This window comes from Furipterus horrens, unplaced genomic scaffold, assembly GCF_987537825.1.
Source record: "Furipterus horrens unplaced genomic scaffold, mFurHor1.1.pri manual_scaffold_9, whole genome shotgun sequence".
In the NCBI taxonomy this organism is placed as follows: Eukaryota; Metazoa; Chordata; class Mammalia; order Chiroptera; family Furipteridae; genus Furipterus; species Furipterus horrens.
In genome coordinates this window covers 41,191,300-41,335,478 of record NW_028327179.1, presented here as the reverse complement: position 1 = coordinate 41,335,478, position 144,179 = coordinate 41,191,300, and the positions used below count along the sequence as shown (strand labels likewise).

At 33.8% G+C, this 144,179-nt stretch overlaps 1 pseudogene; it reads left to right on the top strand.

The window, feature by feature from the left end:
- Positions 1-47,270: 47,270 nt before the first annotated feature.
- LOC150001641 (U2 spliceosomal RNA) lies at positions 47,271-47,409 on the top strand (annotated as a pseudogene).
- Positions 47,410-144,179: the final 96,770 nt, after the last annotated feature.

Here is a 144,179-nt window from a genome sequence, read left to right as displayed (position 1 = left end):
CTGGGAAGCCCGGCTGGGGGTTTAGACCCTGCCCTTCTCAGGGGGAATCCCCGGCTGCTGAGCTGTTTCTCAGTCCCTTCAGCTGCCACCCGTGTGAGCCCAGCCAGCCCTTCTGGGTCTCCGCACTCCCTACCGGTCACGTTGTGATGTAGCGGCCTTTTCTGTCTCTCCGTGGTTATAAGACTTCTCTCCAGCTGGTGTTCAGTTGGTTATTCCAGATGATTTCTCCAAAATTACATTGTAAATCCAGATTAGTTCTGGGAGGAAGTTAGTGTAGCTTCCACTTACTCCTCCGCCATCTTGTTTCTCTGCTGCATAGTATTTCATTATGTAAATGCACCACAGCTTTTTTATCCACTCATCTATTTTACATTCAAGAAGATTATAACATTTCTACTGATATCATGAGATGGAAAGAAGAGTCCCAGAAAGAATTTGAAAAGTTGGGAAATAAATATGAGTCCTATTTAGCCAACATTAATTTACCATAGTGCTCTGGAGTGGTGATGAAAAATCACCTTTAAAATATCATATAACTCCTAGGACCAAAACATTTGAACTGAATCTGCTGAATGTATTAGCATGATGGGCATAAAAATGTACAAATCACAAGGAGGTAGAACAGCCATGGAAGCACCAAGAAAAGAGACCCAAAGACAACTGGTGGCAGTGCACAGCACTCGAATCTCTCCTGGACATTCACCTTCTGAAAAGAAGTGGTGGGACCTTTTTAGTTGCATCACCCTTTGCTCTCAGCAAGATGCCCTCCAACCTCTACGTATGTCCATTATTACCTTCCCTTTTTCTGGCTCTAAGAAGTCTGCTTACAAGGAGAGAATGTGATTGTCATAAAATACTGAGCATTGTGGGTTGTGTGACATTTAAGTTTCTTATGGTACTTTAATAATAAATATTCTGCTTGATTACACAGTGATAAAACACAATAGTATTTTATTGCCCACAATAAGCCATATGCTAAACTAGATACTCTTGCATATGATAACTTTAATCCTCACAACACTACCCTGCAAGACTGATGACAAAATTGAGTCTTAGGCAAATTAAGTAATTTGATACCTGATAACATGGCTCACATTGTATTTTTAAACTTTTTCTCTCTACGGTTACCACCCAATTGGACTTATGTTGGTATATCTAATAAGATTACATTATTACAGTATTATATATATGAAGGCTTTATGTTTATTTAAAATTTAATTGCATTTTGAAAGTAGACAAACATGCTGCCAACATTGCCTTTTTTCAAATACATTTATAAAAATTATAAAAGACTGGAATGATAATGAGAGAATATTTTATTCCAACTTTATGCTCACAAGGGAATAGCTGAATTATATGAAAGTCAACTTCTCACCTTAGAAGAGTTCCTCTAAGTTCTGCATCTTGGACATCAATAATCAAGGGCCAAGTGTTGCTGTGCCTTTCGCTGGCATGCTCTTCCCCCAAATAGCTGCAATGTTCTTCCCTCAATTCCTTCATGAATTCACTCCAAGGTTATATTCTCAAAGAGGTTGCATTCGCCCTGACCACCCAACTTAAAACTGTAACCCTTATTTCTGTTATCTAACTATGATCGATTTTTCTTCAGAACCCTTATTACCATCTGACATACACATTTTACTTATGTGGATTCAGTTTGTCTCCCTCCTTTAGGAAGTATTCCTTGTGATTAATCTGTTTTATTCTATATCCCCAGCAGCTGGAATAGTCGTCGGCAGCCGTCCGTCTCGAGAGACGATGGTGTAGCTTAAGAGTCTATCTGCACCACCGAGAATGGCTGTGCAGTCCGACTCGGGAGTGACACGGTATCTGTCTCCTCCCGTGTTGAATCGACATCTTGTGATGACGCTGGAGTGTCCTCTCCAGTGAAGCTGAAGCTACAGAGCCTGGGCAGGGTGATATGGAGGGTCTGCTGTTGCCCATGCAGCAGACCCCCCCTCTCTTCGCAGCTGAAGGGTCCAAGGGAAAGACGGAGTCAATACAGCTTGGGTTCAGGTGCGCCGCAGGAGTTGCCGGTGTTGACTACAACGTCAAACCGCCTTAGGGACTCCGGCTCCTGATTTTCTGTCGGGGTTTACTCCCTTAGCCTTTCCCCTGAAGAGGTATGCCGCAAGGCAGCGGAGGTTTTTTGAAGTCAGAGTTTTCCTTCTCTGATGTGCCCTGACTGGAAGATCGAACCAGCGACACTTAGCTCGCAGGCCGACGCTCAATCCACTGAGCCAAACCAGCCAGGGCCAACAGCTGGAATAGTACCTGGTATACGGCAGCTGTTAGTAAATACTAATTGAATTAATGAATTTTAAACACATCCAGAATTATAGCTGTGGAAAACTACTGAATTCACTTTTCTTCACTCTAAAACAAATAATTTTTTTATGTCATACAGAAAGCATGCAATAATTTTATAAATATGTTATTAATGTTATAAATATTTTATATATTACAGCATATACTATATGTTATATATTATAAATCTATATGTTTATAGGCATATTGTTATAAATATGTTATTAATATTTATAAACATTTTTGTAAATATGTTATTAATATTACCTTGAAAATACAGCTTAATTATTAAACACTAAAACACATTCATTGAAAAAATACTTATGATACACTTTTTTGTCTTTTATTTAAAATAACTCTTGATAGTGAAAAATAATCTATCCTCAGTTTTCTTATAAGATATGAGAGCAGTTGGAAAAGTCAGCTCTTTGTATTAAGGTATTACAAACCTATGGCACATACATTTTTAAAGCACTTTTTCAAGATCTCTTTTTTCAAGTTTGAATTACACTGATATTTTTTGGTCAGATTAAAACAGCACATCAGAAGACTAAACTCAGGTTATGCCACTGAGACGAAGAAAGAAATTGTGTCTAGCATTGCCTCTGAGTCATGTGAAGCAGAATGACAAATGGACAGTGATACACATAATGACATGGCAGTCTTTGGCTTTGGACAGAGGTCCATAAATATTTTGCACATGCTTAGAATACATGGATGTCCAGTTGACAGGCTCTCCAAGAAACTTCTAAAATTAGATAACAGATCTAAATTGGTATCAGGAATTTAATAAAAAAGGATGTCCTCTGAGGCTTTTAGGTCATCACACAAAGTGGTATTCATTGTATTTTATTTAGGATTGCCTTGCAAGACCCTTTTGGAAAAATACAGTACAAAGAACTGAACAATAAGCCAGTGATTCCACCCCCCACCCCCCCATAATGTGATCAGTTTGAATAGCAGTGGCTATGCAATTCATGTTAATTGTGCCAAAACAGCAGCAGCATGAATGCTAAATTATTCACCATGTTCACAAACTGTCAAATGGGGCAAATAGCCAACTATTCAAAATAATTGCAAAAAAGATTGGCACAGCTGTAATGTGTTTTTATTGTGTATTCCATATCCTCCTGAAACCCATATTCAATGTAGTAAAATGAATGCCTCTCTTTGATAGACTCAGATGAGAATTTTGATTCCATTCATAAGTATTTAAAGCAAAAATGAATTCATTCATTTGTACTATAATTTCTTCTTCTCTAATAATTTAAAAACACCAAAATATTTTCATATTGGGAGAAATTAGCACTAAAAAGTGAACTCTCAATCACATGTTTAAGTTGCATGGAGAGGCGCTTTGTCTCTTATTAAAAGAGAACAAAGTCATTATTTCTGAATTGTAGACCTGTGTATTTTTATGGTAATTAACATAGCTGTAAAATTCAAACATGTAAAAAATTTAACTTCCATTCTGAATTTTATGTTATAATGTTGCTTACTAGTTGTACCATGTACTGGAGTGTTTTAATGGGATATGTATTTCCAAGAAGAGGGAGAGAGGGAGGGAGAGGCAAGGAGGGAAGCACAGGAGAGAAGGGTGGAGTGAATAAGAGTGAAGACAAACAATGCAAGATTTAGAATCTTTATTATAAAAATATCTTCCCCTGAGATCTCAGACCTATCCTTTATCCCTTTTACATATCCATTCTTCTTGCAAATAAGAATAGAGTTTTGAATAAATTCACACTTACATTTGCAATTTTGAATAGAAACTTTAATTGCCATACTTAGTAATAGACCATTACAATTACTTAATAGATATAAGTTTAAAATATTTTCCATTCATATATGTTATGAAAATAGCCTAAAATTAAAAACATTTTTAAAAATTACTTTTATAAGGGATTTTTGAAACTAGCTGAAGATTGTGTATATTTTTTATTTTATTTTTATTATTTATTAAATCCTCATTTAAGGATATGTTAATTAATTTTAGAAAGAGAGGAAGGGAGAAAGAGAGAGAGAGAAACATCAATCAATTGCTCCTTTATGTGCCCCGACTGGGGATCAAACCCCCATCCTTTTGGTGTATGGTCAACTGAGTGACTCCTCCAGGGAGAAATTTGCTTAAGGTTTTAATTAAAGAAAATCCCATAATGGTTAATAATAAAGAAATACTTGAGTGATGACAAATAGTTATTTAATTATGATGAAAAATAAAGCAGGATTTTATACTGTATATTTTCTTGATAGACCTCAAAAATAAATTTAATCAGAGAGAAATGTTAATGATGAAAAATACAGTGATTTTTATAAATTAGTAGAAAATTTAGTTTTATCTCTATAACATGAAAATATTTATTGGCAAACTTATCTTAATCCCAAATCTTTGATACTCACATATTTTTATTAATATTGCAGCCTCTGTTTATATACGTTATTATTATTATTATTAAAGATATTTATACTATGCTATAATTACAATTGCATATTTTAGAAGAGCTATATGTCAGGTTTCTGCTTTTATCTAAGAGTATATATAAATTAAGATAAAGGTAGTTCATTATTAAAGTGAGGTCAGATAGTTGTACATATATTTATGGAGGAGTAAAATAAAAGAAATTTTTTTTGTACATCGTGTTACAAAAACCATTTTTCTCACATAATATTAATTAATTGACATATTTATATCAAAATGTTCAGGAGCATTTTATGTATAATTTAATATAATTTTACTTCAAAAAGTGTTGAAGTTTTACGACAAACTTTTAGATAAACTGTGTATTTCAGGATATCATAAGTATTATTTTTTAAAGATTTTATTTATTTATTTTTAGAGAGAGGGAAAGGGAGGGAGAAAAGGAGGGAGAGAAACATCAACATTGTGGTTGCCTCTCAAATGCCTCCAACTGGGAATCAGGCCCACAACCCAGGCATGTGCCCTGACTGGTAATCAAACCAGCAACTCTTTGGTTCACAGGCTGGCACTTGATTCACTGAGCCACACCAGCAGGGCCAGAAATATTTTTGAAAGTAAACTGAAGTATGGGTTTTAATTATTTGCTGTCTTTTCTTATTGGAGGATTACAATTTCCCACCCCACTGATATTGGGCTTAGTCATATTCCTTGTTTTGGCCAAGGAAGGATGAGCAATACTGCTGCAACTTCTGAACGTTAGTTTTTAGAATCATCCTATAGTCCCAACATCTCCCTTTCCATGGCTCGGATGAGGTTGCTCCTTCAATCTGTAACCCATGTGAAGAAGACTTGGAATAGAGACAGACACAGATCACAAAACACTACTAACTGGACAAGCATAAATCTTTTGCGATTTGGGTTTTTCGTTGTTGTTGTTGTTTTTTATTTTTATTTTTATTACAGCAGCACTTTTAGCCTAATATGACTGACATACTATTATTCTGGCCAAGCTTAGCCAACATGAGGATCATTTTATAGTTCATAAGTAAGGCTTACTTTTAAATTATTTCCATTCAAAATATCCATAATTTGAAACATGGTATGATTCCTAAGTCTACATTTGAAGAAATGAGTAGAAAACTTAAGATGCTTAATCTCCCCCAAAAGATTTTTGACATATAACAACTAAGTTGTATATGTCACTTCAATCTAGAAAACTAAATGAAGACAAGTAGTATTCTTAGACCTGGTACAATTTATGTGAAGTTATATGATCATTCCTTCTGCATTTAAACAAGTTAAAGATTACTAGTAACTAATCACTAGTTCTTACTTTCCAGTACAAAATGATGTATACCAGAGATAAAATAATCTAAGAAAATTGTTTTTAAGGATAAGTTAACACTCTATAAATTCGAGACAATACTTTATAACTTTTAGATTTTTCTCCAAACAAAATTAAATACTGAAAACCCCAAATCTGCTATTTTTTGGTCTTAATGAAGTCATACACTATTCAGCTTGTCTTCATTAGATAATAAAAATAAATTTTATTTTTAAAAATATAGGCACAAAGAGAATGAAATGAGGTGTTATTGATATTTAGGGATTTAAATAGTATATTGTAATATAACTGTGATATGTAATATGATCTTACTTTTCTATGATTTGTTCTGTTAATTTTTCATGAATTACAAGAATCAAATCTACTCAAAGTGGTAAAGTAATATTATATTTTATATTTAAGTTCTTCAACATATTACTCTTTCTCACCTATCTTCAGTTCTGTTCATGTCATGTCTCCCTGTCTTAGGATCCCAATAGCAAATTGATGACATATACAAAATAAAATATGTGAATAGGATTTACTTGCAAGGGCACTAGTTACAAAATTGTTGGTATACAGGACCCACAAAGCACACAGTGCTCCACCTGAAAAGACTGACTGTACATAGTTCTTTCCATTTGGGTTCTAATTATGGCTCCACATCACCAACAGAAGACTGATAAACTAGTGAGGGTGGTGTATGATTAAGATTATCTTTTATGTGAAGTAAAATAACCTTGGGTCAGGATATTTAAGTAATTATTTGTTGCCTCTAAGAATTTTATATTTCCACCTCAGTTCCAAATAAAAAGATTTAATTATGTAGGGCTAGGATAGGAAGAGGTAAAAATGTCTGGCAGAAGGTGCCTAAAACTAATCCTCAGTATGAAGAGTGTGAACTTTTCTGAATGAATGTTGAAGATGTATAGAGACACAATGTAATTTCTAAGAGTGATAGCTATAGTTTCTACTAAAGCGCTTGTAAAACTTGACATGCAACTCCCTAATGCAGCTTGGCTTCATATATGTGTCAATGCCATAAGACTCTGCCATGATGATATGATTCTCTACAATATTACTAATACAATTTAGTCATTGCTGTCAAAATTCATTTTTATATCTCTGAGAAGCCTCTGAAGATAACAAGATTTATGTCAAGAAAAACACTAAATTATCAATACATTGATTCTGATTCTTAGGCTCTATGTTATTTAGTGATAAAGTGACCAAAGAAAAATTAAACTGAAATATGTAAAGAAAGTTAGATTCAAGTTTTATACATATGACATTAACCATAGCCTACAAACTAGAAATATGGCATCACATTTCCATTTCTTATACTTCCAGATAAAGTAGAAGGGCATATTACCAATTACAAATACTTAGATGCAAATCCAGTCACTGAAACATTTCTTATACACATCAGAATGAAATATGGAGGACTGGACACATGAGAACAGATCAAGAAGAACATTTCATCAGTTGAAATTGAATAAGCAGAGAAGATAGAATGACAAAAAAATTAAATTCTCATATTGCCTTTAGTAATTTGGCATAGCTGAGAGGCATGGAAATGACAGTTGCTGACAAAGCAATCGACAACGAATTAATTTCATTATTGTTCCAAAACTTAATAGTTACTGTGAGCATAGGATCGATTTCTCCAAAGAATAATGTAAAATTTCATATAAGCATTATATTTACTTTTAGTATAGAAAGCTTTATTGGTTCTAAATGAACATTTTCAGCCTTCCTCATCTATACATTAAATTAGCCTTCGAGCACATAATACACATCATGTGCAACATCTGTGCTAGGGCAATTTCTCTCACAGCTGGCTGTGTGCTGGTGTCACTGAGTATGTTTGTTCAACATACACATAGGCAGATATCACATTGAACTTTCTTTTTTTAACCCTCACCTGAGGACATTTTTTCATGCTTTTAGAGAGGGAGCAAAGAAGAGAGAGAGGAATATTGATTGGTCGCCTTCTCTAAGCACCCTGGCTGGAGACTGAACCCACAATTTAGGTTTGTGCCCTGATTGGGAATCAAATCTGCAACCTTTTGGTTACATGTTGATGCTCCAACCAACTGAGCCACACCAGTCAAGGCCAAACTTTCTGATTCAGGACCCAAAGACATGAAGCATAATCATCTGTGTATTCAATAAGTTTCTCAGATGTATCTTATGCCAGAGACAAACATTAAATCAACTGAAAGTAGTTCTAAATATAACCTCTCCTTACCATAACAGAATCTTAAAACATTATGCAGTAAATATTTTTTAGCAGAATCCTTCAGCATGGCAACCTAGGAAGCAGGTAGAGACTGAGAAGAGATTTGCGCCTTCATTAAAAGGTTGAGAACTCTTTGCCCATTTCTTAATTGGATTATTTGTCTACCTGAAGTTGAGTTGATGATTTCTTTATATATTTTGGAAATTATTACCTTATCTGATGTATCACTGTGAAATATGTTCTCTCATATAGTGGGTTCCCTTTTTATTTTATTGATTGTTTCTTTTGCTGTGCAAAAACATAGTGATTGCCAGAGGGAAGAAGGGGAAGGAGGCTGGGTGGAGGTAGGCAAAGAGGGAGAAAATGGGGACATTTGTAATAGTGTCAACAATAAAAATAAGTTAAAAAACTAAACCAATTTCATCATATAAACTAAGAAAATTCAGAAATTTAGACAGAAGCAAAAATCACCTATAAAATTTTTCTTTCATTTTTTTGTTATCCATATATGTACTTTACTAAATTGTTGCATACATGTTGATTAAAATCTTGCTTTTCTGTCATTTAAGAAAAAGTTGAGAACTAAAGACAGGGGAGAAAAGGAGGAAAGCTGACAGTAAGAAAATCATTATAGGTTATAGTCATAACAAGCTTTACTTAATGTTTTCAGACACAGGATAGGAAAAAAATTGAGTATTCAAACTGATTTGTCATAATTCTAATAGAGAAATGTGTGTTTGTGTGTGGGTGTGTACACACGTGCACTTGTCTAACATGTTACCTTGGTCTATAAACTGTTCTTTCTGTAATTAATACAGAGCTTAACCCACCGATGAAGCTCAAATTTTACTAATAATATGTTTCCAAATATTACAATTCTTTTGCATTTCAGAGGAAAATAAACCCATTTGATGGGATTACATATATAAGGTCTGTCTGAAAAGTCAAACCATTATGAATATAATGAGAGTAGTTTTGTGCAAGGCCCTGGCTGGTTTAGCTCAGTGGATTGAGCGTCGGCCTGCGAGCTAAGTGTCGCTGGTTCGATCTTCCAGTCAGGGTACATCAGAGAAGGAAAACTCTGACTCCAAAAAACCTCCGCTGCCTTGCGGCATACCTCTTCAGGGGAAAGGCTAAGGGAGTAAACCCCGACAGAAAATCCGGAGCCGGAGTCCCTAAGGCGGTTTGACGTTGTAGTCAACACCGGCAACTCCTGCGGCGCACCTGAACCCAAGCTGTATTGACTCCGTCTTTCCCTTGGACCCTTCAGCTGCGAAGAGAGGGGGGGTCTGCTGCATGGGCAACAGCAGACCCTCCATATTACCCTGCCCAGGCTCTGTAGCTTCAGCGTCATCGCATGATGTCGATTCAACACGGGAGGAGACAGATACCATGTCACTCCCGATTCGGACTGCACAGCCATTCTCGGCGGTGCAGATAGACTCTTAAGAAGCTACACCATCGTCTCTCGAGACGGACGGCTGCCGACGAGTTTTGTGCACCATTGATGTAACCAGGCAGCCAAGGGGAGTGGAAGGTGCATATGTGAACGATGACAACTTCACTGTACAAGTCAGTGGGGGTGGTAGATGCCTGCTGTTGTGTGAACATGTGTATTGTGTGCTTGTCACATTCAAAATGACTGAGCGAGTAGAGCAATGAATCTGAATCAAATTTTGCATTAAGCTTGAACATTCCTCTGCAGAAACTATTTGGATGATTCAGAAGGCCACAGCTTTGGGCAACTGGTGACTAGCAGCTTCATGACAACAACACGCCCGCTCATTCATCACATCTCATGCAGAGATTTTTGGTGAAACATCAAATCACCCAGGTGAGTCAGCTTCCCTACAACCCAGATTTGGCACCCCATGACTTCTGGCTTTTCCCAAAACTAAAATCACCTTTGAAAGGGAAGAGATTTCAGACCCTCGATGAGATTCAGGAAAATATGATGGGGTAGTTGATGGCGACTAGGAAAACTGTGTGAAGTCCCAGCTGCCTTCCTTGAAGGGGACTGAGGTGTCATTGGCCTATGTACAATGGGTCTTGTATTTATCTTCTTCAATAAATGTCTTTAATTTTCATAGTACGTGGCTGAATACTTTCTGGACAGGCCTTGTATACTGTTTCTATATGTAAGAGTTTTCTAATTAGAATGGAGATGTAAAAAACTGTATAACACAGGCTGTGAAGAGGAATACTTTATATCTATGTGAAAAGTTAAGGCTTCAACAAATGAAACCAATATGGGAAATAAAGATAATAAAATTAACATGACATGTAGAGAATTTCAGATATCATGAACTTTAGGAAAGATAAGATGATATCATAGTTTTGAAATACAATAGTAAGCTTATCTTAACTGAACCCAGTTGCAGCTTTCACCAGAAGAAAATCTTGAGACTTGTATTACCACTCCAGGCATACATAAGGCTAATTACAAGAATGAAAGCTTGCCAAAAGCAAGGACCAATATATGAAGAGAAGTACATGGACAAAAACTATCTTAAAAGGTTTCTGTAGAAATACATAAAAATTAAAAAAAGATAATAGAATAATTTACCACGGCTATACATTTTTTTAGATGCTAAGCATAAAGAAAACAGATTTTTATTTTCTCATGAATTTTTCTGCATCTTTAACTCAATCATTCATTTGAAGACAGCATTTGCTTTTTGTTCTTCATGTTCTATTCACATTAATTTAAAGGCGACTAATTTATATCAAAGGATAGAGAACATAAAAGTGACCTAGTAAAAGATGGTGCTCCTAAGTAAAGTATTCATATATTCTTGATCGGAAGCTTTAACCTACAGCACATGGGCTCTGCATACAATTAGAAATTTCTACTTCATGAATTATAGAAAAACTAAGAAATAATTTTAAGCATTGCAATACTAATTGTATTCTCTGCATGACACACAGGAATTTGAGGTGTTTTTTACAACTCTCTCAAATTCTCCAGATTTAATTATTTATAAGAAATTGTCTGGTAAATATACCAAAAAGTAAAAGGTCATTTAATCTTTTGCTCTATTTAGGTTTTAAAAAACAAACAACAGTATGATGAATGAGCATTGACACAGAACTAAAACATTCCCATGAAAATATACAGTAAGAACTATATACAATCCATTAAACAGGACAAAGTCCATTCCATACTAGTTTCTTCTTAGGCAGTGTGAGTATTAAGAGAGAGAGAGAGAGAGAGAGAGAGAGAGAGAGAGAGAGAGAGAGAGAGAGAGAGAGAGAGAGATTTAGGACACCTTGATCACCCTTTCAAGTACCACTAATAAAATAAATAATATTTGTTGACACATCATTCACTGGGAGGTGGATGTGACTTCATGCTTATTCATTTGTCACTCTTCAATGGAATAATACCTTCCTCAGTACAGACCTTTCCCAACAGCTCATAACTACTCAAGTAGAAGTTAATTGAGTCATTGGTTTCCCCTTGAATCTGTGAAAGGGATGGGGATTGTGAGCCATCTATGCTGCATAATGAAGTAATAAGGTAATAGTCCAATTTCTATTATAAAAATAAGATGAGCCTGCTTTATATTCTATTCAGGAATATGTATGGGAACTCTAAATCATTAGAAGAAATTGGGGAGTGAAAGAATTAGGGAGAACAGAATAAGAACAGATTTCTATAGCCCTAACAGAAAATATTTGAAAACTTGACTTAGCTGTGTTTCACAGAAAAAAATGGAATTAATTTTTCTGATCTAGAGTCAATCAATGACTTCTAATATTTGTATATCTTGTCATTCTCAGGTTCAGAATTAATATAATTCTAGACAAGCATCACACATACTGTAAAGAAAAAATGAACCATAATCGGAAGGTTTGAGTTTGTGATCATAGCTCTGAATATAAACAGCACATAATTAAATAAGCATTTTATTATATCTCACACATTGGGCTTGATCTCAATATGGTACATGTTTTTCTTCTGGGAAACAAAAATAATTCATCCAGAGTTGTGGTATGAAATTAAAGTCCCCAAACAAGTTTATCTATTTAGAAAAGCAGTTTGTTCCTTTTGATTGACACATAAGACATTAGCAAAACAGGTTTTTAAAGTTTGCTATTCTATCACTAGTGAAAATCCCTTTCACATCCAGCAAAGAATGAATACAGAAGAGGTGTCAGGTCTTCCTTAAGAGAAGCAGGGCTCTGTTTATAAACTAGAGATGATTTTCATGGACTCAGAGCTTGTGCAGTATATTCAATGGCTTTGCTTGCACCAGCCATGTCCTCACCATCTACACAGAACCCGGAGGGCCTGATGTGAACTTCTGGACTATTTCACAGGCTGGAGCACAGAGACACAATGCCCTGTGGGCTCCATTCTTTGGAGATACAGGCACAAAATCTGCTTGTAAGGTTGTGGGTACAGCAGCATAGGATTCTAGGCAGCAGGGCTGGAGTAATGGGAGAAAGTGGAAAGAAGAAGATAACTTGCTGTCTACTTTACAAGCCGTCACATGAAGATTAATGGGCTAATTTCTGAGAAGCACTTAAACAGTGGTGGATGCCAAGTTTAAACATTATTATTTATTAGTTGGCTATGTGGTACATTTCCCCTGAGAGCATGACTAAGAGCTGCATAGAATTGTATCTTCTTATTTTATTTCAATATACATATTGCATCTACGGTAGATTTTAATTGTGTGGGAGCATTTGGAAAGACAGTAAATCACCTTGACGTCTAACGGTGAAATAATATCTCTCCAAATATTGAAGAGTGTTCAGTATTCAAGGGGTGGCAAATCTGAAATTAACTATTAAATGAGACATTCTGTTGTCTCTATCCCTAGAGAACAGGATTCAGGACTCAGAACATAAATTCATGATGGTGCTGTTGGGAACAGGAAGGGTGTCAGAAATCACACTTTCTTTTGCTATGGACTCTCCTATAAGAAAGTCTTTAAAGAAAATGTCTTTAAATATATACAAGGTGAGCCCATAAAGCTTCATTAAAAGCAGGAGTTGGGAGAACCCAGCCTTGCAAACGTTCCAGAGAATTTTTGAACCACTTTGAAATTTGTATACAATGAAGTTATAAGGCATAATTTACAAGGATATGTGCTTATGCAGTAAATATCACATCTTCACATCTATAATTTTTTAATGTAGCTTGTTGCCCAGTAGAGCAATTAAAATTTTTGATATATTATTATTATTATTTAAAATAAGCATGATTTGTAAAGTGCCACTAATATATGGGCAAAGATTTATAGCCAATATCAATGTGGTGATACCATATTTCAATTAAAAAGCAAAGACTCAAACATATAATCATTTGGCATAGTATATTTATAGTTATGTTCTATAATCAATATCTGATATCTACGCCTCAAAGGCCAATATTTGAAGCTAAAAAAAATGAAAGATGATTTTGTAATACATTTCTTAAAAACAGTGCAAATTACATATCATTCTATTCCTAATGGCTGTGGCATTTAGGAATGGAGATTTATAGTCAGTTATTAATGCCTTTAATTATAGAGATGCCATTAAAATTCTCTTTGCATTAAATATGCCTCACAGATTCAACTCTCATTATTTGTTTAATGTTTGAGGTTGATTCTTCATAGGACAGAAAGGCAATGGAAATGAGAGCAGCTATCCTGCACAAGGTTAATTCATGAATGATAAATGAGTGCACTAAAATGAACTACGTAGGTTACAAGTTAGACAGGTTTGGCAGAAAACCAGTTTTCTCTGTTCAGTTTTTTTCTTAAGAGATTCAATAGCACAAAAGAAAATACAAGTGATTGCTGTACAAAGTCTTTCTCAAGAGAAACTGAGAAGTTCCTCAGGATATGTTCAATCTCAAAGCAGGCAAGATTTGTGACTCTGACTTGGACACAACGATTTATTTGCTATCTCCTTTCTTGAAACAACAGCAAAACTATATATACATAATTTTAAGTACGTGTGTATTGTGTGGCAGTTGAAGAAGCAAAGTGAATTTTAATGATATAGCTGATTAGCAATTTCATTCTATCCATACCTCAATTTATTTGATTGAACTCTGGTAAATCAAAGCCACTTACTTCTGGAAATAAGACTCCTATAGTCAAGAGTGTTTTTCCAATAACTCTGAGTAGCAACCCCATATGCATTCTATTTAAAGGTATTAGTCCTGATGCCTAGGGGAGGGGATTACTCCTTTAGTGAGTAGGACCACCTGTGTGATTTGAAATGCATGGACGAGAAAGACCCTGCCTATGCCAAGTAATTATACCACCAGACTTCTATAGCAACATGCCCTTCTGTCCATCTTGAAATCCTCATTTCTGAGTACTTTTCTTTTTCTTAGCTACTGAAGGTAATAGGTGATGTGCATGTGAAGTGCAGGAAGTAGTTAAAATCTTGCATGGGTTGGTAAGAAAAGACAACATAATGAAACACGAAGAAAAGCTCATTTAAACATAAGTGCCTCTTTAATGCTTTGGTAAGAACATCTGCTCTACCTGTATGGATGGCAAAATATGGCTGGGGTCTGTGGCATACAGAGATATGGCAACATAGATGTGCTCTAAAATGGGGTGATAAAGAGTTACAGTGGGCTTGCACAAGCTGCTTGAGCCAAGAGTAAGTGGAAATCCGAGTCATTGGTGGATTGGAAACTGTGGAGTACAGTAACTGTCAAACTAGAGAGAAAACAAAAGTAGTGCGAATGAATGCTGAACCAAGATTTAAGGACCTAAGGAGCCTGCAGTAATACCCCACTGACCTGATATTCTTTAATTATTTATTTAGGATTTATTAATTAGGTTTAATAAGAAATTGAGCTTTTTTTTAAAAAATTAAATGCTACAGTGTTGTTAATGTTAGAAAATAAACGATGTACGTGTTAGAAATCTTCTATTTGCCCTTCCAAATACTCTTACCTTCTCTGTGGTCAAAGAACTTGACAGTATAGATATAACCTTCATCAATTGGCTCTTGTGTCCCCTGGCTTCTGTTTGGGGTTTGCCCATGGGGATTATCAGAATGAGAATAGAATGGGTCAGAAAAAGGATGAAGGAAGGAGGTCCAATGTTTATTTCCCTATCTTTCTTCCTCTTTTTCCAAGTTCTGTAAACACTTTCACTCTCTTCCCCCCTCCGCCTTCTGTCTTTCATTGGTAATAGCATCTTCAAAGGCATGGAATACAGTACCACTACCCTTTGTGATTTCTTGACACCCTGCCCACCTATATTTGTAAATGTTCCTTTATTAAACTTTCCTCAAATGACCCATTTTGAGTGAGCCAACTCCTTCTTACAGGACCTTGCTTCGTAACATAGTGCATGTGTTTTTCATAACGTACTTTGCTACTTATTTGGGATTGTCTTTCATATCACATTTTCCCAATCATTTTTAACTAGGAGAACAGGGACTCACACAAACTATGGCTAGTTAAATATGGAGAGTTGCAAAGTTACATTAAAATGTCTTAAATTTGGCAAAAAAATTATATATTCTTAGTTTCCTTTTGAGCAGTAGCATTTTCACTTGATAATAAAGACCATTACAATAACCCCCCTATCAGCTGTTTGCCTTTCCAAGGTTTCAGTTACCCAGGGTCAACTGCAGTATTAAGTGGATAATTCTAAAAATAAGCAATTCATAAATTTCAAAATTTACATCTTTCTGATTAGCATGATGAAATTTCATGCCATCCCACTTTGTCTGACCTAGGATATACGTTATCCCTTTGTCCACAGGATCCACAGTGTATATGCTACCTGTGCTTTAGTCACTTAATCACTTAGTAGCCTTCTTGATTATCAGGAAGAGAGAGAGAGGGAAATTACATAACTTTAATTACACTATATTGTTATAATTTATTATTAGTTATTGTTAATCTCATACTAATTTGTGCCTAATTTATAAAATAAGCTTTATCAAAGATATGATGTATAGGAAAATTAGTGTACGTAGGGTTCAGTATTCCCAGCAGTTTCAGGCATCCACCGGGGATTTTGGAATGTATCCCCTGAGTATCCCCAGAAAATAAGAGACAGCACTGTAATTCAGATAAGTTATTGGCCATGGACAACTATAAACCATTTTTAGAAGTTTAATATTACTAAAATAAAAATAAATTTCACAAAAAATATGGCCTGTGAGTAATTTTTCTTTTATACACCATTAGTGAAATGACAGTTACTAGAATATCATAGATAAACATATACTTTTCTTTCAATTTTATTATCAATTCAATTTAATCTTGACTTGCTGATTTAGTGCAACATGTCACTCAGTAGAATTTGTTTTACAATATGGATTCTCTTTAAAATATATATATTTTTACTTTGGCCCTGGACAGGTGGTTCACTTGGTTGAAGTGTCATCCCATACACCAGAAGGCTGTGGGTTTGTCCCCTGGTCAGGGCACATATGGGAGACAATGAATTCGTGTTTGTCTCTCCCTCCCTTCCTCTCACTCTAAAATCAATAAACATATCCTTGCTTGAGAACTTAAAAATGTTTTTAGTTTGTGATGATGATTATAATGGGATCTTATGGCCTCTATAATTTAAAAATTTTAAGTCCTATATTTCTAGGATTATATCAATTATATCAATGCTAGTTCTTAATTGAAGGTTCCTATAGCATGAAGACAAAATAATAAAAATTTACCTTGAGTTTTACAATACAAAACTATTGGCCTTTGGCCCCTAAAGAGTACACATGAATGAATGAACTCACATTACCCTTTTTCTCTGATATCTCTGATATATTCCCTTTGTCATCTTTCATTTTTTTCTTTTAAGTCAACAAACATGCTTAATGTCTATCTTATGGAAAGAACAAAGACGCTGTAAAGAATAACTTCCTCTCTCTCCTATGTCTCCACTTGCTATGAACCACTTCTAGTCAAGTTTCTCAGAAGATGCGCCAACTAGGACTATCTCCAATCTTACGCTCACTCATTACTCATTTCTCAGAAGTGAACAGAATGCCCTAAGTAGGTCACTAATGAACTCCTAATTATCCAATTATCATATTATTTCAATTCTTTGTCATTTGACACTAGTGATCAATTGAAATCCCCACTTGAATCCCCCTCCTTTATTTTCCATCATATATCTCTCACTGAACTCTTGTACTTCACAGGTCTATTATCCCCACCGCCACCCCACCATTATCTTTGTCGATTGAGTTATCTCATCATATCCTCACTCTTTATCAAAGTTTATCCCTGGCCCCCTTATCTTTTTGTCTAAACAATTTAAAATATTTATCTTAATTATCATAGTTTCTACTATTATGTATATTCACATATTTTCCAAATCAGTCTCTGACCTATATCTCTCCTTCAAACTCCAAAACTCATATTTCTATCTGCTTTGAAGACATATCCACATAGATATCCTCCTTGGAATTCAACTTCAACAGGGGCAAATCTCAAATGATTATTATCCCAAATAAAGCACTCTTCTTTAATTTGTACCTTTCTCTAATGCACATAATAATCTTGAAATCCCAAAGTCATCGTGTCTTGTCAGATATTTTATTCCTTGTATATCCCGGTATAGTTTACCTAATCGATCACCATATTCTTCTGATTTCATTGTCTAACCATAGCTTGTCTGGCTCTGTTCCTATCCCTGCTACCATTGACTTAGGTTGGTGTCTCAACTTCTCTTGGTTACACTTTTACAGTAACCTTATATCTTGGAGCCTTGATTACACAGTTATCTAGTTAAAAAGAAAACTTAATATCATTTTCTTACAGCAAGACTGTCAATGTCTTCTTTTACATTAGCCTTCTAAAAAAGACTTTTAATAAACTGTCTCTTGTCAGTATTTCTTAATTTATCTTCTAACATTTTTTATTAGCATCCTGTTTCAGTTATTCCAGCATATTTACAATTTATGTCAAATATTAGAGTACCACAGTGAAGTATTTATGCACAATCTAATTGTTTGGCTGGATTGTTCCGGCTCTGACTGAAAAGCCCTACTTATACTTTAAAAATCTATTCAACTGATACTTCCTTCCTGAAGCCATTCCTTAATCTCACAGACACACCAAACTTGGTGCATCTACATAAATTTATTTGCATGTATCTCACACTGTTTTGAAATGGTTTATTTACCACATTGTTTTCCAAATATCCTCTGACCTTCTTGACCATAAAAATGTGCTTTAGTTGCCTTAGTACCTCAGTTCTAAGCCCAGTTCCTGGATCATAGAAGTAATAGCACATAATGTAGGCCGGGAATGAGTCCATGAGGTTAGAGAGAAACCATGAGTCTCAATCAAATGGAAGACAATCAGAATGAAAAGAAGCTCTTAGTTGTTTATTTTTCATGGAGTGAAAAAATAATAAACAAGATGTTAATAGCATCCTAAAATTCTAAAATAAGATGAGATTTCATCTTTCCCACTTAAATTTTAAGGAAAGCATTATTACACTATTTAAATGCTAATTAACACGGCATGCCAGATATCCATAGGAAAGCTTCCAAGGTGACAGATCTACAAAAAAAAAAAAAAAGTGGGAAAAATGAAAAAACCTTTGAAGCTGAAAATAACTGGAAAGTCTGAATCCTGTGAGATAAATTAGTACACTGGGAACAGACAGGAGAAAAAGCCAAGGCCAGGTTGTATAGGAAATCACTTCAGATCCTGAATAGGGATCTTGTCACTTTGGAAACATTGAAAAATATCCTGCCTCAGGGGTTTAACGGAATTCTTAACCTTGGTTGTTAGCCTTGATTCTTAGTAGAAAAAACAGAAAAGTGTTGAAAAAATATATGTAAATATATATGTATATGTATATATGGTAATAATTAAATATAACATTTATTTAAATAAAGCTGTTAGAGCTTTATTAATATATGACAAAATAAAAAATAAAAAGCATCACTTAATGAGGTTCACCAAATATGACAAAATATTCAGTTCAAAAAGTATAATATTTCTTAATTTGTCCAAAAGCATAGTTTCAAAATATAGAAAGCAAAAACATCCAGTTTTCCAAATATAAATGTATGAATTCATGGCCAGAATAATAGATTTGAGCATATTTCTCTGATATATTTTTCATTCAGATACTGACAAGACATACACACATACACACATGCACACACATGCAAATCAATAAAGATGTACATTTGAATAACAAAAATAACAAGTTTGTACCTAACAACTATCTCTTTGTAAGAGCTGTCCTAGCCCTTCTTTTGAAATGTTCATTTTAACCCCAGTACCTAGAAAACACTGTATTCAACCCCAAAGAACTTGTCTGAAAGATGTTAGCCTTATTTTTACCTTTTAATTTTCTTACAAAACTCACTTGGTGTTTGTATTTTCATTCATTTTCTTGAAATGCCTCCAAGTTCTGTTTAAATGTAAAAGAATGCTTTACACAAACACAGATTCATATTTCACAAACGTTTAGTCATCTTTGCTGTTCTAGGTGCTTTGCCTTCTCAGCACCACTTCAGTCTTTCCAGGAGTCTGTGCCAAGCGTCAGCTCCTTCCTTAGAACAGCCTCTGTGGCTTTTGATATATTCAAGTCCCTTCTTGGTATGCACTAAGCAACAACAAAAAATTAATTTAATGAAGAATATTGGTTAAGACAAGAAAATGACACGTTATTAAGGTGGAATATTCTTAGAGCTGTTCTCCTTAAATTGGGCTACTCTTTTTTTTTTTTTCAGGTTATTTCAATTAGTTTGTATACTTTCTATGTCCCATCTGCTGACTTAAAGACATGATTGGACAAAAGATAAAAGTCAGGCCAGCATGAAATTTCTCAACCATATTAATACTTTCTCCATTTTAATCTGTTCTCTTATTTGATTGTTAAAAGATTCATTGGTCAAGAACAGAAGTTTTCTTGCATGCATTTATTCTCTTGGGTAAAAATTATGTTTCTGGTGAATACTCTAGCAAGCATAAATGTTTTTAAACATATTTAAAACCCCAAACCCATATCCTTACTGAATATGTGATTTTCACTACTTCTTTAACCTCTTTGTACTTTTTTTTTCATTAAAAATAGAAAGGAAAATAGTATTTACTTCATAGGTTTGTTGTGAGGATTAAATGTATATAGGATATTCTGTGTGGTAAAATTTCATAGACAAATTCACAAGTATGCAATATTTGCACAAGACAGATAATGAAAAGTGCCTTATGTCAAAGAATATGACATAAGTAGGGGAATTTTTATTTAAGTGAATAAAAGAGTACACCAAAACCATTTTAAAGCCTTGAAAAATATTTCGATTATAGAATGATATATTTAAGAATACCAAAGTGCTCTCATTCCTTGGACACCTGTAAGCAGAGTAGATTTTTTAAAAAATATGTTTTATTGATTATGCTGTTACAGTTGTCCCAATTTCTTTTGCCTCTACTCCCCTCTACCCAGTGTCTCCCCTCCCTCCAGTTGCCCCCCCCTTTTAGTCCATGTCCATTGGTTGTGCATATAGTTCTTCTCAACCTCTTCCTGTCTATTTCATTCCCTCCTACTATGCTTCTTAATTTCTGCATCATCTCCCTCCCTTTCCCCCTTCCCCCCCTTGCTGACCTCCCCCCAATATGTTCTCCATGTGTATAGTTCTTTTTCCACTCTTGTTGCCTATTTAGTTTGCCTTTGTTTCAATTCACTAGCTTCTGTTGTTGGTTGTTGTGATACAGTTTTCATTTTAATGTTCATAGTTTTGATCCTCCTTCTTCTAAACAAGGCCCTTTAACATCTCATATAATAGTGGTTTGGATCTAATGAACTCCTTCAGTTTTACTTTGCCCTGGAAGCACTTTCTATGCCCTTCTATTCTGAATGACACTTTCGCTGGATAGAGTATTTGTGGCTGTAGGTTTTGGATTTTCATTACTTTCAATATTTCTTGCCAGTCCCTTCTTGCCCTCAGGGTCTCCTTTGAGAAATCAGCTGATAGTCTAATTGGGACCCCTCTGTACATGATTCTTTTCTTCTCTCTTGCTGCTTTTAAGATTCTCTCTTTATCTTTAATTTTTGACAATTTGATTATAATGTGTCTTGGAGTGGTTCTCCCTGGGTCCAGTTTTTCTGGAACTCTCTGTACTTCCTGGACCTGTAAGTCTATTTCCTTCCCCAAGTTTGGAAAGTTCTGCTTCATTATTTTTTCACATAATTTTTCAATTTCTAGTTCTTCTTCTTCGCCCTCTGGCAATCCTATTATCTGAATGTTCAGTCGCTTATAGCTGTCCCAGAGGTTTCTGATCCTCTCCTCACATTCCTCACTTTTTGTTTCCTCTTTCTGCACTGGTTGACTGCTTGTTCCTTCCCTATATTCTGGTTTGTTGATTTGATCTCTAGATTTTATTTCCTCACCGCTTGTCTCGGATGTGTTTTTGTTCGTTTCAGTATGAGTAGCTTTCATTCCTTCCTTGTCTTGTTCCAAATCTTTTGTTAATTCTGTAAGCCACCTTATAACTATAGCTCTGAAATGAGCCTCAGAAAGGTTTTCTATTTGTTCCTCTGTCAGGTCTCGCATCTGCTGCCTGGTGAGCTGTGTCACTGGGATTTCAATAGTTGTCTGTTTCATTCTAAGAGATTTGTTTAGCTTTGTTTCTCGGGCAGGCTATAGGGGGCGGAGCCCCGTGCACTCATCACTGCCTGACAGCCAGTGGCGATCAGCAACCTTTTTCACCTCACTGTGGCGGTTTGTGTGGGCGCGGGGGTCCAAGATGTGTTCCTGCCTTTACTCTCCGCTGGGAGACCAGGATCCATCCCTCCACCCTCTGGGCCTCTCTGTCAGAGGCAATAGGGAGTCGGCCCTCCCCAGCGCTGGGATCAGGAGCTACCGGGACTCGACTGCAGCTGGGCTTGCTCCTTTGGTGTTTCTCCCAGTCCTGCTGCTATCCCCTCTGCTACCATGGACAGCACTGCGTTTTCTTGCCCCTCCTACCCATCTGGACAAGCACTGCTAGTTTATCACTTCATACGTTGGGATTCCATATAGTTTTATTTTCTGGAATTTCTGGTTATCTTTTGTTTTGAGGTAGTTGTATTCCTTCTTAGTTGTAGAGGGAGACCGAGTGTGTCGGTCTAAGCCTCCATCTTGGCTGGAAGTCTCAGCAGAATAGATTTTTATTTCTATTTTCTTTTAGGTTTACTTATATTATGCTTAAACAAAAAGTAAAATATCTTTAAAATAATTTTTTTTGCTGTGTTTTCTAACCTAATAGTTTGAAAATTTTGTCATGCAAAGGCACAACAGTGCATTTAGTGAAGCTCAGATTCCTGTTAGAAACTTGACATTAAGTGTTTATTCAAAGCATAAAATATATTTAATTAACAATAAAATTTAAATATTGTGAGTATAATGTAAATAGATTCTGTAGTAAAAAAAACTGTCTCATCTCTATTAGATATTGTAGAACCACAGTTATTAGTCTTGCTTGTTCATTTGTTTTAATGCTGATTTCAGAGCCACAATGCAGCATAAGTAATCAATAAAAAGCACAAAACTAAATACATTGATTTGGGGTGGAGGTTAGGAGCTGTGGTAGCAACTAAATCACATTCTCTTCATTCTCTGCACACTTCTAAAATGCATTTATTCCGGCTTTATTCAAGTTCCTTTAGAAAATTTGAACAATCTTATGATTTAAACTTTCTCTAGAGCAGTGTCTTTATCTCCTCACCTGAAATAAAACCTGCCCTGCTAATGCTGTCTACTTTGAAACCCTCTCCCACATTTATACCTGTGAATGCTTAAAGAGGGACCAGTGTTCTCATTGCTCCTCATGGCTGCATTGAGACCATTGAGACCATTGCTTTGTTATCACTTATCAATAAGTGATCCCCTTTTGATGTCCATTATTTGTATTCATCTCACCACGTTTCTGGGGCTTTTCTCTTTCCCCCTTTGATTACGATATTCTTCTATTACTCTTCTCTGTCTGGTTCTTAAAGGTTTATTTATGAGAGAGGAAGGGAGGGAGAAAGAGAGCAGAGAAACATTGATGTTCAAGAGATATGTCAATTGGTTGTCTTGTGCATGCTCCCCAACTGGGGACCTGGCCTGCAACCCAGGCATGAAGCCTTTTGGTTCACAGGCTGGCACTCAACGCACTGAGCCACACCAGCCAGGGCTATGGTCTGGTTCTTAAGATTCAAGTCAAAGAGCATTTTAACCATAACTGCATAGTGCCTAGACCTCTTTAACTCCAAATAATTGTATTTTTATTATACATGTGCATTTCTTTATCCAACATTTCCAGTTCTTTTGAGCTTTAACCCCTCTAGCTCACTTACAGCCCTCACTATTTCCTCACCACTTTTGAATTTAACAGCTGGAAGATTCATCATTAATTTCACATATCTGTGGATTTGCTCCTTACTCACTCTGACCTTCTGCCTTCTGTGTCTGTCATTGCATTTTTCAAATCTAGGACAAGCTTTTGAATTTTTATTCCAGAGTGCTGAGCATTAGTGAAGATGGTAAAGTAACAAAGGTAATTGTAGCTATGACAAACAAATATTAATTAATATCAGTTAATATCACAATGTTGCATTGCTTTCCTTCCAGTCTACATTTGGCATATGGATGAACTTAATTTAAACAATCTGGAGGGATAACATGTATGAAAATAATTTTAAAATATAATTATAAAATAAATGCACAAATATGTGCTTTTATTCATTCATAATAAATTTGTTAAATAAATTATTCTATATAAGTATAGTGTACTAGAATGTAGCAATTAAATAATTTTCTATTAATTACTATGGCAATATTTTTCTATATTACTGAGTAAAATGAAAGGTTATAAACTGGTGGCATATTACAGTTTCATATATGTAAGTGTGTAGTTAATATATACAATCATATATATGCATCTTGTATGTAATTACACATAAGTTTGGAAAAATGCTGAATTATTAATGATTAACTTTCAAAAAATTTGAATGCTTTTGAAAGCTTTTTTCTTCCCTAAATTTTTTTCATACTTCTCAGTATTACATGAAATTTCTGCATGACTATGTATTACTTTAATGAGAAAAATATCATTTAAAGTACATTAATTTTAAGAAAAATTATAGTTTAGATATAATTGTTTAAATCCTCACCTCTTTTTTGTCCCTAAACAAATAAAATCTAGTGTCTGATTTCAACTATTCTATTAAAATAGATCTTGCAAAGGTCAATTATCAATGAACTTATCACTGTATCTACTGATGCCTTATTCTTGGGCAATGATCTGAAGTGGTTGAGTATGCTGTCTTTATTAACAGTATGACTATTTTAAACCATTTTTTATACCATGGCATCTTAAGATCTTTCACTATCTTGTTCTACTTGTCCCCTAAGTACAGACATTTTCTAGGTCCTGTGTTCAGAGTGCATCTTTTTCACTTTACATACCTTGTTTTTCAACCTCACCTGGGGACATGTTTTGTTTTATTTATTTGTTTGTTTATTTATTTACTTATTTGATTAGAGAGGGAGAAAGAGAGACATATCAATGTGTGAGAAGAAAATCGATCATTTGCCTACAGTATGAGCCCCAACCAGAAAGTGAACCCACAACCTAGATATGTGCCCTGATTGGGAATTGAACTCACAACATTTTCATGAATGGGATGACACGCCAACCAACTTAGCTACTGGCCAAAGCTATATATTCTTCACTCATCTGCTTTTATCCCATAATATAAAATATTACCCTTACTGAATCATTCTTAAATTATCTAAACATCAACACTACACACCTGGCTCTGGCTGGTGTGGTTCAGTGGACTGAGCGCTGGCCTGTGAACCAAAGGGTCTCCAGTTCAATTTCCAGCCAGGGCGCATGCCTGGGTTGTGGGCCAGGCCCCCAGTTTGGGGTGCATGAGAAGCAACCACACATTGATGTTTCTCACCCTCTCTTTCTCTCTCCCTTCCTCTGTCTCTAAAAATAAATACGATCTTTAAAAACAATTATACACTTGACAGCCTGTTGTTTACTATACAAAACAAACCTGATGTAACCTCAAACTCCATAGGAGTAGATTAGAATTAATTAATTTCCCTTTCAAATTTTTATTCTTCTATTTATTTAATTTTAAATGCATTACTATCCTCTCCTTTGCTTGGATTTAAAAATCCAGACTTCTTGAACTTCCTCTCTCTTATGCCTCTTAGCAAATCACCATATCTGTGTTGGTTATATGTCTATCATATATTGTCAGTGGACAAATGAAGTCAGGTTTTGGATAAAGTGCTATTTCTTTCACACTTTCAACTATATTAGTCTATTTTAGATATTAATCACTACTCTACTAGATATCCAAAAATGCCTCCTAGTATAGATTTCTAGCTTTTTTTCCCTTTAGTCACACAGTCTGTAACATTAAGTTGCTAAAGTTCTGATTATGATGGCACCTTTTTGCAAGAGAGAAAGAATATTACTAGGTTCTTTCTTCAAGATGTCATTTCAACCTTCCCTTGAAATTCATATTTTATTACTTTGGTAATTAATAAAATTTTAAACATTAGAACTGTTATTTGATTAAATAATTACTCACAGAATAAGTTTTGAGATTCTTATATAATGAATTCATTTTTAAAGGCTCTGGCTATCTTTCTGAATAAAAATGCAATGCTAATTATATTTTACAAGTAGCAATTTTTTAAAGGTCTTATTTATTTATTTTTTATAGTGAATAGAAGGGAGGGACAAAAAGAGGGAGAGAAACATTGATGTGTGAGAGAAACATCAATTGGTTGCCTCTTGCACGCCTCCAACCGGGGACCTGACCTGCAACCTAGGCATGTACCCTGACTGGGAATAGAACTTCCAATGTGTGGGTCTGTGGGATGAGGACTAAACCACTGAACTATACCAGTCGGGGCTCAATTTGTTTTTATGATTTAAAAACTGAATTATAAAAAAACAACTGTGTTTTAATGTATTTTTAGAAATATAATCTAATCTGAGGCACTAAATCTGAAGAGTTAGAATTAAAGACAGAACATTACTGATTTCCATCATCTTGTGAAGTCATCTTTGGATGAATTTGCTTGCACACACGATAGAGACTCATACACAGTCAGTGCCTCCATCATTATGAGTCTCGGCAAAGTCTATTCTGAGTTAAAAAAAATAATAGTAGTTATAAAAACATTTCTCACCTCCCCGTAAATATTAAGATTTGATATATATGGTTGAATAGTTACTTTTTCTAGAATCTTTTAGACAAAACCCATATTTTCTTCCAGTATTATTAATCTGAAATTATAAGTTTTCAAATTAAAAGCAGTACATGGCACTAGAATACAAATACATCATATAGATCCTCAAATGTTTCAAATAAGCATTTTATCCCTAAATGGTAACTAAAAATTCAGGATCCCAAAATAAATAGCAGTATTTGTTATAAATATTATAGGACAAACACCAAAGCTAGTCTAAATATATCAGATTCAAATGCAGAGAGAGAAAGAGAGGGAGAGAGGGAGAGAGAGAGAGAGAGAATGAATTACAAGAGGCCTCAAATACAAAAGTGAACATTTACCTCATTAAAAATAATCTTTAAAAGAGGATTGTAAAAGGTTGAATAGGCCACCCAAAGATAACAGAAGATATTTGTTCCTCATCTCTGGAACATGTGAATGTTACATTAAGTGTAAAATTATTGTAGATGCGACTAAGGATCTTGAGATCAGGAGAGTCCCTGAGTTGTCCCAGGTGGGCTCTAAATGCCATCAGAAGTGTCCTTATAAGACAGAGGTTGAGGGAGATTAGACACACACTCACAAGGTAGACAGTCATTGCAGATGGAAACAGTTGAAGATGTTAAATTACTGGTTTTGTTATGGAAGAAAGGACCACGAGACAAGGACAGCTGCAGAAATATTACAAGACAAGGAGGGGATTCATTCCTAGAGCCTCTAACAGGAGTGTGACCCTGCTGACCTTGATTTCTGCCCAGTAATGTGGGTGCTGGACTTCCACCTCCAGAATTATGAGAGAGTAAATTGTTGTTATTTTAAGACACCATGTTTGTGGTTACTGCAATCCCAGGGAACTAATACAGAGATTTTCCAAGCACAAAGCCAAAGGAAAAATGGTCAAACAAACAAATATTTGACTACATAATATTTTACAATTATTTATGCTGAAAATAAAATAAAATACAAACTGTTAATATTGTTTTGATACAAATAAAACACAGGGTTAATTACTAACACAAATTACTAACACCCTGATTATAGCAAGGTTATTTCTAAAGTAAGAAACTCAAGGGACCAAAAAATCCAAAAATATATTTAAGGATCACCCTGAAAAGGAATCAAATAAATCGAAATAAAAGTGAGCTAACATTTTTGCTCCTAAATTGACAAAAGTACCAAACCCCACTTATTTTTCTTAGTTTAACAGGGTGTAATAAATTAAGCATTATCATACTCTTTTAATAGAAAAAATTATAATATCCTAGAAAGCACATTGATATGTATAAGAAGTATACATATCAAGTTGTACTGTATTTGACCCTGTAATTTAACTTCTTAAGGAAGTCATCAGGATGACTTTTACAAGGTTATTTATGACAGTACTCTTTTTAGCAGAAAATGATAGAAACTAATGTTAATATTAATAACAAGCAACTAGATCTATAATTATTGCAAAATGATACAATGCAAGTTGAGTATTAATTATGCTTTTTAAGTATGGTTAATGACATTGGAAATAATTTTAGTGGCAAAATTTGGTGACATGAATGCTTAAGAAAAAAAGGCTAAAATATAAAATTGTACAGTATATGAAAAATTTGTAAAAAGTAAAACAAACCTACAAATATATATGACAATGTATATTTTAAAAGTAAACACAGAGAGATTTAGTCTCAAAATTTTAAAGTAGTTCTGAGAGGTTGCTATATAGGTGAATTAGTTTCCATACTTTTAAATTTCCAGCGATTCCACAATAAACTTTTGGGGATTTAAAATGTTTTAAAATATAAATATTTTAACTTTTCAAAAAATTTATATATCATGCACTCAGATATCCACCATCAAGATTAAACCAATAATTAACATATTGGCATATTTGTTCCTGATCTCTCCATCATTTTAGATTTTAGAATGATGAAAAAAGTAACTATATATTTAAAAGTAACAACATGTGTCTCTCTCACTTTCTGTTTCCAGAGTTAACAGATATCCCATAGTTGACGTGTATAACATTTGTAATTGGGAAAATAAGTTATCCGATTTTTAAACAAAATTAATTTCAACAACAAATTCTTTTAGTTAAGAAGAGAGAGTCAATAAACAGTATAAAATTTTCTAACACACAGCAAACCATTTTGTCTGGCCAGTCAACAGAAGAAGGACAGAAGAGAAAGATCTGCGAGCTGTTGAACACATAGCTGTTCTGCCTACTAAACCTTCGAACAAACTCAGTGAGTCACCAGACTCATGACCACAGAGCCCTCCACCCCTACTGTCGCCAGGTAGCCCTTTAGAAGAGACTGCTGCTTGCTGCTCAGGAATCTGAGTTTTCAAACTTAAGAACTGCAGATGTTTATTGACTCGGTGTTTAGAAGGTAATATGTGTTCAATTTAAATTATTTCTTCAATGTCCTTTAGACCTGCTTTATCTTCTGGATTTCATCTGCACAAATCGACTAACCAGCTTCTGTAGCTTCAGAAAAAAAAAAGTAATACAATGAACTCCTTTCCGCTTTGTGTTGGGCAGTATAGTCATTTCCTTGTCATCGTTTGATAAATAAATAAATGCATAACTTTACATGCTACTCATATTTATCACCTCAAGATAGAAAGTGGAATTTGTGGTCTCTTTTCCGGTAAATGTCAGGCACAATTAACACTTAATAAGTACAATTAATCCTAGTTTTCTGATGTCCATTTTTTTTTCCTTCTAACCCTCTCATTTCTCTGTAAATAATTTATAGCCTGCTTTTTAAAAATAAAATGGTGTTAATATTTTATCTGAGAGAAAATTAACTGGAATTAAAAAGAACATCAAATTTTTCACCACACCACTCTGACAAATTAAGCAACAGCACTTCCTGCCCCACTCGTGTGTCTGCGTCCCATGCTCCAGAAAGCGAACGCTTCACAACTAAAGGGAGCAGAAAAGCGTAACCTTCCGCTGGGAGGTTGTGGCATGTGGTCAAGCAAATATTTTACCATAAACTGAATACTCACTTGTCTTTTCTTGAGAGTCAGCAGATGTAAATTTAGTTGGGTTCCTCTCCAGTTTGTCTCTATTCTGCCTAAAGATAAAAACTGCATTCTTTAGCTCCATTATCTACGAGAGTTAAAATATTTTTTTTCAGACACGTTTCAATAAACAGCATGTCAGCAATTGTTTATGGTGGTAAAAGTTTTTCTTTAAGCGTACCACCTAAAATGTCTCATTCTTTGATGTCTTTTTTTTATTACAGCGAGTTGAGAGGGTGTTCACCTAAGAGACACTACAACTGCAAAAATATCCCTTAAGACTGTTAATAGCTCAGTGTACCCACTATAAGGAAGTGTAGCACTTCAAAAAAACAAAAAACAAACAGAAAAACTGCTTCTCAGAGTGACTGGTCCCTCCCTCATGGCATGATTTGGGTCAGAGCGAGGCCACATTTGGCCACATGTAATGCAAGCTCTAACCTCATGTGGAATAGGAAACCTGGGTGTGTCTAAACTTGGCAAATCATGTGCTATATTTTACACAGCTCAGTTTATTTTCCCATTCCTATTGCTCAGGAATAGGGTGCTTCTCTATACTTCATTAGATTCCAGTCCTGAGTGTCCTCCAAGGAACTATGTTCCCCCTTCCCCTCCTGCTAGGATACGTGACGATTGACCTTTATCTAGGAATTCTTAAAATGGGCCATTCTTTGAATCCACTCTTCCTATTTTGTTAACCCTCTACACTGAAACTCTTTTCTATTAACTTAAGGCAGGGAAATATTTGGTCACAGAATAGCAATTAAGATCAATTTGGAAAAGAAGTTTAGGTAGGAGGGGACTTGTGCTGGTCAAAGTCCAAATTTTTTGTAAACTTTTTTTTTTTTTTGCTAACATATGCAGATACAGTCAACACATTCATGCCTCCCATTTCCCATGGTAGTTGGTTAAGATATTTTTTCAGATACACAAGAGTCAGTAAATAGTATGTGAAGTTGCTTCTAGTGCTGAAATGTTATTCGTATGAATACAATAAAATATTGTTTTTAATTAGCAGTAAAATCAAATACTCCATGTTACTTAAGAAGATATCATTCCAGGTTGGGTGTCATGTAATGTGTGGAATTAGAAGAGAATATGAGCTTGGCTCCAACTCTTACTAAATATGTGGCCAAAGGCAAATCAGATAATATATGTTCTTCTTTTTTTAATTTGTCATTTGTCAAATGTCCCTCTACATTATATTTATTACCTCTACTTAGAAATCAAGTGAGATAACAAATGTGAAAATGATTTGTATAAAATAAAGTATGTAGGATTGGTTTTCTTTCTAACTGACCATATTCAAATGAGCATCAGTAATATTATTACCTCATTCAACAAATCTGAGTTTTCTAGCTAAATTGAAAATTATAGATTTCACAGGTTCTTAGACATCTTTTTATAAAGAAAGAACACATAATCAGTTATTGGCTAAATACATTCATACTATTCAGTTGTGATTTTTAGGGAAAATCGTATATGAAAATATAATTAAGCACAAAAAGGCAATTTCTTATGTATCACTTTTGTTAGAGATTTAAAAAAAGAAATCACATTTTGATTACATTAATACTTTTTTTGATATCTGCGTTAAAAACAAACAAGAAATAAAGCAACATTATTTAACTGTTTAATTGCTTCCATTTTGTTTGGGAAACTTAACCTCAATTTAACCTTTGTGGCTACTGTGCAAGTCAAAAATCAAATGGCTTTGACGATGTTAGTCCCAGAATAATAAACTCTTCAGGGGCTTTAAGCCTCTACCTTTAACAGGGGGAACTGAGCAGTCTTCAACTTGTTTGTGTTCGTTGATTGATAATGAGCAGTTTCTCTGTCTACCTCTGTGCGGGACTATGTGAGGTCTGCTTTAGCCTCCTGGGAATTGAGAGGAGGGAGAAGCAATCACAGTGGGTTTAAAAAATTTTTAAATGACATTTGGAGGCAAATATTTTGGCCACAGGCCAAGATAATTTTTTTAACTCTAAAACAAGCTTGGCACTTCACATTTTCATTTTAATCTGTTTCCACAATTCAATATAAGTTGACAGTTCACTATTTCTAAGTAATGGAACCTTTCTTCACATGGCCACCTCCTCCAATAGGTTATTTTAAAAATATAAAAATAAGTGATGAAGGAAAAATTCCAGAGTTATAGTATTTTATTCTTATTTCATCGCTTGCTAAAAAATTTATTAGGAATCAACTCCTACTTGTCAATTATGGAATATTTGGTTCTTACTCTTGTTTTTGTTTAATCTGACAAAAATGCCCGTGGCCAGGATATGAGCTAATCTCCTAAAGAGTTAAATACTTCTTATTAAATGGTGATGAGATAGTACTTGCAAATTCATAGAGCTTACTCTTCTTATAGATTTTTTCTTATCATAAGAATTTCACAATATGAATAGGTTCAAATATCACTGATGTCTTTTTGGCCATTTATGCAACAAAAGAATGTGTGTTGAATTTTAACATATGGCTTTAATAACACTATTAATTGCTTCATTCTATGCAACTGGCTATCTTTAAGTTTATCAATGTCATGGTTCCTTGGGTTTTCAGGAGCATTGGTTAAAATGGAAAGTATCATTTGCTGATACAAGGTGCTATGCTTTCGTAGGTAATTAGGAGAGCAGCTGCGCTGGACTTCCAACTGAGAAGCAACAGGTTAGAAGCCAGGAGGGCTGATTTACATGACTGGGAGCCAAGAGTCTGTTTCCAAGTGGACAGGAGGACTGGAAGCCAGTACACATGGTCAGAAGGACTGACTCCAGGAAAAGCAGTGTGTTCTCATTTATCTTTAAGTGAGGACATGAATGCTTAAGTGAAGACAGGGAGACTGTTTTTGAGCCAGAGGCTGACTCAAGAAAACTATATTTCTTTATAGCTTGAAAGGCTATCAATGGAGCAGAGTTCCCACAGAAACCATGCTACACATCCAATGATTGCTGCAGTCCTCTTTAAACAAAACTTACTATTACGTGACTCATCCAGCCTCACCACATGCTGGGCTTCCCCTGAGCAGTAAAATAAGTTTTTTTTACTCCTCAGAACAACTGGTCATCTTCTCTATAGGATTATTGGAAGGAATAGGGGCTATCTTCTGATCTAGAATAACAAAAGAACCCAGACTTTCTTTTTATATTCTTGTGAGCTGATACTTAAACAACGAGAGTTAATACAGTAAAAAAATGTGACTAAATTTCGGAGAATATAGCAAATCCTTGTTTCTGGTATTGAGAATAGAGACAGTTCTTTTATATTCTGAAAATTTTTATATTACATAGTCTTGCAATAAATAAAGCCATAATAATATGGCTTTAAAAATAATATCTATAAACAAGAAAATATATATTAGGAGTCAAAATGCTATGCAACTATTCTAATATTCAGATTAATCTAAGATTAGAAGCTAGAGAAGATTGGAAGTAAAGATTCCAAGCAATTCTGTTCCCTGAATGTCATTGCTCTCTGTGGAGATTTTTGGAAATACAGAACAGGAAAAAGATTAATTTAGACCATTTGACTGTTACTTGGTGGGTAGCGATTCTGTTTGCTGCAAAAATAGTATCATATAATTTAAAACTCAGCTACGAGAAGATAGGATAGATAATCATTTATGAAAGATGAAAGATGGACCAACCCTTCATACTTAGGTAGAAGAATACTGACTTCCTTATAAAGGCAAACTCCAAAAGAACACAGAGAGGATGAGATTTTTTTCCAGATGTGTTGTTGATTCTGCTGTAGCATATTCAACAAAATGGTCCGCACATGCAAGATCTCCTGTTGAAAGTGAAGTCTCTTTCATAAGTTATACACCTGTCAGAAAAATTGCTGCTTATCTAAGATAGTTCCTTACTTCTTGAAGAATATTGATCATTTACAAAAAACAAATTTCCTCATACATGTAAATTAGAAAAACAAGTTCTCACCTACAGAGTAATTCAGGATGACATACAAATATTGATGTCTGTTGTTATAAAGAATCAAAATATATTGAATGATACAAAATAAAATATAGTATTTTAATCTCTTATCCATTTTCAGAAATTGCACTATTTAAACTTATCAATTTATTTTAAGATGCTGGAAGTGTAAAGTTGAATAGAAGAGTGTGGTTCTGAAAGCTTTAGTAAATATTTTCTTCATGCTTAAGTAAATTAGAATTATGCTTTTAACAAAGGTCATTATATTTGTAAATGCAAGTTCTGGTAAAAAATATCATAAAACTTTTTATAACGTTAATTAAATCATGCAGTAAATACTTATTGAACATCAACCATGAGAGGTTTGAAAATACAGAAGTAGAAAGATATGTCTAGCTCCAGACCTCACAGTTTCCAGTCTTGTAGAGAGAATGCCCCCCCAAAAAAGGTTAAGAAGGTGTGAAAAGTGTCTTCTAGAGTAAGTGACATAGGTTTTACTTATTTGCAACTTTATGAGATCAGTTTTGTAGAGACAAAAGTGTATAACATATAGGTACACAATTTATGTATTATATATGAGTGTATGCACATTATAATTAGATGTAGGTATATAATGTATGTATTACACGTGCATGCATGTTATACATGTTTTATATATAAATATATGTATGTGTATATCTACATTATATATGTAGATATTTAATTGTGAAAGGAAGAACAAAAAAAGGAAAGTAGTAGCTAGAAGGGTGTGTGGGATAGAGGAAGTTTTATATGGAAAGCATCTGTTGTAAAATGACAATAAGAATTATCTAGTACTGAAGGCAGAGTTAGTTATAGGAGTGAAGCCATGTAAAATACAGCGAGAGCTACAGGAGAAAATAGAGAATGAGGTCCAGAATACACTCTGAATAGAAGGAAGCAAACATCTTTATTGAGAGGGGGGAAAAAAGTATAAATGATGACATAGTTACATTTATCCATTAGGTGACAGAAAGTTGGTATAGTTTTCATTCAACGGTTATTATTTTCCCCATGCGGAAGGTGGCTAGATTATCTCTGAGAGGGAGAACGGAGGCAGGAAAAGGCTGTAAGGGAGAAAGATAAGTACAGTTTGAAATGATTGCTGTAGAGAACTACAGAGAATGCTCATGAGGAAAACCAAGAATTACTGGGCAGCAGCAGGGCCTGGTTGGTGCTGGTCATTATGGATGTGAGCTGTTACTAACTTGCATTGTCTTGTGATTTTCTCCTGCGGTTGTGAGGTGGAAGCATTGGAGATGACAGGAAGTTTAGATGATCCAAGGCTGGGGTTTGGCTGAAAGAGGAAAGGAATTCAAGTGGCCTAGAAAAATGAGGTATTAATCAACAGAGTGAATTATAAGATAAGCAAGGAAGCTGCAAAGACATTTTTAAAAAATGATAACAATTGAGAAAATAGAAACATCAAGCTATCGAATGTGCAGAAGAGGAAAGAAAGAACTGAACTGCTGTACTGGGAGTAGCTGAATGAGAGTGCCAGAGGAAGCAGGCTGTAATAGATTTAGTTTTTGTGGTCTTTTACCCAAACCACTCCTGGTGATGACAAGGCTCAAATGTGACTTAGAAGGTTTAGTCACTGAAGTCCAATCAAGTGGAGATGAGACAAAGGAATTGAAAGGGCAGGTTGTCAGCTGAGCAAACACAAAGACACTGAATTTGCATAAGACAGCAATAGAATTTGGATAGGGGATTAAAAATAAAAGATGGATTGGGTACAAAAGTTTTCAGTAAATAACAAGACATAATTTGAAGGTTAGTGAAATGAACTAGAAAAAAAGAATGAAAGGAGATAGAGCTGATTGCATGGCCTAAAATCAGAAGGGCTTACACCCTACGTGTTAAGGTGCAATGGCTTAGGACTTCCCTGAAAATTGAAAGCAGAGGATAGCGGCCCATAATATTCCAATGTGAATTTAAATAATACACATTTTACAAAAACCTTTACTTCTAGATAACTTTTCCTCAAACATTTTAAAAACACTTTTATTTTAGTTTGACAGGTGTAAGGTGCATACATTTTGTGTCAGTTGACCAATCTTTACAAAATGAACATACTATATCACCACCAGCCAGCCAAGATATAAAAGGTTATCAGTACCCAGAAGCTTGCCTTGTGCTCTCTTCCAGTCATTACCCACCCATATACACAGGTAATTACTAATCTGGCTTTTATTATCATGGATTAGCTCTGTTTATTTTTGCAGACTACTATGAATAGCTTGACTATATCTGTTGGCCTACACATATGGGTCAAACCATATTTACATGAGTTTCATGAAAGCATTATTTCAAATATGTTTTTTCATATTTTAATGAAGTGAACTTAGTAAGTACTTCACCTACGAAGCATGTATGTCTTGTCCAGTTCTGTTTTTGACTCCTGGAGACAAAGTCTAAGTAAAGGGAAGGGTAGACAGAATTCAGCTGCTGCTCTAAACCTTTAACTTGAATGTAGATCACCATCATGAAGTGAAGTAACTAAGGACATAGAGACCTAGTATGGGCAAGCCATGGCTCAAAGGTGAATAATAATACAGCAAATAGAAATAATGATATTTTTAAACATTTATCATAATACAGACATTCTTTTAATAACTGCATGTAAGTTGCCTCTGTTACCTTCACAACCATTTTGTAGGGTTACTGTTCTTTTGCCCCCATGTTATACCTGACTAAATTGAGGCACAAAGAAGTGAAATTGTGGAAAGTTTACACCTGTCTCCACCCAGGATTTCCATCCAAACCATCTGCACTCAAAGGCAACAGTCATTCATGGCCAAGCTTCTTCCACAATGAACACTGACCTTTTTGCAAAGATTGTAGAATTCTAACTAGAAATGCACAAGAACACATCTGCTAGACCACAGCAGTCTGTTGAAATTTGAAACCTGAACAATTATTGAAATTTATGGTCTTTGGTGAATATCTCTGAGATCTACACTCTCCTTTCTCTTTGGTCTAAACTAGAAAACACCAGAGGTTGATCCCTCCTTTGTCCTTGTATTACTTCCATTGATTGCAAAACCTATGATTTTATTCAGAGCCCACATTCTTTAGCAGTCTCATTATATGAATGAGAGAGATGGTGTAGAGTTTTGTAGCCATACAAAATCACCTGCAAAAATAAAAACAGAAACATTCTGTAATGCTGTACTGTTGTTTTCTCATCCTTTATATAATTGCCAGCTGATAAAATAGGCAAGACTTTTACAATTGTAATGTCCTTTTTACTGTGATAGAAGATGAAACAATCCTGATTCTATCACTTTTTATTTAGCTTTATGGAGTATCTAGAGATTTATAATCCTTTCCCAAAGCAAAGGAATAAAATGCAACATGCTCTTAGCATTTGGAGGTTTTAGAACACCATGTGGGTTATGGGCATGACAATGATGATGTGATAATGGCAATGTCACATCCAGACTTAAGGCTCTGTGTGGTTGGTTTTGCACATTTGCAGTCCCTTTACTTACTTATATATACACAAAATGTAGAAAAACTACAAATGTGACTTTCTTTTACAAGAAATACCATATTATGGTAGTCTGAAGAATGTTGTTTCACCATATTTAGGACTTGATAAATGGTATATGAATTTGCAAAAGGAAGGTATTATAGGAGGCTACATTATATGTCCAATCATAGTAAAAGTTATGTTGTTATCTAAAAGTAATGATTTATCTTTAACTTGTAGTTGTTGAATAATGAAATCAATTCTTAAAACTCTGTTAAAATTCCTGATATCTGAACACTGCTCTGACACCTAGAAATCTTTTGGACTTTTTAAACCTATTATTATGTGCTTTTATCTAAGAGTATTTTTAAAGGCAAATAAGAAGAACAAAGGCTAGTTAATGTGAGCATCTGTTTGAAACTCTTCAACAACAAAGGGAGCCTACCACACACTCTGGAGTAGCAATGAAAGGGTTACTCTTTATCGTATGTACAATGGAAAGAAAATGTGCACTGGCTCTCAAGTTCAAAGGGCTTGGGGGAGCTTTGGTAACTTTATCCCCTTTAGTCACAAACTGTGGGATGGCATATGGTTAACATCCTTTATTGGTGTTATTTTTAAACTTGTTTATGAGACATAAATAAAAAGTATTCTAAACCCGATAATGACTTTTCTCCATGAATGGAAACTTGATTGTGATAGGCCAGGCAGTACCTCTTCCAGTCTATCTGTATGACAGCTTTTCCCTTCGCTGGGGAGGCAGGAATGGATGGATGCTTGAGAAACGAAAAGCTAAAGGGTAATATATTACATTTTTGCTCTTTTTCTTTCTGCTCTGAGTTTTCCCATGGCATTGCTATTCCAGACCTACAGAGCTAAGATAGTTGAAAGGAGATTTAGAAAACTGTCAAAAACTATTTGGGGAAAGAGGGTGTCTCCACAATTTTCCATGAATCAAATTTGGTAATAAGGGAATATCATTTTCTGACTAACTTAATTTCTGACTCTATAGCAGCTAGAAGTTTAGTCCTCCTAAGTCACACAAGATTTTCTAAGAAGAAGAAAAAAAAAAAAAAAGCCAAAGGAAGTAATAAATGTCAAGCAGTCATCACAAACAGGATGGGCACTTTAATTTTTTTTTATTTTTTTAGTCTCTACTGGAGTTCTTTGAACTTGTAACAAGTAACCCATCTGCAGGTCAAATCTACTGTAAAGCTGGTTTACCTTGCTACCTGCTTTAAAACTTACATCTCTCCCCCAGGGCATTAAGAACTAGAGCCACAATACATTCTGAAGTATAGATCTCTATTCTCTTTATTTTTCCTTGGTATATGTTTAGAATTTCATAAAATATAATCAGGTAACATTTAAAGTATTAAGATGCATAAACATATGGGCCCAGGCATTACATTCATGTCATCTGTTTTGGGGCAAGAGTGTATACCTGCACTGAAACACTAATCCTCACAGGGGATATCCAGGGTTCCCAGTAGAAATTAAACTGTCCAGGCTGTTATTTTCCCTAATCTGATTCATCAACAGTATGTGCATTGGCTCTTCATAAATGAAACACAAGAGCAATAAAGACCCAGAACAAAATTTTATAAAAACACTAATTTTTGCTAGTGCTTCATTCTGGCAAAAAATGAGTGTGTTTATATTCATAAAGTTTAGATGAAATAAATGTCATGGCTCAAATAATGTAATAAAGAAAAACCTGTGGACAAAGTCATATAAAATAATGATAATTTTTTTATCTTATTTTAGACATATTAAATGGAATGGTATTTCACTTTTTTTGCATTTGTACCTTTTCAATTGCAAATATCCACGACTTATCTGATACAAAAGAGAACAGCCTAGCCTTTAAAGTTCTTAGCTCAAGTCTTTGTGTTCAAAGCATCATTCTCTACCTTTCTTCTGAAAACACATTTTTACACAGGGTCAGAGCATGACTGGTTTCACCTCCTTCATCATCTAGATTCACATCCAGCACTTCATTTACTTTTGTTGTTTCTTCTTGGGGGGTCAATGGGCAAATGAGAACTTCAGGTTTCCAAACTAGACTTCTGATTATCAGCTTCTGTTTCCAAAGGTCAGTTGCTGCCCTTGCATAGTTTTGACTATTTTATTAAATTCACCTCACTTCCTGTGTACAATTGGGTATTCATAAATAGATGTTTAGTAACGTGATGGTTCTATTGAACTCTTGAGGAATTCTTTTCCACTATGTAAAAGTTCAAAGGAAAGAAAAAATGTGACATAATAATCCAAAGAAAGATTTATATGCTGTACTTTGAGAAGATAATTCTACCCTTTTCAATATAATTCTCTCAACCTTGTGAAGAAAAAACCGAGACAATTATTCTTGATTTCTACAAGATTTTACAAATTTTCAGACTGATGAAAATAATCTCCTTTATGTTTCATTTTTTGCCATTTGATATTTGAATCATGATATTTTAAATATTTCTGGGGACAGTGAATACTTGCCTAGTGTGCTTTTCACAGAGCCCTGGAAACAGTCTGTCCATATTTATTTATTAATCAGTGCTATTTTACTGCTCCAACAGACAATGAAGAAATGATGCAACCAAAATTATAAGCTAGGATTTCTCGCTTCTAGTCATAAATTCCAAACAAAACCTCATTTTTCTTTTTAAGCTATTGCTATAGGAAACTAGTCTTATTTCAAAGGCAAAACTCTAGGGATTATCTAAACCAGAAGGGATGATTATTTTTTTCTTTTCTGAGCTGTGGCTTCGCCATCTGTTATATTTCCCTTATTGCACAAAACTGGCTTCTATGACCAAGAAACTAAAGTTCTGCTAAAGAAATAGGATATCTTATGATGATCTGATATTATAAAGACCATTAGGTTTCAACAACCCCAAAACTGAGATACCTGCATTTATACTTATTTTCAGATGAATTAGTTTTTCAAAGAAGTTAAAAATAAAGCATTTGAACAATTAAAAACCACATTGTATTTTTAGTTCATCAGTGATGATCATATGCAGTATTGTTACTCAGTTTATACTACAAGGATAGGTTATATGGAACACTATTCTATTTTTGTATTAATTCTATGTAACTTGTACAATTTTTAAAGAGATTTTGTTTCCTATCTATTTGATCTGGATAGTACACCACCTCCAGGATAAATTGCCACCTAGGGGATGAATAAAATTTCTATTCCACCCCATTTATTCTGAGAACAGAAATTGGTTCCCTACAACTATTTCAGATCAACTTCTCAGATGAAAGATATATGAGATATGTATGTTTGTTCTACGTGTGTTAAGGGGAGGGGTGTGCAAGGGTTTGAGAAAAAGTATAATCTGAATATGCTACTAAGAAAAAAAGAAGCACATGAATATAGTCAATTATTATTTAAATTTTCTGCACTAAATACCAGAAACTTATTTTAGAAAAGAAAACAGAAATATTTATGGTGCTGGGAAAGAAATGTAATCTTCACTTGCGAAGGTCAAATGTTGTCCAGGAGATGTCGAAGCCATAAATGAGGACACGAGTTAGGACAAGACATTTAAAGGAAGCTGTAAGTTGAAGAACTGGGAGATTAGCCCAGTGAAAAAGGAAGTGGAACACTTGGAAGTATATTATGCCATAAAATGAAGCCAAGGCCCCCTGCTGTTTCTGGTGAAAGGAAGTAGTTTAGATCAAAGCTTATTGAGGGCACTAATACAATGTAAACATTTTTGATGCTTTATGTCATTTGCCTACATTTTTTTCAAAGATATTTTTTCATATTTCATTGGATATACAAAAAATAGAGTGGACTTTAACATTTAGTTGGTAGTCAATAAATATGTGTTAGGTGACCAAGTGAATGAATAAATGAGTGAATGAATAAAATGATATGAGACGATTGAAACTATTAAGCCTATATCTTCAAGAGCTTCATGGGAGAGCTAGATAAATAAAATATAACTCTCTCCATAATAATAATTATAGTCACATATGTTTAATAATCTGTACCAGATACTATAACAGATACAGAAATGTTATTAATATTATTTATAATCACCACAGTCATTCATTAAAGTAAATATTGTCAGCTTCTTTTAACAGAGGAGCTCTTCTTTTTACAGATAGCAAGATCCCTTGAACTAAGAGCATCTATGAAGGGAAGGTTTCATGTTATTGAGACTGCCTTTGAGGACTGCACACTTACATTAGAGATCTTCTCTTAGTTTAATGATACTTTGATTGTATTACTGCTCTGTATTAACTTAGAAATTATAGTAAATATTCCTTTTACATAACAACCATCACACTTTTCAGAACTGCTATATTTTCACTATATAATCATACTAATTTATATACTCAATAAAACATTTTCAAAGTTTTAAAAGGATGGTAACTTTCTTGCATTAACTTACTTTCTTTGAGAAGAGTTAGGTAATCTATATCCATATAAATAACTACATCTATATCTGTAAATTTACCTACAGATATACATAAGTGATGAAACAACTGTTTTCTGTTTTTGTTTTATTACAAATCCAATCAGTAGATACTTTTAAATTTAAACCAATTTTTAATACACTAATCCTGGTAGACTAGCTCAATATATGGCTACCATCTCATTCTTTTTTCCTGTTTATGTTTTACCAGCCTTACTAGTCAGATGAGTATCTCACAAACTATAGATTAAGAGCATGTGGATACTATCCAAGGGTTTATTCAGAGTGCCAAGGTCAAGTTTGCAGAGAGAAAAGAATCTCGTGGATAATCCATGTAAAGAGAAAAATGTAGTTTATTTGTGGACGGAGTTGTTTGTAAGAAGCTATAATAGTACATATCGTCAGCAGCCGTCCGTCTCGAGAGACGATGGTGTAGCTTCTTAAGAGTCTATCTGCACCGCCGAGAATGGCTGTGCAGTCCGACTCGGGAGTGACACGGTATCTGTCTCCTCCCGTGTTGAATCGACATCTTGCGATGATGCTGGAGTGTCCTCTCCAGTGAAGCTGAAGCTACAGAGCCTGGGCAGGGTGATATGGAGGGTCTGCTGTTGCCCATGCAGCAGACCCCCCCTCTCTTCGCAGCTGAAGGATCCAAGGGAAAGACGGAGTCAATACAGCTTGGCTTCAGGTGCGCCGCAGGAGTTGCCGGTGTTGACTACAACGTCAAACTGCCTTAGGGACTCCGGCTCCGGATTTTCTGTCGGGGTTTACTCCCTTAGCCTTTCCCCTGAAGAGGTATGCCGCAAGGCAGCGGAGGTTTTTTGGAGTCAGAGTTTTCCTTCTCTGAATAGTACATATAAATTATAAATATATAGGTATTCGAAAATTTGGCAGAATTAAAAAAATAAATTATGGCAATTATATACTTTAGCAAATGGAACTCTTTATATACTTTCAGTATCTTCTCTTTATATTAGTCCTTGGACAATAATATTTTCCAACTTACTCAATTTTTTAAAAGATATCCCTAAATTCTAAAATATGGTACAGTATAAAATATGAGATGGAATTTTTGCTTTTTATCTAAACTTGTGGACCACAAGTAGGCAGATGTAGGCAAAAACCTTCGAGGTTGGGAGACCTAGTCACTCCCACTTGGAGAGTATTACAGGTAGTGCATAATAGAAGGTCAGGGCTGCTTGCCTCAGAATTAGAAAATCCCAGTCTTCTAGAACCTTTCATTTAATGTTGGCGATAGGACATGTGGTCTTTACATTATGTTCTGCTTCCCTCCTTGGGATATTTCATACTGTATGTCCCCCTGTATCTATAAAATAGGTCTAATTAAAGTATTTAATACTTTAAAGTAGTTTATACATAAAATTTGTAACATGTGTAGCACATAGTCAACTCTATGTAAGTACTGTTATTGCTCTCTCTCTTTCACACACACATACACACACACACACAGCCTTTGATAGTTATCTCCAGAAATGATATTCCATACTCATTTCCTGCATTAGTTTTTTACAGTATTTGAAAGCAAGAGATTTATCTTACATCTTTCCAGTGTTTATTAAAAAATATAATGCATATTATATATATACAATAATCCTGATCATGACTCTTGGTCTTAGAAAGAAATAATACATCCCAACATAAACTGAATTAACACTTAGTGAACATTTTCTTTATAGTATTAGAACTGACAACTGAGTAATGGAAACAAAAATCTGACATATCTGAAACTATTAAGAGTAAAGCACAGCATAAGCTAATTACTTTTGAAGGGGAAGTTGTAAACAAATTATAAATGAGTCAGCAGTTTCACTGTTTCCACTGAAGAAAAACGTGATTGATTAACCCTCCACTACTGTTGATGATGTTATAATTTTTTTCTTGTATGAATTCAGTCTTAATTTTTGTTTTAATCAGATAATGAATATTTTACATGTTCATTATTTTATTTTCCTGACAATATAAGCTTACAGATATTTTCTCAGCTCTTCATATAGATGTAATAATTTAGAAAATTCAATATAATGATTTCAGAATGTGTTAGGCAAGAATGTAAATATTTAAGGAAAATGAATAGTAAACTCAAGCAAACTACTTGGGGGGCCTACAACAACATGAATAACTCTGCCCTGTTCTTTTTAATTATCCTGACTATTTATGCATTTTGCTTCTGGCTAAGGATGACAGTAGAAGAGCCAAAATTCTACAAGAAAAATTACTCTTGTGGTTTTTTTCTGGCTCCTGTAACAGCAATAAATTCAGGTATACCAGATATATTAAGATAATGTATTTTCATTAAATTTCTAACTTAATTGTGGGTCCATGTGTTTCAAATAAGTAGCATTCATGTACAGAGGTCTGAGATGCTCATTGTAACCAAATTGAACTCTAGTGCCCTGGAGCATTATTCATTATGAAAATGAGCCACATTCATGCTTAAACAAACTAACAAACAAAAACAACAACAACAAAGGAAAAAAACCAAAATACAGTTTTAAACTTGCAGTGGGGAGGGCTTAGGAGCTCCTCTTATAGACCGCTTAAGGTTGACACACTTGGGGCAGGACACACTCAGTCTTCTCAATCTTTGCTTCACTCAGCAGTGGAAATCCAGATACAAAGTCACTGTCTCTGGTAAGCTGCCCCTGGTCATAGTATCTCAACTTTGAGTAGTTTGTTTCCAAGTTCTTATAGGAGCTGAAGCTGTTCCAGTTCTTCCAATTTTCTAAACCAGGTTTCTTCTGTGGCCTCTGAGTTGTGTGGCCTTTGAGCTACGCTAGCCATCAGCCTACTTGCTCATTTCCTTAGCAAATTAAGGTTCTGTTGATGTCCAAACCCAATAGCACCCAGTTCCAAGTCCAGGGTACCCTACATCATAGTTATGATCTCTTCCTGAGTTTTGTTTTGGAGTTTTCAAAACTTTAATTACAGCTTAGAAAGTTAAGGAACTACCCCAGGAATGAGGGCTGATAAACTGCAAAGCTGAGTTTATAATAACATCTAGTCATATTCATTTGATTATAAAATCCATGCACATATTCTCTGAGCTATTGCTTTTGTGTTAGCTGGGTCTCTCTTTTTGTGAATATAAGGAGAAAGGACTCTGAACTTATTTCCAGAATGGAGCTCTGCAAACTAGGGATGGCTCCTTACACACTGTTCAATGCCTGATCTTAAAGTATTACTTAACATGAATTTACTGCAACTATGTGCTGCTCTATATTTTGGGTATTGAGGGCCATACTACTCTGTTAACAGATAGCCATGCCTAATAATTTGAAAATTTCCCTTCACATAGCTCTCTCTGCACTATTCACTTGAGCCTAGCAGACTAAATTAGTAACAGGTCTGTCGCTGCCATCTCCCCAGCTGCCTCCCTGTCTCAAACTCTGACCATTTTGCATCCTACAAGCAAATAATCTTGCTTAGATGAAGTCCGCAATATGTTTAATGCACAAGAGATGTATTTAATGTATATGCTATCTATACTAAACAGTAAAATTATTACTATAAAATTGGTAGGATCATGGCATGAATGATTTTTCTTTAATCCTAGAGAGGAATTTGAACATGATTAATTTAGAAATGAGGGTACACTGGTCCATTTTTGGAGGGTCAAAGTGGTGTTTTAGAAAATGTTTCCTAGTAGTATCACAGTAGCAGGAAAAGCAATAGACAATTTCAGCATTACAAAGGACAGGTGAGAATGGACAGAGACTGTGTCTGATAATTAAACAGCTTTGGCATGAGTCTGTAACTATGGGATGTGAAATCATTATTTTTTTGGCAAATTTGAAGAATATATGCTATTGAGTTAAGAATAATAAAAAAAGAAACTTATGAATCATCTAGTGAGAAAGAAGTACTACCTGAAATTGCAATGACATGGAAAGCCAAATACAACACAGAAAAATTAAAAACATAATTGAAAAGAAATGTGAAGTGCCAACTGGCACACAAATGGAAGGAAATTGCTTTAGCTGGTGAGTGATAAATTGGCTGAGGTTTGGTCAACACAGGACTTGTAAGGACATTTCAGGACTGTTGTGAATATTAAGTTTATTGAGAATAAGAGCTTATTGAGAATATTTACAATCTTAAATATAAGCATTACTCAATTATTAATGTGCCTATCAATTCAGTTATAGATTGTTTATAATACACACAGAAATCACAGATATTATTAGTAAAACAATTAAATTTATAAAAATTATTTCATGTTCCTTAATTTAATTTTCAATATAATGGGTAAAAACGTCTATCAAAAGAATTTTACAGTTTTAGCAAAGTATAATGATTCCTTTTTAAATCGCTATACATTATTAAGTATATTACTTAAAATGTTTTCAAGACTCTTATCTCTACCCAATTCCCCTACATACGTGCACACACACACACAAATGTGCACTTACCAACTTCTCAACAATTGGAATTGCTAATTCTTTTTAATTCCTAGAACCTAGTCCTTTTGTCTAACAGTTGAGTATATTTGTCAATAAGTAGTAGTAAACTGAGTCCTTCCCTAACTCAAGAAATTATAAGTATCACATATGTTAATATTTTATTCAATATTTATATATTATATATATCCTGACAGAGCAAAATCAGCCTTTTATTTTGGAGTCCCAAGCTGGGATCAGGCTAATTGTGATGTTTGCCCTCCCACATTCAGCTTCGTGGAACATATGGTCTACAGTACAGGAGTGAAGCCCAGGTGAAAACGAGAGAGAAAAGCGCGATGGAATATTTGAGTGCCTGCTTCCATCAAGTCTGAGGCAAACTTCTGTCTCTCTCTTTCCTGGTATTTTGCCCTTTTCTTTAAGCTAACTTGACTTTGGTTTGTGGACCTTTCACCCAAAGAGTGTCCTTGACTTTCTCAGCTAGACAGGTACTCTCTGTCAGGGTTATGAACAATTTATAGCCCCCTATTACTCTACCTTTTCTTTCCTCTCTATATAGAATGTCTGAATGGAAGCAAAGGGGTTATTATTACATGCTTAACCTAAATGTGTTCTGATTTACTTAAAAAAATCATTTGCAAAGTTTGTTCCTTTAAAAATATAAAATTACTTGAAATTCACCTACAGCTAATCATGACCCATCAGTGTATCCACACCACTCTTGAGAATTGCTACTCCAGTCAAGGAAAATGAATGGTTTTAATTTGCTACTCACACTTATGGCTAATCAATCAATGAGCAACCCCACAGTGACTCCTCAGACCTTTAGTGTACAACTGGTAAGTAAAAGGCTTTTCTTACTCTCCCTGCTCTTCCTTTTCTCCCTCATATTGTCTGTCTGTCCCTCTCTCTCTCTCTCTCTCTCTCTCTTCTTTTTGGAAATACCTTCTCCTTTCTTCTGGCATTCTGGATCAATAAATAGTCTGAAATTATCAATGGATAAAATACATACATACTGAGTTATTTAGCAATTCTTATCATCTTACATACTAGAATGCTCTACTCCTAATATGTCTGATTTGGCTTGTTAGAGTTAAAATGCTAATTATTTGATACATAAAATTTAAAATTTACATTAAGACAAACTAAGAAGCAAAACATAGCTTTTCAGTAACTTATTCTTGGACACAATACTGATGTCATTATTTCATGTGAACTCTTAACAAAACTGGGCCAGAGAGAGGCCCATGAACTGATGGAGGTGTAAATTATGTGAGGTTAGCCTCTTAGCATCATAGAGATTTCTGAGCTTTCAGAGACCTAGGAGATAATATAGTCAAAGTCTCCAATTTTAAGAATAATTGAATTTGAATCAAGAGAGATTAAGAGATTTTCATAAAACAAAGCAGCTAATTGATGGCAGAGCACAGATCAAAATTGGGGTCACTTATCTCAGAAGTCAAACATCTCGGTTCTGTAACATGTTCTATGTTAGTCTAAAATAATGTTAAGGATCGCTTCTCGGCCTTTTGGCTAAGATCAAGTGTAAAATAATGTTAAGGAGATATTACATTATTTTTATTAATGTTATTAGAGTTTGCACAAGCCTGTCCATGCAAGATTTTACTTTCTTTAAAAATGTTGGTTGTTTGCTATTTCATTGCTCTTTATCTCTAGCAGAATTTTTTTTTCTAAAATGTTTATTTTAGAATCTTGGGAAAGCTGCATGCTTTTCTTTATCAAGTTGCATAGAATATAAACACATTGTAGTAATCATATCATAGTAAAAAGTAAATTTTTCAAGAAGCATCACTTAGCTTCTGAAAATGAAGATAAAGCATTTTCTTTATAATGAATTGATATGGTTTCAAAACAAGAATATTTTTCTCCCCTACAAAACTTGTTGAGCAAGTGTGGTTTAAAGTAGAAATATTTAGATGGAGAACGTGATTTGGTAAACCCTGAGGTAAGATCAATTTTCAAAGGCTGAAGCTTGGAAATCTCAAATGGTTTACCTGCTTGTCTGATTGGCCATGAAAGTCTAGGTGGCACTCTTATTTTACTCTTCAGCTTGGGTGGGCTTATTTCTGTAAACCAGGTATAAGGATTTTCATAAATTGTTATTATTTTTTTTTAATTTGCTCATGGTATGATGGAAAACAAAGATTGAAACAATTATATGCCAAATACAGACCTCTCCGTGCCCTGCAGAATATGCGACATGTATCCCTATCAGACCTTTATTTGACCTGCTGTGCAAGAGGATACAAGGGAGGGGGGTGAACTGAGGGAAGATGACAAAATTGAGAAATAAATTTCATTTCCTTAGTTACTCCTAGCATGTGTGAATAGCTCTAACCAGTCTTTGGATCTAGTTTGCTGTTTATTTGCCTTAGGTCATAATTTTTGTTTCTAACCATATATATATGCATCTTTTATTGATTTGGTTTGCTTTCCTGTTTGCTAAATCTCTGGGCTACATTAGGATTGTGTTATTTTGTAGGGGAATAAAAACAATGGAAAATATTATATCTTAAATGTCTATTAACAAAAAAAAATGTTTAAATTAAATTTTGGTGTAACATTGGTTCATAGGGTCATATAGGTTTCAAGTGCACATTTTTACGATACATGATCTGTGTTTTGCATTGTGTGCCTACCACCCAAAGTCAAATTATCTTCCATCGTCATATATGAGAGAATCACTGTTTATAGACAGAAATTGTGTTTCATGAGTTCCATCAACAGGGACATTTCTATAGAATGGAAATTTCAGGTAGATTACTTCTCTTAATCCCTGAGACTACCTGGTTCAACTGGTATTTTTCAACTAGTGGATCCAATTTCTCTACTCACTCACATTCATTCACTTTCATGTTGCTATTGGACAGACTTAACGATCATTAACTTTTTTAAGAAATGTATAGGAACTATACATTGTAGACAGTATGATCTCTCTTCCTAATCTCATTCTGATTTTTTCTATCTCTTTTTCTGTTTATTTTTTAGTTACGTCTTCTGAACTGTATGATTTCAGAGACATGAATACTTATCCATTCGAAGCTACCGAGAAAACAGACCCAAAAAACAAAAGTGGTTCAGCAGTTTTCACTCCAGTCAGAATTGCCTCTCTCAAATCAGAATTCTAATATCTGGACAATCACTTTCACTACATCATGAACAGAAACATACATGTGAATAAAGGAAAAATTAGATAGGCATCAGCCTGATCAAGACATTTTATCTGGCTTCTGAGTATTATTATAAATTTAATGTGTCAGATATCCAGGTGATTCTGATATGTGAACTGATATTAACAAACACAATCATAAACAGACTCACACAGGCCACTGACTGTCTTTTATTTTATAGTCGCAGCCCCCACCTTTAACTTTAACCATGAAAGATAAAGGAGCGCCTGGTGGAGTGAACACAAATCTGTCAACACTGTTCAAAGGTCATGTCCCACTGAAACCCATTCAGAAAATCATCCTCAGAAATTCAGGGAAGCGCACTACAAAAAATGCAAATGTATGATTTTAATAACATGCTTCTAATAATTCAACCTTTGTCCTTGATGGGAGATAATAATACGTTGTAATTCATAGCACTTCAACCAATTACAGAATGCAATTACTTAGTCTATTTACTTGTCATTGTATTTCTCAGCAGTTTATAAGCTTCTTACAACAGGCGCCCTGTCTGTCCTGCTGATAGATATAGCCAGAGTGTGTAAGTACCCTGGCTCGCACAAATTGGACATTTGTTGGAATGAATGAATAAATAAAATAACTGAGGCAATATATTCGATTAGCTTGGTAAAACTAATATCATATTTTGTATTATAAGTAATCAAAGAAGAAAACTGAAAATCAAAATTTAGAAACTGTGAAAAGATAGCAAGATATATTCTAAGGTAATTTCACATGCCCTTGTTACAGACTTTATAGACATTGGAATCTACTTTTTTGGTGCCAATTAGAGACAATACTTCTAGATGCTTGCTTCTCTACTTGTTTTTAACTGAATTATTTTAACTTCATTATTATATCCTGAGACATTTATACCCATTATTATAGGTAAGTAATACTAGATTTTCTACTAGTTTTTAACCTAATTATTTTGACTTGTTTATCATTATATTCTGGATCATTTATATCCATTATTACAAGTAACTAATACTAGATTTATCTGAGAAATAATAGTAATAAAGTAAATGTGTTTATAATTCAGTTCATATGTGTTTAATGATTTTAGATAAAAGTACTTTGTGTGTGCTGAGGAACAGGACAACCAAATACAATCATATTGGCAACAATGTCCTCGGATATCTTTAGATATTATTTTCTTCATCAATACAATTGGCTTTATTGTTTAAGCTATGTCATTTATAATGATTGTGAATGAGACAAGATTACAAAGTCTAGTGCTGAAAGATATTTTCCCACACTTCCACCAAGTTAGCCATAGTATATAAAGGTCAGATTACACCATTATCTCTGAGCATCTGGAAAACTTATACTATTTTGTCCTTAGGTACCTACAAGAAATTCCTTAGGGAATTTTTGTGTTTTCTAGCTCAGCTTTCTTTTTCACTTTAAGATATAAATAATAATTATGAGCTGAAATGTAAATGCAGGTACTTATTTTCCAATAGTATAACATCCAAACAGTAATAATGATGATTTTCTACAATGTATTTCTGAGGGTATGTCTATCTCATTTCAGAAATACCTAGTCTTTATAGAATTTCAGGTTTCATATTTGGGAATATTTCAATATTATTTGTCAGGATCCTTTTTTACCAGGTCTTTTGCAGATACATTAATGTAGGAGTGAAAATAACACAGAGGAAGGCTCAAGTAAATAAGCAAATTCAATTAAAATCTTTAAAAATGGTTTTTCAGTACTACCTTTGATTTCCTTTAAACTTAGGTATTTATATCACAGCCAACAGCTTACTAGGAATGATAATACATAGCAACATTCCCCTAGCCCAGCAATTCCCAAAATGTTTCCTGTAGGGCACTGGTTTCCTGGACATTAATAGATAGCAGAGTAAACTTTCTGAAATTTAACATGCTTAAGTAACAGTAGAATAAACAAAGTTAAACAACTAATTTAGGTACTTCAGGAACTCTAAAACCATTAATTATGTGAACGTGCAATGTGAATTTTAGGAAAGTAATAGACTTTGAAAGTATTGCTACTTGTTACTTGAATGTGTTATCTTTTCTCCCAAGGCATAGTAAAAAAAAATAGTGTTCCAAGGAACCCATTTTGAGAAAAGTTGTGTACACCTAACCATCATTATGTGAAAAATAACAAAATCTGTTATAGTCAGTTCTGAGAATGCCGAGGGAGTAATTGCATATGACTGGACATTATATATATGTGTGTGTATATATATATATATATATATATATATATATATATATATATATATATATATATATATGCAGCTTAAATATTTAGTGGCATTTCTGCCAAATGTCTGCTATGTTTTGGTAGGCTTTGTGTACTGCGCCACTTTTTCCCTCCCCTATGAAGAGTCATGTTTAATAGGGGCATTTAATTGCTGGTTCAGTTGTCCCCTCCCAAATGTCTTCCCTGTTTCATTTATGAGTTACTTGGATTATAGTGTTCCTTCTCCAAAGTTTGTTAATCCTATTCTCTTCAAATTAAATTTTTAAAAAATAGTGTATTTACAAGGATTGGAAAAGTACATGTATTTAAGATTTATTTTCTTACTATAGACTCTTAGAGCTCAAAATATTTTTGGAGATTATATAAGCACCCATTTATTTAGACTAGGGCTCATGTTTAACTATTTACACTTTATCTTTTGACTTTTCTGCTTAAACGTTAAAATTCCCACTTCTAGGTTATCTTTAACGTATCGCAAATGAACTATTCGTGACTGACCCACTTTGCAGTTTGCAGGTTTGCCTTCAAGGTTTTACTTCCACTGGACTTGGTAAAGTTGCTGCCTTCTGTTGATTCTGCCTTTCCTCTGGTCAGTAAATAATCTGCTGTGCAGGAAGGGCCTCTGGAATTCCTAACAATTATTTTCCCCTCTTCCCACAATTAGGTAGTAGAGAGAGTAGAGAGAGTAGAGAAAAATACACAATTCTGCTTAGACTGTCACTTTGCATCAGCCTGAGAGGGAACACATATTCCCCGCCTGAAGGGGCTGCCGGGAACAATTAAGCACACAGTTACGAGCAAACCTGGGAAACATTCCAGCTTCCCACAGGTCAGGTCTTCACCGTGTGATTTCCACATAATGAAAAATAAATAAATAAATAAGCAAAACAAATCTTTACCGTAATACGTGATCGTCCATTTTAATATTGTGTACATGTTCTACTTATTGTACTTATACCTGACATACACTGTAAAATATCCAAAAAACAAATTATAACTGCACGTGATAAACAGGGCAATATACCTGGGGATACATGCATGGTTAACTATATAAATGTTAAGAGATATGTCAAGTAGATAATTTGATAATTTTAGAAATTTCCCCTCACTAGTTAGTAAATCTGATTATATCATCATTTTTTTTTACCTGTTATGGTGACTGAGGAAGACTTTCTATTAAGAGTTAGAATGGTTAACTCTGCCACTTTTTTGTTCTGTTTTCTTATATTTGAAAAAATGTATTTGCAAAATATATTTTATGGTTTTCATTTTGTTAGTTTAATTAATGCTAGGAAACATCATAAATTATAGAATCCATAAATCAACTTACCAGGCATAGATAACACTCAACTCTTACCTCAGGTTACCAGATATCAATGACATAAGACAATCTGACATTTGGACAAAATAAAGGAGCCGGTATGACTATGATATTAAATATATATAAACCTTAATTTAATTTGTACTTTTAAGACAAAATTAGTATAAAATTAATAGAAATAATAGTTCTAATCTTTCTGAATTCCAATAGCATGTGTCTTTTGCACTGCCTGGAACATGCAGACCTAACATTAGAGCTCATTTCCTAGACCAGTGCTTTTCCAACTGTTACATACACACAACTGCCTCAAGTTCTCGAGTAAGTGCAGCTTCTGATAGAGATGGTTGGGAGTGTGGTTCAGGATTCCACATTTCTAAAAGCTTGTCACAGTATTGCTTATCTAAGGATCTCAGTTTAAACAGCAAGAGCCCCGGAAGTGTTCTGTTTAATACAGTAACCGCTAGCCACATGTTGCCATTACACATTGAAAATGTTGCTAAGGTCAGATTCGCTGTAAATGTAAAATATACACCAGATTTCAAAGGCAGTAAAAAAAAGGATGTAAATATTTCATTATTTATTTCAATAATTATATGTTGAAATAATAATTTTGGCCCTTATTATATGTATACATTTAATATAGAGTATGGATGCATTAAAGTGTTTTGCATAACTATGAGAGAATTTTAAATTATTTGTGTGACTCACATTGTTTTTCCATTGAACATTGCTGCTTGAGATCACAGAATAATGTCCTGATTGTGAAAAGAGGGGCAAGGAAAACATTCATTATGTGTCTCAATTAATATTTCCATATTTGCCTTCTGCCATTCCCCATTCCATGCCTTAAATTTCAGATATAAGATGCTAGTTGATAATCACTCAACATCTATTCTTTCATTTACTTTTTTATTCAATAAATATTTATTGAGTATTACATTGTACCAAGTAATACTAGTAGGTAATGGGGTTATAACAGGGAAAGGACAGACATAGCCCGACTTCATCAAAGATATCTCTAAATAACGGTTCTCATTATTAAAGGAAAATTTGCTTTTATCACTTACATCCTTGTCTTTTTTGAAGGTACTTACTGGCTCCATAATCTGTACTTTAACAGTATTTTGTATGTATTTTACAAAACATCATTTTCTTATATTATGCTTAATATATATTGTGTTAACTGTATTTTTCCACATATAAGTTATCTTTGAGAGTATAATTTAATCATCGTTAGATTTTTTATTTAAAGCACAATTTCCAGAACTTACTGGGTGCTTATGAAACTAATATTGAATGCATTACTTTTTCACAAATAAAATGTTAAAAATTTTAAACATTATTCACTTCCACAATCTAATTTAATAAAAAATTGATGATTATTTTAATTTGATTGCCATTGGACACAATTTACTCCAGTCCTTCTGTTATGAGAAAGATGTTATGTAGTGATGTACTGTTAAGCTCAGCAAATTTAGAATCAAATCAGCAAAATTTGAGCCATACTTAATAATCTAATTAGATTGAGCAATTAATTCATTTTTCCTTAATACTGGTTTCCTCATTAGGAAAATGGATTTTTAATTAACTGCATGTTTTTGTTAAAAAAGATTGAAAGATTCAATTCATGAAATTGTGCCCAGTTTATAGCAGTCCCTCGATAAATATGAAATATAACAAGTTTTAGCAAAATTTTATTTTCTTTTGAGTAACTGAATATAAAATGACGGCTTTCCACTGTTTAAAAGTCAATAAACATTTCGAGATGATATTAATATATTGCAAAAAAAAGTAAAAACCAATACTTTTTAAATTCTTTTTTCTCCTCTACCTCCCATTTCAGTCCAAAAGTCATTTTATAACTAAAAATATATTAAAGTGGATGTATTTGATAGATCCTAGACATTAAAATAATAATAAGAATACTATAAACAACTTTGAGCATATAAACTTTATAACCTGGATGAAATGTACCAATTCCTTGAAAAAAATACAATTTTCCACAACTTATACAAGAAAAGAATGAATATGAACAAGACCATAACAAATAAGTTTAATCAAAATTAATAAACTTTCAAAACAGAAAGTACCAGACCTGAATGGAGTCACTCATGAATCCTACCAAACATTTAAGAAAGAATATATGCCAACTTTCTATAATCTCCTTCATAGGATTGAAGCTTTCTAATTTATTCAAAGAGGCCAGCATTTACATAATACAAATACCAAAGACATTACAAGAAAAGAAAACTACAGACCAATATCTCTCATGAATGTACATGCAAAAATCCTCAACAAAATATTAGCAAATCAAATACAACAATGTATAAAATAAATTAGATACCATCATTGAATGAGATTTATCCCAGATATGCAAGGCTGTCTGAACATTTGAAAATTAATTAATGTAATTTATTACATCAGCAGGCTAAAGAAGAAAAGTGACGTGATCATGTCAATAGATGCAGAAAAAGCATTTGACAAACTCCAATATTCATTCATGATAAAACTCTCAGTAAATTAGCAATAGAGGAGATCTTCCTCAACTCTAAATAGGTATTTACAAAAAGAAAAAAAAACCTACAGCTAATAATATACTTAATAAAGAAAAACTCAAAGATTTTTCTATGAAGGAAATCTGAAAGAATCAATGAAACTATCGTGAAATAATTGTTACAGCAAGCTTGTAGCATACAAAGTTAATATACAAAAGTCAATCACTTTCCTTTATACCAATAAATAAGTGAAATTTGAAATTAAACGTAATACTACTTTCATTAGCACCCTCTAAAAATTATGTTAATAATTATAACATGCTGAATAAAATTTGAATCCATTAGTTTACATTGATATAAATATGATGGGAGAAAATAAATCTCTTCCTTACAGACAATGTCAACTAATAAATGCATTGGGATAAATGAAATTAGAAAATATTTATTGATAGTCATCAAAGTAATAAGATAAGTAGCAACAGTTTCTAAATCCACTGATTTTAAATTCACTGATATGTAAGTGTAATGAGTAATAGGATATTTATTAATCTCAAAATGTCTCCCTGAAAAATTCTTTGATTATAAAGGAAAAAAGAAAAGAAATGTAACTTTCTAGTGGATAAACCTGGCAGTAACCACCCTCAGTGATCAAAATTACCACCAGTCATAATGGGACACATCAATATCATATGCTCACTGATGGGATGCAATGAGAACATAGCCTCACTCCTGTGCATTTCTGCCAAAAATTCATCACTTGAAGAAACACTGGATAATCCCTCATCAAGGAATATTATAAAAAACTAATGACCTATACTCTTTAAAAATGTAACAGCTGTGAAAGTCAAAGAAAAACCAAGGATCTGCTGTTACTTAAGGGGAAGAGACTGACATGACCACTGAGTGCAAGGGACCATCCCAGATTGGATTCAGTTTTGAAAATTTCTTGGGCAAAATGACAAAATTGAATGATAGGGTAAAGGGTATGTAGGAGTTCTTTTTACTATTCTTGTATTTTTTTTGGGGGGGGGAGACCTGATGTTTTTCCAGGTAAAATTACTTTTAATACATAGGTAAAACAAAATGAAGAACAGTTTTTTTAAAAAAGACATGAAACAGTAGATGATCTAAACTTTTTGCAGTTAGTATATTATAATTTGAAGCCAGCATCCTCACAGTGAATGTTTAATATTGGTCCATTGCCTGCTCTTTGTGGTTATATTTTTCTCTTTTGTATCTTAAGTAATCTCATATTTATGTAGCTTATTTCTAATACAAATGATATCAATATTGTCTGAATTCCCAGTCTACTTAGATGTTATTCACTATGTATTTCCACAGCATTCTGTGTATACTTCCATCACCATTAATCCCATTGTCTCCTAAGCTCAGATCTGAGCTTGTTGGTGGTAAGCAGCTTATAGTAAAAGACCACTATAACACTGCAATGTGTAACAGTTACAGTTAAATTATGGCCATGATGTAAGTTTTGTATTTTATCAATGTAAAACTAACTCTATCTTATCTAAACTTTTTTTATTGTTCTTGAAATGTTTACATAAAGAAATCATAAAATTGCACTGTTTTTATTTTTTTCTAACTTTAACAACCTGATATCATTTCATCTATTATTTGGCATTTTTCTGTTAAAATTTTCATTATATATCATTTTAGGTATTTGATTTTTCAAAGAGCATATTATTGAATTTAGTTTTTATTCTAAATGAGAGAATGTATCTTTTAAAAGGGAATTTTCTCACTTTACTATTATAACTGATAACCTCTTTGTCCTTTTCTTTAATATAATGCATCTTTAACTTCTCCTTTATTCTTGTTATATGGGTTATATTCAAATTGATTTTAAATTCACTGATATGTAAGATGTATGCCATATTTAAAATTTGCCAGTGATTTCTCTTAAGTTTTTCAAAAGTATTTTTAAATCACTACTGTTTTCTATAATTGTTGAGAGTAAGCTTTATTTCTTCAATTATATATCAATTACAGTATGATTATATTCTCATTGCTCTTTACATGTCCATTACTGTAAGAGTTGGATTGAGGAGGGTGAGATTGCTATAGTTATCCATAGAAGTCTGCGGTGCTAAAAGAAAAGACCTACCTAGGGTGACCACTTGAAGAAAAGAGGGGGCTGCCTGGGGAGACTGCTGCACACATCCATTGCTAGTCCTAGGGAGTCACATGAGAGCTGTGTGGAAGTGAGTCAAGATCTGGAGTTACTTGACCGTTAAGTTGCATCACACAAGAGCTCTACTTGCATAAGGTTGAATGGGGAGACGTACTCTTTTCTCCAAAAATAGGGGGGAAAACAGTTTATATAATCAACAGAAGCCTGAATTTCTCTCATTCAAACTATTTTTTTAGTTTGTTTAAACTCGAAATCATACCATTTACTGAAAAGTTTTGAGAGTAAATAATATAATGTGCTATCTAAAAGGCCAGACTTTGTAGCCGTACTAAGTTCAAATTTCAACTTGTTCACTAGCTTTGTAACCTTAAGTATTTTACTTAAATGGAGAAAATTTATGGATAACAATAAAATATTTTAAAAAATAAACTAAGTCAGTACATGTGTGTGTGCTTGGCTGACATAGTAAAGACTCGGTAAATGTTCACAGTTATTATTACCATCTTTTTTGATAGTGTTGAGCCATTTTCCTTTTCTTTTGTATCTCCATGTGTATTTAAAAAAACACATAGGCTGCCATTTAGCTGCTACTCAAAAGCTGTATTGAAGAGAAATTTCTTTTTTTAGTATTTTTTTCTTTTTTCAGTATATTTTATTGATAATGCTATTACAGTTGTCCCAAAATTTTCCCCTTTGTCCATATCTGTCCAGTACCCTCATTCTCTGTAGAAATTCCCCCCTTAGTTCATGTCCATGGGTCGTGCATATAAGTTCTTTGGCTTCTCCATTTCCTATACTATTCTTAACTTCTCCCTGTCTATTTTGTACCAACCAATTATGTTTCTTAATCCCTTCACCATATCTCCCATTCTATTCCTTCCCCCTCCCAGCTGATAGCACTCCAAATAATCTTCATACTTATCATTCTGTTCCTGTTCTGGTTGTTTACTTCTTTTTTTTTTTTTAATTCAGTTGTTGATAGTTGTGAGTTTGTTGCCTCTTTAATGTTCATAGCTTTCATTTTCTTTTTCTTAAATAAGTTATTTTAACATTTCATATAATAAGGGCTTGATGATGATGAACTCCGTTAGCTTTACCTTGTCCAGGAAGCACTTTATCTGCCCTTCCATTCTAAATTATAGCTTTGCTGGATAGAGTAATCTTAGTTGTAGTCCTTACTTTTCACCACTTTGCATACTTCTTGCCAGTCTCCTCTTGCCTGCAAAGTTTCTTTTGAGAAATCAGCTAATAGTCTTATGGGAATTCCTTTGTAGGTAATTCTCTTCTTTTCTCTTGCTGCTTTTTAGACCTCTCTTTTTCTTTAACATTTTAATTATGATGTATTTTGGTGTGGTTCTCTTTAGGTCCAACTTGTTTGGGCCTCTCTGTGCTTCCTGGACTTGTATAGCTATTTCCTTTGTCAAATTAAGGAAGTTTTCCTCCATTATTTTTTCAAATAAGTTTTCAATTTCTTGCTCTTTCTCTTCTTTTTCTTGCATCCCTATGATTTGGATGATGGCACTTTTGGAGATTTCTAAGAGTGTTCTTATAATCTCTTCATTTTTTTTTGAATTCTTATTTCTTCTTTTTGTTCTGGTTGAATGTTTATTTCTTCCATATGCTCCATGTTGATTTGAATCCCAGTATCCTTCCCTTCACTGTTGGTTCCTGTAGATTTTTCTTTATTTCTCTTAGTGTAACCTTCACTTCTTCCCTTACATTTCTTCTGTACTCATTGAGTTCTCTGGGCATTCTGACACCAGTGTTTTGAACTCTGCATGTGATAAGTTGGCTATCTCTGTTTTGTTTAGTTCTTTTTCTGGAATTTTGCTCTGTTCTTTCATTTGGACCATATTTGTCTCCTCAATGTGGCGGCCTTCCTGATTTTGTTTCTGTGTATTAGCTAGACCTACTTTGATTCCATCTTGGTGAAACTGTTAAGTTGTGTCAGGAAGGACTTAGGTAATAGCTAGGGTGGGGCAACATGCTTCACTGCTTTGTGGTGCGGGGAGGGCTTGGAGAGGGAACAATGCCTCTCACTCCGTTTCTAGCCACTTCACCCATTTCCTATATGTGACTGATATCCTTCCACCTGTTGCCTGGTGGTGAATCCCATGAATCCCAGAGTCAGTAGACACTTTAAATGGATTCTCCTGAGAAACTAGCAGTTTCTTCTGCTGCCGCTGCCCCAACCCTCACTCATTTTTACAGCCAGAAGTCATGGAGCTTTATCTACCTGGCACTGTAACCCTGGCTGTGTGGTTTGGCCTGGGGCTGGCTCTCTTGCTCCCAAGGTATCCCTCCTGATTTTTATTCACCACATGTGAATGTGGGACCGCCCATTCCATGGGTGCCACTGCCTCACCTCACCACATCTCATCTCCTTGCTTCTTTGCCCTGACTCCACTTCTCCATGCCTCCTACCCATCTGAATGAATGTGGCTTCTTTAAACCTCTGTTGCCAGACTTCCATACAGTTTGATTTTATGGAAGTTCTGGGTGTTATTTGTTTTGAGGTTAGTCGTAATTCTTCTTGTGGTTGCTCAAGGAGGTGAAGTGTATCTACCCATATTTCCATCTTGACTAGAAGTCTGAAGTTTCTTGATTATCCATTTTAAGTGATCCTTTTCATAACATTCAAAATCATGTAGGCCCTTGATTTCCCCAAACTCTCATTGCCAAAGAGGCACATAGAGAAACACCTAATCATACCTGCATTCGCTGATCATCCTTTTCTGGACTAAATCCACCACTTTCCATTAACTCCACAGTAAACAGTTTTAAGCTACGGCTGGACTCTAGAAGCTGATTTAAAATTCTTTTACATATCCCTAATTTCCTGGTGGATGCCATGTTGCATTTCTTTTGTGGTTGTTATAAAAACCTCCCATTCTCCTTAATCTTGCCATATAATTTCTCAAACCTCCAGAAGAGTTCCCCTCCAAGAGCTTTTTAAATAAACTACTTTTGTGTTTGTGATTAAACTGGTATTTTTTATTATAATCATCTTCATGATCTTTTTTTCTCACCCTCATATTTTTCTTGGAATTTCATGCCCTTTGATGACTTTCCACATCTATTAACAAACACAAGTCTTCTAATCCTAAAACACCTTCTATCATCTTCCTATCCTTAATGTCTGGCAACTTCTTCTCTCATTCTTTTCTGCAGCCTTCTCTACTGATTAAATAACCTTAAACCAGTGTTTCCTAAAGGAAAAAAGCTTTGTATTTCTATAGAGTAACAGTTGCTCCTTCTCCCTCTTTTAAGAAATAAACTAAACTACTATAATGAAATAAATTTTGTAAATAGAATAAAATTAATTATGCAAATAATATAGTAAAATTGTGAAAATTATTACATAGGTTATACAAATTTTTAATCTTCAAAAATTATGTCCATGTGTGTATGTTTGTGTGTGTAGGACTCATTGATTACAATGGGTGGCATGGCTTCAAAACGAATTTGAATACCTAAATTTTTGTTCTCACAATACCCACGATTACAAGATCATACCATTTTAGTACCATCATACCAATAAGCACATGCTATTTCCATAATGCATGCATGTATTAAACTGTGTATTGGTATTTCTAAATGAATGTATTGAAAATCTCATCAAAAGTGTTTACTTTTCTTCACAATTTTTGTGTTTTAACTATTACTTTTAAGTCATGAAGCATCTTCCCAAGCTTAAAATCCCACAAAAGGCTCAAAATAATTTTAGTTCCTTCCTAGTGCTCTTCTATACTATGTGAAATGTAAAGAGGTCCAAAGAAAGGTGATATTAATGAAAATGCAATTATAGGAAAAATATTAATATAACATTATAAAGGAGGGCAGAGAAAATTTGACCACTGATGGAATATGGTAGAAAATTACCCCTAACTAGTCTATATTGGAAAAGGAAATTAATGGAAAAGTGCATTCAAAATATTTAAATAAGATGATTAATATTACCTCTAAAAATAAATATAATTTTCCTTTGGAAATCCAGATATTTTCATTACACAATGTTTAGTAAAATCTACACTTAAATGTAGTTTGAGCGCCTATATTCTTTCCTAAAGTAAATGCTATGTTTATCTGTCTTTGATCAGGTGTCTGCTTTCAAGTGCTGGCTGACACTGACTGCGGGAACAGCAAAGGAACTAACTATTAAGGAAATACTTAACTTGTTTTCTTTATGATTGTTAAAGACTAGTTTCTCTTACCATTTTCTGAGTATTATATTTTCCCTTCTTTTGAATATATCTTTCACAGAGAGTCTGAAAACTAGTCTTCGAGATATTTAAACAAACGAAATAGCAGATACAGCTTTAAATTTATGTTCGTTGACAATATTACCACCTAGGATCATTGGACTTCACTTATAAAGTGTTGGGGTGAGAGCAGACAAGGCTAGGTGGATGATTATCCCTAAGATGGTAAAATACTTCATTTCCTGACACTCATCAGAAATTAAAACAACTCTTGACCTTCAACCCTAGTGTCCTATTCTGGTGAGTACTGAGACATTTAAACAGAAAGTCGGATCCCCTTAAATCATTGTATCCTATGAATGGAATAGACTTTTTCAAAGTTATTAATAACAAAGGCCGTAAGGAAGGAGAATGTGTTTATTTTTTAATCTCACTATCAAAACTCTTTTCCAATTTTCTAGATGATGATTCTTTTTTGATTAATGGGCCTATTAAGTTTCTGGGAATAGAAGTCAAATGAACATAAACAGAGGTTTTATTTAGGCACTTAAAATTCAAGTCCTGATTTCGAGGTTCCACCTACCCTGGCCCCATGACCCACTCCTGCCTTCCTTTCCTAGAGGAAATCAAGGCATCTTGCAAGAGCAATTATTGGCAGTCAGCTTCCAGAACTGCACAGAGCCGCTTTGGTCTCCCTCCTCTTCCCCTGCTGCCAGCAGGGACTGAAACAGGTTCCAGCCAAGATGGAGGCTTAGACTGACACGCTCAGTCTCCCTCTACAACTAAAAAGGAATACAACTACCTCAAAACAAAAGATAACCAGTAATTCCAGAAAATAAAATTACTTGGAAGCCCAACATATGAAGTTATAAACCAGTGGTGCTCATCTGGACGGGTAGGAGGGGTGAGAAAACGCAGTCCTGTCTGTGGTAGCAGAGGGCATAGCGGCGGGACTGTGAGAAGCTCCAGGGGAGCAATCCCGGCTGCAATCAAGACCCTGCAGCTCGCAATTCCAACACTGAGAAGGGCAGCACCCCCCCCATTGCTTTGGACAGTGAGGCCCAGAGGGCGGGGGGACAGATCCTGGTCTCCCAGAGGAGAATAATAGCAGGAATCTATCTTGGACCCCCACCCTCACACAAAGTGCCATAGTGCAGCGAAAAAGGTCGGCGATTGCCGCCGTCGCTGGGCAGTGACGAGTGCACAGGGCTCTGCCCCCCAAAGCCTGCCCAGGAAGCACAGCTAAACACAAGTCTGTTAGAATGAAGCAGACAACGATTGAAATCCTGGTGACGCAGCTCACCAGGCAGCAGATGCGAGACCTGACAGAGGAACAAATAAAAAACCTTTCTGAGGCTCATTTCAGAGCTATAGTTATAAGGTGGCTTACATAATTAACAAAAGATTTGGAACAAGACAGGGAAGGAATGAAAGCTACTCATACTGAAACGAACAAAAACACATATGAGACAAGTGGGGAGGAAATAAAATCTAGAGATCAAATCAACAAACCAGAATATAGGGAAGGAACAAGCAGCCAACCAGTGCAGAAAGAGGAAACAAAAAGTAAGGAAAGTGAGGAGAAGATCAGAAACCTCTGGGACAGCTATAAGAGAATGAACATTCAGATTATAGGATTGCCAGAGGAAGAAGAAGAAGAACTAGAAATTGAAAAATTATGTGAAAAAATAATGAAGCAGAACTTTCTGAACTTGGGGAAGGAAATAGACTTACAGATCCAGGAAGCACAGAGAGTTCCAGAAAAACTGGACCCAGGGAGAACCACTCCAAGACACATTATAATCAAATTGTCAAAAATTAAAGATAAAGAATCTTAAAAGCAGCAAGAGGGAAAAGAGAAACATGTACAAAGGGGTCCCAATTAGACTATCAGCTGATTTCTCAAAGGAGACCCTGAGGGCAAGAAATATTGAAAGTAATGAAAATCCAAAACCTACAGCCATGAATACCCTATCCAGCGAAAGTGTCATTCAGAATAGAAGGGCAGAGAAAGTGCTTCCAGGACAAAGTAAAACTGAAGGAGTTCATTAGATCCAAACCACTGTTATATGAGATGTTAAAGGGCCTTGTTTAGAAGAAGGAGGATCAAAACTATGAACATTAAAATGAAAAGTGCATCACAACAACCAACAACAGAAGCTAGGGAATCAAAACAGTGGCAAACTAAATAGGCAACAAGAGTGCAAAAAGAACTATAGGTATAGAAAACGTATTGGTAGGAGGTCAGCAGGGAGGGGGAAGGAGGAAAGGGAGGGAGATTGTACAGGAATTAAGAAGCATAGTAGGCGGGAAGGGAGTAGACAGGAAGAGGTTGAGAAGAACTATATGCACAACCAATGGACATGGACTAAAAGTGGGGGGACAACTGGAGGAAGAGGGGGTCACAGGCTGGAGGGGAGCAGAGGAGAAATAAATTGAGACAACTGTAATAGCATAATCAATAAAACATATTTAAAAAAAGAATATTCTCAGAAAAAAATTAAAAGAGACTGAAACAAAAAAATCTAAATTCTGAGTCATAAAACTATATAAAAGTTAAACAATTTTATATAATTGAACTTTCAAAAAAAATTCAAGTCCTATGTAACACAGGGGGATCACCAAACATCCAGCAAAGCTTTTGCCAATGTTTGTTTTCTTGCAATATGAAAATCAAGGCCATGTGGACACTAACAGGGAAAACAGCAGGTCTCAATGTGTGCTTGTGGGGGCACATTCTGATACTCACTTGTACTCTTTTATATATTGACAATGCAACCAAATTTTATTTTATTCTATTATTTGTGTTGTGATTGCAGTCGTCCTAAAATTTACTTCCCTCACCTTTACACATGTTTATCTACTGTTCCCAGGTAGTTTCCGAGAAGAAAATCAAATTTCCCTTTTCAATGAGTTTATTTTCTTTACTGTTTAAATTCAGAAAACAATATAGCAGATGCCTGAAAACCTGTGGGAAGACATTAAACAAAAAACAAATCCAAAGAAATCTGACTTTATGCTCTGCTAAAGGCTTTTCCAGGAAATGAAAGCAATACAGGCATAACAGAGGTATCTGAGAAACAAATGTGTATGCATACACATGCACGCGTTCACACACACACTGAATTCCTAAAGTATGTGCCTATGGCAAGAGCAAGTAATAAACCCAGTTCATTTAACGAGAAAGTTATATTTTTTCAACTAAATATTAAGATATAAAGGTTGGTGATGCCAGTAATTTTAAGTGTCTCATATAACTGCTAGCAAAAAAATTCTTATTTTTTTTTTATTTTCTGAGGATTGCAATGAATTTTTTGTTTGCTTTGTCTTTGATTTTCATGATGGTTCTCATAATGGAAGATATATATAAAAGAATATTTCCTTTGGTAACAGACAACTTATCAGGAAAGAAAAAAATAGCTGTTTACATTAGCAAAATTATAGCACTCAATAAATATGGATAAGTTATAATGATTCTAATTTCATTTAATGTCTTGGCATGTTAAAGTTTTAAAAAATCATTTTAATTTGCCTCATCCCCATATCTCTACTAAAAAGAAAAAAAAGGAGAGCTGTGGATTTGTTACTTTAAGGAATGGAAAGGAAATCATTATGAAGTATCTTGATGTAGCAGTGGTGGCTTTGGTTTGACATTCATCCAAATCAAAATCTTTTATTCACATCTTGAAGTCTCATTGAATTCAGTGCCAGACAGTGAAGGAATGTAGGACAGATAGAGAGAGCTGCAGATAAAGGAAGGCTTGGTCTTAGAATTTCATTTTGATATATAATACCTTTCATGAAAAACGTTCATTCAAGAATTTTGGAAAGAGTTTTATCTAAAATCATAGAATGATTAAAGAATAAATAACAAATGTGAGTCTCTAGGAGGGAAAAAAAGAAAAGGTTACTCTAATCTCTCCAATTCACTACCTTTAGTTTGACCAAATTCTCATTTCATTTGTTAATGGTAGGTAACATTTCTTGAAAAAAAGTTAATGTTTTAACCCATTTATTCTCAGCATAGCTATATGATACAGAAACTATTGTTTCTTCCCATTTTATAGAAACAGAGCTTGGAGAATTTCAGCAAAAGTTATTAAAATAGCAGAAAAAATTAAAATACAATTCAATGGTGGGCAACCTTTGAACTCTACCCCAGGATTCCCCTCCTCCAGAGCTCTTATGCCTTAATGCTTTGCTTTACTGTTTTAGGTTACTATGGTTTTGTATGTTTTGACTTTTTAAATGCAAGGAATTACATCTGTATCATTTAAAATTGAAGTAATATATATTCAAGGATCATAATATTCAATGCCATTCATGTCATCAATAATTATATTTAATATTTAAAAAGATATTTTTGGAAAGAAGTTCCTGAAATTAATGGGAAGGTTTCATTAGAAAATGCTGACCCCAACTACATAGACATCATCCTAGGTTCTGCTCATTTAAATGATCACCAGCCAAGTTATTTTTATCTCTCAATGAAAATAAAAAACTCAAAGTTTTTATTACCTTACTTTATTATGGGTAACTAAACTTCTTTTCTTAATTTTTCATTCCAAATCATCTAAAGCCAAGAATCATAGCTATTTTAAAGCTGAAAAGAATTATCTTCTTTGGCTTCCAGTGTACCGGCATCTCTTTTAACATTCTGTTAATCTAAATTCTACTCACAAGATTTACTTTTGTTATTGTTGTCCTTTCTGAAAGTTTATTTTTCATTGCCATTTAGTCACCTTTTTCCCCACTCCCCACAGCAATCACCATACTTCTGTTTATGTCCATGAGTCCTTTTTCCTTTTTGTTCAATCCCTGCACTCCCTAGTCTCCCCAGCCTCTCTTAGCTGTCATCCTGTTCTCCATCCATGAGTCTATTAAGCTTTTTAGTTCAGTTGATTATTATATTCCACATATGAGTAAAATCATATAGTATTTGTCTTTCTCTGATGGGCTTCTTTCACTTAGCATAATGTTCTCCAGGTCCATACTGTCACAAATGGTAAAGATGTATTTTTAAAATCATTCTGCTAATATATCACTCCAAAAGTATTCCTTTCCCACCAGGTCTGATTCCTTTAGGTTATTCATTGAAATATCCAGGCTAAATTGGTTTTTGAAAACTCTTCACTAGCTTTCTGTATTTGTTATTATTGTTCTTTCTCTTAAGGTGATATTCCATTTGATTAAAATATGAAGGTTTTTGTTTTCATTTTTCAATAATTTCTAATGTGCATGTCTTTGAGAAGTTTTTCTATGAATGGGTTTTGAGGAACTTCCAACTCCAGTAACCACTGTGACAGGAGCTTCACAAATAATGCAAATCTTCTTCTGATTTATTAAAATTTTATATTTTCTTGATTTATTTCTGTTAATCCTTGCTTATGTATTTTTTTTACCTTGAAAAGTAGGCCAAAAACAATTTTTCCAGATTTATGGTTACGTGTATTAAATGGAGACAAGTTTGGAAAACCTAGTACATCTAGTATTCTGTCCAGTGTGTCATTGTGTAAACCAACTACACCGAGCACTTCAAAAGTCCATGGTTCATAACAGATTTGCCATAATATCTGTAGTCTCAGATTGTGCCTTTGTGGTGTGCCTTGAATAGTGAGTTATTACAGGACGGTGAGAATGAATTTTTAACTTGATTAATTTAGGTAAACAAGACAATATGATAATAGTAAGGATCAATGCTGGGTTTAGAAAAATGGAAATGAAAGTTACTTTCTGTATTCCAGTATCTTTGAGAATCATCATCCCCCATACATAAACACAGCACAAAGTCTGATTTTCCTATAACTCAGGCAATGGATGCTTCTATCTTTTCCATTTTGATGATTTAAAAATGAAATATTACAAAATGTTTGTGCATTTCTAATTTTAAGTAAGTTTAAGCCAAGTTTCACCTTAAAATTATTTAATTTTTGAATTATAAATTAGGTCACAGAATATACTCAATAAATGGCACCTATGAAGTAAATACTATCATTTAAAAATAGGTCATACGAGATTGTCTAACCCATTAATATTTTAAGGCAAAACAATCGGGTCACATAATATTAAAGATGATGTCTGTGTCCCTGGCTAATCCAGAATTTAAGGATCTCTTCTCTGAATTCAGTACTACTGGAGAAGAATTACCTTTTTAAATAACTTCAAGTTAGCTAATTTTTAGATTGTCCTATAAGCTAAAAAGTTCTTATTTATATAAATTGTGTCTAAAGAGCCACGGGGTATTCTGAGTACTTCCCAATGGATCAACACAATCAAAGCCTCACTTTCCTGCATGTGATAGCCTTTGAATTGCTTCTTTCCCCTAACTGATTCAGTGAGGTTTATTTATTTTTTATTTTTTCTGAATGGCATGGTGAGGCTTCTCAACATGGTAACAGGTATTTTCTGAATTAAGTCCTTTTGAAAAATAATTTGTTTGAGATATGAAGATAAGTTTTTGAAAGTATTAAATGGAACTTTCACCATCTTAGGTACATGAACTAAACTTCATGTTAGTATGCTATCTCTACTCGGAGTATTTCATTTAGGGAGTAACATTTAATTGTAGTTTAGATAAACATCCCTTCTTAAAAAGATTACACATGAGCAGATAGAAAATTTGGGACAGAAAACCCTTTTTGTGTCCTCAAAATTTTAAAAAGAACTATTGTTTGGCTAATTGACGTATTTAATTCTTTTTACATGGAACAGTTCTGGCAGCAAGAATAAAATGTTAAATCACTCACAAATTTGGTTATTTCCTATAAATACATCTTCTATCTTACATAAAGGGAAAAAAAAAAAAGACTTCAAAGGCTTTAGACCATACACCATGTATTGTTCAGACTAGTGCCAAGGAGTTAATCATAAATTATTTTGAATAAATTCCTTTCTCTGTGTTGCATTACACCAGAATGTTGTTCATACCATCTCATTATATATTATATCAAATTTAAAGAGCTGTGAAATAAAAATTTTCAGGTGAATAATAGCAACAATATTCCTTTGTTAAAAAGAATAAAGCATATTGCATTTAGATTTAACTTTCAAATTATTTTACCTGCCCTTAATATTTTACTCACTGTTCCTGCACATAATATCTGCAAACAACAGTGAAGAAATCTAGGGAGTATACAAATAAAAGAAATATCAGTGGAATATCTCTAATTTAAATTTTGTTGCAAATTCATTTGTCCAATTTGTTTTCATCTTCATTGCCAACTAATTTGCAAGGGCTATAAGAATAGCTTAAATATGTAAATAATTAGCTCATGTTATCTCTCAAGTTTTAATATGAAACTATAATCTTTAAAACATTAAATATTTACAACTTGGAATTTATTTGGCTCTTATATTGCCATGCTCTTTCAAGGTACAAGGGCAAGTAGTCATGTTATAACATTTTAAACATCTTAGATGTGATCCTGGTATTAATAGAGGATGACCTCCTTTTCCTAAACTGTTTAGTCTTTATTTGTTACCAGGCTGATGTTTACTGACGTGTGACACTGTTCATCCTTTACTTAAAAGTGAAAAGTTTCTTATGAAGAAAAGCTCATCCAGGTTAATTTCCTAAAGAGTTTACTCCTTTTGGCAAAATAATCATGTGGAGTACCTGTGGTGCAAGTGCTAAAGAACTCTCAAGCCAAACGCAGCCACACTGTGCTGTAATCACTGAAGTGTGCCCAGTGCATAATGGCACATTAGGTAGGCATTGATCTCTGCCAGTTTATGAGGTCTCTTACAGAATTAGGCAGACTTTTTCACTGAAACCCATGGAGCAGAAATTGCTACTTCTAAGCTAATCCATTTTCAAATTACCATCCAATTGTGACTGATGACCTCACAACAAATCAGCTTATCTACCTCCAACCACTCAACAAGCAGAGAAGAATCAATCATTATCTTCCCTTATTTTCAACTCTTTACAAAAAAAACCCTCTTGACATTCTTAGCCACATTTTACTGCCACTGCAGCTGTGAAGATAAGCATGATAAATACTAAATGCTGCTTAATTTTTGGTGCTTATTTTGAAGGTAAGATGGGAGAGTAGAATATGTGTTCAATATGATACTAATATTAGTGTAACTAATATTTACTATTAAAATTGCTAGTATGAATTATGGCTAATTTAATAATTTATTTTAAATAGTTTTTTCAGAATGAAGTGTACTGAATGCTTGTTCAAAAAATTATTCATTACTACAATATGTGGCTATTCCTCAGTAAAAACCATGGGTCCAGTTTAATCACCGTAGTGGTTAAAATTTAAAACATTTAAGAGAAAACTTTTTCAGGGAAAATGCATGTGATGCTCTACAATTTACTTAACTGAAAGCAGTATCGTGTAAAAAATATGTAGGGGGTATTTAACAAACAAATTAGAATCAACCAAAACCTATTCCTAATTTCTCTTCAAGAAATTTATCACTGAAGAGAACAGCAATAACTTTATGTATTTAGTTGTTGCAAGAATGTGTCAATATAGAATGTATAAAAGTGATACTGACATGCATTACTTTCTCTTAGAAAATTATAATAGCTGTAACTTTCAAAGGTTCTTTGATATATTTTAAAAGTCAGTGTTTAATGCAAATTTTGCAGGTTATTTGAGAAAAATACCTTGCCTGGCCTCTGAAAGTTTGTCTTGTGGACCAGCTAATAGAAACCTAATTGGTAAGTACATTAATGTATGCATGGGACTATTTGTTTACATATTTCTTGAAGTAAACAATATACAAGTAGTAATTTAAAAACAATTTTAGCAAAATTCTGGAATGTCTGATTACTGATGTATTGGACAAAACAGTAATTTCAAAAAATCTCAGCCTTGGCAGGGTGATAGAAAAGACAGAGAAATAATGATTTTCATGTCTATAATTAAAATACATATTTTTAAATGTTTCCATCTCGAATGTAATAAAAATTCAAACATCTGGAACAGTCGTTGCTCTGAAGCCCCATCTTAACTGGTGTACTTGCAGTGCTCTGGCAATGGACCAATAGAATTAACTCTTCAGAGCCAGGTTAGCAGCCCTTTGGTTTTTTGAAAGACTATCTTCTCAAAGGAGTTGGAGTTTCTTTCTCATAGTTGCCTTTTGACTTAAGTAAGTATGTGTATGTCATGGCTTCCTTCTGAGCATTAATCAAGAATGTTTCTTATATTTGGTGTATGAATTAGGGCAAGTCATTTGTAAAGTGAGACAATACTTATTCTCACCTACCTACTAGTAGGTAGGATAAAAAATACCAAATTAATTCACAGATTTAAAAAAAAATTATTTTGGGTTTAAAATATCTTAATTTTAAGAGTAATATTACCAGTTTCTTGAATACCTATATGAATGGATGGGGGAAAGCCACTGATTTACAAATTACAATCAATTAGTAATCTAAAAAATTGTTTAAAGTACACTCATCGCATTTTCTAGAATATCTATATGTTTTGTTATAATTAATATTTTCAAACATAGTCAATATGTATTTACCTCAACTATTGAAAATATAGGATGCTACATAAGGGTAAAAATTAAAATTAAATTTCCTATATTAAATCCTTTCCTCATGTCTCAGGTTTCTAAGGCCAACAGTAGCTTTTCCCACATCTTTCTTCATATGATGCAAACATATATCATACATATATCATAGAGATTGAGTTTCATGTTATCTGTTACAAAAACAGTATTATAATACAAATTTTGTTTAGAAAAATGATTTTTGGATAGGCCTCTAGTTGAATACATAAATTTCACCTATGCTGTTACTTATCATGTAATGTTCAATAGTATTAATTAAAACCACATTACTTAACTTATCTTCAGTGAACATTTGGATATTCATGGAACCAGGGTATTTACTTTGATGGAAGAAAAATGTTATTGCATTACTATTATAGTTGGCAGTTTCCATATAGTAAGCTTTCTCATCCTGTCACAAGTTTACTGCTTATTACTGCTTGGTGTGTTGTAATTCCTTATTTATATGCTTTGACTAGTTTTATATTAGGTTATTTGTCTAAATTCATCATTATAATTAAAGAAATTGAATTTATATTTTCCTCTCATGGGAGTAATATAAAGGTTAAGTAAAGACTGAGAAGTGGGGAGAAGATTCAAGATGGTGGAAGAGTAAATGGGAGCTACACTAACCTCCTCCCAGGACCAATCTGGAATTACAACTAAATTGTAGAAAAATCATCCTGAATAAGAAACTGAACACTAGCTTCAGAGAAGCATTATAACCAAGGACAGACAGAAGAAACCACTTCATCACAATGGGAGTGTGAAGGAGGCATGAGAGGTCTAGCTGGGCTCCCATAGGTGGCAGCTGAAGTGCTGGAGGGAAATTTCAGTGCCCAGGAGGTTCCTCCTGAGAAGTGTGGGGTCTAAATCCCAAGCTGAGCTCCCCAGATTACAGCACCAGAGCCAGAAAGAAACCCAGATAATATCCAGCAGTGAAAAGCATCAGGGTTTCTGTCTGCCAGGGAGAGATAGCTGGAGATGCAGAGAGCCTCTTAAAGGGCCAACGCACAAAATGTCATTTGCTGAATAAAATGAAAGAGGAGAAAAAACAACTGACACCAAGAAATACAAAGAATTTTAAGAAAATATTATGAACATCTATATACCAACAAACTGGACAACCTGGATGAAATGGATAATGCCTAGAAACATATGATCTTCCCAAACTAAATAGGAAGAACCAGAGAATAAGAATAGATAGATTACACCTCGTGAAATTGATGCAGTAATAACCGCCCCCCCAAAAGTCCTCAACCAGTTGGCTTCCCAAGTGAATTTTCCAAACATTCTGAGAAAAACTAAAACCTCTCTTTCTCAAATCATTTCAAAATATCAAGAGGAGGGAATGCTTCAAACTCATTTTATGAGGCCAGAGTATGCTAATTTGAAAATCAAAAAAAGACACTTCAAGGAAAGAAAATTATAGGCCAATATCTCTGGTGAACATAGACACTAAATCCTTAACAAAACATTAGCAAACCAAATACAGTACTGCATCAATAAGATCATACACATTATTTCCAGCCAAGATAGAGGCCTAGAGAGGCACACTGCATCTCCTTCCACAACTAAGAAGGGATAAAACTACCTTAAAACTAGAGACAACCAGAAGTTCCAGAAAATTTAGGTGCATGTAAGTCCAACAAACAAATATATGAAGAAGAAATACTTATCCAAACAGGTAGGAGGGGTGGAGCTGGGATATAGAGGACATGGTTTGGTGGTGGAAGCAATGGCCACAGCAGCAGGCCAGTGGAAAGCACAGTCATATGTTTCAAAAAGTCAGGAGGGACACCTGGGGAAGTGCTCCCAGCACCAGACCACACCTTTTAGCTCATGGTTCCAGCACTCGGGAAAAGAAAGCCTCATTGCTTCTGACTGTGCAAACCAGTGGGGGTTGGGGCAGAGGCAGAAACTGCCGGTCTCTCAGCAGATTCCTCTTGTTTAAAGGGCCTCTATAGTCCTAGAATATCTGCAGATCCACCCATTCTGTGAATGACAGCCAGGGAAACAGCTAGAGGGTGACCGGTCCCATACAGAAGTGGGAGAAGTGTCTAGGAAAGGGGCGAGTGCTGAGCAAGTGGCATTGTTCCCTCTCAGACCCCTCCCCCAGACACAGCGCCACAACGTGGTGAAACTGGTCATCCCGTACTGATGAATACCTAAGGCTCTGACCTTTACAACATAACAGGAGTGACAGCTCTACCTGAGATACAGAGGCAAACAAACACAGGAGCCCATCAAGATGAGGAGACAGAGAATAATGGCCCAAAATGGGGAACAGAACAAGCAAGGTTCCAGTGGGATAACTAAGCCATAAGGAGACAGTCAACCTAACAGATAAGGAGATAGCCAACCTAACAGACACAGAGTCCAAAACACTGGTGATAAAGATCCTCACAGGCTTGACAGATATGCTTAAGTATGGCAAATGCATAAGGAAAGAAGAGAAGTTTATGCTAAATGAAATGAAGGAAAATCCACACAAAACCAATGGTGAAGGAAGGAAATGGGTTCAAATCAATGATTTGGAACATAAGGAAGAAAAAAACAGTCAACTAGTACAGAAGGAGAAAACAAGAATTGAAAAAAATGGGGAAAGGCTTAGTAACCTCTGGGACAACTATAAATGTGCCAACATCCGAACCATAGGGGTGCCAGAAGAAGAGGAAGAAATTGAAAGCTTATGTGAGAAAATAATGAAGGAAAACTCCCTGTTTTTGGTGAAGGAAATAGACATATAAGTACAGGAAGCACAGAGAGTCCCAAACAAGCTAGACCCAAAAAGGACCACACCAAGACACATCATCATTAAAATGCCAAAGGTTCAAGATAAAGAGAGAATCTTAAAAGCAGCAAGAGAAAAGAAGAAAGTTACCTACAAAGTGGTGCCTATAACACTATCAGCTGATTTCTCAAAAGAGACTTTTCAAGCAAGAAGGGACTGGCAAGAAGTATTCAATGTGGTGAAAAACAAGGACCTACAACCAAGATTACTCTATCCAGTAAAGCTGTCATTTAGAATGGAAGGGCAGATAAAGTGCTTTCCAGACAAGGTAAAGCTAAAGGAGTTCATCATCACCAAGCTATTATTATATGTAATGTCAAAGGAACTTACTTAAGAAAAAGATCCAAATTATGAACATTAAAATAACAAAATCACAACTATTAACAACTGAATCTAAAATATGAAAACAAATCGAACTAAGCAAACCAGAATAGGAACAGTATCATAGGTATGAGGATCATTTAGAGGGTTATCAGCTAGGATGAGGAAGGGCAAGAAATGGGGAAATGGTGCAGCAATTAAGAAGCATAATTTGTTTGTACAAAAATAGACAGAGAGATGTTAAGAACAATATAGGAAAGGGTGAAGCCAAAGAAGTTACATGCATGACTCGTGGGCATGAACTAAGGGGGGTGAGATTGGTGGAGGGAAGGGGATTACTGGGCAGAGGGGAGCAAAGAGAAAAACATTGGGACTACTGTAACAACATAATAAAATATACTTAAAAAAAATCATACACTTTGATCAAGTGGAATTTATTCCAGTAATGTAAGGTTGGTATAACATTCAGAAATAAATGTGATTCACCATGTAAACACAATAAAGGACAAACCCACATGGTCATATCAATAGATGCAGAAAAAGCATTTGAGAAAATTCAGTACCCATTTATGATAAAAATTCTCAGCAAAGTGGGAATAGAGAGAACATACCTAAACATAATAAAGGTCATAATAAGAAACCCACTGCCAGCATCATACTTAATGGGAAAAAACTAAAAGCATTCCCCTTATGATCAGGAATAAGGCAAGGATGTCTGCTCTCACCTCTCTTGTTTAATACAGTATGGAAAGTCTTAGCCACAGCAATCAAAGAAGAACAAATAAAAAACTTCCAAATTGGAAAGGAAGAGGTAAAACTGTCATTAGTTACAGATGACATGATACTGAACACAGACAACCCCAAATATTCCATCAAGAAACTACTAGAACTGATAAATGAATTCAGCAAAGTAGCAGGAAACAAATTTAATATCCAGAAATCAGTTGCATTTTTATATGCCAATAATGAACTAAAAGAGAGGGAAATTATGAAAACAATCCAATTCACAAATGCTTCAAAAAGAATAAAATACTTAGGAGTAAATCTAACCAATAATGTAAATGATCTGTATTCAGAAAATTATAAGACACTGAAGAAAGAAATTGAAGAAGATACAAATAAGTGGAAGCACGATGAGTTAATGGATAGGAAGAATTAACATCATTAAAATGCGCATGCTACCCAAAGCAATATACAGATTCAACGCAATGCCTATCAAGATTCCAATGACATATTTTACAGAACTAGAACAAATATTTCAAACATTTATGTGGAACCACAAAAGGCTCTGCATAGCAACAGAAATCTTGAGAAAAAATATAAAAATTAAAGGAATGATGCTACTTAATATCAAACAATAGAATAAGGTCATAGTAATCAAAATAGCAGGGCACTGGCATAAAAATAGACACATAGATCAATGGAACAGAATAGAGAGTCCAGAAATAAACCTACACCTTTAGTGTTAATTAATACCTAACAAAGAAAGCAAGCACATTCAATGGGCTAAAGATAGTTTATTCAATAAATAGTGTTGGAAAAATTGGACAGATTTGTGTAGAAAAATAAAACTAGACCACCTTCTTACACTGCACATGAAAATAAATTCAAAATGGGTCAAAGACTTAAACCATAACAATTGTAGAAGAAAATGTAGGCAGCAAAATCTCAAACATTGCTCATAACAATATTTTATCGGATGTATCTCCCCATGCAAGGGGAAAAAAGAAAAAATAAACAAATTGGACTACATCAAACTAAAGGATTTTGCACAGCAAAGGAGACAATCAAGAAAATAGAAAGACGACCTGTTGAATGGGAGAACATATTTGTTTATACATCTGATAAGGTATTAATATCCAAAATTTATAAATAACTTATAAAACTCAGCACCAAAAAAAATAAATCCAATTAACAAATGGACAAAAGACCTGAACAGACAAGACTCCAAAGAGTACATACATATGGCCAATAGATATATGAAAAGATGCTCAAAGTCACTAATCATGAGAGAAATGCAAATTAAAAGTCAGAATGAGATATCATCTCACACCCATCGGAATACCTATTATCATTAAATCAACAAACAACAAGTGCTGGCAAGGATGTGGAGAAAGGGGAACCCTTTTGCACTGTTGGTGGGAATGCAGACTGGTGCAGCCACTGTAAAAACTCAAAAAATTAAAAATGAATCTGCCTTTTGATCCAGCAATCCCACTTCTGTGAATATCTCCAAATGAACCTAAAACACTAATTCCAAAGAACATGAGCACCCCTGTATTCATTGCAGCATTATTTACAATTGCCAAGATATAGAAGCAGCCCAAGTGTCCATCAGTAGATGAGTTGATAAAACAACTATGGGATATTTACAGCATGGAATACTACTCAGCCCTAAAAAAAGAAAATTTTACCCAGTGCAACAGCATGGATGAACGTGGTGAACATTATACTAAGTGAAATTAACCAGTTGGAGAAAGACAAATACCAAATGATTTCACTCATATGTGGAATCTAATGAACAAACTGAACTAACAAGGAAAATGGGGACAGACTCATAGATGGAGAACAAGATGACAGCTAGCTGGGGGAGGAGTTTAGGAGGTGGAGGGACTGAGCAAAAAGGGAAAAGGATTCATGGACATCAGTGTGGTGATTGCTGTGGCGGGGAGGTATAAGTGGACTAAATGGTAATGGAAAAAAGATACAATAAAGATTAAATTTTAAAGAAGAATGAGAAGTCAGCACTCTACCACCTAAATACTGAATATTGTCTTTTGAAAATTGTATTATATTGTTCCCATGATATTCTTTTGATTGTAGGACACTCCCATAAGGACATTATTTTGATTGTAGGGTACTTACTTTAATTCTATTTTATTAATATTTTACCATAATACCTGGTATACTCTACATATACCAGAAATAAATATTAAGCTCCTAAAATGGTGAGAAAAATACATCCTCAATTAAACTGCCAGATATTGAGGGAAGGAATCACATCTCATACTCATGTGTCCTCAACAGAAAGATGTTCAGGAAATACCTTTGAATTGATTGGCTGCTCAATATTTTTTCTAGTTTTAAAGAAGCATAATTGACATAAAACTTTGTGTAAGTTTTAGGTGTATAACCTAATGATTTGCAATATGTACGTAGTATTATAAAATAATAACCACAATAAGGTTGTTGACACATTTTTCAGCTCTCATAATTACCATTTGTGTGTGTCTCTGTGATGAGAACACTTAAGATTTATTCACTTACCAACTTTGAAGGATATAATACAGCATTGTTAACTGTAGTCATCATGATGAACATTCAATTCCCAGAACTTATTCATTTTGCAACTGAATGTTTGGACCTGTAACCAAAATCTCCCTATTCCCCACCCCCACCCCTGGCTACTACCACTCTACTCTGTTTCTATGAGGTTCGCATTTTTAGATTTTATATATAAGTGAGTTGTCTCTGACATTATACTTTTGGTTGTTCAATCTTGAATGCCTTTTCCCTACCTTCACAATTCCTCCCTGGAGTTTTAAGTTTAAACCTGTGATTGTAGAATCCTAGGGGCCCTTCTCTTCTCACTGTACTCTGCAGGGCCTTTGTATCTTACACATTTTTTAATGTTAATTTTTCTTAGTTTTCTTACTTTTAGTATTATGTTCATTTCATCTAAACTTAGCAATTGAGAATTGTGTGGAATTTCAGCTAACACTTCTCAGATGTGCATGATCTCAGCCTGTGGGATAGGAAAGTATTTAATGTTGAAGGCACCTCCACCTAACTTCAACGTCTAGACTAACAAATTGGTCTAAGAATATTTCTACGAGACAATGGTCTCTTGATTCAAAATAGGCATAAATCAAAATGCTGACAATATAATTTTGTTGTAAATGAGTGACATTATGTTTATTATTTTTGTTGAATATTCTTACACTAAGTTACCAGGTTGCAGAGGTAAAGAATTTCTTCATTTACAGAATATGATCACAGTATTTTATCTTTTGCTTGAGGCAAAATTCTTCAAGTGAATACATCTTCTAAGGCAGGAAATAACTGAAATGGAGTCTACACATTTGCAGTAGAAAAACTGTCTTTATAGCACTCAGAAAATTATTTCTATACTTTGGCTTTCTACTGATTGTGTTTATTTGGGAAAAATCATTTTTCCTTTCTCTCTTCATTTCTTTCATTCTTATACCTAAATTAATTGTATCAAATTATCTCTAAATTCTCTTCCTGCTGTAACTTTGCTCTCTTTGATAAAACAATTCAACTTAAGTATAGAAATGTGTAATTATGCTCTCTGATAGATACTCAAGCCAAAGTTTTAGATGATGTTTGTAACCTACATAGTGCATGCGTACTTCACTCTTAGTTATAATCAAGAATTTCTTTACGATTTTGAAAATAATTCAGCCAATACACTAAGAATAATATTTGTACTTGAGAATAATGCTGATAATAATAGCCATTATCATCGTTGGTTTTGATAACTCAAATATGTTTAGAAATGCACAAGCCAAAGTCACTTTCATAGTTAGTATTCTCATATTTTAATGGAGAAGTGAGATGCCATAAAATAATTAAGCAAAGTATGTATTTAAATGTATTCTCAACTAATAAATCCATCAATATATTAATTGAGCAACTTCTAGTGAATAAAATAGTTAATATAAAAATAATTACAATTCCCAACTTAATAGAAAATATAATTTCTAAAAGACAAGCATTAAGAAGTTATACATGTGATTCAAAATATAAAGACTTATTGTGCAAGTAATATTGGGTTGAGACATGCGGGTTTATATGCAGTTGGCTAAGTGAGTGCATGAGATTGAAATTAAGCATTTGGACAGACCAATTGATACAACCATTTTGTGTAATTTCTTCAAAATGGCCACCTTAACACATGTTCCCTCTTTTTAAATATGAATTTGAGTAACATACTCATGTACTACTTTAGAAATCGGATAAGATTGATGACAAGTGATGGATATGTTTTTCATATTATCTAGTAACAAAATGTGATTATTTCAATCCATTGTGTCTTATTGTTTTCTTACTAGATTAATCTAGTAAGACTCACAGAGCAACAGTCTATATAGCAAGTTAGAGTAGTCATTGTGCAGAGGGTCTTCTTGGCCATTTAACAGGGAAATCTGGGGTATTCTTTAAGTGATTATAGAACTATAATTGATTTTTCTATTGATATAAACAAATAGACCCTAGATGTCCTGGGAATCTTTTATAATTATATATGCTTTTATTTTATTCATCTTCCTATTTTTTACTGCTTTTGTATCTTATTAATCAATACCCAAGAATAATTTAATACTGTGAGTAGAAAACTATAGAATGTTGAGTGCCAAATCTTTTAAATTTATTTTAAACATATTTTACTAAAATTTTCTATTCTCCACCCCCAAAATATTACAGTTTGGCAATATGACAATATATTTACATCTTTAACACCACTTCAAATTATGTGAGTTTTATCATATTATTCAGGAACATGTTTGATACTTTGAGATTTTTATCAATATTTGGGAAACCACTACTTAAAATACAGATTGCTATGAATTTTGTCTAAACTTCTGTGCTCTTCTAATTGAAAAATAATTTTATGGTTTGGTCTAATAATTTTTTAAACTTCTATTTTAAAAACAAAACAAAGTTGCACTTAACAAAGTAAGCTCAAGAGAACTTGAGACCACATATTTAGAATAAAGTAGAATAAAAGTAATCAAAAACTTTGAGTCTGAGTCTCCATTTTTGTAGTGTATATTAAAGTAAATTGTTCCAGAAATTTCATTCAAGATAAGTAATCTACATGGATTCTTGTACAGTAGTTTACAAATCCAACTATTGCTAATAACCTACTTCTTTATGATCATTACTTCACCTGTTGTCATTTTCAGTTCTAGCTAACTATTGTTGTTTAAGTTTTCACTAAAAAAGAGTTGAGTGGGACAGTTTCCATAGCAACTGTCTCAGACCTCAGGCAAATTCTTAATAGCTATTTGTAGCACTTCCAGACATAAATTGTTTCAAAGTCCATTGTGGCCAAAAAGGGATATAGTTTTGATGAAACCCAGATGGGGTGCAACTGTAGTTCAGTCTATACTTCCACTTAAACTATAGTCAATTATCTGTAGTAATAGGAGAACAGAAATAACATGAGTAATAAAATCTATAGATTATTTCAAAGCATAATTTTAGCCAATAATTTCCAATCCTTCCTAGGCAAATTTCTTTCTAAAATTCTCAGCATGAATTGGAATAAACAGATGTGAGTTTTCTTTTCTTCCTGAGGCAGAGGTGTCAATAAGTTATAAAATTATTCTTAAAATATGGCCATAAGGGGGGTGGGGGGGACTGATTCATCTTTCGGTCTAGATACTTATTTCTGAAAAACTCCAGAAATGTTTTCTTTTATCAAATCTTTGGGAACATATCACCATCATCCATAATAATATTTAAGTTAAATAAACCTATTAACGATTACACATACAAATCTATCTTCTCCTTCCCCTCATTCCATTGAACATATAATAAGAAAACTGAAACAAACAAGTGAACAAATAGAAATGTATTTATCCACTTGTAACAAGAGGATGAGAAAGTGGTTACCATGATGTAAGACTTCAAGGAGTTTTGGAGTTGACAAATTTATATAAACTTTTTTGACTTGCATAAAGGCATTAGAGGACCTCTCAGGACAAGCAAACACAATCGCCCTAAGGAAACTGGGAGACAATTGACATTAGATGTCATACCTTAAAAGAAAAGACCAGGAGGCCAACATTTCTACCTCCTTATTCCCAAAATATCAGCAGTCAGCAAGTATTTTCCCTCGTCCAACTATTGGAGATACTAAACAGCACTGGAGAAAGTATCCCACATATCATCATTTGGCAGTCCACTGTGAAAAGACTGATTTGCTTACTGGTCAATATAAATTGCAGTCTAATGATTCACAAAATACCTTCTAAACTCTACCACCCCAATCCTATTCATATGGTGTTTTCAAATATGGTCTGATATCTCAGTTATAAATACAAGTTTTCAGCCCAGAATTATATGACTTGTCAGAAAAACTGATCACATTAAAGAGAAACTAAAAAGATAAAATCACCAACTAAAAGAACTTGGAGAAAACAAAAATAATGAAGGACATGGAGAAAATGTCAGAACTGTAGTGAACATTCCCTAGAAATAAGAAAAGATATTGAATCTATTAAAAACAAACAAACAAACAAGTAAATGAGACCATAAGAAAAAGAAACAGAGAACCAGAAAGTGCTCTTAGCAATTTAAAATTAAACAAGATCTTTAATAGAAGGGTTAGAATACAAAGTCAGGAAAAATTACCACAAAGTAAATCAGTAAGAACATGAAATGGAAGAATAAAAGTAAAAAGTTAATGAATCAAATAGAGAAGTCAAATATACTTTGGGGACAAAAGGAAGGGAAGACAAAAAAAAAAACTCAGCGAAGAAATTTACATATATTCATTTTACATATATTTTATAGATCTCTCTATCTAGATCTTAATATATATTTCATGTCTATATTGGTATATCTCTACCTATATTTATCTATACCTATATATCCAGCAAGAAAATTTCCCATAAATGAAGGGCATGCATCTTCAGATTAAAATGGGTGTTTAGTGTTTAATGCAATGATAATAAAATAAACAGATCCTAAAAGGCATAATATTACTACCTTTAAAAATGTTGAGGATAAAATAAGATTCTAAAAGCTTTTCTTTTCTTGATGGGAGATACATGCATTACAAAGGAACAGAGATTACAATGTATCAAGTGCTCAACTGCAGTATTAAATAGAAGACTTGAAAATTAATAGATGAACATATTCAGTGCAAGACAGTTGTAATGTCAGCTAAAATAGACATCAAAGCAAAAGCATTACCGAAGTTAAAAAAGAAACACTATGTAAAAGGGTCAATTCAGCAGGAAGACATATTAAGCATAAATGTGTACAAAATTATAAAAGAACCACAAAGTATAAGACATAATTTATTGTACAAAATTAAAGGTAGAAAACTAAAATTTCATAATTATATTAAGGGATTTAGTAAAATGACAAGATAAAAATAAATCAATAAATACATGGTGGATCTAAAGAACGCTATATAGCACATATGTCAGGCCTTAAAACAACTCTCAGTAGGTTTTAAATGATGAATATCAGAGTATATTCTCTGACCACAATGGATTTAAAATAAAAACCAATGATAAGATGTTTAGAGAAACATAAATAGATTTATAGATTCAACAAGTCTCAATCCGAATCTCAGAAGGCTTTTTTTATTTTATTTTTTTGTGGGGTGGGGTTGGTGAGTTATAAAGGAAAGCAAACCACCTGGATGTACCAAAGAAATTTTAAAACACAGTTGAGTTGGTCATCTTGCACCATTTGATTTCAAGATCTAGTGTGAATATAAAAAAATCAAGACAGTATGTTATTAGCAAAAGGGTAGACACATAGTCCAATAGAAAAATTAGAGACAAGAACTAAGCCATTGATTTCTGACAAAGTTCCTAAGGTAAGTCAATGGGGAGAGGGATGTCTTTTCAATAAATAATTCTAGGACAACTAGATATGAGGAATGAAAAAAAATTATTATTAATCTCAACACTTATCTCAAACCACATGCAAAAATTTACTTAAAATAAATCATAGTCTTCCAAAAACGAAAACAATAAAACTAGTACAAAAAATACTGGAGGAAAAATTTAATGTTGGAGTAAGCAAAGATTTCTTAGTACAAAATATAAATGAAATAAATGACATATTTCAGTTCATCAATATAAAAATTTTGCTAAGAAAATAAACTTAAGAAAATGAAAAAGAAAGCAATTGAATGGGAGAAAATATTCATACAACATATATATCTACCAAAAGACATGTATCCTGAATATATAAAGTGCTCTTACAATTCAAAAACAGTAAGAAAAAAGTCAATTAAAAATTGAGCAATATATTTCAATAGATACTTGAGAACATTTATAAAGATACAAAAACACAAATTAAAAGATGCTCAGTATCATTAGTCATCAGGAAAATGCAAATTAAAGCCCTAATTGAAATGCCATCATGTGTACATTAAAATGGGTAAAATGAAGAATGATAATAGGAAATTCTGCAAGGATGCAGAGTAAGGATTAGCAATTTTTTTGTTTAAATTGCCACATAGTAAGCATTTTAAGCTTTGAGTGCCAAATGGCATTTGTCACAATTACCCAATTCAGCTTTTGTAGCATAAAAAAAGTTCATTCATAAACAAGTAAGTGTGTTGTTTTCCAAAATAACATTTTAAAAAATAAATAAAGCTGAATTTAGCTCAAGACCTATAGTTTGCATATCCCTGATGCAGAGCAACAAGAACTCTCACACACTGCTCACTTTAGAACACTGACAGTTTTAAAAAATTAAACATTTGCCTATCAAACGACCCTGATATCTCAATTCCACATGTTTTTGCAAGATAAATAAAATCACATGTCAACATAAAGATTTGTATACAAATGCTCATAGAAAATTAGTTCACAAAAGGCAAAAGATGTAAACAAATGTCCATCAACAAGTGAATGAATAAATAAGTGTAGTATATATATTCAGTGAAATACTACTTAGAAATAAGAAAAAAAGAAATGAACTGCTGAGAAATACAAGTGTATAAATAAATCATTATGCTAAGTGAAAATTACACTTAGTTATATGATTCTATATAAAATATATAGTTATATAATTCCATTTATATAAAAATGCAAACTAATGCATAGCATGAACAAAGTAAAACATCATCTTGTTTGTGGTAGTGCTTTCCTGGGTTTATATCACTGTCAAAACTCACAGATTGAGCCCTTTAAAATAGATGGAGTTTAAATTACCTAAATTATTTTCAGTAATGTTAACAAGAAAAAAATATACCCATAGAGCGGCTTCAACCAGAGAAACTGTATGCATCTCGATGAGTTTAATAAAGACCAAAGATCTATGCAGTGCTTTGTTTTTTGTATATAGTGTATCAACAGATATTTAGTCAGTCATAAAATGTCATTCCTCCATGAGGGTTGTCCCTGGAGTTAGTATACTATCTCTGTATTCCTTTTACTTCGTAATCTTTCTTACTCAATCAGTTTTACACACTGACAGGCTTTGTGTGTGTGTATGCATGTGTGTGCAAGCATGTGTTTGCAAGAGGAGGATGTCACCTCTTTATTTTGTCTACACACATATAAATTGCACTTGAAGACAATGATGTTAAATAATGATAACTGTCAACAGATAATTCTAAAATATATGCTAGAAGTATCTTGGAAGCAAGATATATGATATAAAGGAGTATTTCGGAAGCAAGATCTATGATATAAAGGAAAAAATACTAGAATTAGAGTTTGGGGTTTGGGTTCTTGGTCTCTTTAACTTGTATTAATTTTATATTGTTCTTAATTTTCAATGTCAACATGAAATGACTTCTTAAATTCTTTCTGGCTCAGAAATTCTGTGGACCTAAAAATATTTAGCCCAGATTATAAAAGAGACTAAAAATAAAAGAACTATTTGAGAAAATAAGGAATTATTATCCAGAAAAATAAACAAACAATTCAATCTGACTCTATGGTAGGATTCTTGCAAACATGCAAACAATGGAGTTTTTCAGAGGTAGATAACATTCCTCTCCTACAGGCGCCATTCCGATCCCACCCTCACTGTGCGCAAAGGAGGTTAGGCACGGGCTACATTCTCTCAGGAGCAAAGTCACGCCTCCAAGCACTCCTTCTGACCCTGTGGACACTAATGTCTAAGTCAAAGCCCTGAGGTGAGAGCTTGCTGGTTGCTCAAGTCACCAATGTTTCTCATTACTGAAGCTGAATGTGAGCTAAGTTCCAGCATGATTTTCTAGGCACATCTGAGCTATGTCCCTTTCTCTGTTTCTTTAAGAGTCTAAGAAATTCTCTAATAAGGAAAAGATATTCAAATTATTTGGACAATCTTAGAAGTGGTTACAAAGCAGATTAAAATATTAATAGGCTACAAGCTCAAAGAACCAATTTCAAATCAAAATTGCATAATAGCTAAATTAATAGGGGAACATATTGAGTCAAAAATACATTTTTATTTTCTTGAGAAAGTTTTTTATCTCTTAAATATCATCATTCTTTAGAAAATTTTAAGTGTTTTTGTTTTAACTCAATTCACAAGCAATATATCTAAATAAAAAGGTTCTTATTCTTTCTTTTAGTTTCTCATCAAATAAACATTGTCCCTTTAACTGGGAGGTAGAGGAAGGCATAAAGAAGAAAAAAATATTTTCACTTTAAAAAGCTTACAATGTAGAATAAGAAGGAAAAAGACTTAACCATAAAAAGTACAACACTTTGAAAAATTATATAAATAAAAAAGTTTCACAATTATTCAAAAAATATATTGTACATTTCAAAGTTGCATCTCAATATATGTAAAAATTATAAGCAAACAAACAAAGTATTGTTAGGCCCAATGTGTAAATGATAAAGTTAAATAAAGCAAAGTAATTTTCTCAAATTTAGTGATTCAGCTTGCAAGTCCAGAGATATGTGTGTCAGGAGTGTAATTTCATTCTAGTATAGGAAACCACTTCCCTACAAAACAGACCAAAGTTATTCAATATTTATACAAAAATGAACCTCAAATGGAATAACAAATTATATATACTACTCTTGATCTCCTTAGCATTCTGATTTGTATCTTCTTCTTCCTTCTCATCCATACAGTTTCAATTTTTCTTTTTAGTTAATGTGCATTTTTATCTCAATGTATCTTCCAAAATCAGTACATCTCTTAACCATGGTCTCCTTTAATGTTTTCTTTTTAAAAATGAACTCTTGATATCTTTATCATGAGCTTTCTAGTACAGTATTGGTTATATATTTAATCCAGAATTCATTTAGAATCAAACATCTGTGGAACCATGTCTAAGAAATAGTCAATAATTGCATAACTATTCTCAGATTCAGTACAGAAAATAATGCATCATAGTTCTTATGTATTGGCATTTCATAAGCAAATAAGCCAATAAATAATAAAATTAGCAAGACAAGCAAAATATATTGTCAACTATATATAACTTCATATTAAATATATTCATAATGTATTTGACATGCTCATAATTCTTCAGATTACTTTTGTTTAAAAAAGTAAGAAATTAAGGGGTAAGATAACCCTATCACTGACATGAACATTGATATAAAACAGGTAGGCTTCAAGCCTTTTAATCCAGGATGGCGAGATCACATTTTCAACAAAATGATGTTTATCTACCCATTTTTATATTTGTTTTATTCAAAATTTAAATCATAAGTTAAATTCTGCAAATCATTCTATAAGATCCAATATCGGAGAGTAAATTTCACAAATTTTAATCAAATTTTGCTTCTTTCACGTTTATAAATATTTATTAGCTTTCTAGTATTCACTATCCCATTTCTATTAAATGTGTTCATTATTGTGTTCAATGATTTAAGATTCATGTAAATGGACTGTTGACTAATTTTTATAAATTAGTTTTTAAAAATCGGCTTTCTCTTTAAGTACACATCAAAAGCCAATGATGGCAATGACTGAAAAAACCAATGTATGACCTTGGCCTTCATAAATTTGAAACAGTTTTTAATTAGTATGTAGGAAATCTATTTCGAGAACTTTACCTTCTTTATTGATGTCTTTTGAGGCAACTGTAATGGGAGAGTTAGAAGTTTTTTAGTTTAAAAGGAAAGCATATTTTTAGTATTTGTATGCATGATATACTAATGAAAAATAGCATCTAGGAAATTAGTATTGGGGAGAATAAAAAGGTGAATTTATCCCAATAATGAATATATATGTGTGTGTGTGTGTGTGTGTGTGTGTGTGTGTGTATGTAGGTACATATTATGTATATATATATATTAGAGAACTGGCAATACAAAAGTTAAATTGTGAAGTGCCTGTTCTATGAATACTACAGATATAAGCTATCCCTGTAAAACTTAAAAATCTTTATTGCTTCAACATTAACTTTGTTTCAAATGTACATCCCAAATCAGTGAATTTTCACCTTATGTAATAAATGTTCTGCACATATAACTAATGCTTCTATATAGCAAGTATAATATAGCTTTCATTAAAATTCATTTTCTCTTGATACTAAATATGAAAAACAGATAAAATGCATTGTTCACATTAAATATGAAAAATCATCTAATTAAGTCAAAATTACCAAATAAAATTGGGAACTCTAGTTTTATTGAAATAAAAATTTAAAAATTGATGAAAATTTTATTTCATTCTAAGACCCATAAAAGAAAAACATTTTGTTCATTTTTCTTAACAGTCTCATAGACTACACATAGATCTCTAAGTATATGTTTTAATTTCTTTGTTCATTCCTTCTAATAGTAACTCTTTCTAATAGTTATATATATACATATATATTATATATGTATACATATATAAAATCATAGAATGGTAGGCATAATGTTGCTAAATTGTCTTCCTACTTCTTATAATGAAATGAATCTTGAGTAACAACTGCCATTAAAAAGGGTTAAAAAATAATGCATATGCACTTCAATTTCTTAACTGTATTTTACTTTAAGGGTTATATTTCAGTCCTACATCTTGGATCAAAATTATGATAGCATAATATATTAAAAATCTGACTCCTCCTTCTGTGCTTGGCACTCTAGCCTTTGAACGGATTCTAACTGATAGTAACCATATGTGGTCCAGGAAATGTAGAAGGGGCAGGCAAGCCAAAGGGTTTTTCTGGATGGCAATATGCCCACACACCAACTACCTCTACTCTGTGGCTCATGGGAAAGACGGCAAAACCAGTCTAATTACTAAATGTGAAGATTTTTAAAAATATAGTAAGAATCCATATCTTGACATTTCGAAGGGGTAATGTGGCTTCCCTACAAACTTTTTTTTTTTTTTAAATGTTGGAGCCCTCCCCTTTTCCAAATCATTCCACAGAAGTCTATATAAATAAAAACAGAAAGTGCCCTTCATTTTAAAAATCTGTCTTCTAAATTATATGCCAAAGAAATGTACTAGCATAGCAAAATTTCCACCAAAACTTATTAATATGAAAATGTGCATTTTTTAAATCTCTTACCTCCTTCCAGGAAAAATTCTTAATTTCTGAGATACATTTGTTCAGCCCAACTGGTTAAGTACTGGGGCACTTCAAGTATCCTATAAAATAAACAAGTTAATTCTTAAAATTCAATATAAATCAAACAATTAGCAAATAATTAATACGTGCAACAATAAACTAAATTTCTTCAAATAACGTCAATACTTTGCATAGAAAATGTAGTGCAGGAACGAAAATGGTATTATGAGAGGCAGATACTGAATTTGACAAACACTTCATTCTTGATCCTCCAAACAAGTTAAAATTCGTAATCACTAATGGGATTTAAGGTACTTTGAAATAATTCCATTAATTAGTCTCTGAGTCTGCTAGAGAATAAGTGCTATAACTGCTTTATTTGAGAATTGGTTGAAACACTAACATACTCTGTTGCATTGTTCACAATGCTATGATGTTAACATTTTTCACTACTGACGATGAAAGGCTCACACTGACAACCTAACTAAGCAGTAATTTCATGGTGCTGCTAGCCAGTAACCAGATTTCACTTTAACAGAAGTTTTGTTTTTTTTTCCCGACTAGAGAAAACACACCATATATGAAAAGTAAAAAATATTTTAAATAACTGAATCTTCTCAAATATAAAATTAAAAACATGCTTTAAATATTTTTTACTAAAATATTATACTTTGTGACATTAATCTTACACTATGTCATATTTGAATAAATAGTAAAAACAATTTAGAAGACAAAGTAAGAACAATTCAAATCTGGTCCAAAAACTTAATATTATCGCATTTGGGAAAAAATATAATTAAGTGAAAACAAAAATGTATGCAATGGAGATTTATGAGCTAAGCATTAATCCTATTAAGTAATAATCTTTTTTAAGTCAGTAGAAACTATAGTACTACAGATTCTAAAGGAGTATTTCACATTTATTCCTAATCCTATTTTTACTGTACATTTCTGAGAAATATAGACTATTATACATTACAATATTTTTGAGAAATATAGAATATATTATTTATATGCATGTATGCAATATGTTTTTGTTGGATTCCTTACTATTAATAGGATTATAGATAATTTAAAAACTGATTTAAGCAAACCATTCATGTTAGGTTATAGGTAAATAAAAGATGATCTATTACTCCTAGAACATAAGCAAATATTGAAACTCAAATGACAATACCATGTTGAATATTCCTTGAATGCATACCTCACAAAGTAGTAAAATTATTTCACTACAGTAATAAGATTGAAAACAAGATCTTTGGTACTGAGGAGTCAAGTAATTCAGAGACTAGTGTTTCTGAAGTCTCAACTATATGGAGTATTGCAATTACCATACCATATGATGAGAATGCTGTTGGAGTGACAATGAGCTAAAACTAACATCTTAATGGAAGAGGGGAGTGACCAGAGGTTGGTTGAAGATTTCTATAAAGAAGGATAGCAGGTAAATGTCATGAGATCACAGCAGGGAGGTTGTAGTAAAGAGGGAGACTGTCCTGGAAGAGACATTGAGGAACAAAGAGAACATTGCCCCATCTTCAATCTCAGTGATTTAAGTGGCATGGTGGAGAAATAGCCATCTCTTGAAAGCTAGCATGAGAAGCAGAGTCAACAAAGAAAACCCAGGTTTTATTTAGAGAGAAGATAAGGAGAAAACACATAAAGTGGTTGGAGATGAAGGGGTTTTGCTGGTGAGTTTCAGAAAACATGGTGTAAGTGTATCAGGAGAGAGAGAGAATTTGAGGAGGAAGTTTTGAGAAATGAGAATCAAGAATGACTTGGAAGTTCTGAGTTCTTCCTGGTCATTGACATAAAATGAAGAAGTGAGCTTGACGAGTCCAGTCCTAATTTTTCCAGAGAGAATGGTGTGATATGGTCTTGTCAGGAGTGTTTAGGGATACAGGATGTCCACATGACTCTTGATGATAGTGCTCTCTGACCCAGAAAAGGATGTGTGAATTCTTCTTGACATCTGATGGACACCTTTAAGTTAACACAGGGGCTGTTTTATCCCCTTGGCCTCTATCAGTGGTGGTCTGATGATGAGGAATGTACACTATGTTTGGGCTCCCTTTTGACTTATACAGAAGGCATCCTATGGCCAGTCTAGAGGTCAGCTTACACTAAGCACATAGGCAATCTCTTGAGCCTTGCTGATGGTAGCCTCAACCTTTGCATTTTTCTGGATCTTCTACATACATAGATCCAAAGGTCTTCCAGGGGTCCTCTCCTCATTGCAGCATCCTGATCTCTTGACTTCCACTACTGGAAGCCTAAAGAGAGAGAAGTTTTGTTCCAAATATAAGGGCTTCCATTTTTTATATTTGCATTTTATCTTATCCTGATATTATGGATCTTCTCATTATTTCATTAAGAGCTTTATAAAATATAACTGATCTGATTGCTCATAAGTAATGTAGGTATTTGTTATTAGTTCACTAAATACTTATAATTTACTCTGTGTCAGGCACTATTTTAGGCAGTGGTGACAATTAATTAAAGTGCCTGGCTGTAAGGCACTTAAATTTATACAAACAATAAACCAAATAATATACAAATTCATAATACAAGGGCAAGCAATGGTAAGGGCTATAAAATAAGAGGTTAGAAGGTGGCTGGGTAATAACTGGCTTGGGATGGTGAGGGAAGTCCTCTATGAATTGATGACATTTTACCCAAGATCTGAAGGAAGAAACTGCAAGGATATCTTGGGAAAGATGATTCAGACCAAAGGAGCAGTAAATGCAAAGGCAAGATCATGCATAGATTGTTTCAAAAAGAGCAATATAATCAGTGCATAATGAGAGAGAAAGGTGTGATGGGAGGGAGGTGGAGAGACAAAATATAACTGTAACTATATACAAGTTCAATCTTATCAGTAAATACACTAGAAATAAAACCTATGTCACAAACACAATATCCTAGTTAACAACAGTAAATTGGTCAAATCAAAATATTGTAAAATGCAAAACAAAGAACAAAAAGCTATGGATAATATAGTAAAAGAGTGTACTTACACATTAAAAGTTTCAGAACTTCACTTATCTCTATATTGAATTGACCACAATGAAACCATCACCTTGGTAAAAATAAAATTTACTCTAGCACTTGGAAAGTTGTTTAATTCAATAGTTATAACTATAATAAAAATATACTTAGTTTGATTAAATAAAAATATGCATCTTCACTAATGATATTGAGAATCTTCTGGCACAAGTGAGATTTACCACCTATCTTTGGTAAGATTGTGTGAGCCAAGTAGGCACCTGCAGATACAAAATATCTGGTCCTATCAGACAGCTCTTTTTTAAAAAAATTCACACCCTATAACTATTCAATAACAACAAAAAGTCTGTCAAATGAGGCCCCATTAGTGTCAGATAATTATTCCTAACCAGCATACTTTTAGCGTTCTAAAATGATAGTAACAAGTGAAACTTAAATGGGACACTCTTATTGAAAATAAATTGTAATTCTTTATCTTATCTATTTCTTTTCTTTGATCCTGGTGCTCTTTTGGAAACTCTAAAGGAGTTGCGACTTTGACAAATCTTGATGTCTGCAAGTTCCTACAAAGATGTACTAAAAACAAATTTAACATTCTACTCTCTGTTGTACTTGTTTTCATTAAACCATGATTTACTAGGAGTTAGCTGAATTGAAAATTACATTGGCCATTTTCTTCAAAAAAATAACAGTAAATGTATTAGAAAGTCAAAACTGTCATTAATATTTCTATAGAAATTCACTACAAATTTAACTTCTCTATGTGTGTGTGTATGTGTGTGTCTTCTTCCTTCCCTTTTTAGCTCTCTTTTTGTCTGTTTCTCATTAGAGGATGGTAAGGTGAGGTAATTTTTTAAAATGGATATAAATAAATTTAAAACCAATCAGTTGAGGTTAATTTATAATGAAGAATTTTGAGTAATTTTGATTAAAACTAGTAGATGCATTTTAAATAACTTGAATATATGTGTTGTTCTTGTTATTTAAATTTTACTAAAGTGTGTAAATTTAAGTAACTTCAAACATTTTTATGTTTATTATAAAGTTTCCATATTTTATTTATTTATTAATAATTTTTAATGTTTAATAAAGATAACTCATATGTCAGGCAATGTTTTAGGTGCAAAATTAACTTACGCATGCTGCTAAAATATAACCTCCAGGGAGCAGGGATTTGCTTTTTATTTGCCACTATAACTCCAGTAAAGAGAACAGTGCCTTGCTGAGAGTAGCATTTGAATATATATAAAAAATGAATATATATTTCAAATATATGTATGTATATGAATTAATGCATATATTTGAGTAAATGAATAAATATGTTCCATCTCCTTTCTTTTATTTTTATTTTACTAAATAAGGCAACTAAATTAATGATTTCAGTACAATGTGGTGAATATAATGATGGTTAAATATACCAAATGCTCAGGAAGCATAGAGGTAAGAATACAAATCAGACTACCTGATGTTCAAGTTTCCAAGTCTACAGAGAATTAAAGTACATAATCAAGATTCAGAGTATATACTTCTGGGGCTTATATATCATTAGACACTATACCAAAGTGTTCGGGTAAACCGCACACACAATTTAAGGTACCATAAAATATGTAATTGTAAAAAAATATGCAAATTAGCAATTAAGAATATTTAAATAAATGCCTATTAAATGTTGCCTCTCAACCTTATTATTAAATTATAAATGTTTTATAGTTAAAATCCTCTTATTCTGCAAGTATCTCCAAACACAATTATTTTTAAAAATCACAGAAAATGATAGTGAAATGAAAGGACAAATTTATTGTATACTTTCAGAATTTTAAGACAAAAAATTCTTTATGTGGAACAAAAGTAGATTTAATATATTTGAAATGCTATGAGGTGAGGCCACCGATAAAAAACAAAAAAAAACAAGACACTTAGTGCTTCACAAGTCCTAAAACAGGCTATATCATGCTGTCTTACACTGGTTCTGACATAGACCAAAAATAAATATAATTTGATCAAAATATTTGCATGAAATCTATCATTTTAGTAAACAGTTTCTTAATCCTAAATTGTCGTTGGTAATCTCAAGTGTAGAATAGAGACCTGAAACTAAAAAGCTCATTATGCTTATGTTTTAATGAGATTACAAAATTATCTCAATGGTAACATCATTTCTAAAACTTAAAAAAAATTACACTAAAAATAATTTTCTCCTTTGCAAATAAACAGAAATTCTATGAACTATTATAGAACTATTGCATACAGATTAAACGCTTGGGTTTACTCATGTTAATGGTGCTACCTTGTAAACTTTCATTCATATATGTCTCATAATGTATGCACACCATTTACATTTATATGCATTTTATAAAATATACATTATTACATACAAAACATGCATATACACGTGTTTGTGCTTACACACAGACATGCACACACACACACACACTCCTTGAAGAATCCTTAGCTGAGTTGTACATATTTTGTGTTTTAATTAAACTTTGAACTTAAATTATCTAATTGCTTAGTACAAACAAAATTTCTGGAATCCCTATTTCTTTCTGATTATATGTGATTACCTATTCTAAACACATGTAATTCTTTATTCTGAATAGATATGATTCCTTAGAAGGCTTTGAATCTTTCTACCCTTTTTAAAATCATATTTTAAATGTTATTGACATAAACATTTTTGAAGCTCCTGATGTTTGCAACATCTAAAGTTATTTGCAATGTAGATTCATTTTTTCTTTGAAACAATGTGAATAATATATCAGACCTCTTTGACCACACTAACCTCTTGTCTCTAATTAAGCCACACACTATTATTTAAACATTAGTTTTTAAGAACATCAGCTGTGATATGCGTTTAAATACTTATTTTCTATGAAATTCTATTGCCAGCCAAATCAAAAGAATCTGATTTTGAGATAAAACAGTAGAAATTATAGGGAGAATGAAACTATAGTTTATAAGCAATTTTACTTTAAGCTATTCATTTTGCAATTCTGTAAAAACAATATTGATGCCCTTGCCAGCTGGTCCTGTACACCAAAACATCAGGGGTTCGATCCCCAATCAGGGCACATACGGGAGGCAACCAATAGATGTTCCTCTCCCATACTGATGTTCCTCTTTCTCTCTTCCTCCCTCCCTCTATCTCTAAAATTAAAAAAACAAACAAACAAACAAACAAAAATAACGTATTTTATAAATTTACAAAAACAAAAATATTGATTCATAGTTATTTGGAAATATTATGTTTTAAAAAATTTAAAAATATATTTTATTATTTAAATTACCAGTTAACAAATAGTTTTTTTTTTCTTTTTAAGTTGAATAGCACCGTATTCAGTTTTACCCTTAAAATAACAAGCAAAATGGTGTTTATTAACTGAGTTTATGGTAGAAAGGTCTAGAAATGTATGCTGTGTTTCCAGATATGTGCTTATAATGAGTGAAAAGAGATGATCTTTTTACAAATACAATATTCAACTTTTCTACCCTTCAAGTGTGTGTCCCATAGCTTGTGAAGTTCATTCTAGACCTGGTTTGTGTCCTAAGACAACATTTTATACATATATAGATGTATATCTATATAGATAAAGATAGATAGATAGATACACTCTGTATTCACTCAGTGAATCTATCTAGGTTTGTAATTAGATAAAGAGATAACATTTTAATTAAGACACAGATTGTTATACATTTATAATTTAATTCCTTGGAAACACTAGGGACATAAAAATTAAAGACATACATTTCGGTACCTTGTACATTGCACATTACAAGAAACTCAATTTTTCCCAGTGAATATCTAATATTATAGTATCAAAGCAGATACCTATGATATGTTTGTTTTAGTAATATCAAGTTAAATATTTATAAGAAACACCAGCATCATTAGCTCCATTAGAAAAAAGGATTATTTTAAAATATCAAGTAACTGATATGTAGTATACTCAATAACAGCAACTTTCAATTACATAACTAAATTCTATGCACTTTTAAGCTTTGTCTCTCCTAAGACAAATGTGTAAGACTGCATCATTGTCAAAATATTTATATCCCCTCTATACCATGTCCCTCCTTATCAGGAAGATTATACCTCCCACGCCTTCGACTTCAAACTTGGCAGTGTAACTTGTGTTGGCAAATTAAATGTGAGTGGAAGTGACACGGCTGTTTCTGAGCAGAAATTGTTGGGACCACAGTGTGAGTCTGCCAATCACCTTTTATTGCTGTTGTTGTTTTGTTTTGTGATACAAGGTAATTTTTAAGTCTGGGTGCAAAATAACAGAGCAGAACTGAAACCATCACACAGAATACATATAATGTGAGCAATATTTTAAAGAAGTCTTTATTTTCATTGCAGGGCCACTGATTACCTCAGCATAATGTAGCCTGCGGTAATTGTATGGTGTTCAGAAGTCACATATTACAGTAACAAAAATCTATATCATATCCAAATAGATTAGTCAACTTTACCAAACCTAAACAGCAAAAGACTCTAAAGCATTATATCAAACTGAAGTTAGATAAATGTGAGGGGTAAATCTGTCAGCTCACCACAAAGGTGAAACATGCAAATGGAGACTGTTAGGCTAGAAAGAATATGAACTATACTCATTCAGATGCTTTTAGGTTTTGAATCCTGGCTGCTGTGGCTCAGTGGATTGAGCATCGGCCTGTGAACCAAATGTCGCTGGTTCGATTCCCAGTCAGGGCACATGACTAGGTTTCACACCAGGTCCCTAGTTGGGGGCATGTGAGAGGCAACCACACATTGATGTTTCTCTCCCTCTCTTTCTCCTTTCCCCTCTCTCTAAAAACAGAAAAATAAAATAAAAATTAAATTAAAAATAAATAAATAAATAAATTTTGAAGACCTTGCTTTTATTGATGACACTATAGTGGTACCACGAGTCCATGGAGGAGAGACCCCAAGATATTACAGTCTACACACTCTCTCTTTTCCTTGGATGATTGGCACAATAATAATACATATATTTTTGAATTGTTTTTAAAATGCCAGCTATTATTGAGTCATAAAATCATAGGCTAGAAACAAATAGTGAAAATTTATATTGTCTGTTAAAACCAATCTTGTAGTAGTTTACCTTATTCTTAAACAATTATGTAGCAGTTTTTGGTGACCAAAGTCTTTCTCACATTTTATCCCTAATTGACACAATAATACAAAAATAAGACAATACTGATAATAGTAAACTTTCATTTGAAAGAAATTAACTGAAATAAAATTGTTCTAATTAGAAAGATCACTGCCTTAAGTTTTATGTATCTTCTTTAATTTTCAGTATAATTGCAACCAAACTAAAATCAAAATAAGCACTAATATGAGGAATGTTTGGAAGTAAATCAGTTAGTATTTTCAAATAATAATAAGTTTAAATCCTTAAACTAAGAAAAAGACTTATTACACAACATCCAGAATGCTGGTACACAAACTAAACATCCACTAAATTACATACAAAAACCTACCCTTGGTTTTGCATCACACAGAGTGCATTACTAGCATTACTATCATATCATATCAGCCAGGATAAAAGAGGCATTCTAAGTCTATGTACCAAAAGTATACTTGCAAACACTGAAAAACACACAAAAAGAGAACGAGTTACCATTTCTGAGCTCCTGTGAGTCTTCTTTCCTATTTCCTGCTGCTGTTATTTTATAGAACAGATTTTTAATCTTCCAGAATCACGTTCTTTTAGTTTGTTTTAAAATTAAAGTCCAGTAGTAGAAAACATTTTTTCTTGAAACTGTTCGTAGTCAGATAAAATAAGAGAACGGAAGAGATGGTGGGGTGCCCACGATCAAGTTGATTAAACTCTGCAGGATCTGCAGTTTGTCAAAAATCTTTTTGCTGCCTCACATTTTCTAATGGAAAAGGTGAAGCTTTCACAAGTAGCAGGCTCCAAATAAACCAGTATGCCCAGCACAAAGCTTGTGATACCAGCAAATTTTTTTTTCACACATTAAGAAATTCTACTATTAGCTGGTACCCATCAGCCTAATAGGACATTTCTCCATATTAATGTGAGACTCAACTATTGGACCCCAAAAACTCTTTTCATCCCTCAGGCTACATTTGTCTGAAAGAAGCATTAGTCACATGTAGCCTTGAGGGACTTTTATACAAATCTTGTGGAGGTAATGTATAGATTCTTTCCTTGGAAGGGAAAAAAGACAGAACAAAACTGGGTCACTGATGGTGATTGTTAAAACCATAAATCTAAGAATGCACTGTTACTTCTTCCTTTCATTTAATTTCCTGTTTTACTTTGATTTTATATAGATAAATGTGCTGTGTATATAAGTTAAAAAGGGGCTAGGTAATGGCTACCCCTGATATTATGTGTTCAGTGATAGCATACTGTATCACAATTCATTTATTTTTGCCCCTCATCCTATCTGGGTGTTAAAGGTAATAAGCTAATGCTTTAAAAATTTTTATTTTTTGCATAGAGCTTTGCCATAGCATAATTTTACTCTTAGTTTTCACTTACATTTTACAGAATTGGTCTTTACCTAAATATCACCATATTTTCAACTTAAAAGTGTTAAAGACAAATACAATCATATTACTGGATAGGTATTATTCTTCATTCTTTTTGGCATATGCTCTTCCTGTTCTGAAATGTGCAGCACATTTCACATTCACTAAACTTGACTGCTCCTTGTCTCAACATATTTCATCAGTATTTATGGGCTCTGAGTTGCCAATAAATTATTTAACTGAAGTAAGTGTTCTCTGTTGGACAGCATGTCTTAGGACAAATTCCACAAAAATCCAGCTACTTCAGGAAATCTTGAAACTGCAAAATTGTATTAAAAATGCCCAGTACCTAAATAAGTTTTGAAATAAATATCATTTTAAAAGGTAATTTGTTCTTAAAAATTAATTAATCTAGAACTATTTGCTACATTTTTATACAGTAAAAGAAACTAACAATGAATGAGAATTAAGCAAAACAGTTTGTTCATCAAATGGGTTTTAGGTCATATCTGAGCCTCCCTTTACTCATTATTAAAATGAATAAATGATAGCTAATACTTAGGCATTTACAATGAACTTATTATGCTTTTATTCACTGAGTGCATTTATTTTTTAAATAATTTTTTAATAATTGATTATGCTACTACAGTTGTCCTGGTTTTCCCCCTGTGCCCGCCTCCACCCAGCAGCCCCCACTCCATCAGGCAATCTCCCCACCATTGTTCATGTCCATGGGTCATGTGTATAAGTTCTCTGGCTACTTCATTTCCTATGCTGTACTTTACATGCCCATGGCTGTTCTGTAACTACCTATTTTTACTTTTTAATCCCCTCACATCTTTACCCATTCCCCCACATCCTCTCCCATCTGGCAACCATCAAAACACTTTCTGCATCCATGATTTTGTCTCTGTTATTCTTGTTGGCTTAGATTGTTTTGTATAGTTAATTGTTGATAGACATGCATCTTTTGCCATTTTATTGTGCATAGTTTTGATCTTATTTTTCTTAAATAAGTCCCTTTAACATTTCATATAATAATGGTTTGATGATGATGAACTCCTTTAGTGTCTTCTTGTCTGGGAAGCTCTTTATCTGCCCTTCAATTCTAAATTATAGCTTTGCTGGGTAGAGCAATTTTGGCTGTAGGTCCCTCCTTTTCACGACTGAATATTTCTTGACAATCCCTTCCAGCCTGCAATGTTTCTTTTGAGAAATCAGCTGACAGTCTTACAGTTATCCCTGTAGGTAACTAACTTGTTTTCTCTTGCTGCTTTTAAGATTCTCTTTATCTTTAACCTTTGGCATTTTAATTATGGTGTGTGTTGGAGGAAGCGTCTTTGCATCCATCTTGTTTGGGACTCTGTGCTTCTGGACTTGTATGCCTATTTCCTTCACAAAATTAGGGGAGCTTTCTTTCATGTTTTTTCTAATAGATTTCTACTTTCTTGCTCTTTCTCTTTTCCTTCTGGCACCCCTATGATACAAATATTGGACATCTTGACATTGTCACAGAGACTGCTTATACTATCCTCATTTTTTTGGATTATATTTTCTTCTTCTTGTTATTAGTAGTTTTTTGCTTCCTTATGTTCCATATATTGGTTTTATTCCTTGTAAATTGTTCTTTATTTCAATTAGTGCATCCTTCATTCCTGACTGCATGATTTTTTTATGCTGTTGAGGTCCTAAGTTCATCAAGTATTGTTATAACCAGTATTTTGCAATCTTCATCTGATAGGTTGCTTATTTACATTTCATTTAGCTCTTTTTCTAGAGTTTTGATCTGTTCTTTCATTTGGACCATGTTTCTTTGTCTCCTCATTTTTGCAGTCTCCTTGTGTTTAGTTTTATGTAGTAGGTAGAGCTGCTTTGAATCCGTTTCTTGGTAAGTGGCCTAATGTACAGAAGGTGTCCTGTAGGGTCCAGTGGCACAGCCCCCCCTATCACCCAAGCTGGGTACTTGAATTGTTCCCTTCATGTGTGCTGAGTACACCCTCCTCTAGTAGTTGAACCTTGCTTGCTGTTGGCAGGTCAATGGGAGGGATTTACCCAGGCCAGTCAGCTGTAAGGACTGGCTGTGAACACTGATCACCATTGTCTGCCCTCTTTGGAGGGTCAGCTAGGCAGGAGCAGGGTGGTGGTGCTTTGACATGGTCTGTAGCTGTCCACTGGGTGTGCTGGCCCTGGGTGATTCAGGCCCAGGTTAGCACCGACCTGAGTATTGCCTGGGGCCACCCAGCCTCAGCTACAAAGCAACCTGAGATAGCTGATACTTATGCTTGCCTTGGAGATTCCCAGGTGAAGCCAAGCTGTGAATCCAGGCTGGCTGCTGCTAGTGCCAGACCTGGGGCTCACTGAGGCCAGCTGTTGCTTATTTGATAGGATTTAGGAAATTGTGAAGATTGAGCCAAGAGCAGCCATTCATATGGAAAAGCAGCTTGGGTGGGTTAATGGGTGGGGTGGACTCTCTGGGATTTCCAAGGCAGGTCAAACAGTGTGAACCAGGTTGATGGAGTCTCAAATATGGTACCAGCTTGTTGGCTATGTGGGAGGAGGGTTTAGAAAAGGGAAAGTGGCCTCTGGTTACCTTGATGCCAGACACTTCAGTTTCTCCCTGTATACCAGTGGTGCCTTTCGAGCTGCTACCTGACTGCTGGAGCTCAGAGGGAGTGAGTCTGAGTAGGTGAGTCTGTGTGTGGTTTCTTTAAGAGGAACTGCTTGGGGCTCCACTTTTCCCCACAGTTTTTTGTAGTAAAAAATTGTGGCAAATTATCTTCCTGGCACTGGAACCCTAGGCTGGAGTGCCTGCTGTGGGGCTGGGACTCCTTACTCCTGAGTTATCCCTCCTGAATTTTTGTCCACCACACATGGGTGAGGGACCAGCCTGTTCCATGTATGTGCCTTTCCTACCAGTCTGGATGGATGTCGTTTCTTTAATTCTATAGTTGTCAGATTTCCATTCATCTTGATTTCTGACTGTTCTGAGTGATGGTTGTTCTATATCTTAGTTGTAATTTGGATGTGGTTGTTTGAAGAGGCGAGCCATGTCTGCCTACACTGATCTTGACCAAATTTCTCCAATACTGGTAGCATTTAAAAAGTAGAAATATGAACTTTCCATATTTAGTCCCACATTTTCTTTAGTTAGTAAATGTTAATACCAAATTGATAATGACAAATTAATTGTTGATAAAATAATTTGTTATAACAATTTGGTAACAGTATAAATAAATAATTAAATGTTCTATCTTTATCACTTTTGTGTAAACAAATTATTTCTTTCTTTTTATATTCAATAAGATAGGCAAAATAGAAAAAATGGATCAGTTGACATAAAATGACTTCCATGTACCACTGTATCATTTAATATCATTTTTCATATATCAACCAATATCACCCTTATATGTGAATTGTGTAATAGGATACAATGTCACCAGACTCAGATATCAATAAAACCAACTTGTTTGAAATATAACCACCTAGAAATCAATTATATATGTTTAGGTATAGTCTTGGAAATGTATTGCTTAAATATATTTATGCAAATGATTGTTACAAATGTTACACATTCACCAGATATTACAAATAAATAATATTGAATTAAACCTTAACCCTATTTTGAATAGATTTCAAATCTCTTTATCTACCACATAGATGCTAATCAGGTTAGTAATTTGTCATGTTAATCACCAATTCCCAGAGGTAGGTATACCAGTAGCTACTATTACTGGGCATTTATTATAAATCAAAGTCTGTTCAAAACACTTTGCATCAATTAGCTACTGTAATTCTGATAACAGTTAAGTGAGCTTTTAATTCACTTCATAGGTAAGAAAACTGAGGTAAACAAACTCAATAAACCGGATAATAAGTGACAGATTGATATTATATTATTTGATCTCATTGTAATGATTCAGTTCTTAGGCTCTGTGGTCTTTCTCAGCATCCATATTTTGACCACCATTAATACTTCATGGAATGAGACTTCCAGCCAAGATGGAGGACTAGATTGACACGCACCATCTCCCTCCACAGCTAAGAAGTAATATAACTACCACAAAACCATAAATAACCAGAAGTTCCAGAATATAAATGGAAGTCCAACGTATAAAGTTATAAAGAAGTGGTGCTCATCCGGATGGGTAAGAGGGGAAACACCAGAGTGGAGAGGTCAAGCAATGCTGGTGACGGCAGCAGCGGTAATGGCAGTGGGATGGTGGTAAGCACAGACACCCGTATTTAAGGGGAGGCAAGAAGAGCCTGGGGAGCACCCCCGGCTGCAGACCAGACCTGTCAGCTTGCAATTCCAATGCCAGGGAAGGCAGACCCCCATTGCCTTGGACTGTGAGGCCTGGATGGGGTGGGGATGGAGGAGAAGGATCCCAGTCTCTCAGCGGAAAGTGAACAGCAGGAATCCATCTTGGACACACACCCCCCCCCCCACACACACACATACAGAAAATGCCACAGCGTGGTGAGAAGGGTTACTTGGTTATGACGAGTGCACAGAGCTCCGCCCCCTGTAGTGTAGGAGGTGTGACAGCCCCACCCAGGAAGCAAAGGTAAACACAAAACTGTCAGGATGGCACAGATCATGATAGAGATCCCAGTGATGCAGCTGACCAGACAGCAAATATCTAATCTAACAAAGCAGCAGGTAGAAAATCTTTCTGAGGCACAGTTCAGAGCTTTGGTTATAAAAATGTTTACAGACCTATCAGCAGATCTTAAACAAGATGGGGAAGAAATGAAGGCTAGTCCTGTTAAAATGAACAAAATCACATACAAAACTAGTGGTAAGGGAAAGAAAACCAGGGATAAAATCAACAAATCAGAACACAGGGAAGGAACAAACAGTCAACCAGTACAGAAAGAGGAAACAAAAAGTGAGGAAAATGAGGAGAAGCTAAGAAAGCTATGGGACAGCTATAAGCAGGTCAATGACCAAATCATAGGGCTGCCAAAAAGTGAAGAAAAAGAACTGGAAAATGAAAAATTATGTTAAAAAATAATGAAGCAGAACTTCCCAAATTTGGGGAAGGAAATAGACTTACAGATCCAGGAAGCACAGAGGGTTCCAAATAAACTGGACCCAGGGAGAACCACACCAAGACACATTATCATCAAAATGTCAAAAATTAAGGATAAAGAGAGAATCTTAAAAGCAGCAAGAGAGAAGAAGAGAATTACATACAAAAGGGTCCCAATAAGACTATCAGCTGGCTTCTCAAGAGAAACTCTGCAGGCAAGAAGGGACTGGCAAGAAATATTCAAAGTCATGAAAAGCAAAAACCTACAACCACGATTACTCTATCCAGCGAAGCTGTCATTCAGAATGGAAGGGCAGAGAAAATGTTTTCAGGACAAAGTAAAACTGAAGGAGTTCATTAGATCCAAACCGCTATAATATGAAATATGAAAAGGACTTGTTTAGGAGAAAAAGGATCAAAACTATGAACATTAAAATGAAAACCATATCACAACAACCAACAACAGAAGCTAGGGAACCAAAATGAAGGCAAACTAAGTAGGCAACAAGAGTTCGAAAAGAACTATAGGTATGGGGAACATTTTGGGGGGAGGTCAGCAGGGAGGAGTTAGTGGGGAAAGGGAGGGAGATGGTACAGGAATTAAATAGCATGGTAGGAGGGAGTGGAGTAGACAGGAAGATGTTGAGAAGAACTATATGCACAACCAATGGGTATAGACTAAGGTGGGGGGACAACTGGAGGGAGGAGGGTCACTGGGTAGAGGGAATCAAAGGGAAAAGAAATTGGGATATCTGTAACAGCATAATCAATAAAGCATATTGATTACACTTCATGGAAGAAGGGAAGCTTGTAGTGCAGATTGACTACAGAGTACTTGCTTATGATGTTAGGCCTGACAAAGTACTTGGCAATTTTTGTAAAAACAAACAAACAAAAATATTTGTTTCTTTCTGAAATAAGTAAGCAGAGGAAGCAATGAACTGCAGTAGGGCAGCATATAAAGGAGAAGACAATTAAATATTATTCATCAATAAAAATGAATGAAATGTTGCCATTTGAGACAACATGGCTGAACCTAAGGGTATTATGCTAAGTGAAATAAGTCAGTCAGAAAGAAAAATACTGCATGATATCACTTTCTCACTTATGTGTGGAACTGAAAAAAAAAAAACAAAATAAGTGAATAAATAAAATTAAATAGAAACAGACTCAGATATGCAGAACAAGTTGATGGTATCCAATGGGGAGGGAATGGGGGATAGGATAAAAACATAAAAGAAAAAGATGGTGTCAAAGACATACTCCACTGGCATAATAAAAGAGACTCCTCAGAATCCCAAAGCTTCTTAACCAGGGGTTCATAGAACACACAAAAACTGGTGTAAAATTCAGGCGATCAATGGACTTGGATTGAAAAAAATATATTTTTAAATAACTTTTAACTGAAATTTAGCATTTCTTTCATTAATGAAATTAGGTAATAAACCACAGTGGTATTAACAATACCTGTGACTGTATCACCAAAAGCAATGGAAGATTTTCATATCACATCATATTTCTTGCAGAAATCTTAGAGAGACATTTATATGCATAATTACTTTCAAATTGTGATATTACTAGACTTTCACAAGATTCTCTTTTTTAATTAACAAGGGTATGTATTACTAAGTCATAAATATGTTCTTTTAAATATCTTGTTTTTTTACTATAATTTATTTTCCTTGTAATGCTTGAACAATGTGGGAGATAGAAGCGCCAACCCCATGCAGTCAGAAATCTGTGTATCACTACTGATTCCCAAAAAGTTAACTATTAAGAGTCTACTCTTGACCAGAAACTTTATGGGTAACATAAAGAGTAAATTAACATATATTTTGTATGTATTAACTACTGTCCTCTTACAATAAAGTAATCTAGAGAAAAGAAAATTTTATTAATAAGATAATAAGAAAAAAATATATATACAGTATTTATTTTAAAAATCCACATATAGGTTTGAACTTGTGTTCACCAAAGGTCAATTGTATTTTATTTTCTGCATTTAAAAACATCATTCTAGGAAGCAGTTCATAGACTTCACCAGACTGCCAAAGACATGAAAGGACTTAAGTTCTATGGCAGATGAACCCAAACCAAGAACTAAGTTACCAGCAAGGACTTCAGGTGAATCACTTTTCTGATACCATCAGAAATCATTTCCACTTCTTCTTTCTTGTTTATTGCACCTGTGCTATTATTATGATTATAAAACTTTGATGACTTGGCCACATATCAAGACCACTTGGTAATAGGTATCATGCCTTTAGTCCCAACAGTACTTAAATCCTCTTGTTTCCATAAGAAAATAATTTGTCATCTCGGGTATTATGACATATTATTGTTTTTGTCCCCTATGCATAGATTTTCCTTTTAATCAGTCTGTATACAATAAAAATGATATGCTTATTTTAGTACACTAAAAAAGTTACTAAGTTTTAGCAGAAAATTCTCCCAAGCAGAATTCCTAAGATTCCAGCAAATGAAAGTTATTTCTTATTACTAGCAAAATTATACATTTCATGTTGCTGGCATCAGCTACTTGCATTATTAAATGTATGTACTTAGATATGTGGAATTATTTGTAAAAAGTAAGAGGGACATACAGTTCCATTTAGGAAAAAAAACTGTTTAGGTATCTTTATTAAGTCATTTTCTTTTTAATAGAGAAGTCTATTACCTACCAGAAAAGTATTAGTTACATTTTTTTTTGTATAGGAGTTATTGTATTAACTATGTATTTTTAAATTTCTGTATCTTATGGTTTCACATCTCTTGGGGGCTTAACAGCCCTGGGAGAGACCGACCCTCCGCGGGCTAGCTAATTCCAGGGGGTGGTAGACAGCTTGCCTGGAACACACCATTAGTGCACAGACCTGCAGATCCAATGCCTTACTCTCATCTCCTTTGTTATTTATTTTCCACACATCAAGCCAACACTTCTTCTGCTCTAAATGAACCCAGGACAAGGTACCAGAAAACTAGAGACTATTTCTCTAGCCCAAAGCCTGCTAGAATTAATCAAACTAGCCTATCATAAACTGCTTCCTCTGCCCTACATTTTTGAGCTAGAGGAAGCCCTTTGAAAGCTCTGTCCTAAGGCTCCTCCCTCATTCCTATTTCTTCCTCCTGACCAATGCCTGGTGTTCCTCTCTTGGCCTGAGTAGATTGCCATGCTCTAGTGCTAGCAGAACTGTAAACTTTTCTTTCAATGGCATTGAACTCTTCTGGTTGTAACTCAGTCACTTTTATAAATTAAGACCTAGCCACAGAACAGTTATATTTAGAGTAAAAAAGATAAACTATGTATAATTGTTTAACTATAAGTGTTATGCAGGATGAAGTGTTGTGATGTAGTAAGAAAATGGGAATTTCTAAATCAGGTGGATTTTCTAATGTATTTACTGTGTTCCCTGTGCAGGTTATTTAATCTAGCTGTGCCTTCATTATTAATCTGCAAAATGAGTATGATTGCCATTCAAGATTATTATGAAAGTTAAACAATAAGATGTATGAAATTGTCTGCACCAGAAATGTGCTAAATACACAGTGGCTCTTAATACTAGTGAATTACCTCACATTAGTCAAATATGTATTTAGCCGAATTTGATTTTGCATTCTGGATTTTAATAGTTAGGTTCTGTTTTGATAATAACAATTGTGAATATAATTGCATTTCCTAAATAAAACCAATTACCTACATAAAACCAAGTGTTAGTCTGTGGAGAACACATAGTTTGTAAGGCTGATTCTGATTGATAATTCTAATATAATCATAATCTTGATTTTTATATTGTTGTTATTCTAACCACATAATTCAAAATATAATTATTACTAAAATTAAAATGTGATAATTTTTAAAAATCTAGATACTACTTTATTAAAGTGCTCCAGAGCCAAAGTAAGGTGTCATCTTTCTCTAGAGTACAATTGAGTAATAATGATAAGACAATAACTTTTAAGACCTATAATCTGGAATCACATGCCTGAGTTCAAGTCATTGCTCTGCAACTAACTAGTTGTGTAATAATAGTTTTATCATGTGTAAAAAGTGTATGGTAGCACTAATTGAGTCATAGTGTTGTGACAATAAATTAGTTAATACTCATAAAACATGAAATGAACCCTCAATAAAAGTGTTATTATCTCACCATCATCATTTATATTTTAATTATAAAAATAATTATATATCTTTTAAAAGATATGAGTTTTTGAGAATTTTTTAAGAGATGGAAAATCATATCAGTCACATTTAAACTCAGTAGGGGTTTCCTGAAGAAGATTTTATTTGAGAAGAGGGGCTCCATGCCCAACACTGAGGGACAACAGCAGAGCAGCGAGGAACAGGGTCCACAGTCACACTGCCTAGAGGACAAACTTGACTTTACCATTTCAATCACTGGGCAATCTTTAACAAATGACTACAACTCTAGCCTGTTTCCTAACATAGAAAGTGACAAACTCCTTGTAACATTGTAATAAATACAAAATGAATCTTTAAATAAATGTTCTTAAATACTGAATGTAATTAAGTGTATAACAAATGCTTATGAAGTATTAAATATACTCAGGAGACTTGAGTCCTTCAGCCAAAGATATAATTCACTGTGGTATGGTTGTTAAAGTTTGCTAATATTCATTTTTAGCAAGGTTTTTAATCTACATGTTCTTATGGCATAAATCACTCTATAATCAAACACACCAAGTATGACAGACAGACCACCTTTGGCTAAAGCAGAACATAAGTACTATTTGATTTTTAAAAAGAAAACATTTCTCTAATGAGAAGAAATCATGCCATTTCCTGAGTGGAAGTTCAGAAGGGGTATTTGCAGCATTCAAGGAGTAAAAAGAATACATTTGATGAGACAATGTAGAGAAAATCTCTAAATATAGTACAAATAAAAAATATTTCCATGTTTCTAATCTAAATATGATCCTTTTTTACAATGAACTACAGTTCTTTAAAAAAAATGGAGAGCTTATTCTCTGATTATATCTTATCATAAATCATGTGGACAGATGTGTGCCTTAGTCACGCATCATGGTTGATTACCATCATTCAAGGTTTATGCAACACAGGATAAGAATTTTATTTTACATTCTACATTTAATTTCTGTGGTATTATAACAGACAAAAAGTAATATTCTATGAAATTTTCCTGTTATAGTACAACATCTGCACAATAAAAATATATCAACTTTTTATTTTAAATGTGACTTTAAAACAATGCATTAATTTGTTTATTCTCTTCAAGAGAGTAGTACATTTTAATTTTTAACTGTGGGTTAGAGTAAATTGTTTTAAAGTTTTAAATTATGTATGCCCCTTTCCTATTTTTGAAAATCAACACAATGTTAAGTGTTCAAGTAAACAAAATTATCTGGAGAACTAGTATTTACCAATATGATGATGGTTGAACCAACTTACATTTATGGCACCATGAGTTAAGGATTTCTTTAATTACAGGGCATATGAAGACTTTTCAAATATTGTTGATCCACAGCAGCTGGATTTAGGTGGGTGGGGTAAATCTGCAGGATGATTTCTTACAAAACCAAATGCTATAGGATGATAGTAATCTACTGGAGTTTCCAATCAAAACTTGTTCATTAGTGCTAGTCAGAACTAGTACACAGAGTAGATTAACATGAGATTACATGATATTTCTATTATGGAGAATTCAGATTTGACATTGGTCATGGATATTAAGTTAATGCTGAAGTGGCTTTGGAATTCAAACCCTTATTGCTATCTGCCAGCTCCAATGAATGAACAAAAATAGCATTGTTTTAGGGCAAAAAGAAAAGAACATATGGTTGAAACAAAGCAAATGCTGGTTTTGGCTGATAAACAGCAAAATAATAATTATTTATACATTGGCACTCATAGTTTACTAAATTAGAATTCTAGATAAGAAAATATGTAATTTTTTAATCTTTAGCAAAAAATTTCAAAAATTATACCTGAATTCATGTTTTTCAAAGAGACTGAAATTTATCTTAGTGTGTGATCTTAAAATCATTCTTTATTCTTATGAACAATATAGTACATATCAAAATATCTCTAGCTAAATAAACTACAAAATTGGTAAAAATGATAAGATTCACAATATCCCTGACTACATTAGAAATATCAATCACAAATATAATGTTCTTTCAACATTCAATAGATAATTATTTTTTGATAAAACATACAAGACATGTACTTGGCACTTCAGGAAACACTGAAATTAAATAGAGATAACTAGTCACTTCCTTCAAAAACTTATATTTGAGTGAGAAGAAAATATTCATTGCATATTTGTGTCAACTATGGGGCAGGCACAGTTCTAGACACTGGAGTTGTGGCAATGCAGAGGTAAATTCTTACCCTTATGAAACTTATATTCTAGGGAGAATAGACAGATAATAAATAAATGAAGAAATAAATTAGAATATTATATAAAAACAACACAACCCATCAAAGTCAGGCAAAGAAGAGAAAGAATGGTGAGAGGTACCATTCTAGATCAGAAGGTCATGGAGAGCTCCTCTAATAAGGTCAAATTTGCACAGGGATCTGATTAAGGCAGAAACTTAGCACAGAATATTTGTGAGAAGAGTACAAGGCAGCAGAACAAAATACACAGGTTGGAAGCCTTTCAGAAACAGCAAGGAGGTCTATGTGGCTGTAGTGGCCTGAGTGAGGGGTATAGAGGGATGTGAAGTGAGAGAGGTATAAGCAAGTCTGACAATGGAGAGCCTTGTGAACTTTGAAGGACTTGACAGGCATCAGAAGACCTGTAAGTAATTGGAAGGTTTTGAGCAATACAATGATATGATCTGGCATATTTTCAAAGACCACTCTGGCAGTTTGGCAGAATAGGGACTGTTGGAGCTATATGTACAATCATGGAGACCATTTTGATGGCTTCCACAGTTATTTACAGGAAAGATGTCAGTTGTCCATTGCAAAAGCATTCATAGTAGTAAGAGTTAGAGGAAGGTTTCTGGTCAAATTCCAAATAGGGATATTCTATAATTCAAGAGAAAATATTATAAACTAAATTTAAGTATTTGTAAACCATAAAAAACAAATGTTTTATTAAATTATTTGCTAGTGGCTTAATTTAGCTAGGGTTATATAAGGGAAACCCATGGGCAAATCATAGTCATTCTATCATTGGAAAAATAGAGGATTTAATTTTTATTTGTAAAATTTTCTCATGAAAAATGAAATTTATAAATATGTATCTACTAAATGTTTTATGTATCTTTATTTGAGTTTTATTGCAATTTGTAACAATTTACATGACATAAACATTTTATTTTTAGGTTTAAATAGTTTTAGAGGGTGTCCTAGGTACAATATTATAGACCCATTTCGAAATGTAGCTAGTCTGAAATTGTAAAATCTGCTGATGGGTTGATCTTTGCCCTTAATAGATTTACGTTATTTCCAGGGAAGGGGGCATTTATATATGAGAGAATTCCAAAAGATTTTTCCAAATAAAATTCATAGCATAACTTGATTCTAGGTATTTCCAATGGCAGTTAGGAAGCAGGCACTCAGTTTTAACTGTGGTAATTAGAGAAGATTTCATTTATATGTTGTAATTGAGATGGGTAGAGGGAAGAAAAACAGAGGAAAGAAGGGACGTAGAAAGAAAAGCAGGCAGGCAAAGAAAGAGGGAAAATGCTGAGCCCTTGATGTATGTCAAGAATTATACTGAGATCATTCACACATAGTCAAAGTAGTATTAAAGAGCATGGATAATTCCTAACAGAGAAAGCATGAGTATGTAAAAACATTCTTGATTCTTGTAAGATCTAGAAGAGTAATTCTATATGAGGAATCTTTTAAAAGTTTATAACATCACTATTTGCATATTATAAGTGTCATTTTAAAGATATGAGTTTATTTTTTCAAAGTAATATTGTTTTGAACTAGGCTCTGCTTCATAACTGTCTCCACTGCTAGCTAAAGAATGTAGCATTTAATCACAGATTTCCAGCCTAAAAGCATGCAAATGGAGCAAACTTCAATATAGAGCAGTGATGGTATATAGTCTGTTTGATGAATGGACAACACTCAAGGCTGTTTTTCTTTTTGTAAGGCTCCTTTAGTCTGTGATAAAATTCAAAATTGGATTGAAGGCAACAACAAAGTATTTGTATGCATTTACCACAAAGTAGACCACAAAGATCATTTATAGCATTTTCTAATTTGTTGGGATGGTGGTTGATAGATTACAGTTTTGAGTTTGTGAATTAAATCTTTAATTTATAGGTGGATTCAGTTATTTTTAAATACTCTGTTTTTATTGGATTGCAAATAATTCCTTCTGTGTAAATAAGTGTTTTTGAAAATTGTGAAGAAATAAGAGCCAATACAATCCTTAGAAACATTACTCTGAGAATCAAATGAGTCAAATGAATAAGATTTGGAAATAATTGAGGCCAGTTATTTTTCATGGCAGTCTATGTGGAAAAAATATTTTAGTGTCCCCTTCTTTGCAGCTAAAAATTTATTTGCAACATCACAATAGCATTGGGTAACTATAAATAAACATTAATGACCCCTTTAACACCATGTCCTAGAGAAGTTCCTGGCATAACATAAAAGTTTAGTTCTTGGAAGAAAGAGAGAGAAAGAAGACATCAAAGAAGATGAAATAGGTTGTAATTTTCAGGTTGAGACATTTTTATATATAAAGTTTCTATCTTTGTAAAAAATGAAACATTTCAAGGTTTATTTTTGGATGAGATAGGACCTCATTCACACTGTATCAATTGATTACAGTTGATCTCTTTCAACAACCTGTGTTAAGTTTATAGAAAACAAAAATATCCTTTATTATACTGATTTTTATTCACTTTGACCCTTCACTTATTTACTTAACAGTTACTTGGTATGTAGGTGCTCCACTAGACACAGGAAACACAGGCGTATATGCCTGATTCCAGCTCTAAAGGGAAACGAAATCTCACAGGAAGGTAAAATGAAAATCCTCTAAAAATAGGAGTGTAAAAATGTAACTAAACAAACTCAGGTTCACAGAAGATTTCCTGGAGGGAAGTATTTTTATTATTTATATTTATTTTTTATTTTTATTATATATTTTTTGGTAACACTAGTTAAAAAATTACATAAGTTTCAAGTCTCTATGAAACATGATCTGTATATTGCATTGTGTGCCCACCACACAAGTCAAATAATCTGTCACCACACAGCTGACCCCCTTTTCCTTTACCACCATTCAGCCCCATTCTCTGTAACCACCATACTGTTGTCTGTATCTATGAGTTTTTGTTTGTTCATTTTGATGTTTTTAGTTTTATATCTCACATATGAATAAAACCATATGGATCTTGACTTTTTTCTGTCTGACTTATTGTACTCAGCATGATAGTCTCCATATCCATCCATGTTGTCACAAATGGCAGTATTTCATCTTCTTTTCTGGCTAAGAAAAACTTTTTGACCTAGGAATTTTTATCAGATTGTTCTGGGCTTGGCTTGTGAGATGTGACAAAGCAGGGTTAGATAACAACAAGGACATTCTAGGTGGAGGTATTTGTAAAGACATTGAGGCAGTGACACATTGAATTTTCAAAGAAGTATGTGAAGTTTTGTATTTCAAAACATACATTTTAATAAACAAGTAGACAAAAGATGAGTTTTGAGAGGTTGTCACAAATATTTGAGAAAGAGTTTTTTGGTAGCTAGAGAAACATAAAGAGCATAATTTTAGGAAGAAAACTCTCTTAAAAACCTAGAAGAACAGAAATCAGAACAATAAGAATCTGAACTAAGATGGGGGGGGTCATAGTTTTGTTTACCAAACTCCTATAAAGTATAATATTATCTTCCATTTATATAAACAACAATAATTTAAATCAACAGTATATTACATATTTTCATGAAAAATAAGAGAAAATGCAGTGAATAATTCCAAATGTTGTGTTATTTTATAACATGTGTTTGTACCTCTCTTTCTTCTTACACAGGGGGCCTTTGTCACCTTTAAGTGATTTACTATCCTACCCTCCAAAAATTTTATGCTATTATTTCTTTGCCAAATTTAAGGCTTGTACTTGCTGGTTTAAACAATGAGCCCCAATATGTGATATATTCAATTATAGGCATTTGGGGCCAATCATAATGATTATTATCAGATACCCCACATTCGCACCTAATGGCAAAGGGTAAAGATACTATATAGAAACCAAAGATTCTCATCAGAAGTAACTCAAGTAAAAGTAATACAAAGTCAGTAATATTCAGTTTGTTTTACAATATCACTGGCTCAATTAAATGGAAATAAGTATTTTATGCCCTGGATATATGTTCCATTGCTTTCTTTTGTGGTTAATCTATTAAAAACAATACAAAAAAAAATACTTCATTGGGAATCCAAAATGAATATGAAAATATATTTTATGATATTCATATGATGTAAGTCATATTTTTCAATATTTTAGAGCATAATTTTCAAAGTGAGGATAATGATAATCTCTTAATTACCTGAAAAGTAACATATGAGTGAGATAAATGACTTCTTAAAGGTATCTGAACAAGGAAATTTAATATCAAAACTTTGAAAAAAACTAATGAAGACAATATATAACAAAACATTGTACATATTAAAAAATAAGATCTACTGATTTTTAAATGTTACCAAAGAAGATCAATTTTTAAGTAAATATCATAAGTAAATAGTTTAAGACAACAACAGTTTGTGAAGAAGTACACTTTCATGTGTTTTAACACTGAAAGGATATTACCTAATTTATTTTTCCTTGACCACCCATAATAGTCATCTGCCATTCATTGCACTACTTATTTTCTACCACTTTTTTTCTAGTCCTACATGGAGCATATAGGGTAATTTGATTTATTTTTTGCATACTTAAATGGTTGGGTCTTTTGGAATTTTACAAGCACAATGTTTCATCCAATTCTTCTATGAACTCATGCTAATAACAATAATGGTCGTCCTTCCTTCATATTCTGAGATAAGAATGGTTTGGATTTTATTAAGTCAAAGAGGCCTAAACATATTGGAATGGATTTTGTCCCATCTCTATGTCTTTGATATTTATATCTGAGTGTAGCTAGCCAAGGCATTCAAAACATAAACTGATGAGCCCATGCCATGGAAGAAAGACCAGAATCATACATTTTTTGTTTTTATAGATCAAAGTCTATATCTCAGGTTTTATATTTGAATGCCATGACCTATGTAGAATGGCATTTCAAACAGTCAATGCCTGTGACAGTCATGCTTTTCTTTTTTGAAGCTATTTATTGCTTTTCTGAATAATCTCCAAATCCCACTTTGCAGTCAGTCAATTTGGAGTTCAAAAAGATATCTGGAACTTTGAGGTATCAAAAAAAGAAAAGTAGAAGTATCTAAGATAGTTAAGAAATTTGCCAGGGGTATTTGGAAGAATTTTTTTGCAGGGGGCTTTCTTCCAAAGTTCTTTTAGCTTGAATTCAAGTCTTAATATTTTATGACAAGAGCTTCCCCCCTAAGACAAAAGGTGTGTTTCTGCTTTTCATCCTGGGCCACAATTTTATCATAAACTTGGAAAATGAAAGATTCAGATGACTCTAGTTTTTATTAACTGTTTTAAATTCATTTAATTTTTAAGTTAAGTTTTCATTGCCCCTTATCTATAATGCATTGAACTTGTTTTTTATTACTTACAGTCTGTGTTTTTATATGTTTCTAACTAATCATTGTTCATTATACCAAAAGAATCGGATTTCCAACTATGGTTTGATGTCATTGTATATGTACAGGACGTCCGCAGGTGCCTGCAAGGCCAAAAAGAAAAAGAAGGAAACCAGCCAAGATTAAAGTTGCATAGATCCAGATGTTGCTGCTGCTGATGTTTGGGGGGGGAAAAAATTTAGAGCTTGGCATCTCAGCCTTACAACTGGCAAGTAATAAGAGAGAATGAGGTCTGTGTGCGTGCGTGCATGCTCCTTTAGTGGCAGAAAAAGGAGAAATGGAAATAAGGGAAGTCCAATCTGCTGAAATAAAAATAGGAATGTGGATGAGAGCCTGTTCAACCCCACTGGCAATGAGGTATTTCCCTGTTATTAATGAAATGTCTGGCACGTTGGGAAGAATGCAATTTGTGTGAATAAATGTACAGGACAGAAAAAGTAAATAAACAAAAAATTTAACTCCTAATAGCATTTTTTCAGCTTATTCATAAAATTATCATAACAGGAGTCAATTATTTTCTCTTTTCGCTAATTTGTTTTTTACCATTACTCATTACTCCTTTACTCATTACTCTTTCAGAAAGAGTTCTGACAAAGGATCCACAAACTACATAGATCATTGAGTCATGCAATATGCTAAAATGAGGATTAGTGTGGCATTATGATTTTTACAAGTGGGTCCTAGCAGATGTTCCTAGCAGGATATTACAAATAAACTCAAAATTTGAAGTCCCAATGACTCATTTCCAGAAAAGAGAATGGCATTATATCCACTACACATGAAAATGTGATCAACAAGATTGTAAATATTTGTGAATTCTTATTCATAGCAATGTATTCTACCTACTTAAAAAAATACATATAGTAGATGCACTGTCAATGAAAAGAGATGTTCTTAATTCTAGTCTCCGTTGTCCTGAATCATAGTTTATAGAATATACATAACTAGACAAGTTAAATTCTACTAATTCCTAAGTTCAGTGTATTAAATCCTGGATCAAACTGGGAGTCAGCATTCAAGGTAAAGGCTAAAATTTCTTCTTAGAGATCAGTGAAAATGGACCTAATATGAAGAAATTAATCTATTGATTTTTCAGTGGCAATTCAGTATAGTTAAAAAATATATAACCTTAACTCATGGCTGTGGCATAATCAAAGGCACTGATAACTCAAAATGTTTATTTTCATATGCTCTACTAGAGAAGTAGGTGTAGACAGGCTTCTAGATATAGATAGAGCTGTGCTTTGTAGAAAAAACATTATAGAAGGAAAATAGTTATCACTATATATTAGCTCTTATTCTAGAATAAATATTTATATTTCTTGAGTATATTTAAAGATTGCGTAACTTTATAAGTTTGCTACACCCAAATAGGTTATTTTTAAATGTCTCTACTCACAGCAGATGTGTTATCAATGGAATAATTTAGCATAATAAGGTTATGAATCATTTTATCATTTAAGATAAGGAAGAAAAAGAATCCAATCTTATTTTTCTTAAGTCATGATTCAGTCTAAGACTAGTGCCATGAATATTATTGCAGGTCTTGATTTAGGTCTTTAATTATCTACATTAATTTTATTTTTGAGACAAAAACCATCTGTGATGCAATATTTCTTATGTGAAATGGGAAAAACAACAATAGTACCTATATACTGCATGTGAGTTTCAATTTAGAACTACCTTATAAAATACAATCCTCCTTGAATGTCCCCAATCTGGTGTTTACACTTCCAGACTATAGAAGTACTACATTATAAAAAGGTAGTCTATTGACTAATATTCAACCTCAGCAATGCTTTAACTTTAAAATGATGACATTGAACTTCTTCCACAACATTGACTCTATACTCCTAATACTCCTCATCTGCCACTTTATCAAAATCCTTAGCACTCTTAGAAGAAATTAAAACAAAACAATGAGGTAGAAAGTAACACTATAAAAGTCCTAGAGGAAACCATAGGCAGTAAAATGTCAGATGTCCCGCGTAGCAACATTTTCACTGATACATCACCTAAGGCAAGAGAAATAAAGGAAAAAAATAGACAAATGGGCTCAGCAAAAGAAAACATCAGCAAGATGAAAAGGAAACCAACCATATGGGAAAACATATTTTCCAGTGATACCTCTGACAAGGGATTGATCTCCAAAATATATAAAGAATTTACATGTCTCAACACAAAGAAGACAGACAGCCCAATTAAAAAATGGGCAAAGGACCTGAACAAACACTTCTCCAAAGAGGACATACAGAAGGTCCATAGGCATATGTAGAAATGCTCACCATCACTAGCCATCAGAGAGATGCAGATAAAAACCACAATGAGATACCACTTTACATCAGTCAGAATGGCCATCATCAACAAATCAACAAACAACAAGTGCTGGCGAGGATGTGGAGAAACGGGAACCCTACTGCACTGTTGGTGGGAATGCAGACTGGTGCAGCCACTATGGAAAACAGTATGGAATTACCTCAAAAAACTAAAAATGGAACTGCCCTTTGAACCAGTGATTCCACTGCTAGGATTATACCCAAAGAATCCTGAAACCCCAATTCAAAGAACCTATGCACCCCTATGTTCATAGCAGCACTGTTTACAATAGCCAAATGCTGGAAACAGCCTAAGTTCCCATCTGCAAATGAGTGGATTAAAAAACTGTGGTACATTTACACAATGGAATACTATGTAGCAGAGAGAAAGAAGGAACTCCTGCCATTTGCGACAACATGGATGGAACTAGAGAGAATTATGCTTAGCGAAATAAGCCAAGCAATGAAAGAAAAATACCATATGATATCACCTGATACAGGAGACTAATGAACAACACAAACAAATGAACAAAACTGAACAAGGAACAGAGTAACAGTTATCAGGGGGTGGGAGGGAGAAAGAGAAGTGGGGTAAGTAGGGGAAGGGTTTAGTAAAGGAACTAGTATAAATAACCCATGGACATGGACAATGGGGTGGGGATTGACTGTGGGAGAAGGGGTGGGCTGGGTGGGGAGTAGCAATGAGGGAAAAAATGGGACAATTTGTAATAGAAAAACAATAAAAATTAAATTAAAAAACAATTAATAAATAATAATACAAGAGTAAAATCTGTGTTCTGCATACTCAAAAAATAATGAGGTAGATAGTTGCCTTTAATTAATAGAAAGTTACAAAAGAATGTTCATTACTATTTCAAAATTTCAGCCTTTCTGCTTGCCATGATATGCTCATTCTTCAAAGAAAAGTGTCAGATGAAGAAAATATAACTCCAAGGACAAAGTGTGCTAATTAGAAAGATTTTTAAAGAAATAATATTTTCAAAGATGTAATACTTATGAGCAGTGACTCAGATCTTTTTATATGCATATTCTGACTAAGAAGGTTTACTCCTGCTAAAAGCATAATTTTTATGTTTACAAATACAGGTTATAATTGTGAAGAACAGTAATTTATTAGCTCAGTTTATATATTGTATAAATATAATCTCTCTCTCAACACACACACATACACACGTAAACACACACAATGTTTAGTTCTTGCTAGATAGTAAAGATTATGTGATTCACATTTTCTTAAGAAATTCAAACACATTACATTTAAATACATTTATGACTATGGATACATACATTTAAGCAAAAAAAAAACTATTATGTTTGACAATAAGAAAGCAAACATAACCCCAAATAATGAATACTATATGCTAATTATTGCTATTTTAATTTATTGACATTATTTCAACTGTCAGAAGTAGTCTAAAGTAACAATGCCTAATTCGAATACAATGTAAGCCACATATTTAATTTTAGAACTATTTGCATTTATATTTCTAAATAAAATTTAAATAGCGGAATAACTTTAATTACATATTTTAATTTATATAATAAAATGAATATTATTACATGTAACCAACATGTAATCAATATAAAATTATTGAGAAATTATACATTTTTTTCTTACTAAATCTTCATAATCTGCAAAACTCAACTAACACTAGCACAATTCTGGAATTTTATTGCCATACAAGGTTACTGGCTATCTATCCCATTGGACAGCACAGATCTATAGTGTGGCTAAATTCTCCTAAAGCCATAATCTCAAGAAAGATCAGAGCTTTTTCATCCTAGAAACCATATTTAGAAGAATATAAGCAGGCAACAGTCACATTGAAATATCACAATGACTATAGAAAAAACCCTATGTGAGTGCAATTAAGGGGAAACTTTTCAAAACAGAGGGAGTAATTAAGTAGAAAATGTGTAGTTCAATCCACACAAAAAAGTTGGATAGAAGAATCCTTTCCAAACAGAAGAACACCAAACATAAAAGGAAAGGGGAGGGGAGGAAACTTAGCACAGGCAAAAATTACCATATTTACTGAATAGAAGGCCAGTTTGGCTCTGGAAAACTTCTTCTTTTTTCCTCTGAGAGAGAATGGCCACACGCCAATAGATACAGGCCTAAAATAGAGTATATACCACAGTAACCATAGTAATGAGTAGATAGAACTAGAAAAAGCTGGTATTGGGTGAGCAGATGTTCAGTCAAAGCAAGAATGAAAACATGAACTGCATTTCACAACCTCCATTTTATCAACATACAGTAGGACAGTGTTCAAAGATCCTGTGGGAGGAATGTGCTCTATGGAGGAAGAACCAGAATACCAAGGAGACCCGTCAGTCACCTACACAGGCACACAAACTGGGGCTTCCATTGGGAGAATGCAGTAGAGAGAAATATCAGCAAGTAAGTATATGAAAGGATGATAAATATTACCCTTATACAGGTATACACACACACACACTGTATCTTACAGTCTTGAACATAGTCCATCCATATTAAAGTATGAAAAGATTATTTACCATCCTAATTTTCTTTGGGAATTGTAACCACAATACAATTTTTATAAGAATAGCAAGTTGTTACCTACATTATGTCAACACATTCTCTAGACTTAAAGTGATCCTTGCCATAGAAGTGTGTCAGTGTTTTGGTTAGCAACAAGGAGTATTATGCAAAACTGCCTGAGTTTGAATTCTGGCTCACCAGGTGACTTAATACAAGTAACTTACACTTTTTTGGCATCACAGTTAACTCACCTGTAAAGTGGAACAAGACCAGCCACTTCTGAGCATTGATATGTGGGTTAACATAAAGAAATTGGAGGTGATTGGCACACAGTTAACATTAATAAATCTTATTTGTATAGTTATGAAATTTTAAAAACATTTGAAATTTCTGCCATTTGTGATTAAATTCCAAAATAGCTGTCAAGAAAAATACTAAAATTCTGTTTTATTGTGCCCAGCACATTTTTGTTGACACAAGTATGAACAAACAAAAAATAAACAGACTCATGCCCACATCTATATTTTTCCATCCCTTAGAACAGCCATTTTAAGAGAAACCATAGTAGTTATCCTCAAAGAGGACAGGTAGCTCTCATCTCACCTCCCAAAATGCTTCGTTGTGCACCATACTCTGCTCAATTCAGCTGGCAGTGTTTCAAAATCATATTCCACACTGCAGAAGATTACTAAGGCCAAGCAGCATTGAGTCACAATTAGCTCAAGATTAAAATTCAATAAAGAATAAATTCAAATTCAGCTTAAATATAAAAAGGCTTTAGATGGAGGGAACATAGTGTTGAGATCTGAAGAAAGCAAGCTTGCATTCTTTTTCATTTTAATTTTTATTGAATCTATTGGGATAACAATGATTAATAAAATTATATAGGTATCAGGTATACAGCTCTATAATACATTATCTATATATTATATTGCGTATTCACCACCCAAAGTCAAGTCCCCTTTCATCATCATTTACCCATCTTTATTCTCTCCTACCTCCTCCCACTTTTTTTTTGCTTAATCTCTTTACCTTGCATTTTTGATTACTAAAAACTTCTTGATAAAGTATCTACCAAGATCCTTAAATGTCTTGTGCATCTGGGGTTTGAGGTCATACAGTACATTACATTACATTTAGTGTAGGAAAGGAGGGTTGGCACATATTCATCCTGACCTATACACAGCACCAAAAGCACTGACAAAATTTTAAAAAGGGAGAAAAAAGAAGCATACAGAACTGCCCAGCAAGTAATGTTTCCCAACAATGAATTTCAGGAATCAGTGAGATCTCTGGGAAGAGAACATTTTAAGCAGAACTTGAATGATGAACTCCACCATTCAGGGATACTGAATTTTATCAAAGATTTAACAAGAGCTTTATACTAACCAAATCTGAACAAAAGGTTTATTCATAAAGATGTTAATCACAGTGTTTTATAAATATGTATATGTGTACATATAATTTATGTATACATATTTGTTTAGATAGATAGATGATGAAGAGTGGAAAATGTTCTACTTAATTTAATGGTGGGTAAGTGATTAGATATAATATAAATAAGTATGAAGTGCTTGCATAGAGCACAATAGAGTAAGAGACACCCATGAAGACAGCTACAGTACGAGAAATCTGTTCCTTTAAACTATAGCTAAAGTTTAGATGGAGGATAAAGTTAAATCATAAAATAAGTGATTGTTTAGAATTATGTTTCCCTCCCAAATTTTAACATTGTGCCTCCTTTGTATTAGGAAAATGATAAAAGTTGGTAATTAAAATGTTAATATACTTTATATTTTATAAATTGTAACTCATGATGACTAAGAGTTTCAGCATATGTGAGCCACACCTCACAGTGAAGTTACCATTAGACTTTACTTATTCCTAACTCTAGAATTATTCCTTTGCTTCTAATGATGAATATATGAAGAAATGGGAAGTTTAAACACAGAGATAGGGTATAAATGAATGTAATGGCATTAGAATGGCAGAGAAAGGGATTCTGCTTTCCCATACCTACACACAAAAAATATTTCAATGCCAATTTTTGTCTTCACATGTATCTGCCTATGTGCTCAATCAACTAAATAAAATTAGTTAGAAACTGAAAAAATAGATGAGCATTTCACAAATGTCCAATTTTCCATCACTCTTTAAAAATGGAAAAAAGATTTAAAGCATTAACTGAACTTGTTTTAATCATTGGGAACAAAGATGAAATCTAGTTTTTAAATATTGGGAGAAAAATATTTTTTAAGTTATTTCTATCAGATATGGGATTTTACTTAAATTTTCTCCTTGTTTTTATATGGGATAGCTCATATATCTGTGGTGGGTTCCATTCTCCATGTTGGTATGTGTATATCACATATATATTGGGTCCTTAGTAATGATTTGGTGCCAGGGATTGCTTTAGATTTTTCAGGACTTAACTGTTCAAATGGTGCTCCCTTGGAAAATTACAAATCAGAGAGTGAGCATTAACTGAATCAATGTAATTGCACTGTATTTGGTGTGGGGTTTGTGTGCTGAAAGAATATATAATCTGAACAAAAGTACATGATTTGGAGGCTAATGTAGGCACAATGAGGGAGATCAGACTCTCCCTTCGACATCAATTAGAGACTGCTTGTGCAATTTTCCCGCTTTAATGGCCTTACTACAATCACATATCCCCCCCCCTTTTTTTAGTTCCTTAAAGTTATTGAACATATGTAATCTGTGTATCTCCATTTGTAGGTCCTTTCAATAGTTCTAGTCAAGCAGCTGCACTTGAAGCTTAAGGGTTTGCAGCTGTTAGAAGCCATATGAGGAACGTGAGGGTTTGGCACTGTTTTTCATAGTTCCTACTGTGTAGAAGTTTGGCAAGAACTGTGGAAAGGGTACGGTAACCTAAGGAATGTTTGTAAAACTTTTCCCCATAGTTGTGGTTCTGAGCACATGAGGTACAGAGTCGAAGAATACAATGGTGGTTATTTTGATTGGGGCATTTTGGTCACACTCATACAACTGACATGAGGGGACAATGTTCTGAGGCTGTGCCTACATTTTGTTTTTTCTTTGATAAGGATAGCAAACAGAAGATTGTTGTAAAGTAGGCCTGAAGAATATTCCATCTTCTCCATTTCAATAACAATATTCAAAGCCTTAATATGACCATTTATAGTATAACATCTTTAACAAACTTATTAATAGTAGTAGTTCTGAAAAATAGTTTCAGCATTCAAAGAGGAAGCATTTTACCTACATGCATTAATAATGTGGGAAAATAATTATAGTACTCAAGTCATCACTTAGGATATTTAAAGTCATTTTAGAGAGAAAAAAAAGCAGGGAGGATTTTAAAAAATCACTTTAGAAATAAAACTCAATGAATTTTTAACTACAAGATTCCTTTACCTAACTATGCCAAATTCAGGATTAGAGCACTTTGGTAAATTTCATATTAATGTGTACCTAAGAATGAAAAATATCTGAACTCTGGAGCCCACAAATTTAACCACAAGCTTATAATACTCTTTAGTAGTAGAAGTGGAGATGAGGCTGGAATCAAACTGTAGTCACATCGCGAAGGGTGTTGAATACCATGCTGAAGAATTTCAGCTTTGTCCTCCAGGTAATGGAAAACACTGGAAGGTCTGAAAGCAGGGGGATTATATGATCCAACATAATTGTTGAAAGATTTCTGTGGTGGAACATATGGAAGATTAATAAGGTGGATTGATTAAATTGCCTATGACTACATTAAATTACTTATAACTGAACTAGGCAGCTATGATACTTAAAAGTAATTTAATTCAGCCTTACTCAAACTAAATCCTCTAGAGTAATTATTGAATCCTACCTCATCTTCTGCCAAAGACTGATTCTCTAAGGAAACATTTGTCTGTTGAGGATAATCTGGCATTGAGAAGTAGCTGATGTTCTCATGGGACAGCCAAGTGGAACTGTCAATAAGAAGTTAACAATATGAATCAGGAAAGACGGAGTCATGCTGGATACAAATAGAAAATTAGAAGTCTAAACATACAGATGATTTAAAGAAAGTAATCTGACTTTATGAAAAGACATTAACACTTTTGGAAAGTATTCTTTAGACTATATCAGAATACAGATATTCCTGGCATTAAATGTTGCTCAAATGGAAATGTTGTCAGTCCACTCAATATAGATACTTTACAATACTTCCAATATTGTGCGAGATAAAAACTAATGTTTCTGGACAATGTGGAATAAATAACAGGGATGAGATTCACCCTTCTGTCTTTAACAGCTAGAAAACGAAAACACAAAATACATAAAATAATGGTTTCAAAACGTTGCACAGCAGGTGGTACAGGACTACAGTCCTCAGAGGAGGGAAGTTAATGAGATGAACCCTAAAATTGCATCAGCTTATGGTGTGGAAGCAGTATCCAGTCTTTAATGAAGAGGAAGAGAGAAGACCCAAGCACAAAACACAATTTTTGTTGCATTGAGGTTACAAAGAACCAAGTTCTGAAAAGCTAAAGCAGCTATATTTTGCTAACCAGAGTCCTAGAAAATAGAAGCTACAGATAGGAAAAGAGAAACCTCTGTATATCTACAGAGGGGTCTACTCAGGTCTTTGGCATACTACTGATCTACTCCTGTGTGAAAGGAGACTACACTAGGAAGGAGAAATATCTACTTTAAGGAGGAGTTGGCAGAAAAATACATGGGAGTTAAAGGGTCATAGTTCATGCTTCCATTATCCATTGTGGAAAGAACTCATAGGACATGAAGTATCAGGTAGAATTCTTAGACTTACTCAAAGTTAAAAACTTTTACTCTTTGAAAACACTGTTAAGAAAAACTAATATGCAAGGCACACTGGGAGAAAATATTTTCAAAACAAATATCTGAGAAATAAAACATTGCAGCTAGAATTTAAAAATAACTTCTACAGCTCAACAATAATTGGTAAACAACTTTATTTAAACAATGTGTACAGCATTTGCATTGACATTTTACCAAAGATAGATATGAATGGAAAATAATAGAAAAGAGGCTCAAGATCATTAGTCATTAGGGAAAAGCAAAATATCAACTTACTGAGCTACCATTACAGACTTTATTTCATAGCTACCACTTAAAATACTGATAACACCAAGTGTAAATGAGGATATGGAATTTTCATGTGTTACTTGTGAGAATCTAAAATTGTATACTTACTTCAGAAAACATGTCTACAGTTTCTTACAAATATGTCACCTTCCATACAACACAGCAGTCTGTGTGAGGTATATACCAAAAAGTAATTAAAACACATTAATCCAAATGTGTGTTAAACACTTATAGCAGGTTTATTCTTATAGGCAAAAACTATAAAACAAAACAAATTTTCTTCAACTAATGACTAGATGAATAAAATAAAATGGATAGCAATGAAAAGGAACAGATTATTTGCAATAACAAAATAATTCTTATAAGTATTTTCTAAGGAAAAAAAAAGTCAGCCATGATAGAATATATTTTCTACAATGCCATTTTTATGACATTCTGGAAAATGCAAAGCTTTAGATTCATAAAACAGGCAAGTGATTGCCAGTGGCCAGAAATGAAATGAGATGAAATGATGAATTGACTGCCCAGGAGCATAAAGGAACTTTAAGAATGTTGAAAATGTTCCATGTCATGATTATGGTGTTGGCTTGATAATTGTACACATTTGTCAAATTCATGAAATTTACACTTAAAATTGGTAAATGTTATTATATGTATATTATATCCAAATAAATCTGATAAAAAAAAACTAATGTGGATGATGACAGTGGGAGAGACTGGATATGTATGGGGAAGGACAAATATGGGAACTCTTCACTTTTTATTAATTTTGTTACAAACCTAAAATTGCTCTAATAATAAAAATAAAATCCACTTTTTAAAAATGCAACAAAAAGTATGGCTGAAAGGTAAATTTCACCATAAAAAATTAATGCATCATTGCTAACGTCTTAACACTTTAGTATTAGATAAAAGAAGTAGATAAATACAGAATTTTTAAATAAGATAATTATTTTTGTGGTGCTATTATATACGAAAGAAAATACTAAATATTTGTTAACATGTATTGAAAGTTAAAATTAGTTTTTCCATGTAGATTAAAAATGTAAATTCAGACTTCTGGCCAAGATGGAGGCTTAGACGGACACGCTAAGTTTCCCTCTACAACTAGAGAGGAATACAACTACTTCAAAACAAAGGATAACTAGAAATTCCAGAAAATAAAACTACACGGAAGCCCAACATATGAAGTTATAAACCAGCGGTGCCATTCGGGCAGGTAAGAGTTAAAGAGGGCAAAGCTGTTTGCAGAGCGGCGGGGTGGCGAAACCGGCGGCAGTCAAGCCCCTGGCAGTGCGCAACCCCAGCGCTGGGGAGAGCGGCCACCGCATCGCCTTGAACAGTGAGGCCCAGGGGGGCGGGAGGACGGATCCCGGTCTCCTAGCTGAATAACTGTGTGAATCCATTTTGGACCCCCGCCCCCAAAGAAAGAAAGCACCACAGGGCTGCGAAATAGGTTGCAGACAGGCGCCGGTCGCTGACTTGTGACGCCAAACGGCGCCGGTCGCTGGGTCATTACGAGTACACAGGCACTGCCCCCGACAGCCAGCCCAAGAAAACAAAACGCATCTGTCAAAATGAGGCAGACAACTATAGAAATCCCGGTGACACAGCTCACCAGGCAGCAGATAGAGAACCTGACAGATGAACAGATAAGAAACCTGTCAGAGGCTCAGTTCTGGGCCATTGTTATCAGGTGGCTTACAGAATTCACAAAAGAGCAGGAAAAAGATAAGAAAGAAGCGAAAAACATTCATAACGAAAGGAACAAAACCACATACGAGACAGATGGTGAGGAAAAAAAATCCAGAGTTCATTTCAACAAACTGGAATATGGAGAAGGAACAAGAAGTCAACCAATGCAGAGAGAGGAAATGGGAAGCAACAATGAGAGGATCAGAAACCTCTGGGACAGCTATAAAAGGCCCAACATAAGAATCATTGGTTTGCCAGAGAGTGAGGAAGATGAACTAGAACTTGAAAAATTGAGTGAAAATATAATAAAGGAGAACTTCCCAGAATTGGGGAAGGGAATAGACTTGCAGGTCCAGGAAGCAAGGAGACTTCCCAAGAGACTGGACCCAGGGAGAACCACTCCAAGACACATTATAATCAAAATGTCAAAAATTAAAGATAAAGAGAGAATCTTAAAAGCAGCAAGAGAGAAGAAAAGAATTATGTACAAAGGGGTCCCAATTAGACTATCAGCAGACTTCTCAAGGGAAACCCTACAGGCAAGAAGGGACTGGCAAGAAATATTCAAAGTAATGAAAATCCAAAACCTACAACCACGAATACTCTATCCAGCGAAATTGTCATTCAGAATAGAAGGACAGAGAAAGTGTTTCCAGGACAAAATAAAACTGAAAGAGTTCATTAGATCCAAACCACTGTTATATGAGATGTTAAAGGGACTGGTTTAAAAAACAGAAGCTAAGGAGATGAAACAAAGGCAAACTAAACAGGCAACGAGAGTGGAAAAGGAACTGTGGGTACGGGAAGCATATTGGGGGGAGGTCAACAGGGAGGGGGAATGGGGAAAGGGAGGGAGATGATATAGGAATTGGGGATCAAGGTAGGAGGGAATGGAATAGACGGAGAGAGGTTGGGAGGAACTGTATGCACAACTAATGGACATAATCTAAAAGGGGGGGACAACTGGAGGGAGGGGGGCCACCGGGTGGAGGGGAGCAGAGGGAAGGGAAATTGGCACAAATGTAATATTTTAATCAATAAAACACATTAAATCTGAAAAAAAATGTAAATTCACTCAGCATTAACTGGGATTTCTGTTTCGCTCTTTGACTATGATAATTATTTATTTAAAAATAATAATTTAAAGTTTCTGAAGGCATTTTTGAGATTTATACTTGATTATTTTCTTTAAAATAGAGATAATCATCAAAATATATTTTTTTAAAGTTCAGTAAGAACCAGACTCCAAAAGTACACGTTGCATGTTTCCATTGGTATAAATTTCAAGGAAAGGAGACACTAAACTACAGTGATAAAAGTCAGATGGCTGGTTTTACTTAAGGACTATTATCTGAAAATTGGCATTAAGGAATCCTATATATTTATCTCAGTGGTGGCTGTGCATGTGTTTGAAGTTGTAAAATTATCAAGTTTTATAATTAAAAATCATTCACTTAGTTCATGTATTTTGTACTTAAATTTGAGGTAGTGTCTTTTTTTCTGTAAGGAGATACGTCTACTTAATATTTTTCTACTTAATATTTCTCTGGCTTCTTTTTATTCCTGGCTTCTTGTTCTTCCTGTTTCTTTAGTAAGTAAAATGTTATAGCTTCAATTCTTATTTTTCTTGCACCACTTTCATGTTTCCTTTCTACTTTCACTCTTTTTCTCAATACATATAATTTTTAAACCCTCATAATATTCCAAAATGTGCTAAGGTGTTGGGGATACAAATAAACTGTAAAATAGGTATGGTGCTGTTCTCATGAATATTTAATTCTAGGAAAGAATAATAATATTATTTTTTAAAGAATTCAGATAAATTGAGGAATAATAAATAACTACGTTGAAACTTGAACTCAGATGTAAGGTCAGAAAAGGTTTTTCTGAATAAATAAGCTTCATACATTAATAGCACTTGACTTCATTGATATTTTCTCCTAGAATCTGTTCCAGGTCCTCTTTTCTTTTTCTACTATAATTTCTGGATTGGCTCATACATATCTATTATTATATTTAACAATGATATCTCTAGGCCAGACTGCTCCTTTGAGCTTAAGATTTATATCTCTGCCTGCCTTCTTGACATCTCCAGGGACAGCAATATATTCTGCTTGAAAATCAATTAAAAAATAATAGAATAATACAAAAAGAAAAATAAACAACATTCTTACTGTCTAGAGTCCCCCAAACTGACCTACTAGTGTTCCTTCCGTATTTCAGGTTTACATCGGTTGTCACACAAGCCAGAAACTTAGAATTTGACCTTGACATCTTTTTTTTTCACTTCAATATATTTCCATGACCTGACAGTTAATCTATGCCAACCTCTATTGCATTGTTCACTAAAATGTCCCATATCAATACTTTCTCTTTTCATTCCAAAGCCTTGTTCATATCATATCTCCTATACTGTGTGCAACTATACTTGCAAATAACTTTTCATACTTCCTAATATGTTATAGGGCCTGATCAAGTGCTTTGCTGTGAGTGTGGAGTGAGATAGTAGTTCCCTTGTAATCATACGTAAAACATTAAATTTTAACCCAAAACAATCAATATATTTATAACATTTAAATTCAACAAAAATTTTATGTATTTAGTAACTTTATTTATTTATTTATTTTTATTTTAATTTTTGATTTATTTATTGTTTTTCCATTACAGTTGTCCCACTTTTTCCCCCATTGCTCCCCCCTGACCCAGCCCACCCCTTCTCCCACAGTCAATCTCTACCTCGTTGTCCAAGTCCATGGGTTATTTATACTAGTTCCTTTACTAAACCCTTTCCCTACTTACCCCTCTTCTCTCTCTCCCCCCTCTCCCCCTGGTAACTGTTAATCTGTCCCTTGTTTACATGCCTCTGGTTCAATTTTGCTCATTTGTTTGTGTTATTCATTAGTTTCCTGTATTAGGTGATATCATATGGTATTTTTCTTCCATTGCCTGGCTTATTTCACTAAGCACAAGTGCCAGAAAGAGCCTAAGTACCCATTAGTAGATGAGTGGATCAAAAAACTGTGGTACATTTTCACAATGGAATACTATGCAGCAGTAAGAAAAAAGGAACTTCTACCATTTGCAATAACATGGATGAAACTAGAAAGTAACTTTATTTTTTAAAACTGGAAAATATATTTTTTTTTGTGATCTGTTCCCTGTGAAAATCATAAACCAATGGCCAAATTGCAACTGGCACAAATATTTTTCTTTTTTTTTTGGTCACTGCATTCTGTATCCACCCCCCATATTAAAGAAGTACTACAAAAAACAATTAATATATTTATCTTTATTTTTTATTTACATGTTTAAAAATACAATGCCTGCTATACTATATTTAAAGTCCAAATTTACGATTCTTTGACAGCATTATTAACATTGCTGCTTAGTAATCAAAGAATGATTCAGAGCACAATAGTTCTAAGAAACTCCTAAATCCTTAATTATTACGCTTACTATTTTATTTTCATAACTTATATATCTGAAATATCTTTACCTCATTAATTGTTTTATTTTTAAATTTAGTAGTCCTTGAAATGTAGCCAACTTAATCTGTCATAATACTTAGCAGCCTTGAAGAATTTTTAGTGATTGAAAGAGTGTGAAGGTAAGATGGATTGTGTGTATTTTGTCATCTTCCTTGGAAACCTGATTATTTTCAAGACAGAAGACTAGCTGTAAGTACAAAGTTATGTGAACTCAGAAAAGTATGTGTGCATGCATATGCATACAAAAAACACACCTTAAAGTAACACATTAAAAAGTATTTTTTAGATGGTCAGCTATTTGAAGCTTGTATAGGGCAAACATTTATTCATAGTACTTATATAAAGTCAATGTCAGCATTCCTAATGACTCAGATGACCTTATAAGCTCCATCCCATTCTTGCCATACATAATACCCATTTCCACATTTATACATAGAGCCATGCTTTGTCTCCCCTAACAATAAGACATATTGGATAGGCCTCTGAAAGATAGCTCCCTGAATTCACTGCATATCATTTTTTAAATACTACATTACAAATTGAGGGTGTTCTATGTTCTAGTCTTTTATACAACCCAACATGATACCTTTGCCTCTATTTCAGAAGGTATAACATAACTTCAACAATTCAATTAGATTCTTAAAGTAGAATCCTTCCTATAGTAAGGCAAGTAGCTGCTTGGAATACTGATATGCTACAATGGCCAGGACTAAGCATGACATAATAAGATGTGGGATGTCTCACAGACTTGGTTATGAACTATGGCTATAGTGTGGGGGGAAAGGAGGATACACTTCTGTAACAATAAGCTATGGCATTCTGAAAAACATCTGCAACTATCAGAAAGTAAGCACACTGGAGTCAGACTGCCACATCATTCAACCACAATTATTATGTTCACAAATATTTCTTGAGATCAAACAAGGAGGAAATGACATCACATGGGCAACTACTAGGTAAGAAAGTTTAAATTGGTAATAACAAGAATCAAGTAAATCTGTAACAACTCTATACATAATACATAGTAGTGTTAAGTATACACATGCATACACATAAAGACACATTGACATATAGCCTGATTTCTTTTGTAACATGAGATGTTTTAGAAGTTTGGCCATCAATTATATCAGTTCTCAGAATTTCCTGATATAAAAAAAAGTGGTCCAGATATAATGAGTTACCATGAGTGACTCTTATCTATGAGATAAATTACTTTTTATATTTTCCAAATGCCTCATATACTTACGTGATCCTACATTACATATATTATATAATGAATATAAAGATTCAGATGGGCAAAGCATAGTTCAACACAGATGAATGAATTAATATGAAATATGAAGAAAGAGTGGGATTTTTTGTCATTTTAGAATAGAAACTGACATTCTGTACTAGGTGTAGAATTGAAATCAAATTTTGAAATGTTGCTTTTTTCCATAATATATTTTTTGTTAGAGAATAAAAAGCCTTGACGATTACAACATTAAAATGTCATAAAACATGGAATCTAACTTAAGAAGTAGTTTGGACTGTGAGCTTTTAGGTCTGCATTGTTTATTGATTTTATCCTCTTCTCAAACCATATGTTAAGTTACAAATACTGAAATTGCTTCATTAAATCACATTTTTCTTCTTTTATGTGTCAGTTACCTATTGAGAACATATGCTATCTCCCACACTAATGCTTACTCTCAAGTCATATACTATAAGCTTACTGCTCTGAAAAAGAAAGAGAAATAAAAATGTCACCATATTCTAACTGAAAATAAAATTTTATCAAAATTATATTACAAACATTTAAAATTTAAAGCAAAATTTATAATGATGTAATAACCAATTCACAAAGTTCTTGGACATAAAAGGCTATACTAAAGAGCAATGGCAATGTATTACCCCCTGTATGAAGTCATAGCTTACTTTATTTGATCTACACAGCTAAGAAAACTTAGACCAAAGATTTGTGCTCACTCAATTGATGCTAGTTTCTTAAGTTGTAAGATCAATCTGAATTTACTCATTTGACAAACAAACTGTCTCTTATTTCATTTTTTATATGCGAGACACGGCATTATAAAATAGATTGTACTATTAACTTTAAGAAGGTGTGTATCTGTACTATTTTCCTACCCATTCAGGTTCCATTTACCTCCTATTTCTATTCTTTTCTTTATTCCCCATTAAGTTGTCAATATTTTGGACTGAGTTTCTTTTAAGAGATTTCTTGAAAACAAAAACTATGTAGCTAGGTCTCAGTAAATGAATGGTAAAGCATATACACAATAGGTTTTATACTGCCAAACACTGAGAGACATAAAAACTACTAAACATTTTTCTACCTTTGGTGCAGGAGGGCTGAAACTACTCTTTCAATTATATCATTTTATTTTTCTTGTCCATGAAGGAAGAATTTGATGCCACCCCTATTAAATGTGATTCTCTACAAATGTCATATTTTCTGAGTCCATGTGTCATGCATGCGCCACAATATACAAACAGATGTATAGTTGGTATTTCGTAGAGAAATAGAAGGGGTAAAAATAACTTAGACTCACTAAATTCATGTCATTTCTCCAAAAATAACACGAAAATATGGCCTTTTATTCTTTTTTATCATAGCAAATTTTATTCTCTCAACCAAGTCACGAAATCAATTCATCTACCACTGTAACATCATTAGAATGAAATACAGCATGTGCATACCAGACTTTCATGACTGGCTCAGGACAGCACAGATCATTTCCAGTTGAGACTCTCAGGGAAATTGAGTATACAGAATGGAATGCTCTAAATTAGAATGTCCATAAGATGAGAACAGAAACAACTGTTTTGACCAGAAACCAAGTAGTCAATATTTCTTTCACAAATTTAGTGTAACAAAAACAAAGTTGCTTTTGAAATTCTTGGGCTTGTTCAATTTCTCTGCTGTTCTGTATAATAAGATGATTTAATTCATTCAACAAATTAGAATTTTATAATATATTTAAGTATAGATAAGATATATACCACATTTATGCATGTTGATTCTGTAATAATTAGATGATCAGAACCTACATAAATGTTTTCTAGAAAACCTCAATTTACCAAGTCAGTGACTAACTTTTGAATTACCCTTATGAGTAATTTCTCAGTATAATAAATTTTTTGGTATTTTAAAATCTGATCAAGAATCCATGTGACATAGTAGTCACTTGGAAAAAATTCTGTCTGCTCAATATAGAATATCAAAACTAGATGAAAATAAAAATAAAGTTGAAAAATATATGAGCCCAAGTTAAATTATTTTAAACAAAAATACCAGGAATAAAAGACCAATTTGTTAACACTTGAAGATGTAATTTCTAATGTATATTTACTGGTGAGTAAAATGGAATGAAAAATCTGATCAGTCTGGAGTGCCAATGGTCTTTATGTTATAAATGGAGGTGAGGGAAACTATCCTAGAATAAAGAGAAGTAGCTTATAAAAAATCATCAGAAATGGTTTTAACAAGAATGGCAATGCTCTACAAATCCTTGCTGTATTTCAGATTCATGTATTAGGTTTTACAGACCTTACTTACCCCTTGTGCTCAGTAAATACCATAGATCTTTGAATATTAACAATACAATAATTATCTTTGAAAATTACTTTATTGTTCTAAAAATGGGTAGACATTTGGGTCATATTGATGTTATAGTGCATGCAATATGAATTTAACTTGCTCTTTTCAAAAGATAAGTTAGAGGCAAGATAGACACTTAATTCATTATATCTGATTGCTAATTAATTTTACTTCTAATATATATCTTATAATCAAGTTCAAAAGCAAACCTTATTCAGTTGCATTTACCCTAATTCCAAGAGTATAAACAATACACTACTTTTAACCTAGTCCATACTATTATAAAATGCCTGTACCTTACAGGTTAATCCTAAAATCATTTTTAAACATGAAAAATTCTGAAATGTGTGTTTTTAAAAATTATAACCAGTGATTTAGTAGAAGCTTATTAAATGAATGTAAATTGAATTCCATAAAGTAAAACTAAATCATTATGAAATCAAGTCTTTTACAACATGTATTGTAATGAGAAAAATGTTCAGTTTGAAAAGTCTGCAATTTTTTTCACGTAAAATAAACTTTGGACCTGTTGGAAAGTCTAACTATAAAAGGATTTCATTTGTATCATTTATTGTAACTGCTTTATTTATTTTGATTTTTGAAGTGTCCTAAATTTAAGAAAATACAAGTAATAGCATAATTACTATGAAACACTGTTTTAAAATGACAAAAAGTTATCTCTGATAAGTCTGCCCATTAATATTTTAAAAATTTTAACGAAAAAATGATAGGTTCTGAAATTCCAGGCATGGATGTTGTGCTCCAAGTTAATAAAAAGGTATTATGTAACCTTCAATAATGACACAAAGCAGCTTAATTTTGATCAAGCTTATCTGAGAAGCTTATATCACACCATTTTCTTTATTTCATGTTGACAAATTAATTCCTAAACAGATGAACAACTTCAGAATCCTTGTTCTGCTAGACTTAAAGGTTTTACCTTGAAAGAGATTATAAATGTGGAAACATTAACATATTTTTCACTTGCCCAAATTTATTTGGAGCATTTCAGGATGAATCTAGCATATATAGTTTATTATACATGTTGCCATTAATATGCATAGAATGAAATAATCTCAACTTCAAAGGGCAATAGAGTAAACCACAATTTTTGGCCAGCTATTCTTATCTACAGCCCTTTGAAAAAATCTATAAGCCCCTTAAAGATTCTGTGATCAAGAATTAAAACAATTTTTTAAAATGTACATCTATAAACAACTTTTTAAAAGTTGTTATCATAATTTGAAAGTTTAATACTGTTTTTTCTATATTTGGTCTTTGCACATGAATACTTGAAAATGTTTTACAACTTCAAATGTTTCTCACAAACTTTACTGTGAGAGATGTTTTCAATAAGCCATATTAACCTTTGTAAGTATACTTAACTTCTGCTATAAAGCTATGATTAATCAGAAGTGAAACAATATAGGCATGAGGCAAAACAGGGTATTCTAGTTTGGTTGCCACCTACTCAGCAGTAATGAAATGAAATTAAATAATTCAAAACAAAATTAGAACTTGATTGTCTTCATTCTTTCCCACACCAAATATAATTGACAATAAATTTTGAGACAGAAGGACATGAAGTAAACAAATGTGCAATCCATCAAAGTAAGAAATGAAAGATGAAAAGGAGGAAAACCACAGAAGACATAGCATTGCACATAGCAATGACAGGAAGGGCAAAAGAGATTTCTGTGCTACTATTATTTCAGTGAATATACCATTAGTCAGATAGTAAGGAGGTAGAAAAGTTATATAACTTAAGGAAACAGGAAATTTTTCCACAGCCAATATAGGAATTTAATCAGAATGCTAATTAGGAAGAAATTAATTCATTACAGAGAGAATGGGGTAGCTTTACAAAGAGGAAATCAATCAAATTTACTTTTCTGGCAGCATGGCCAAGCTACAGAGGCAGGAAGAAAATGTAAGATCTCAATTTTCTTACATCAACCTTACTGAATTTGGTAGGAACCAAAATTTGTTTATTTTTTCATAGAAGGTAGACTTAGTTTTGTATAATTATTAAAGATCTTGTGCTCTGATTTGGGGGTAGTTTACAACTAGTTGACTTTCTTTTTTATTTTTTTAAAGTATATTTTATTGATTATGCTATTACAGTTGTCTTGATTTTCCCTCTTTGTCCCACTCCCTCAGGCAACCCCCACACCATTGTTCATGTCTACAAGTCATGCATATAAGTTCTCTGATTTCTCCATGTCCTATACTGTACTTTGCATCCCCATGGCTATTCTGTAACTATCTATTTGTCTTCTTAAACCCCTCATCTCTTTCACCCATTCCCCCATATACCCTCCCACCTGGCAACCATCAAATGCTCTCTGTATCCATGATTCTGTCTCTCTGTTCTTCTTGTTTGCTTAGTTGATTTTTTAGATTCAATTGTTGCTAGATATGTATTTTTTGCCATTTTATTATTCGTAGTTTTGATCTTCTTTTTCTTAAATAAGTCCTTTTAACATTTCATATAACAATGTTTGGTGATGATGAACTCCTTAAGTTATTTTCTTGTCTTGGAAGCACTTTATCTGCTTTTATTTATTTATTTATTTATTTACTTACTTACTTATTATTTATTTAAATTTTATTTTTTGGTTTTTCAATTACAGTTGTCCCATTTTCCCCCCTTTACTCCCCTCACCAAGCCCACCTCTTCTCCCACAATCATATCCCTCCCTGTTGTCCATGTCCATGAGTCATTTATACACGTTCCTTGACTAAACCCTTCCCTTACTTATCCCCCTTCTCTCCCTCCCCCCTCCCCTCTATTGACTGTTATTCTGCTCTTTGTCCTATTTAGTTTGTTTGTTTATGTTGTTCTTTAGTTTCCTGTATTAGGTGATATCATATGGTATTTTTCTTTCTTTGCCTGGCTTATTTCACTAAGCATAATTCTCTCTAGTTCCATCCATGTTGTCGAAAATGGCAGGAGTTCCTTCTTTCTCTCTGCTACATAGTATTCCATTGTGTAAATATACCACAGTTTTTTAATCCACTCATCTACAGATGGGCACTTCAGCTGTTTCCAGCACTTAGCTATTGTAAACAGTTCTGCTATGAACATAGGGGTGCATAAGTTCTTTTGAATTAGGGTTTTAGGATTTTTCAGGTATAATCCTAGCAGTGGAATTGCTGGTTCAAAAGGCAGTTCCATTTTTAGTTTTTTGAGGTAATTCCATATTGTTTTCCATAATGGCTGCAACAGTCTGCATTCCCACCAACAGTAAGGTTCCCGTTTCTTCACATCCTTGCCAGCACTTGTTGTTCTGCACTCTGTGAACGGAGATGCAGAGATAATCTCAGCAAGCAGAATGAGTGGCCAACAGTGGATGGAGGGCTGAAGCTTGCTCAGGCTGTCAGCAAAGACCGGCAGCCTAACCACTCCTTTTATTAGGTAAATGAAGTTACTAATAATAGAATTAAAGGATCTTCATGTATTCAGTATACATTTTCTCAAGGATGTGAGAACAAACATAAGAGTATATAGGTCAAACATTAAGATATTATGAGAACAAAGAGTATTCAAAACACATCTGTTGTTTCTGTTATGGCTACAAAACAAGGCTACAAATCTAAAGGATATGTTTCACATAAGACGTTATCCCTATGGGAAAGGGACACGACTCTCCAACTTCTTTTCTCTTCAGGACCTTGAGACTTCAGCTGCCCTAAACAAGATCTGCCTTGCAAAACTTCTGGGCTGAGTCACAGGACACCTGGGCCTGGAAGGCTTCCCTGCAAGCCTTCATGCAGAAGTCTTAGGTGTTAACTCTTCAACTTGTTTGTTGATTTGTTGATGATAGCCATTCTGAATGGTGTAAAGTGGTATCTCATTGTGGTTTTTATTTGCATCTCTCTGATGCCTAGTGACATTGAGCATTTTTTCATGTGTCTATGGACCTTCTCTATGTCCTCTTCAGAGAAGTGTTTGTTCAGGTTCTTTGCTCATTTTTTAATTGGGTTGTCTGTTTTTTTGATATTGAGTTGTATAAGCTCTTTATACATTTTGGAGATCAGTCCCCTGTCTGAGATATCATTGGCAAATATGTTTTCCCATATGGTTGGTTTCCTTTTCATCTTGCTGATGTTTTCTTTTGCTGAGCAGAAACTCTTTAGTTTGACGTGGTCACAGTTGTTTATTTTTTCCTTTATTTCTCTTGCCTTAGGAGATGTATCCACGAAAATATTATTACGTGGGGTATCTGAAATTTTCCTGCCTATGTTTTCCTCTAGGACTTTTATGGTGTCATGGCTTACATTTAAGTCTTTGATCCATCTTGAGTTTATTCTCATGTGTGGTGTAAGTTGGTGGTCTAGTTTCATTTTTTTTTGCACATCCCTGTTCAGTTCTCCCAGCACCATTTGTTAAAGAGTCTCTTCTCACTCCATTTTATGTTCCTTCCTCCTTTATCAAATATAAGTTGACCGTAGATTCCTGGATTTATTTCTGGGCTCTCTATTGTGTTCCACTGATCTATATGTCTGTTCTCATGCCAGTACCAGACTGTTTTGATCACCGTGGCTCTGTAGTATTGTTTAATGTCTGGTATTGTGATTCCTCATGCCCTGTTCTTCTGTCTCAAGATTGCTTTTGCTATTCAGGGTCTTTTTTGGTTCCATATGAATTTTTGGAGTATTTGTTCTAGGTCTGTGAAATATGTCATTGGTATTTTAATAGGGATTGCATTGAATCTGTAAATTGTTTTGGGTAGTATGGCCATTTTGATGATGTTGATTCTTCCCATCCAAGAACATGGTATTTGCTTCCATTTATTTGTATCTTCCTTAATTTCTTTCTTCAATGTTATGTAATTTTCAGAGTACAGGTCTTTTATCTCTTTGGTTGAGTTTATTCCTAGGTACTTTATTTTTCTTGTTGCTATAGTAAATGGTATTTTCTTTTCTGTCTCTGTCTCTGATACTTTATTGTTGGTGAACAGAAATGCCTTAGACTTCTCTATATTTATTTTGTACCCTGCTATTTGGCCAAATTCAGTTATTAAGTTGAGCAGTTTTTTAGTGGAGTTTATAGGGTTTTCTATGTATACTATCATTTCATCTGCATATAATAATAGTTTTACTACTTATTTCCCAATTTGGATGCCTTTTATTTATTTTTCTTGTCTGGTTTCTGTGGCTAGGGCTTCCAACACTATGTTGAATAGGAATGGAGAGAGTGGGCAGCCTTGTCTTGTACCTGATTTCAGGGGGAATGCTTTCAGTTTTTGTCCATTGAGTATGATGCTGGCTTCAGGTTTCTCATATATAGACTTAATTATGTTAAGGTATGCTACCTCTATTTTCATTTTGCTGAGTGTTTTCATCATAAATGGGTGTTGTACTTTATCAAGTTCTTTTTTGCATCTATTGATATGACCATGTGATTTTTGTCTTTCATTTTGTTTAGGTGATGTATTGTATTTATTGATCTGCATATATTAAAACATCCTTGCATCCCTGGGATGAATCCCACTTGATCGTGGTGTATGATCTTTTTGATGTATTGCTGGATCCTGTTTGCCAATATTTTATTGAGGATTTTAGCATCTATGTTCATCAGTGATATTGGCCTGTAGTTTTCTTTCTTTGTTGTGTCTTGACCTGGCTTTGGGATTAGGGTAATACTGGCTTCATAGAAAGAGTTAGGTATTTTTTCCTCTTCTTGGGATTTTTGGAATAGTTTGAGGAGGGTAGAAGTTAGTTCTTCCCTAAATGTTTTGTAGAATTTGCCTGTGAAGCCATCTGGTCCAGGGCTTTTGTGTGCAGGGAGATTTTTGATTACTGTTTCAAATTCCTTCTTTGTTATTGGTCTGTTGAGACTTTCCGCTTCTTCTTGATTCAGTTTTTGAAGGTTATGTTTCTAGAAATTTGTCCATTTCTTCTAGGTTGTCAAATTTCTTGCCATACAGTTGTATGTAGTAATTTGTTATAATGCTTTGTATTTCTGTGGTATCAGTCATGATTTCTCCTTTTTCATTTCTGATTTTGTTTACTTGGGTCCTCTCTCTTTTTTTCTTGATAAGCCTTGCTAAAGGCTTGTTGATTTTGTTTATCTTTTCAAAGAATCAGCTCCTACTTTTTTTTGATCTTTTGAATTGTTTGTTTAGTCTCTATGTCATTTAATTATGCTCTGATCTTGATGATTTCCATCCTTCTACTTGCCCTGGGCTTTGTATGTTGTTGTTGTTCTAGTTCTTGTACCTGTAGGATTAGATTTTTTATTAGAGATTCGTCTATCCTTTTCATGTAGGCCTGTATTGCTATGAACTTTCCTCTCAGGACTGCTTTTTCTGTGTCTCATAGGTTTTGGGTTGTTGTGTATTCATTTTCATTAGTTTCCAGATACTTCTTGATTTCTTCCTTGATGTCATTGTTAACCCATTCATTATTTAATATCATGTTATTCATTATCCATGAGTTTTAATGTCTTTATTTTTTTCCCTTAAGGTTGATTTCTAGTTTCAAGGAATTGTGGTCTGAGGAGATGCTTGATATAATTTCAGTTTTCTTGAATTTGTTGAGGCTAGTTTTGTGTCCTATCATGTGGTCTACCTTTGAAAATGTCCCATGTGCATTTGAAAAGAATGTATATTTTGCTTCTTTGGGGTGAAAAGTTCTATATATATCAGTTAAGTCCATGTGGTTTAGTGTGTTGTTCAATGCCTGTATATCCTTGGTGTTTCTTTGCTTCAAAGATCTGTCTATTGTTGATAATGGAGTGTTGAAGTCCCCTACTATGAGTGTGTTGCTGTTAATATCTTTCTTGTGGTCTTCTAGTATTTTCTTTATGTATTTGGGTGCTCCTATGTTGGGTGCATATATGTTTATCAGTGTTATATCTTCTTGATGGATTGTTCCTTTAAGTATTATGAAATGTCCTTCTTTGTCTCTTTTTATTGCCTTTGCTTTGAAATCCGTTTTGTCTGATATGAATACTGTTACCCCAGCTTTTTTTTTTTTTTTTTATGTCTGTTTGCTTGGAATACTTTTTTGTATCCCTTTACTTTCAGTTTGTGTAAGTCTTTTGTTTTGAGGTGTGTTTCTTGTAGGCAGCAAATATGTGGGTCCTGTTTTCTTATCCATTCCATTACCCTATGTCTTTTAATTGGAGCATTTAATCCATTTACATTTAAGGCTACTATTGACATGTGTTTATTCATTTCGCTTTGTACCTGTGTTTCTCTCCTCTTTTTTTTCTTCTTTTTCTTAAAACATTCCCTTTAGCATCTCTTGCAATGCTGGTTTTGTGGAGATGTATTCTTTCAGTCTTCCTTTGTCTGAGAAACTCCTTATTTCACTTCTATTTTGAATGAGAGCCTTGCTGGGTAGAGTATTCTTGGTTGTAGGCCTTTGTTTTTCATTGCTTGAAATATTTTTGACCATTCCCTTCTGGCTTGTAGTGTTTCTGTTGAGAAATTGGTTGATAGCCTTATCGGAGCTCCCTTATATGTTATTTGCTGTTTTTCTATTGCTGCTTTTAGGATTCTCTCTTTGCCTTTGAATGTTGCCATTTTATTATGATGTGCCTTAGAGTGGGTTTTTAGGGGTTCCTCTTCATTGGAACTCTTTGTGCTTCCAGAACTTGCATAACTTTTTCTCTTATCAAGTTGGGAAAATTTTCTGTCATTATTTCTCCTATCAGTTTTTCTATTCCTCGTTCCTCTTCTTCTCCCTCTTTAATTCTGATGACTCAGATGTTGTTTTTCCTCATGCTATCCTGTAATTCTCTTACATCTTCTTCGTACTTTTTCAATCTTTTTTCCTTTTGTTGTATTGTCTGGGAATTTTTTTCTACATTGTCCTCTAACTCACTGATCCGATCCTCTGTTTGATTTAGCCTGCTTTTGATTGATTCTACTGTGTTTTTCAGTTCAGAGACTGTATTCTTCATTTCTTCCTGGTTCTTGTTAATAGTTTCTATTAACTATTGTAGTTCTCCATACATTCCCTGTAATTTTCTTGGAGCTGTTGGTAGCTTCCTTGGAGGTTGTCATAGTTGTTTTTGAGGTTGTGGAGTATATTGAGCTTCTTCACCATCATTGTTTTAAATTCCATGTCTGACATTTGGGCTATGTCTATTCCATCCACCTCTCATTCTGGGGATTCCTCTTTTCTTTTCACTGAGAGCTTGTTTCTGTGTCTTACCATGTTGGATTCTTCTTGTTTGTTTTTGATTTTTTGGTTTGTCAGCTTTGACTTCCCACCTTTGTGGTAGGAGAATCTTTATAGGAGATCTGGGGGGTTCAGTGGTGCAGTCTCTTTGATCTTCTGAGCCTGATGTTCTTGGGTTACCCTTTATGTCATTTGTTTATGCTGTCTGGTTATATTTCAGGTGCTGTTTGGTGGGATCTTCTCTCTGGCTAGTTGATTGAGAGTCACTCTGTCCACTTTGTCTTGAGTTCTTTTTTGGAGGTGCATTTCCCAGCTTCTGGGGACCCCGGCATTGTCCCTATGACTCCTCCGGCCCAGGACCATCACCGCGGGACGAACCGGGACCATTAACTGGAGAGGATTGACTTAACCTGTGCTGCCACGTGCGATGACAAGGTTTGCCACTTTATCTTCTTTGAGATTCTAAATAATATCTTTGCTGGGTAGTGCAATCTTGGCTGTAGGTCCCTACTTTTCAAGACTTTGAATATTTCTTGCCAAGAATATTTCTTTTGAGAAATCAGTTGACAGTCTTATAGGAACTCCCCTTACTAACTTCTTTTCTCTTGCTGATTTTAAGGGCTGGGACTCCTGGCTCCTGAGATATCCCTCCCAAATTTTTATCCACCACACATGGGTAAGGGACCACTCCTTCTGCATCTGCACCCCCTCCTACCAGGCTGGATGAATGTGGTTTATTTAATTCCATAGTTGTCAGAATTTTCTATTCAAATTGATTTCTGACAGTTCTGAGTGGTGGTTGTTCTCTATGTTAGTTGTTATTTTGATGTGGTTGTGCAAAGAAGTGAGCTATGTCTGCCTATGCTGCCATCTTGTCCAGAAGTCCACAACTAATTGACTTTCAAAGACTGGTGTTAATAACTGATCATTGGTTATTGGTGGAAATGAAAAAGTTTTAAAAAAATCTAAAAATAAAATTAAATGGGAGCTCTGGGAGCTTGGATTGAATAGATATTGGGAAGAAATAAGATGTTTTTCACAGGACTTAGGTATTTTAAATATAAGGCAACAGTCTATTTTCAAAAAATAATAATAAGTAGGTACCAGAGAGAGAAAGATTAATATAAAGAAGAACTTCACTACTACTAAAGTCTCAATAATAATTAATTTAATGACACAGAGGCTCTGGAAAAGTTCACTGAACAAGAAGAAGAATTGCTAAAAGAATTCCTATTGCTAAATCTTGTTGACACAAATAACATCATCAAAAGAGTAACAGGATCAGGTTAGGAGTTAGGTCTAGGAGGTTAAATGAAGGACTTGGGAGAGGAGGCTGTTTTCTGTATTGCTTCATAGGCAAAGAATTCTGCAAGAGAAAATTAGAAGGTAAACTTGGTTCTAGGCTCTTCCATTTCAATTATTTTTTATGACAGTTTTATTAGTTCCTGAAAACTGTTTAACTTTCTTTTTCTCTTTTTTTTCTTTTAATGATGAGCATGTCGTTTTGGATGGTATATTTAGTGGTTAAGAATGGGAAGTCTGAAGATAACCTCGAAGATAAATGCTCTTCCTTTGGTATTAAACTGGAGGACCTTAAATAAGTCAGTTTCTCCAAGACTCAGTTACCATATCCATAAAATTGCAATAATAATGATACCTACCTCATAGGGGAGTTGAGAGAATTAAAGTAAAAAATTCTCAATCTCAACCACGTAATAAATGCTTAACAAATATTAATTTTACTATCACTATTCCAGGCTTTTATGGGTACATCAATACTATTAGAAAGCATATTTGAGCATTTGTTCTGAAAATATGAAAGAAAACCAGGACATTATTTGACAGAGTTGTGGTTGTATAGCAATGAACATCATGGTGACCAAGGACAACTATATCATTGTACGATCATCCTTATCAAACTTTCTAACTCATCTTTCAGTTACAGCTTATAAAAATCCATACACTTGAAGTTTCACATGGCTGAGCACATGTGGAATCACTTGCTATATTTATAATAGAACTGTTAACTATTAATATTTGTACACTTTAATGGAACCATAATATCTGCATCGGTAATTTTACTTTTTCATCAACTACTGGTAATATATTTATCCATTTTTTGACATTAGGGATGAACATAACAATATGACCTGATAAAGACAAATATGCATTTCAAACCTTTCATGTCAAAGTACACAAAAGTAGGATAATTGAAACAAACTATACTATAAAGGACTGATAGCTGAGGCAAGCTTACCAATTCAGTAGTACAGTGAACATTTTTTACGAATGTAACACTTAGAATATCACAAGACTTCTGTGAAAAATCAAATTAATTTCTATATTCACACCTTACACATTATATGTGCACAGATCGCTTCATATGTGTTCCCTCAGAAGCAATCAATCTGTCTACAGACTCTGCTATGGAAACTCATCTAGTCCTCAGAGAGGATTTTTTGAAACCCAAATACAGGACTGTGTTTATTCAAAGGACTGAGCAGACAGAGTCCCACACTGTGGCTGTACAAAAGAGAGGCTCATTCATTCATCTAGGTAAGAAACATACTGTAGAACAAATGGATGAGCTAAAAATGGGAAAGTTACAAACTAAGCCTGAGTGTGGGAGTGTACCATTGAGCAATAGTAGGGGGAAGGAAATGGATAACACGTCCTGCCACAGGACATCAAGCTGCTGCAGAAGCCAAACAAAGTAGCAATGAAAGAGTTTCTCTACCGACATCCGCTGAAATTCTCTTTCAGCAAAGTCACATCATATGACAAGTTCCTGACACACCTTATTGAAAACTCCATTCATCAAAGATAAAGGAAATGAATTATTTGGGAAATGACTCTCTGGACTTAATTCTAACCAACAAAGAAATGATTCATGAGGTGAAAGAAATA